Source organism: Nycticebus coucang, chromosome 4 (assembly GCF_027406575.1).
Source record: "Nycticebus coucang isolate mNycCou1 chromosome 4, mNycCou1.pri, whole genome shotgun sequence".
In the NCBI taxonomy this organism is placed as follows: Eukaryota; Metazoa; Chordata; class Mammalia; order Primates; family Lorisidae; genus Nycticebus; species Nycticebus coucang.
The window spans coordinates 86,106,313-86,250,491 of NC_069783.1; the positions used below are offsets into that span (position 1 = coordinate 86,106,313).

At 39.6% G+C, this 144,179-nt stretch overlaps 1 protein-coding gene, 2 non-coding genes and 1 pseudogene across 3 annotated transcripts; 2 read left to right on the plus strand and 2 right to left on the minus strand.

The window, feature by feature from the left end:
- Positions 1 to 2,156: 2,156 nt before the first annotated feature.
- LOC128585285 (small nucleolar RNA U13) lies at positions 2,157 to 2,260 on the plus strand. Its single transcript, XR_008380002.1, has one exon. It is a non-coding gene; the product is annotated as a small nucleolar RNA U13 (small nucleolar RNA).
- A 10,132-nt stretch (positions 2,261 to 12,392) lies between these two features.
- On the minus strand, positions 12,393 to 97,019 carry EIF2AK3 (eukaryotic translation initiation factor 2 alpha kinase 3). Its single transcript, XM_053588075.1, has 17 exons — positions 96,415 to 97,019; positions 81,775 to 81,904; positions 63,064 to 63,258; positions 59,949 to 60,082; positions 57,426 to 57,660; positions 57,041 to 57,203; positions 54,811 to 54,951; positions 54,064 to 54,186; positions 52,289 to 52,509; positions 49,968 to 50,080; positions 44,139 to 44,261; positions 37,613 to 37,762; positions 33,791 to 34,571; positions 29,253 to 29,420; positions 19,777 to 19,878; positions 15,989 to 16,051; positions 12,393 to 13,565 (listed from the first exon to the last, which is right to left on the minus strand). Exons 1-17 carry the CDS (start codon positions 96,717 to 96,719, stop codon positions 13,365 to 13,367), a joined length of 3,348 nt encoding a protein of 1,115 aa, XP_053444050.1. The 5' UTR covers positions 96,720 to 97,019; the 3' UTR covers positions 12,393 to 13,364.
- LOC128585091 (U6 spliceosomal RNA) lies at positions 17,647 to 17,749 on the minus strand. Its single transcript, XR_008379839.1, has one exon. It is a non-coding gene; the product is annotated as a U6 spliceosomal RNA (small nuclear RNA).
- LOC128584343 (eukaryotic translation initiation factor 3 subunit J-like) lies at positions 96,744 to 100,181 on the plus strand (annotated as a pseudogene).
- The last annotated feature ends 43,998 nt before the right edge of the window (positions 100,182 to 144,179 follow it).

A 144,179-nucleotide genomic window follows, 5' to 3' on the forward strand; every position in this document is an offset into this window, starting at 1 on the left:
GAGAGAGGCCAGGACTGGAGACAGAATTGTGGCAGTTAACAGCAGACAGAAGGCACTGAAAATCAGGAGACCTGGCCCCTTGCCCAGGATAGGAAGCTGTCCAACCAAGGACTGAGGTCTAGGGCAGGTCAAAGCTGAAAAGATCAGGGAGGCAGGAGGAAAGCCAGGAGCGCGATGTTCTGGAGACCACGGAAGAGGGGTGTTGGTAGGAGAGAGTGATCAATGGGCAGGTGGGAGGCGGAGTCAGACACTGTTGGTGGGCCTGGATGGATGGGCCTGAGGACTTAGTGACCTCTAGGGACCCTCGGGTGAAAGCCTGAATGGGGGAGAGAAGAGGGTAAGCTAGAGAGAATGAGAAGAGAAGAGGCACCAAGCATAGACAACTAAATGTTGAGAAGTTCACAGCAAGAGGGGCATAAAAATGGAAAAAATCATGGAAAGTTAACAGAAAAGAAAAACACATGGCATTTAAACATATGGACAGATGGGGGCCTATAGCTCAGTGGATAGGGCACTGGCCATATACATCAAGGCTGGTGGGTTCGAACCCGCCCCAGGCCAGCTATAACAACAATGACGACTGCAACAACAACAACAACAACAAAAAAAAAAATTGCCAGACGTTGTGGCGAGTGCCTGTAGTCCCAGCTACTTGGGAGGCTGAGGCAAGAGAATTGCTTAAGAAAGAGTTTGAGATTGCTGTGAGCTGTGACGCTAGAGCACTCTACAGAGGGCAACATAGTGAGACTCTGTCTCCAAATAAATAAATAAATAAATAAATAAAATATATGGAAAGATGCTTAACTTCATAATCATATAAATGCATGTGTCAGCAACAAAGAGATGTCATTTTATACCCATCAGATTAGGAGGGATTAAAGAATTAATATGACAGTGTTGAGAAAGGCAGAGAGGCCAACTCTCACCCACTGTTGTCGGGACTTTAAGATGGTACAACTTTCCTGGATGGAAAAAATGCACTTACACTTCAGCCCGGCAGTTCTTCTAGGAATTTATCCCAATAGAATCCTTAGAGCACTCTGTACAAGCAGATTCACAACACTATTAATTGTACGACAATTTCAAAGTACTGGAAGCGATCCAAATGTCCATCAACTGGCCTTACAGTGCAGCCATCAAAAGAACACGGACAGCTACGTGTACAGATGCGGAATGGTCGCTATGAATTAGAAGACGAACACAGTGTGACACAGAGCTGAGCATATCCTCTCCTCTCATTGGGGGCGAAAGTGAACTCCTACCTATGGCCCATGTGGGTCTGAAAGATTACTGGGAGCGCACACAACAAACTGGAAGTAGGGACTGCCCTGGTGAGGGGGACTGGGGCTGAAAGGTGGGAGAGGTTTACTTCCTATCCTTTAGCACTGTTCGAAATTATAAACAGGCACGTGCACTATCTGAAGCATTATTTTGTTTTGTTTTGTTTTTGAGACAGAGTCTCACTATGTCACCCTTGGTAGAGTGCTGTGGGCATAACAGCTCACAGCAACCTCAAACTCTTGGGCTTAAGCGATTCTCGTGCCTCAGCCTCCCAAGTAGCTGGGACTACAGGCACCTGCCACAACGCTCGGCTACTTTTTGTATGTTGCAGTTGTCATTGTTGTTTAGCTGGCCCAGGCCGGGTTCAAACCCGCCAGCCTCGGTGTGTGTGGCTGGCTCCCTACCCACTGAGCTACAGGTGCCGCCCTCCCTCTTTGTCTTTTCTATCTCTTATCTTTCAATAAACTCTGTTCTTTCGCTTAAACAAAAAAAATACTAGTGTTTTAATTTTCCTCCTAAACACTGAGGAACTTGGGCATATCCCTTCACCTCCCTCGATCCATTTTATTTATTTATTTTTTGAGACAGACAGTCACTATGTTGCCCTTGGTAGAGTGCCGTGGCATCACAGCTCACAGCAACCTCAAACTCTTGGGCTTAAGTGATTCTTTTGCTTCAGCCTCCCAAGTAGCTGGGACTACAGGCGCCCGCCACAACACCCAGCTATTTTTTTGTTGGGGCTGTCATTGTTGTTTAGCTGGCCTGGGCCGGGTTTGAACTCACCACCCTCGGTGCATGTGGCCACTGTTGTAACCACTGTGCTATGGGAGCCGAGCCTGAAGCATTAAATTTAAAAAAAAAAACTTATACATTGAATCCTTTTGTAAATCATAGGCATGATGATTGGGTTTTCATGCGCATGCATGAGATGTGCCTCCCATAAATCTTGTTACCACGTAAGCACATTACCCGTCTGACATGAAGAAAAAAAAAGTTATACGTTGGGGTCATAGAATGCAGAGTTGGAGAAGACTTTTGCGTCATCTAACAAAGTGGTACCCATGCCCAGTCCCTGGCTGGGCTGCATAAGCATCACCTGGGGACTTATTCTGGCACAGATTCCCAGCCCCAGCATTGATGGGCTGACTCAGTAGCTGGTGGCTCTGCTACAATCCAGATTACAGCTTCACAGCTGTTTAGAAACCAGGAAAATACAGTGGGCCCTATGTTCACCATGATGTACAATTCCCTGGAGAAATTGAGGGTCTTCCCATAGCCATTTTCTCTTCTATATTGATGGAATCCTTAAGTGTTTTGGCTGGACATAGCTACTTGGAATAAAGACTACATTTCCCAGCATCCCTTGCATAAAAATGTGGCCATCTGACTAAATTCCAGTCAATGAGTCATAAGCAAACATGAAGTATGCACCTTACCCAGGTTGTGCATTTCCCCTCCTATATCTCTCTTAGGCTGCTTGGACCAGCTGTGAGCCAAGTTGGGCCTTGTGGATAAGGGCCATGCCCTAGGGATGGTGAAATGGCAGACAGAAGGACTTGGATTCCTGAGTGGTGCACAGTCACATTTGCTCTGGAACATCTCGGGGAATTAAAGAAACCACAAGTTGTTTAAGCCAATGTTTCTCAACCTTGGGTATACATTAGAATCATCCGAGAAGCTTAAAAAACTATACTGATACCCGTTCCATCCCCCTAAATTTCTGATTTAATTGGTCTGGAGTGTAGCCGAGGCATTGGATGTTTAAAAAGCTCCCCAGCCAAGGTTAAGAACCATAGGTATATGCCTCTGGTAATTTGCATTTCTGTTACACACATTTAAACTTGTATCCTATTGTGTACAAGTTCAGATGGTCTTACTTCCTAAAAACTGTGTCTTGGGGAACAGAGACTTACTACTTTCACTGGACAGGTCTACAACTCTGAAGTCAGATCAGACATCTCCTCCTAAGGATCAATTGTTCGGCTCTTCATTGGGATGAGGGCTAATCAGGAGGAGATTCACAGAAACTGTGATCCTGAGGCTTAACCTGGAAGGAGATTCCAGAAGGTTAGGGTTAATGTGATAGAGGGAGTAGACGAAGTCACAGACAGACGAGCTGGGGAGCATGGCAGCTTGTAGAAAGGCCAGAGTTTCTCCTTACTCCTGAACAGCAGAATGGGCATGTGGGGGTTCTCAAACTTGGGGTACATGAGGATCAGCTGGGTCAGCTGGTGGAGGGCCTTGTATGCTGAGCTCATGAATTTGACTTTGAATCTGAACATGACTAAGAGCTTTCGGAGGATGTTAAGTAGGGAATAAATAGCATGACCAGAATTGTGTTGAGTAATGGTCTCTGTCATTGTGAGCATGAGTTGGTTTAGGACTGATTGGATGTGGGGAGACTAGTTCTGAAGTCCCATGAGAGGTGGCGGTGACCACTGACAACAACCTGGGTGCATCTGAAATTTTGCTAGATTTACTTCTGATTATCTGCACTTGTACTGTATCGAAACCAGTTCCCCTTAGCCTGTGTTGTCCAGATTTTAAGGGTCTGGAGAAAGAGTTATAGGGCCTCTAAAACAGCCCCTTCCCCTTAGGAGTTGCTCAGGAGGTAACAGCAGAATGAACCATGGCCTAGGTGCATTTTATTTTGTTAGTAACAGCCTGTCTGTCCTCTAATCAGTCAGGGTAGGGCTAGTACCGGAGGAGGGTTAAAATAAATCTAGTCTCACTGCAATCTAGCACAGACATTGATGCACACATGAGTCACTTAGGGCTCCCGTTAAAACATGGATTCTGATACAACAGGTCAGGGTGGATCTGACATTCTGCATTTCTGCTGATGTTCCCAGCCCTGTAGCCACTATGAAGATGAGGCCTGTGGTTCTCAGCTTTGTCTGCACTTTGGAATCACTTGGGAGCTTTACAAAATCCTGATGACTGGACCCCACACCCACAGGTTGTGATTTATAGGCTGGAGTATGGCCTGGATGTTGGCTATTTTTGTTTGTTTGCTTTTCCTTTCCCCTTTAACAATCTCACGTTGTTGCCTTCAGTAGGGTGCTGTGGGATGAGGCAGTTTTTCAAACATTTCCAGTATTCTAATATGGTGTCAAGACTGAGAAGTGGTACCTTGGAATCACCTAAGAAATATCTTAAAAAGGCATCTTCTAGGTTCTTAAAGTTTTTGATTCTTTAAGTCTTGGAAGTTGTAGGGTGCCTAGTGGTGTTCCTGAAGTCCCAGCTGCTAGGGAGGCTGAGGCAGGAGGATCGCTTGAGCCCAGGAGTTATAGCCTGCAGTAAGCTTTGTGAGTAGCCACTGTCCTCCTGCCTTGGCAATGTAGTGAGACCTCATCTCTAAGAGTACCCCGTGGAGATGGAGATTCTGCTGTGGGTGAACAGCACAGGCACTTGGAAGATGGGCTCTGAGTCCTGAAGATTCCAGAGTACAGTTATTATGGCCAAGACTGAGTATTGTGACTGGATGGAATTGATTGGACTTCCAGCCTCATATTTCCTGGTAGCCCTGTAACAGTGGGTAAATCACATTAAAAACAAAAACAAAGGCTGGGTGTGGTGGCTCATGCCTATAATCCTGCCTAGCACTGTGGGAGGCCAAGGCAGGTAGATTGCTTGAGCTCAGGGGTTGGAAACCAGCATGAACAAGAGATAGACCCCTTCTCTACTAAAAATAGAAAAAGTAGCCCAGCGTGGTAGCCAGTGCCTGTAGCCAGTCTCAACTACTAGGGAGGCTGAGGCAAAAGGATCTCTTGAACCCAAGAGTTTGAGGTTGCAGTGAGCTATGATGATACATCATGGCACTCTGCCCAGGGTGAGGGAGTGAGGCTCTGTCTCAAAACAGAAACAAAAACAACCCCCCAATTCCTTTACTTGCCTTTCCCACTAAGGTTAATATTAATATATATAATATATATATGTGTGTGATTATTTCTAAAGAATATATTCCCAGAGTAGAATTACTGCTTCTTGGGAAATTAGCTTTCAAATTGAGACAGATACTGACAGAAAAATTCATAAAAATGCATTCAAGTTTGTATTTCTAACAGTCCATGAGAGAATCGTTTCATCACACTTTTGCTTAGGCAAATCTTTATAATTTTTGCCATTTAATAGAAAAAATGGGATCCATTGTTACTTTCATTTACATTTCCCTGATGAGTAGCCAGATCAAGTTCTTTTCATTTTTCAAAAAACAAAACCCCCTACAGTATTCACCTTTGATTTGCCTGATTACACACATTGGGGGAAACTCCTTGGGCTGAGTAAGCCTCAGTTTCCTTTTCTGTAAAATGGGAGCCATCATATCTCTCAAGGTTGTTGAGGGGATTAAATGAGATCTTGTGACTTAGTATGCAGTACGTGTTTCAGGAATGTTTGCCTTGGAAACTCACCCTGGAGCCTACCCTCTGCTGCCAGTGGGGTGGATCCATTCAACACAGACTGGGCTGTAACTACTGACAAGGGTTGGGGGTGTTGTGGGGTGGACGGACTATTCCAGCCCACCTCCCCTTCTCCACGCATTCCCATCATCCGTGGTACTCATGTGCACCCCTGCCCCTCACCTCTCTCCAATAGAAGGACCCAACACTAGCGTTAGACTGACTCGGTGACACCCAGTTCTTCTCCAACCACAAGGTCCTTGAGGGATAGAACCCAGAGCATTGTGGGCCCCTTGCCTTGATGTCTGTTGTCCCCACATGGCCAGCTGAGCCCTTCTTCCCCGCACCTGGATCTGTGCACTAACAATTCCTGCTACAGGCTGCGCCCTAGCCTGAATATCTATTCTGCATCCCCTTATCTTTCATCTCCAAACCCACTGGCCTTGCTGCAAAGGAGGGAAGACTGCCTGGATAACTTCCCAGTTGACCTGCAGGCTAGGGTCAAAGGCCTGGAAAAAGGGAGGCATTCTCAGCTCCGCCCCACCCCCCATAGCAGGCCCAAGACCCTCAGATAACAAAGGCCATTCCTTGAGTACTTGAATAATAACCACACTTTCTTTTTTGTGTGTGTGTTTTTTTTTTTTTGCAGTTTTGGCCAGGGCTGGGTTTGAACCTGCCACCTCTGGCATATGGGGCCAGTGCCCCATTCCTTTGAGCCACAAGTGCTGCAAAAATAACCACACTTTCATATTTGCAAAACATTTTACTCTCACCCAGTCCTTGTCACAGGCATATTTGATGTCTATATTTTTTGCAGAAACATAATAAAGTTTTATATACTGCATATTTTAATATGCACTTGTTTTTCTTTCCTTCTTTCTTTTCCTCCTGTTTTCTTCTTTTCCACTCCTTAAGTAACCGACCATGACAGGCAGAGGTTTTTTCTTTACCTTTCTCTCTGACCGTACCATCATAGATTTGCATATATTGCACATACAGTAGAACCTTTGTAAGTTGACCAGCCAAGGGATTGTATCAAACTGGTCAACATAAGGAACTGGGCCTACTGTACTGACACGTACATGTGGTGCATGTCTAGTTTATGAAATTAGTTCAACTTCAATTGCAATCAGTGTAACCTGGCTTATTGCACCCTCAATGAATCCCCAACAATAAAAAAAATAATAAAAAAAAAGAAATTAGTTCAACTTAAGGAGGTGGTTAATGGAGGGAGGTGGCCGGCTATGGAGGTTCTACTCTTTAGCTCGGAGTTTTGTGTTACTTAATCTTCACAGTAACCCTCCACTGAATTGTGTCCACTTGAAGAGTTCAGGAAATTGAAGTTGTGATTTCATTTTGTCTCTACTGAATTCAGATTTATTGCTTACCATTATGTATGTTGATCTTAACATCTTCATATTGTGCTGTTTGTGGTTCAGGAAACAGATCCAGAGCTGAAGGAAAATGGTAAACAAGTAAGAAGAAATGCAGCAGGCTGTAATTCCAAAGCCCAGTCTCGTCACCTGTCACTTCTCTAAAATGCCCTCTGGATTGGAGAGAATTCAGAGAAGTGGGAATGGTTATGCTAATAAGGGTGGGAGACTAAGTAGATTATTACAAGCTTCCTGTTATGTTACTGTAATTATTTTAATTACTGCATTCTGTTTCCTCACATGTAAAATAGCAATGCAAATATCTGCTTTGCAGAGGTCCCAGTAAAGTTAAATGAGACCATGTCAAATAAACTATAAAGCAGAATACAAATATGAGATCTATTAAAATATTGTAAATGTTTACTACTTTGCTTTTTCTTTTATTAATTTACTATTATTAGTTGCAAAAGTCCTACCTCTGTAGGAAAGAAGTCAAACCAATACTAAGATGAGTATTGAAGTTCATAATGTCCTCCCACTTTCCCCCAACCATGGTGTAGCCTTTGGTGTGAATCCTTCCAAAACTTCATGCCCATGAAAACATTTCATTTAGCCAGGGACAGTGGCTCCATGCCTATAATCCTAGCATTCTGGGAGGTGGGTAGATTGCCTGAGTTCAGGAGTTCAAGACCAGCTTGAGCAAGAGTGAGATCTCGTCTCTAAAAATTGCTGGGTGTTGTGGTGGGCACCTGTAGTCCCAGCTGAGGCAAGAGGTTTGCTAGAGCCCGAGAGTATCACTTATCTGCTTAATAAACCATTTAATAATTCCACTTATTCTACTGGACTCATTTGCTTTAATAGCTGCATAACATCTATAGTATGAACATACTAAATATCTTCATTTATTCAGCCATTTTATTGAGTATGTCTTCAAAAGATCCCTTTGGAGAGAGAAAACCCTTTCTCTTTCATTACTTCTCAGTATCAAAACATCTCCTGCCTTCTGGGCAGGTGTGACCTTTCTGGGTGGGTTTGTGACCTTTCTGAGTAGTAAAAATCTTCCCAGGCTCCTCCTGAGTGGCTGGAGAGCTCTGGGCCAGCACACTCCTCAGTTTCCTTCCCTCTTCCTATCCACATTCCTGCTGCTAGCAAGAGAGGCACTGGTCCTGGGGTTGTTATCATTTATGACAATGTGCTCTGTAAAAGCTAAAATCACGTGGGGAAGCAACAGGTCCTTTCCAAAGAGGGAGCCACTCACTACAGCACCCCGACACCTTTCAAAGCTCAAACTTAACAGTGTTAGAGGATTCTCCTCTGGTTGTTGAGAGCCAGCACGTGGCCAGTTGATGGACAAGGAAGCGGTGTCTTGCAGCTCCCACTGCCCCGGCTCAGGCCCACTGATCTCTTGCTGGATGAAGGCTATGGCCTGGTTTCCTGTCTCCAGCTCTTTTATGCTCTAGTCAACCACCTTCCTCACTTGCCACAGTGATCTTAAAATCTCTCATCATGTCCTTCCTCAGCTCAGAAATTTCTATGGCTTCTCAGTTTTTCTTTTTATTTATTTATTGATTGATTTTTGAGACAGAGTCTTACTTTGTCACCCTGGGTAGAGTACCGTGGTGTCATAGTTCACAGCAACCTCCAAGTCTTGGGTCCCAGTGATCCTCTGGGCTCAGTTGAGGTCTTGCTCTTGCTCAGGTTGGTGTCAAACTCATGAGCTCAAGCAATCCACCCTCTTCGGCCTCCCAGAGTGCTAGGATTACAGGTGTGAGCCATCGCACCCAGCCTGGCTTCTTATTTTTTACTAATGTCCTAACATTTTACCAGAGTTTTGGAAAACCTCATCTTCAAAAGGAAACACTTGTCATTTTTTCTGTGCCCAAACTGTACCCTCCTTCTTCTGGATTCTATTCAAGTTTCCACATCAGAAACTCAGGAGCCCTCTTCACTTTGCTCTATATTTAGTTAATTCCAGTGTCCTGGCCTTTCTGCCTTAAACTTAATTTTTTTTTCTTAACAAAGAGAAATTTTATTTAGGAAGAACAAAGAAAGTTTTGAGCACTTCCAAAGGAGTTGGAAATGGGTCCCTCTCATAGAGAAGCAGAGGGTGGTAAGAGAGACCTTTTTTTTTTTTTTTGAGATAGAGTCTCAATTTGTCACCGTTGGTAGAGTGCTTTGGCTTAAGCAACCTCAAACTCCTGTCCTTAAGAGATCTTCTTGTTTGGCTCTGCACCCATAGCACAGTGGTTATGGCGCCAGCCACACGCACTGAGGGTGGTGGGTTAGAACCTGGCCCGGAACAGCTAGGCAACAATGACAGCTGCAACTGAAAAATAGCCAGGCATTGTGGTGGACGCCTGTAGTTCCAGTTGCTTGGGAGGCTGAGGTAAGAGAATCACTTAAGCCCAAGCATTGGAGGTCGCTGTGAGCTGTGACAGCACAGCACTCTACTGAGGGCGACATAGTGAGACTCTGTCTCAAAAAAAAAGAAGGTGGGCAGCACCTGTGGCTCAGAGGAGTAGGGCACCAGCCCCATATACCAGAGGTGGTGGGTTCAAACACAGCCTTGGCAAAAAAAAAAGAGATCTGCTTGCTTCAGCTTCCTGTGTAGCTGGACTACAGGCACCTGCCACAACACCCAGCTATTTTTTCTTTTTTTTTTAAAGTAGAGACAGGATCTCATTCTTGCTCAGGCTGGTCTTGAACTCCTGAACTCAAGAGAACAGCTGAGCTCAAACGATCCACCAGTCTTGGCCTGTTAGGATTACAGGTGTGAGCCACTGTGCTTACAATTAATTCTTAAATTGGTCTCCTTCTCCCCACCCTCGCCACCGATAGCTCTCTTCCTTTCTCCTCCCTCCCCTCCAAGCCTTCACATGGGCTGTTCCTTATCCTTCCCCAACCTTTTCTTAGTTCTGGGAGTATGAAGAAACAGAAAAGAAAGCTACTCTGCTGCTCCAGGCACTGAGGAAGGAATGAAGAAGACTAAGAATTTCTAAAAGTAGACTTATTGGAAGTAGCCAGGTATACATTGTTCCTCTATTTTAGTTTTAAGCCATTGTCCACATAAGAAATTTAAAAGTCGTTTGTGACAAAAGCATTATGAGATTTTATATAGTTGAATTTTGTAATATTGGTCATGTTTATATCAGTTACCTGTTGACACACTTCTTGTTCTCATGATGTGCTGAATGTTTAGGGGTGGGGAATACCTCTGCAGGTTGAAGAATGTTCTTTATCTCAGCTCTCGGCTATCTGCCACAATCACACACTTTATAATGACATTTGGTCAATGACGGACCACAGGTGGTCCCTTTTCTATGTTTAGGTATGTAACACAAATATACCATTGTTATTATTGCGTACAGTATTCAGTACAGTCACGTGTTTTACTCGTTTGCAACCTAGGAACAAGAGGCTATACCATATAGCCTTGGTGCGCAGTAGGCTATACTTCCTGGGTTTGTGTAAGCACACTTTAAGATGTTTGTTCAGGGCGGCGCTTGTGGCTCAAGGAGTAGGGCGCCGGTCCCATATGCCGGAGGTGGTGGGTTCAAACCCAGCCCCGGCCAAAAAAAAAGATGTTCGTTCATACAATTAAATTGCCTAAGGAGGCATTTCTCAGAATGCATCCTCTTCCTAAGCAACTCAGGGCTGTACTTGGGGAAAAAGGTAAAAATGAGCCACCTGGTGGCAGTTACTGTAGTTGCAGGGTTAGAATCTCTGGGGGAGGAATCTCAGCTCAGTACTGCGGCTTCCCTGAAGGAGGAACCCACAAGATAATGTGTGCTTCCTTGTGGCATGGTGTCAACAGGCATGTGTGAGACTCTCCCCGTGATATCCTTCCCAAAAGAAGGGCAGTGAGTTAGAGTTAGACCAATGGAGGCCAGCACCAGGCGGAGCCCTGAGGGTGCTACCAAGAGTCTGAGTCTATTTCTCTTGTCCTTAAAGCACAAGATCTCTTTCCTTTAGAAGACTTCTAAGGTTTGAGACTTTTATTTTTAGCATCAGGATAATTATTCCTTCTTCAGTTCTGTCAAATTTTTATTGCTGTAACTAGTACATTTCTCATCTTCCCATTTGGCTATTTATTTCCTGAGGGCTGCAGCTACGTTGGCATTATACTTAAGTTCCTCTAATTTAATTCTGCACATATGTAATCAAGTCCTGAGCTTTCTGCTGGAGGTTGCTGCATTATAGGAAGCAGCTGTGCTCTACCCTCTGGGACCTTAGAAATGAATGAAGGCTGACTTGCTGGCTCATCTGTAGCTGATAATGATTAAGTGTTACTAAGTACAAAGTATGCTCAAAACAGAGGCAAATTTGGGGTTGGGGTGAGAGAAAGATTTCAGAAAAGCAAACACTCAAAGGGGCCTTAGTGTTCGGAGTTGGTAGAAAGGGATCTGTCCTGGCTCTGCTGTGGACATGCTAAGTGTTGCTGGCCCAGCTCCATCTGCATGCCTCCTTTCTTGTTGGAACCCGCAAAAGCAGACCCAGGACTAAAATCAAAGAAAGCCTGATTATATTGTGCAGGAATTTACAAATCCTTAGACAGCTTGGTACAAGAGAGCAGACAAAACGCTGACTAGGAATCGAATACCTAGGTTTCGGTCCCATTCTGCTCTTGCTGGCTTTGTGACCTTGGTCAAATCATAGCACTTTCTGGGCTTGGGCTTGACCATAAGCAGAATGGTAATAGTAATGGTAATACCTGCCACCGCTAGCTCCTAGTGGGCTTGTGGAGGTCAAAGAGTATTCAGGGGACTGAGTGGGGTGTGCTGGGAAGAAATCAACAAGTCTTCACCCCTAGATGGCCAACCAAGAGATGAAGCCAATGGGGTTGGGGTGGCCAGGAGCCAAGCAGAACCCGTGGAAGTTAAGACAACGTGCCAGTCTGGATACACAGTTGGCCACAAGTAACTGGGAAGTGTTTGTCCAGCTCACAAATTGTTTATAACTTTGGGTGGCAGCCATTATTTATAAGATGGAGATACTCATGCTCTTTGACCCTTACTGGTTGTGTCTAGTTAGCCCAGCATGCCACATGCCTCCATGTGGGACACACAATACCAACAGAGCAAGCATTGCCACCGCCCTTTTCCTCCTTATAGTCCCAGTCCCTGGCACAGAGTAGACACTGAGCAAATGTCTCTTAGTTATGGATTCTGAATTCTGAAAGGGGCCTGCCAAGTTTGGGAAATAACAGAAAAGACGTGTGTGGAATAGGTTAGGAATAAGATTGCTCAAAGGTAGGGTTAAAACTCAGACCTACGATCTCATTTTATAAATTTGAAAATCTGCCATTTTGAGACTAACTTCTAAAACAGTCAACCACAAATAATTTAAAAAAGTTTTATTAAATCATTTAGACTTGAAAGAAGTCACAATAGTTAACACACTTAAGTGTGTTCTGTACACCAACAACCCAAATGGATTGATTTCAGAATTTTTATAAATAAAAAATAAACATATTTACAGTGAAAAATAAAAACATGTTAGCAAGTTAGATGATTAAACTGGTACCTATAATCAGTTTGGGGGAAGTATCAACCTAAATTAGGATTATATATAAGACATTTAAGATTTCATTAGGTCTAAAAAGTCCAAAATAAAAAAGTTAGTTGTAATATATGATCCATTTCTTACTATAACTTTTTTCCTCCTCAAGCCAGAACTTTTGACCAATCTACAAAAAAAAACTTCATTTTCCCTTTATTGGAGGCAAAAGTACAAAAAGCTCTACATGTTCCCTAGAACCATCTAAGGAATAAAGCTATTTAATACTACAAATATGACTATAAAACTATGGGCATAAACCGTTATACAATTTGTGCTACTTGTCCTCCAAAATAGTGCAGATTCCTAATTTACCCACCAGGGACAAAAATGGAGTCAGCTTTTTTGGAAATCAGTTTCAAAATCATCAAGTCGCTAGAAAGCATATTTCTAGAACAATATAGTTACCACATGAGTGGACTTTCATTCTTCTGTGCTATAAAAATATTTCCATTTTAATTCTCTATTTTAGGGTTTTCTTCTAACTCCCTAGGCAAAAGGTGAAGGCTATAAAGCTTGGCCAGCCAGTGTCAAGAGACTAACAAAGAACAAGGACCACATATGATTTAGAGTCCTCTGCTAAGTACAGCAAAAATTAAGAGTTTACTCAAATTAGGTTATGCCCTCAAATCCAGTTTAAATTTGACTTAGAAAAAGTAGTCCAAAATACAATTGAGCGAAGAACAAAATCTTCAAGTCACATTCCTAAGAGGTGGGTTATTCTACCTATGAGGGTTGCTAGCACTACTTAAGGCTAATTGCTTGGCAAAGGGCTATGGGGGTTGCTAGACTGTCTTGAATGTTTTGTTCCTGACGAACTCAGAGAGCGAGACCTCTGTCTGAGCACTGTTTTTCCTGGAAACTCCAAGTCCTCAAATACAGCATTTTCAATGATGTTTGTAGCTTCTGGCCGTTCCATCGGGGATGGAGAGAGCATGTCTTGAACCATCACATACTGAAAAATAAAAATTGTTTCGTGATAAAAGGGTCAGGTTTACATCACTGAACAATCTTTCAAATCAGGGGCCAGCACAATTTTTCTGGACATATTTTAAGTTTATGAGTCCTACAGTCTAATGCAACTATTCAATTTGGCCATTGGTGAACAAAAGCAGCCTAAGACAGTATGTAAATTAGCAGGTATGGCTGTGTTCCAATAAACTTTATTACAAAATTAGGCAGCTGGCTGGATTTGACTTGTGGGCCCTGGCTTGCCAATCTCAGCTCCAAACAAACATGGACCATTTTTGAGTAATTGGTGATAATAAAGGGTTTTAAAAATCACATCTTTGAAATAACAGACATCATTGGATTTTAAAAATAAATTCATCTTACAACTGCATATAAGTGTATAATGACCTCAATAAAAATTTTAATTAAAAAAGTCATGCCAAGCCGGGCGTTGTGGCAGGCGCCTATAGTCTCAGCTACTTGGGAGGCTGAGGCAAGAGAATCGCTTAAGCCCAAGAGTTTGGGTTGCTGTGAGCTGTGATGCCAGAGCCCTCTATTGAGGGCGACAAAAAAAAAAAAAAAAAAATTCATGCCAGAGATTAGCAACCAACACCTTTTCTTTTCATTTTTTTTTTTGAGACATAGTCTCACTGTGTTGCCCTCGATAGAGTGCTGTGGCTTCACAGCTCACAGCAACCTGTAACTCTTAGGCTGTAATCACTTAATCTAAGTGATTCTCTTGCCTCAGCCTCCCAAGTAGCTGGGACTACAGGCGCTCACCACAAAGCCCGGCTATTTTTTTTTTTCACAGTTCTCATTGTCTAGCTGGCCTGAGCTGGGTTCGAACCCACCAGGCTCGATGTGTGTGGCTGATGCTGAAACCACTGTGCTGCGGGCGCTGAGCCCAATATCTTTTCTTGATTATTATTATTATTTTTTTAATTTTTATTTTAGAAACAAAGTCTCACTTTGTTGCTCCCGATAGAGTGCTGTAGCATCACAGCAACCTCAAACTCTTGGGCTCATGATCCCTTGCCTCAGCCTCCTGAGTAGCTGGGAGTACAGAGCCTACCACAACGCCCAGCTAGTTTTTTAGAGACGGGGTCTCGCTCTTATTCAGGCTGGTCTCAAAGTCATGAGCTCAAGTGATCCACCTGCCTTGGCCTCCTAGAATGCTGAGATTATAGGAGTGAGCTATACCTCACTCCTTTTCTTGATTTTTAAAAATCCTTTTTAATGTTAACATATGCTCTTATGAGCCACCCTGGGAATAGCTTCATCAACTTTGCAAAAATGTAACAATGTTTAGTAAAACACATTTCGTTTAAGCATACCTACTAAGTATGTTATTATGAAGGTCATTTTTAATGCAATCCTTCACTGTACTTATAATAGTGAAAGATAAATTTTGACTTTTTCCAATTTGATTAACACATACTATTTACTTCAACTTGTTTAAGATGATTCAGGCTGGTTCGAGTGCAGTGGTGTTTACAACTGATCACAACCAGTTACAGATTACTTTGTCCCTTCTCCACTCCCACTGCTTTACTTGACTATCCTTAAAAACATAAAAAATTGGGCTCAGCACTTGTAGTACAGTGGTTATAGTGTCAGCCACATGCACCGAGGTTGGCGGGTTCGAACCCAGCCTGGGCCTGCTGAACAACAATGACAACTGCAACAAAAAACAGGTGTTGTGGCGGTTGTACTTGGCAGGCTGAGGCAAGAGAATAGCTTAAGCCCAAGAGTTAGAGGTTGCTATGAGCTGTGAAGCCACAGCACTCTTCTGAGGGTGACATAGTGAGACTCTGTCTCAAAAAAAAAAAAAAAAAAAGAAACATAAAATACTGGCTTGGTGCCTGTAGCACAATGGATATGTTGCCAGCCACATGCACCAAGGCTGATGGGTTTGAACCCAGCCCTAGCCAGCTAAACAACAATGACAACCGCAACAACAGCAAAAAAATAGCTGGGCTCCTGTAGTCCCAGCTACTTGGGAGGCTGAGGCAAGAGAATGTCTTAAGCCCAAGAGTTTGAGGTCGCTGTGAGCTGTGATACCACGCACTCTATGGAGGGTGACATAGTGAGACTCTGTCTCAATAAATACATAAATAAATAAAAAATAAAAATAAAATTCAATATTTGAATTCAACATTGAATTCAAGAAAATTCAATGTACAAATTTCGTAGGAGATCATGTGGCAGGGAGCACAGCACTCTGGGCCGAGGAAGCCAGACATGTGGTCCAGTCTTCAGTTTTAACAAATCACACGATCTTGGGAGCAGCTCCCTTTCCTCACTAGACCTTTACTTTTCTCATCTGTAAAATGGAGAGACTGAGTTGACTGTTGAGGACTCTTTAAGTTCTAAATATCATTAGAAAAAAATGAAGATAAGAATTATACGTATATAAGGTATACGTACCTCACGAGGATATTTTTGAGTAAACAGTGGTGGAAATTTGAGATTTCTTACATCAGTGAGGGTCTAAAGAGAAACAAAAGTGTTACTTATTTTTAAATTTATTTTGACATATGAATCTATTTCAACAAACAAAAAAAATTAATGATCTAATAGAATAACTAAGAAGAAAAGTTATATATTAAACAGACAGGAAACTTAGTTTTTCTGAACTAGGTAATCTATATGAAGTGCTTCCCAGATGTACACTCCATCAGATCATCAAAATACAGGAGGAATGGATATGTACACACGCAGCTGGCCCTCTGTACCCACGGGTTCTGTGGCAGAAGAGTCAACCAACCACAGATCAAAAGTATTTGAAAAAATGATAGTTGTTATCTGTACGAAACAGTACAAACTTCTTTTCTTGTCATTATTCTACAGCACAACAGCTGTTTACATAGCATATTACATTAGGTATTATAAGTAATCTAGAGATGATTAAAGTATATGGAAAGATGTTCATAGTCTATATACAAATACTACACCCTTTTATACAAGGAATTTGAGCATCTGCAGATTCTGGCATCTGCAGGGGGGCCGGATAAGGGACAACTGTATATATGTGGTCCAGACATTCATTTATTTATTTATTTTGCAGTTTTTGGCCGGGGCTGGGTTTGAACCCGCCACCTATGGTATATGGGGCCAGTGCCCTACTCCTTGAGCCACAGGCGCCACCTGGTCCAGACATTTATATACATACATATGTATATGTGAACACTACACATACAGAGAATAGCTATATAGAAACACTGAGAAAATATTGGCAACTACTAATATAATTTTGTCCCTAGGGATTTCCCTGTTCTGGATACTTCACAAAAATGGAGTCATACACATGTGGACTTCTGTGTCTGGCTTCTTTCATTTAGCATAATGTTTTTGAAGTTCACCTACGTTATAGCCCATGACAATACTTCACTCCTTTTATGGCTGAATAGTATTACTTTGTATGGATATACCCCAATTTGTTTTTCTGTGTATTAGTTGAATGGCAATTGGGTTGGTTTAGCTTTTGGCTATTATGAACGTTTGTGTACATGTTTTTGTCTATATTTTCATTTCCCTCAAGCATATACCTAGGAGTAGAATGGTAATTCTATGTTCAACTTTTTGAGAAACTGATGAACTATTTTCCATAGCAGTTGCTCCATTTTACATTCCCACCAGCAATGTACAAGGGTTCTGTTTCTTCCACATCCTAGCTAACACTAGCCTCTTTGTCACTTTTTTTTTATTACAGACATCCTAAGTTGTGGGAAGTGGGATCTCATTGTGATTTTGATTCGCATTTCCCTAATGCCTGATTATGCTGGACATCTTTTCATGTGCCTAGTAGCCACTTGTATCTTCTTTAGAGAAATGTATATTGCTTTGCCAATTTGTTAATTGAGTTGTATTCTTATTGAGTTGTAATAACCCTTTATATCTGGATGCTAGACATTTTTCAGATAATGGGATTTATAAATATTTTTCCCAATTCTCTAGGTATTTTTTCACTTTCCTTTTTATTATTTATTTTTTAATAGGATGTGAAGCCCAAAGATAATTCAATTGGGTGAGTCACTTAGCTTACTGGAATCTTAGTTTCTGCACCCAAGAACATTAGTACCAATAAAAATATGGAACTCTTCATGAATTTGCGTGTCATCCTTGCGCAGGAGCCATGCTAATCTTCTCTGTATCGTTCTAATTTTAGTGTATGTGCTGCTAAAGCAAGCATTCCTTTTTATTTTTAGAGATGAGATCTTACTATTTTTTAAAAGTTTAAATTTAAATTTTTTTTTTTTTTTTTTTGATATCACTTTCTTGCCCCCAGTAGAGTGATATGATGTCATAGCTTGGGCTCAAGTGATTCTCTTGACTCAGCCTCCCAAGGAGCTAGGACTACAGGTAACTGCCACAATGTCTGGCTATTTTTAGAGATGAGGTCTCAGTCTGGCTCAGGGTGGTTTCAAACTCATGAGCTTAAACAATCCACCTGCCTCAGCTTCCCAGAGTGCTAGGATTACAGGTGTGAGCCATGGTGCCCAGCTTGAGATCTCACTATGTTGACCAAACTGGAGTGCAGTGGTGATTCATGGTAATGGTCCCAGTATACTCCAGCCTTGAGCTTCTTGCTTCAAGTGATTCACCTGCCTCAGTCTCCCAAGTACTTGGGACTATAAGGCTGTCACCACATCTAGCTTGTCTTTTCACTTTCTTGATAATATTCTTTAATGTACTTACAACCATGTAAATTTCTTTTCTTTTTTGAGACAGAGCCTCAATCTGTTGCCCTAAATTAGAGTGCCTTGGTATCTACTAATAGGCTCACAGAAATCTCAAACTCCTGGGCTTAAGTAATCTTCTTGCCTCGGCCTCCTGAGTAGCTGGAACTACAGGCACCTGCCATAATGCCCAGCTAATTTTTCTATTTTTAGTAGAGAGGGCATCTTGTTCTAGCTCAGGTTGGTCTCAAACTTCTAAGCTCAAGGGATCCTCCTGCCTCAGCCTCCTAGGAGTGCTAGGATTACAGGCATGAGCCACGGCGCGTGGCCATAACTACATAAACTTTGATCCCATTTGATTACTGATCCTTTACTTAGTTTGGCCCTGTTTTATTTTCTTTTCTGGAAGCTTATAGGGCTTTTATTTTTGGTGTTTTGAAAGTTAAGTTATTTTGGTTGCCTTTTTCCCCATTTATTGTACAGAACATTTGGTAGGTCCTTTTAGTTAAAAGATAGGAGTCCTTTGGTTTTATGTGAGAATTATACCCTTTTCTACCATGCCAGAAATCAATAGGTATATTCTAAAATTGATCTATTAAGAAATAGTGATTAAGAGCACAAACTTTGGAAATATGGTGTTAAACACCAGGGACAGACACTAGAATTGCTAGGGTAACCACTTACGAAGAGACCTATTTAGAAAGACTTCCAGTATCATCTACCTTGAAAGCTATGATCACTGATTTATTTAGAGAGGAAAAAACTGATATGCTTAATTTGTCAGCGTTTAAATACATGAGCTTGCGGCAGCCTGTCTTCTGGAAAAATCTCTGGCCACCACCCATCACCACTCCCTCCTCCTGCACTCACCACCCCTTCCCCCGTCCCCTTACCCTGTGATTCCCTTAGCTTTTCACTTGTTACAAACTTATTGAGTGCAATTACGATGAACTTCAGCAAAATCTAGGCACAAAAAATCTAACTAAATGATTTCTTGAAAACTTGAGTTTTACATGGAAGCAAACAGTCTAGAACTCTCCCCTGTGTTAACAAGGGACATGACGAGGGACTTTACCTAACAACTGCAATCAGTGTAACCTGGCTTATTGTACCCTCAATGAATCCCCAACAATAAAAAAAAAAAAAAAACAAAAAAAACAAGGGACATGACATCTTCTAGTTAACAAGTTTGCTGGCATTAAGAATAATAGTCTTTCAAAACTTTCTCTTGTTAATTTTATTTTTTCTTTTTTAGACAGTCTCACTATGTCACTCTTGGTAGAGTGCTGTAGCATCACAGCTCACAGTAACCTCAAGCTCCGGGCTTAAGCAATTCTGTTGCCTCAGCCTCCCAAGTAACTGGGACTACAGGAGCCCGCCACAACACCCAGGCTATTTTTTGGTTGCAGTTGTCGTCGTTGTTTAGCAGGCCATGGCTGGCGCCCTTACTCACTGAGCTATGGGCACCGAGCCTCTTGTAAATTTTAGATTATTTTCTTTTCAACCTTTTACAATTTTTAGGAGGGGAGTACTTACCCTGACTCTCTCCATCTGAGTGCTGAATGGGTACAGCAATTCAAACAGAATCAGGCCTAAAGAAAAGATGTCCACTTTATGAGAATAGCTGTTTCCATGAATCTGAAATCCCATGTAAAGAAAAAGCATTAAAAACAAATTAACACTGAGATACTACAATTGATATTACAGCCTTACTGAATCCCAAAGTTAACTTAGTCACTTCTTGGTTTAAATTTATATGTAAAAAAAGTCAGCAAAGAGTTAATCTCTCAAGCCTCTTTTCTTCAACTTACTACACCAAGAGTAATTAAAGCACTCAGCATTACAGAAGGGAAGCCCAGGTATAGAGCTGAGATATGCATCAGTAAAATAGGCCCAGCAGAAACCTGGAGCCTTGTGATGAAGATGGTGAAGCGTAAAAAAAAAGCTGGTGGAAGCCAGTAAAAGCTGCTCAACTCCGCCTGAGGTGAAGTTTTTTCAAAGCAAATGCTATCTAAAGCAAATCTCTCATTTCTAATCATCTTAGTCCTCATCCATTTTTATGAGAAAATCTTCATTACTCCAAACCACTAATCAACTGTGATTAGCCTTCCTTCCAGCACTTAATTACGGACTACTTTGCATTCTTGGTTGTATTTTTCATGTGTATATTTCTTATTCTTCACAACTAGATTATAAAGTCCTGGAGGGAAGGGAACTGCTTCTTTTGTGTTGCCATCATCTAGCACTGGGCTCAGTATAGAGAAAGCCCTCAATAAATACTCATTTGCTAAAATGAACAAATGAATTACAACTCAACTACCCCATTAAATAAAGCCTCATTCAAATTAAAAGTGACCTCCTGGAGGCTCAGAAGAACCCTTTTATTTGTGAAAATTTCTTTAACTTGACATTTGACAAACAGCCAAAGAAGGGTATCATTTTGGAAATTCTTCACGGGATGGAAGGTCACAGGGCAGTTGCCAGGTTTTAAGATCCCTCCAGAACCTCCCCTCTACCTGCATTTGGCATCTGTCTCCCTGGCTTCTGCCTCTGTTACAGAAAAGCTGAAGAAAAGCTCAGAGGCCACATCAGCTGCATCACCTTCCTTCCTTCTAAGGGACCTCAGGGACCTGAACCCTCTCTTACTTCCCATCCCTAGGGTTTGGGAAGTATTCAAAGAAAATATGGTCAAAAACAAGGCTTCAGGGGAACAGTGAAAAGGTCAGCCTCACACCACTTGCAGAGTATAAATACATAAAAATCCATGTAAAGGCTGGGCATGGTGGCAGTCGCTCACGCCTGTAATCCCAGCACTCTGGGAGGCCAAGGCAGGTGGATTGCCCTGAGCTCAGGAGTTTGAGACCAGCTGGAGCCCGACTGAGACCTGGTCTCTAAAAATAGCCAGACATTGTGGCAGGTGCCTATAGTCATAGCTATTTGGGATGTTGAGGCAAGAGACTCACTCACTTGAGCCTAAGAGTGGGAGGTTGCTATGAGCTATGATGCCACAGTACTCTACCGAGGACCACAAAGTGAGACTCTGTCTCAAAAGAAAAATAAATAAAATAAAATAACTTCAAACTAAAACAATTAAATACAAAATTAAAAAAATAAAAAAAATTCATGTGAAATAACTTGGTAAAAAAAAAATGTTTATTCCTATTTAATAATCCCATGTAATTTCATCCACCCTAAGGTAGATGGAAATGTGGACAGAGATTTGGGTACAGGGATAGTTACCCAAGTGATATTTCTTTCTTTCTTTCTTTTTTTTTTTTTTTTGAGACAGTCTCACTATGTCGCTGTTGGTAGAGTGCTGTGGCGCCACAGCTCACAGAAACCTCAAACTCTTGGACTTAAGCGATTCTCTTGCTTCAGCCTTCCGAGTAGCTGGGACTACAGGCGCCTGCCACAATGCCCAGCTGTTTTGTTGTTGTTGTTGTAGTAGTAGTCATTGTTGTTTAGCAGGCCCAGGCTGGGTTCCAACCTGCCAGCCCAAGTGCATGTGGCTGGCTCCCTAAATGCTGAGTTATGGGCACAGAACCACAAGTGATATTTCTAACAGAAAATTTATAAGTAACTAAAATGTCCACAACAAATATTGAATAAATTGATGAACAGAACATATACAATGTAGACGCAAGCATTTTCTAAGAATATTTAATAAGGGAAATGTTTATATTTTAATAGTATATCTAAATTTTTAGAGTAGAATCCCCTCAAAATTTTGTTTTCCAAAATAAAGTACGAATATTGAAGATATGTGTGATGTGTATATATACATACATACACACACACATAGAAGAAAATAATTAACTGCTGTCAGTATTTTAGAGATTTTTTGTAAGTGATTTTTACTTTTTTTATACATCTCTATATCTTCCATATCCCCTACATAGAGGAAAGATTAATAATATAATGCATTATTAAATATATATATATGTATTTTTTTTTTTTTGTAGAGACAGAGTCTCATTTTATAGCCCTTGGTAGAGTGCTGTGGTGTCACAAAGCTCACAGCAACCTCCAAACCTGGACCTAGGTGATTCTCTTGCCTCAGCCTCCCGAGCAGCTGGGACTACAGGCGCCCGCCACAACGCCCGGCTATTTTTTTGTTGCAGTTTGGTCAGGGCCGGGTTTGAACCTGCCACCCTTCGTATATGGTGCCAGTGCCCTACCCACTGAGCCACAGGCGCTGCCCTATTAAATATATATTTAAAATATTATTAAATGTATTAAAAAAAGAAATGTTGCCTGATGAGCACATGAAAAGTTAGCTTTACAAAATACCTAAACAAATAAGGAAGTACAAATCCTCAAGGGAGGCAGAACATAGCATCTCTTTTCAGAGTTTAAATCAATGGTAGTTCGCTTGTAATTCTTGGTAACTACAACCAAGAATGAAGGAAGTGTGGGCACTGCTCATTACTCTGAGGATAAGAAAATTAAAACTTTTGATACTAAGTATTGTAAGACAGTGTCTCCTGAGTCTTGAGTAAGACAATTCAAACAGCCAAAGTGTTCTGAGAGACTTTTTAAAGGGGCATTTTATAAAGAGGCAGATTTTATATTTAAAGAGGATTATTAAGAAGAAATAACACTGTCCATTTTAACTAACATATTTTACCTACTATACATATCATGACAATTTCTACAGCTATCTTGATTTTCTAGTATCTTCTACAATACCAAATGTAGCATCACGTCACTTATAAGTGGGAGCTAAATAAGATGTATACCTGGATGTGGAGAGTGGACTAATAGACACCGGCGACTTGGAAGGGGAAGATGAGGGATGAAGTTACTCAAGGAATATAATTTACAGACTATTCATGTGAGAGGTACCCTGTAAACCCAGACTTCACAACTCTGCATTATCTTCATGTAACAAAACTGTACTTAGATCCTCTAAATCTATAAAAATTTAAAAATCCTGTTTTTGTTTTTTTTTGTTTGATGTAATCAAAATATTCTTGTTTCTTTCTTTCACTTTATTTTTTATTAAATCATAGCTGTGTACAGTAGTGCAATCCTGTTTTCTTTTATTGAAAAAATATATAGCATCACTGGTGATCCATCTCTGCCTTTCTCAGATGTCAACACCTACCTCCAAAACACACACACACACTCTGCAGCCACAAGACCATAATGGGATAGACACTGCCAGGGGTGGAGGGTGGCTCATTTATTTAAACAGGGCTTTCCACATAGTGAGCTCTTCTTTAATGAGCATCCAGTTAGAATTCCTTTCATTTAGTCATTTCTATTCTGTTTTCAAAATACTTAAAATGTGAAAGTATTCTTTTCAGTCTCTTAATTAATAATTTAAAAAATGCTACTAAAAACATTTTAACTATCAATTCTGCTATATGCCTCTGTTGGAAAATTGGAAAATACAGAAGAGTACAAAATTGCTTAAAATTCATTCAAAGTCTTCTACTCAGAAACAATGACTGTTGATATTTCATGGCTCTTCTAGTCTTTTTTCCTATGGACAGAAATATGTATTTATAGTATTTTGATATTTCATATAGTTTTAATTTTTTCTTTCACCAGGTCCTGGCCGTATGTCATTTGACCAGGATGATTCAATTACTTAGGCCAATAGATTTTCTTTTCTACTTAACCCAGTTTGACACTTTTGGTTGCAAACAATCGACTATGTGTAATAGTCTTTCATAAATTAAAATCCGTTATATCCCTTCTAATTTCTAAATTTATTTAATTCCCCCCCTTAACTAGATTAGCTAATAAGGTTTTTTACTTAAAACTATTAAAATCAACCATGATGATGTTATTTTACTGTTCATCAGTATCAGTAGTTATGTCTGTTTTCCATTTTCTTGGCTCCTCTCCACTTCCTACTGAGCAGAACATGAAATGACTTATGCAGTAATGTGCTTATGTAATGAAGGCCTGTAAAATACACTTATCTCTACATGGAACTTTGGTAGCTTCCTATGGATCTCAATATTTTTCATTTCTTTCATTATTTTCTTGATACTTTGCATAAGTATATTTTCACTTTATTTTTGACTTGTAGTTATTTAGGAGGATTTTAAAATTCCCAGCCAGCCAAAACAGACACAAAAACAAAAATAAAACAAAATGGGCAGTGCATGTAGCTCAGTGGGTAGGGCGCCAGCCACAAACAACGAGGGTGGTGGGTTCAAACCCGGCCCAGGCTAACTAAACAACAATGACAACTGCAACAAAAAATACCCAGGCATTGGGGTGGGAGCCTGTAGTCCCAGCTACTTGGGAGGCTGAGACAAGAGAATCTCTTAAGCCCAAGAATTTGAGGTTGCTGGGAGCTGTGTCACCACGGCACTCTATCAAGGGTGACATAGTGAGAATCTGTCTCAACAAAACCCAATTCAAAATCAGACTAATCCACTTAACCATTTTTCTTTGTATTGTGATCATACAATGACATTTACAGTTTATACAGTTTCAAATACACTACTGTTTCTTTCTTTCTTTCCTTTTTTTTTTGTGGTTTTTGGCCAGGGCTGGGTTTGAACCTGCCACCTCCGGCATATGGGACCGGCGCCCTACTCCTTGAGCCACAGGCACCGCCCGGCTTTCTTTTTTTTTTTTTTATAGACAGAGTTTCACTGTGTTGCCCTTGGTACAGTGCTGTGCTGTCACAGCTCACAGCAACCTCCGACTCTTGAGCTTAGGTGATTCTCCTGCCTCAGCCTCCCGAGTAGCTGGGACCACAAGCGCCCGCCACAATGCCCAGCTATTTTTTTTTCTTTTGCAGTTTGGCCAGGGCTGGGTTTGAACCAGCCACCCTTGGTATATGGGGCCGGTGCCCTAATCACTGAGCTACAGGTGCTGCCCTACACTACTGTTTATGGCCTAGAGGTTTGAGATGAAAGCACATCAAACTTTAATTTATTCAGCTGTAAATTCTCAAATGTCAACTGTATACACAGCCTGATATATTTTCACCTAGTTTCCTTTTATAACTTCTCTTTTTTGAAGTTGTAACCCAATCCGAAGTTTTCCTTTTCATGGGGATGTATGAACACATTTATTTATATTCTGTCATTAACTAATATTTGCCTTTAGCATCACTTGTATTTCAGTACCTTTTCTTTTTATTGTAGTTTGTATTTGTATTCTATAGTAATACAGAAAGTAAAAATATTATTTGAATTCTATTTGCAGGTACATCCATACAAGGCCCTACTTCCATCTTTACTTTCCCTGTTCTTGCTGTGTTCCATTTCCTGATCTTTGTTAATTTAATATGAAAATTACAGATCCAGCTTATTATGATGACTATATTTAAAATTAGAAGCATTTTACTAAGAACATATTTTTGATTTTATATTCAATTTCAGTTTGGTATCCATATTCGTAAAAGCCACAGGCACACATTGCTAATTGATTTTGGTGTCTATTGCCAATTTTTCTAAGTTTCTCTTCTTAACTTTTTTTTTTTTTTTTTTGAGACAGTCTCATTTTGTTGCCCTTGGTAGAGTGCCATGGCATTATAACTCACAACAACTTCAAACTCTTGGGCTCAAGCGATCCTCTTGCCTCAGCCTCCCACGTAGCTGGGACTACAGGCGCTCTCCATGAGACACTCAGCTATTTATTAGAGATGGGGTCTTGCTCTTACTCAGCCTGGTCTTGAACTCTTGAGCTCAAGAGATCCCCACACCTCGGCCTCCCAAAGTGTTAAATTAACTTTTAATTATTCTCATGGCTCAAAAAGAAGGAATATAGCCTTCTCCTCTTTTGCCCAGTCCCAGTAGATACTTCCCTTTTGCCCCTGCTCCCATAAACATTCATTTCTTGTACACGCTTCCAGAGTTTCTCTTTTTTTTTTTTTTTTTTGAGACAAAGTCTCACTATGTCGCCCTGTGTAGAGTGCCGTGGTGTCATAGCTCACAGAAACCTAAAACTCTTGGGCTTAAGCGATTTTCTTGCCTCAGCCTCCCCAGTAGCTGGGACTACAGGCACCTGCCACAATGCCTGGTTTTTTTTTTTTTTTTGGTTCTAGTTCTCATTGTTGTTCAGCAGAGCCAGGCTGGATTCAAACCTGCCAGCTCTGGTGTATGTGGCTGGCACCCTAGCCACTGAGCTACAGGCACCAAGCCTAAAGTTTCTATATTTACACATAAACAAGTATGTATCTGTCCTTCCCTCTATTCCACAAAAGGTAGCACATTATGCACGTAGTTCTGCCCCTTACTTTCTTCACTTGAGATTTTTAAAAACTCTAACCTGTCTAAACATAACTGATTTCTTTGCACATGATATGACATAATTATTTTTCTTTAAAACATACTTTGTGCATGTTGTACTATCATCTCCCATGATTGAGTGCTATAGAAAACAAGCTCTTTAGTTGTAACCCGTTTTTTTCCACCTAAATACTTACACCATTTTCTTATTAGCTTTGAAATTTAAGATGTGTAAGTATATAGGTTGTTAACATTTTTAATTAAATAAAAAATTAAAAATTAAAAACATGAAAAAAACATTTGAAAAATGCTAAGAATTCAAATATTCTGAAACAATACTGTATGACGGTAAAATAAAGTCTCCTCCTCAAAGGCAATTCCTACCACTGGTCTCTGATAGAACCTTTCTAAAGTAATCTAATCCAGTGGTTCTCAAAGTGTGGTCCATGGCGCCCTGTCGCCCCCAACACCTTTTCAGGATGTTTGTGAGGTCAAGACTATTTTCACAATAATACTAAGACATGATTTATCTTTTAACATGTTGATATTTGCACCGATGGAATCTGAGCATAAATCAAAGCAGTGGCACAAAACTGTACTAGTAGTAATTACGTGATCCAGTGCCACATATTCACAAGTAAAAAAAAGAAAATGAAAAGACTCACATTTCACTTAAAACATCCATGCTCAGAAGTAAAAACCATTAATTTTATTCAATCTCAACTCTTAAATGATTGGAAAACACTTTTTAATAATCTGTGTGACAAAATGGGAACATTCGTAAAGCCTTTCTGCTCTCTACCAAAGTACCATAGTTGTCTAAAAGTTTGAGACTATGGGTATGCTAATTGTCCTGACCCGATCACTACACATTACATATATCAAAACATCACTATATACCCTATAAATATGTAAAATTATTATGTACTAATTAAAACAATCAATGCACTTTTTAAAAATGTTTGAGACCTGCTGATAAAACCATAGATGCGCTTATAAATATTATTAGCACTTGAACAATTATTTGAATTATGACATGCACTAGCTACTCTTTTCAAAGGACTTGAAAGAATGCTTGGAAGACAAGCTGTAGTTATTTAGACTTGGGTATCTGACAGATACTTTCTTTCTTTTTTTTTTTTTTTTTGTAGAGACAAGAGTCTCACTTTATGGCCCTCAATAGAGTGCTGTGGCTTCACACAGCTCACAGCAACCTCCAACTTCTGGGCTTAAGCGATTCTCCTGCCTCAGCCTCCAGAGCAGCTGGGACTACAGGTGCCCGCCACAATGCCCAGCTATTTTTTGGTTGCAGTTCAGCCGGGGCCAGGCCTGAACCTGCCGCCCTCGGCACATGGGGCCGGCTCCCTACTGACTGAGCCACAGGCGCCGCCCTGACAGATACTTTCTTACAGAGCAACAATGTGAGAATGATACTTCAAGGAAAACTGGTAGTATTTTTTGCCAATAATAAAAGTTCCACTTTTGAGTAAAAATTCAAAGTTTTAAAAACTTGTATCCTCCAGTGGGAATTTGATAGCTTCCTAATATTTAAAGCCTTTTTTGGTGAGATTGCTGGTACTATAAATCAAAATGATTTTTTATGTTGTATAATGAACTATGTTAACTTTTAGAAGAGTTGCTTAACTTAGGGAAGCAATAGTTTCTAAATGACAAAAGCAAAATACAAAATCTTGCATGGGTAAAAAGATCCATTCAAAGTCAAAATGGACCAAGAGATGCTGAAGTAACAGTACAAAATATTCACTAATATAGTTTTAGATTCCATATTATAAATGCCTTTTAAGAAACTATCACTTACTGAGTTTTGATATACTTTTGAAGAATATCCACAATCATTTGAAATGAAACATTGCTCCCTTTTCCTATCATTTATCTGTATGAGGCTATATTTTCTTTATCTGTGTGAGCCTATATTTTGTCATGTACTTTAGTCAAAATAACATATTGTAATGGATTAAATGCAAAAGCTGATATGAGAATCTAGCTCTTCTATAAGTCAGATATTAAAAAGCTGCCAAAAATGTAAACAATGCCACTCTTTGTTTTTAGAACTTTTTAAAAATAAAAATATCTTAAGATGTGATAGGTTTAATATTGTTATTTAAAGATTTAATAGAGCTTTGCATTTAATTTCTAATATGACAAATATTGATGTGTAAATTTTTACAAGAAAAACTGTTGAATTCTCAATCATTTTACAAGTGTAAATAGGTACTGAGACCAGGAAGCCTGAGAGCTGCTGCTCTAAGAGTAAAGAAGCTTGTAAAGATCATTAGCCTGTCGGTGGCTGAGCACGCTCCTCTGGAGCTCCGGGGTCCCGTTTCCACTACTCCTCCAGTCCCTGCCTTGATTACAGTGCCTTTCCTCTGAGGACCAAGCATCTCACGAGGCAACATAACCCAGCCTATGGACCTCTACTTCCTTCCTGCCTTGGTTCATGCTGGAAGCTGCCTGTGAATCACCAGGTACTCAATCTAACTTGTTCTGTTAGGGTCTAGATTATCCACACAGGCAAACTAGAGTTTTAAGTTGGGGAGGATGGCACTCAAAGTCTTTTTCTACATTTTTGGTTGCTGCCAGGTTCTCCTTCAGAGGATGAAGGTGAATGCATTTTTCTTAACCCATCCCAAATTCAGGTTGTAGAAGTTGCAACCTCGCTATGTTGCCTATGAAACACTATTATCAGTTTTCATGATTTTCAGACTTTATATTCCTGAGTATTTTACTGAGAATGCAGGAGGAGGCACATATAGCTTATTGCCATGCTGAGTAAAAGTCTGAAAAACTCACCTGCTCTGGGCTCATGTACAGTTTGGTCCCTACTTGTCCTGTGTGTCTGGCATAAGCTGGCATGGGGGTCAAAACTGTCTGTTCTTCCTCATCCTGGTCCATCGCAGTCACTAATCCAAAGTCTCCAACCTTAACCACATCATCCATTGTAAAGAATATGTTGGAAGGCTGGAAAACATAAAACAGATAAAAATACAGTCTTAGGGAGAATGAGAGAAAGTAACGAGAATTATTTAAATGACTACAGAGAAAGAAATATAAGAAACTGTATGTTCTCAAGTATACTTCTCTTTTAAAATGGGGTAATATGAAAATAAAAACAATTCTTCCATGCTAGACAAGCACTGTCAGTAAAGGAAAGGGAAGGGGAGGAAAGAGCTAGTATTTTTTGAACATCTACTTATCAGAGATCCACATTCCCTAGGGGCCAGGCACTTAATTTTTAATCTTATTATTTCATACATTCTTTCTGGACAAGCTTCTCTATATTTATGACTTAAGGCATAATAATTTTGTTGTTGTTGCAGTTTGGCCAGGGCTGGGTTTGAACCCGCCACCCTCAGTATATGGGGCTGGCGCCCCACTCACTGAGCCACAGGCGCTGGCCAAGGCATAATAATTTTAACAGTAATAATAATAGCAAATGAGGGCGGTGCCTGTGGCTCAGTGAGTAGGGCGCCGGCCCCATATACCGAGGGTGGCGGGTTCAAACCCAGCCCCGGCCAAACTGCAACAGAAAAATAGCCGGGCGTTGTGGCGGGCGCCTGTAGTCCCAGCTGCTCGGGAGGCTGAGGCAAGAGAATCGCGTAAGCCCAAGAGCTGGAGGTTGCTGTGAGCCGTGTGACGCCACGGCACTCTACCGAGGGCGGTACAGTGAGACTCTGTCTCTACAAAAAAAATAAAATAAAAATAATAGCAAATGAATATGTGTAGGTCACTATGAAAGTCTTGAGACAGACTGTATTACGGCCCATCATTTCACTTCTAAGAAACTCCGTCAGTAGTATCCTTTCTGATTTATCTGTGCAACTTTCAACGTGTCCGGCTTATTGGTGTTGCTGGGAAGGCTTCATTTGTTTCCGTCCATGTTGATTTTCTGTTTCTTGACTTTTTGTGTATCTCAAAACTTTTGTAATGACTCACACACAACACTTACAATGTTTCAGCCATTGTTCAAAGTAGCTTTACTCCTATCAACTCATAATACAACCCTGTTAGATAAGTCCTATTAGTACCTCATTTTACAGATGTGGAAACTGAGATCCAGAAGTTAAACATATTGTTTAAGTTTACCCAGCTAGCAGGTAGTGGAGCAAGGATTCAATGTGTCCAGCATTCAGTGTATTTCTTGCTCTATGGTAACTAATCACTAATGCTGAGTGAACGAAACAGACTGAACATTTGACTTGTGTCTGAGAGGGCAAATAGACCATCAATAGTAAGTGTTCTTAAACACTACCCAATACTGCTTCTTCTAAAACCCATATGCTTGCAATACTACAATCTACTCTCAGACCTCTGTCCTGAGTTCTAAACTTTCATGTGAAACTGTTCACAGAATACATCTAACCAAAGGTCTCAGGGCTCTTCAAACCCAGAGTACCCTACATGAAATATATCATCTTTCCCTTAGAGTCTATTCCACCCTGCAGGTAATATGACCACTATCTGTAGCCTTTGCACTAAGGAAAAAAGGAGGCCATTTAGCTCATGATATTGAATTTCATATTTCAAATACTACCAGAAAATAACTCTTGGTTTCCAAACTCCAAAATACAATTACAAATACAATTATACAATTTTGACTTTGGAGAAATGAAGACATTGTGTATAATTTAATCTATGGTAATAATTTGCAGCTGTCCCCAAAATAACCTTATACCAGAGACAATAATAGACCATGTTTACCACTTGGTTGAGTTCTTGTTTAAAAAAAAAAATGGACTATGTGGCCTCAGTGTCATATTTCCTCCCCACTCCCATCTTCTGAGGGCAGCTGGTATTTACTGAACCCTGCAACAGGCACGGTTTTGGCTCTCCAGCATCTACCTTCTGTGCTTCCACTAGGACAGCGTTTTTGAAACTTTTTTATCTCATAGGACACTTGAACCTATGTGAACCTTCTGTTGCACATTTAAATCATGTTGATTAAAAAAAGAGAAAAAAAAAAAGAATATACTTACTGTGCTTTGAACTTCTTTTGAAAATAACTTCCTGATCTTTAAAATTTTTGTGGCACACCTGAGATCCTCTCACAGAACACCAGTGTGCTGTGGCACACCAGTTGAAAATCACTGTACAAGAACAATCCTGACTTTACTGTGGGACACTGAAGTTCTTCCTGACTGTGCAGCACCCCAACTGTTTATGTGGAAGTCAGCCTGGCTCTCCAGGTGGCCTAAAGCAATCTGCATAATCTTATTCCCTGGCCAGGAGACTGATTTAGGGATGCATAGGTCCTGGGTTTATCAAGTAGAATGAAACTGAGGACTTCTGATCAATACTGGGAGAAAGCAATACTTTTCTTCCACCCTCTACTCTACCACCTCTAAAAGGCTTAAAGGAAAAACATGTGGCCCTAAGAATCTTTGGCAGCCAACCTGAGATGATGAGGGGAAAGCCTGTCTGAAAATGGAAGCAAGAAGTGGGGAAGGAGTAGGTTCTGGCTGAATCACTTGATCCTACCTAAAGCTTTACCTGAATCCTCAACAGTTCAGTCACATGGGCCAAAAGATTTCCTGTTCTGGTTAAACCACTATAAATGCTTTTGGTTGCAAACAGAAGAAAATTCAAAGTAAAATGATATGAAAATCTAGAACATGTCACACATCATACTGAGGCTGAGCAGGTGAACACAACAGAATGTCGTGTGCCCCTATGGAAAGCACAGGATAAATAAGCCTGGTGTGATGAGAACCATGAGGAAAGATTTGAGGAACTGAGAAAAACCCAGAGCAGACAGAATAAAAGACTAGAAGTCAGTCTGAAGAGGCTGGTACCAGAGTTCTGATGGCAAAAATATAGGCAAGATGTGAAGCTTTTTCAACCAGGAATAAAAATCTTGCCAGAATTTTCTTTGCGATTACACTAGAAATATTTAAAAGGAATTGTTTTTAGAATGTAATAGAACCTTTTGGATTTTTAGAGAAAGTAAACGGGAAATTAACTTTCTTCTTGGAATCTTTCTTGTGTACAGACAAAATACAGAAAAATCTTCAGATAACATTGTAGCACCGAACAGATAGCTACCAATATCTCATTTACATCACAAATCTGCAGATGATATTCATTATTAGTGAAAACATCATTTGTTGTCTTTGAACTTGGCTTCTGTGTACAGCAAGTGTTAAGGACAAGAAGAATATGTTTACCAGCTAGTTTTTTTCCATCAAATGACAATAAGCCTTTACCATATTCAAACCTAAACAGCTAGTATTCTCTCAAGTTAGGGGTGCCTATTCCTCTGTAAGCTGTCTTTTCCATTCCAGCAAAAATAATTTATCTCTGAATTTTTCATCCAGTGCAGAACAATTCCTGGTAATCAACTTGGGCTCATAGCAAAATCACTGAAGTACAGTAAGTATGTAACTAAATAACAATTACACTAGAAATAGGAATTACTTCTAATTCTTATTATCCCAAAACTCTTAAAATGTACTTCAGAATTTGAAAACCTGCTGCTGATTTTAGAAGAAAATAACTTTTCTCCAAACAGCTTCTTGCTTGAAACAAAAGTTTGTGATTACACAAAATGGAAAATACTTAAAAATGGATTCAAATCTGTTAAGAATTTAGGCTCATTTTTCATCAGAAAAATTTCTACATCCACTACGCATCTAGTGGTGACTGTTATGAATATATGGAATATGGTGAAAATTAGTTAAACCAATGTTCCATATAGTTATTTTGCAGAAACACCTACTAAGGAAATGCCATGTTTTTAGTAAGACTCTTGAACCACCTGGTTAACCATTTATATATATATACATAACCCAGGTGTGATGATACATATATATGTATGTATTTTTTTCTTATTATTTGGACTGTATTTCCTAGAGACAACTAGTTAACCATTTGCTATCTTTTTCCGTCCAGCTTCTCACCTCTTCCTCCAAAGCCCAAATAATTCAGAAATAGGGGGAAAAGTATAGGGATCTGCCTCAGTTCAGAGCTGGCCAATGAAAGAACTCATTTCACTTGGGTCCCTTTTACCTGCTGCTTCAGTAGAGTACCCAAAGCCATAGAAAAACCAGGTATATCAGTTCATGGTGGATTTTATCTAAAGATTCCCCCCCCATCTGGACTAGGAATATCATTTATTGTAAAATGAATGCAGACAGGTTATAGAAGGAGATGCAGGGTTTGCCTGAAGTTTTCCAATGTGAGACTTCTCATTTAGGCTACTTTCCTAGATCTCTGCTCCCAGATGCCTCTGCTCCTAGGGGTCCTTCAGTTAAAACTGATGAGTACTGCAAGTACTGCCCTAAATCATAAAATATCAGGTTGACACCCTGGTGTAACGTTGCACAAATACAGACCTTGAGGTCCCTGTGCATAAGTCCTTTACTGTGCAGAAACTCCACGGCCTCTGCGATCTGCAGGAAGATGTGCAGACACACGCTCCTCTCTCTCTCCTCTATGGTGCATCGCCGGTTCATCCAGTCCTTGAGGTTTTCCTTTCTGCATAGCTGCATCTGAATATAAAGATACACCTTTGGTGAACTGGGCTGGAGTTTTTCCGTGGTGTTTTTGGTGAGGTCTAAACTTAAAGTGGTTGGTCTTGGAGGAGAAATGGACAAAGTAGCTTCAGAAGAAGATTTGGTACTGGAGTGCTTGACAGCAGTTAGTTTATTAGCATAATGGTTGCCGACATGCAGTCGGTTAGTTTTGGGCTCTTCTTTACTGGACGCATTATCACAGCCAGAGTCTTCAAATACAATGGAAGAGGAGGTTCTCTCCCTGCACCTTACATCAGCAGAAGCTTCCGACGGACAGAGTTCAAAGGAGTGCCCCTCGTCATTGCCATCCACAGTACCATCTTCCGAATCACAGTCTGTAAGGCAACTGTCTTGGAGGTTGTATGCTGCATCCTCTGACTCACTGATATCTTCATGGTCCACTCCTGAGAATTCCAGTGGAGAGAACTGGCTCTCAGATGAACTTGTCTGGTCATGGGAAACTCCTACTGAGAAAGATATGCTTCCTTGTGGTGAAGGAGCTATGATTTCAATATGTTCTTTTGGAGAGAAAGGATCCATTCTGCGTATTTTAACTGACGGTGCATCCGTTGGGGTAGGAGAGCTAAGTTGCCAGTCTGTGCTAAAAGTGGAAGAAATACAAAGGAGTGAGTGAATAAATATTGATAAAAGTATTTGAACTTCACCCTTTGTGTAAAAGGCTTTTTATCCTGGATGGTGCCTTTGGCTCAATGAATAGGGCACTGGTCCCATATACCGAGGGTGGTGGGTTCAAACCAAGTCCTGGCCAAACTGTAACAAAAAATAGTCAGGCGTTGTGGCAGGCGCCTGTGGTCCCAGCTACTTGGGAGGCTGAGACAAGAGAATGGCCTAAGCCCAAGAGCTGGAGGTTGCCGTGAGCTGTGATGCCATAGCACTCTACAGAGGGCGATAAAATGAGATTCTGTCTCTAAAAAAAATAAAAATAAAAAAATAAATAGATAAATAATAAAAATAAAAGGCTTTAGCCATAAAAAAGCCAGTTATCAGCAACAAACAACAAAACAACATATAGACTAAATAAAAACCTGCTATGTGAGGTAGAGAACATCACATTCCACCCACTCCTTCTAAAAAGCTGGATTTAAAAGCTTAATTTTATACATGAAACAATTGTCTCGAACTGTCATCTCAGAGCAGCCAAAGCCTTTTTATGCAAAGCAAGGACTCTAATTCTGAAGCCCCCGTCCAAATTAGGACAGCAGCTCCCAGGGCCTTGAGACCAGGAACCGCTTCACTTGGTCCTTCTGTGGTTTCAATATTGACTGAGTCTATAATAAGCATCACTTTAACAAGGTACTTCCTTTGGATCTAATGCTGCTTGGGTAAGTTAGGCAGGAGTTTACTCCAGCTGTTTGCCTCACACTTGCTTCTTCCTTGTTTGCATTTAGTAGGTTTTGTGTGTTTTATTTGTTTGTTTGTTTTTGAGACAGAGTTTTACTTTGTTGCCTGGCTAGAGTACTGTGGTATCATCATAGCTCAGCAACCTCGAACTCCTGGGTTCAAGCCCTCAGCTTCAGGAGGAGCTGAGATTATAGGTAGGTACCATGATGCCCAGCTAATTTTTTTCTATTTTTAGTAGACACTCTCATGCTTTCCTTTAGTAATTTTTTTTTTTTTAGGCAGTAAATAATTCAAAAGTTTAATTTGCTATTTCTTGACATATTGACTTTCAAAAGCATGACCTTAAAGATTGTCTGTAAAAGAAGTGTTAAATATTGTTTGACATTATACATAAACCACACTAAAATGCTTTTCAATAAATAAAAGGCAGCATTTTAGTAGACCAAGGGAAATTAGATTGGCATAATAAGATCAAAAATACAAAGTAAATATTGCTACCTTCTCTCCAGACCTCACCTTTAACAGGCTAATGAACACCAATTAAAACACCAGTGAGTCTTGTTTGGTTCTGAGACAGTGAAGGGATTTCCCCAGTATTTAAATATATTTACATAATCAGTTATATAAATCTTAATATAAAACCAGTCTTCAATAGGTTTTGGGATGGCAGTTTACTACCTTTATGAACAGATGAACGCCACTAATTAAATCTAATCATATCTTTAGAAAGGGAAAACAGTGATAGCATTTACTGAACTGGATTCACTATCAAAATCCAAGAAACCGATCATACTCATTTAACCACAAGCCAGTCTTAGTTAAATCAGGACTGTCCAACAAAAATATTCTGTCACTCATTCATGATCTGAATTCTGGTAAATGAGACCAATCAAATTATGGTACACATAAAAAAAGCTGTGAGATATTTCTATTTTGTAATAAATAAGGCAGTGGCCAACTATCACTCGTTAGTAGCTTTTTTGATGTAAGCTATCAAGTCTGTCCTTTCTCCCTTCTTCATGCTGGTGAAGATCATTTTTGTTCCAGGGATGTACTTCTTGGGATTCTCCAAATACTCCATCAGCATATCCTCTCCCCAGGTTATGCCTTTGTTCTTACTGGTGTCTGTGTAAGAGAAGCCAGCAGCCTGACCTGTATTCTGCCCAAAGAGACCATGGAGATTTGGCCCAGTCTTGTGCTTGCCTCCTTTTCCACAGATTGGCACTGGGCACACTTCTGAACAAAAATCTTCTTGCCTTTCTCAATATCACCCATATTTAATTCACTCTTTGGTTGCTGATAGTACAAAAGTTCTGGGCTGGAAGCCGGACATCCCACTCTCTCTAAGTCCAAGGACACTTCAGGCTGCGCCTATGTACTGGTGTTTCCTTTAGTGATTTTTAAAGGGCCTATAGCATACCATAGTTAACATGGGAAATATCTTGAGGATATCTAAATTTTCGTATTTTTTAATTATTTAAAATTACTTAAAAGGAGTTGTAAATTGTTAAAGGCTAAGAGAAAAAATACATTTTTTCTTAAAAAAGAATGGAGACAAACAGCTGAAGATAATACCTGATAATGAGAAAAGTCATTGTAAACAGCTCAATCACCATTCATTGAGCCCTATTTTAAAAAGTTTTTAAAATTATAATCTCAAAAACGAAATCAGAATTTCACTTAGCAAGTGGTTAGAGAATTTTCTAAAACAAGACAGAATAGAACTCAGTTGTTCTTTTCTTAAAAAGAAAACCCTAAATTTATAGCAAAAAAATACCTTAAAAGAAAATACTATTTTTTTTTTTTAAATGGTGTTTTATTTTTCCCACAGGATCCACATTTTTTAAGAGACAAATTCTCACTCTGTGCCCTGGGTAGAGTGCTGTGGCGTCATAGCTCACAGCAACCTCAAATTTTTGGGCTCAAGCAATCATCTTGCCTCAGCCTCCCAAATAGCTAGGACTACAGGCACCTGCCACAATGTCTGGCTAGTTTTTCTATTTTTAGTAGGAACAGAGTCTTGCTCTTGTTCAGGCTGGTCTCCAACTCCTGAATTCAAGCAATCCACCTGCCTTGGCCTCTAGAGTGCTGGGATTACAGGCATGAGCCACCATGCCCAGCCAGAAAATAGTATTTTGATTTTTTTTTTATTGTTGGGGATTCATTGAAGGTACACAGAACCAGGTTACAGTGATTGCATTTGTTAGGCAAAGTCCCTCCTGTAAGGTGTGTCCCGCCCCCAGAAAATATTAATTTTTAATCTATGTCTAACAAAGTTACCTTTCATCTTTCAGCCAAATTTCATCCATCTTTTCTTGCCACTTCTCTGGTGGTGCTTCCAGCCAGGCATTAAAATATCTAACAATTCCTGGATGTTCCAGCTTGGCCAAAGCTTTCACCTCTCTCATTACCTTCTCCCGAGCCAATTCTCTGATGGAGAGAAAATAAGTATTTAAGGTGATGGATATCCCAATTATGCTGATTTAATCTTTACAAATTATATGAATGTATTAAATTATCACATACGCTTCTAAAACACGTACCCCTATTATGTATCAATAAAAAAAAAACCTAAAAAAAGAAAACTAGTCTGAAAAAAGAGAAGAAAAAACAAGGTGAAACTAAAGATTGTTCATATCTGTATATTCAGATCCAAGAGTGAAAACAGAAAAAGAATAAAATGAATTCTCCCTGGAATCTAAAATTAGGAACAGAAGAGTTAGCATAGGGTATAATTGTAAAAGCCACATAGCAAGCCATTTTTAAGAAATACATCTATTTTAGTATTTTTTTTTCTTCTGGAAGTGCTACAAGTACATATTACCCATTCAAATAAAGTTTTCTTGGCTGACTAAAAGGAATCATGACAACTCACACAACTTAACATTTGTTTTCATTAGCAAGACCAATGGGTATGACTGAACAGATAAGACAGTTCGTATCCCAGCTCAGCAGGACAGAGAAAGAGCACCCCAAAGGGCACATATTACAACCCCAAGCTTAGATAGCTTTCCTAATGGATCTAATACGACATTTCTAGGAACCCTACCATTACAACAAAAATAAATACCAATTATATCCCTCTTCCTTCTCCAAGAATGTCAGCTACTCAGATTTTTTTTCTCCCTGTGTTTTGTTAATATTCCCCATTCTCTTAATCTAAGAATCCTGGTACATTTTTAAATTCTCCAATATCTAGGTTCCCACATTCAGTTACCAAACCCTATCAGTCCTCCTTTTCATACCTTCCCCTGATCCCTTATTTTAGAAAGTCTTTTTTTTTTTTTTTGTAGAGATAGAGTCTTACGTTATCACCCTTGGTAGAGTGCCTGTTTTTGTGCCAGTACTATGCTGTTTTGATCACTATCAATTTATAGTACAGTCTCAGATCTGGTAGCATGATTCCTCCTGCTTTGTTTTTATTGCTCAGTAATGTTTTGGCTATTCGAGGTTGTTTCTGATTCCATATTAAATGAAGTATTATTTTTTCAAGATCTTAAAAATATGACAATGGAGCTTTAATAGGAATTGCATTAAAATTATATATTGCTTCGGGTAGTATAGACATTTTAACAATGTTGATTCTTCCCAGCCATGAGCATGGTATGTTTTTCTATTTGTTAACATCTTCAGCTATTTCTTAAAGTTTCATAGTTCTCTTTGTAGAGATCTTTCATGTCCTTTGTTAGGTATACTTCCAAATATTTCATCTTCTTTGACACTACTGTGAAAGGAATAGAGTCCTTGATTGTTTCTTCAGCTTGGTTATTGTTGGTATACATAAAGGCTACAGATTTATGGGATTTATGGATGTTAATTTTGTAGCCTGAGACATTGCTATATTCCTTGATCACTTCTAAACGTTTTGAAGTAGAATCCCTAGTGTTTTCCAGATATACGATCATATCATCTGCGAAGAGTGAAAGTTTTATCTCTTCTGATCCTACGTGGATACCCTTGATAGCCTTTTCTTCCCTAATTGCAATGGCTAAAGCTTCCATTACAATGTTAAAGAGCCATGGAGACAATGGGCAACCTTGCTTGGTTCCTGATCTAAGTGGAAATGATTTCAATTTAACTCCATTCAATAGGATATTGGCTGTGGGTTTGCTGTAGATGGGCTCTATTAGTTTAAGAAATGTCCCTTCTACACCAATTTTCTTAAGTGTTCTGATCATGAAGGGATGCTGCATATTATCAAAAGCTTTTTCTGCATCAATTGAAAGAATCACATGGTCCTTATTTTTTAGTTTGTTTATGTGCTGAATTACATTTATAGATTTACGTATATTGAACCAGCCTTGAGACCCTGGGATAAATCCCACTTGGTCATGGTGTATAACTTTTTTGATGTGTTGTTAGATTCTGTTTGTTAGGATCTTATTGAGTATTTTAGCATCAATATTCATTAGTGATATTGGTCTATAATTTTCTTTTCTTGTTGGGTCTTTCCCTGGTTTGGGGATCAAGGTGATGTTTGCTTTGTAGAATGTGTTGGGTAGTATTCCTTCTTTTTCTATATTTTAGAAAAGGTTTAGTAATATAGGTACTAGTTCTTCTTTAAAGGTTTGGTAGAATTCTGACATAAAGCCATGTGGTCCTGGGCTTTTCTTTTTTAGGGAGGTTTTGTCTAGTTGATGCTATTTCAGAACTTGATATAGGCCTGTTCAACATTTCCACTTCATTCTGGCTAAGTCTTGGTAGGTGGCGTACTTCCAGGTATTGGTCGATTTCTTTCAGATTTTCATATTTCTGAGAGTAGAGTTTCTTGTGGTATTCATTAAGGATTTTTGAATTTCTGAGGGGTCTGTTGTTATTTCATCGTTACCATTTCTGATTGATGAAATTAGAGACTTTACTCTTTTTTTCCTGGTTAGGTTGGCCAAAGGTTTATCTATTTTATTGATCTTTTCAAAAAACCAACTTTTGGATTTATTGATCTGTTGTATAATTCTTTTGTTTTTAATTTCATTTAATTCTGCTCTGATTTTGGTTCTTTTCTTTTGCTGGGTTTGGGGTTGGAGTGTTCTTCCTTTTCCAGTTGCTTGAGATGTCCCATTAAGTTATTAACTTCCTCTCTTTCCATTTTCTTGAGGAAGGCTTGCAGGGCTATAAATTTCCCTCTTAGGACTGTCTTTGCAATATCCCAGAGATTCTGGTAATTCGTGTCTTGATTGTTTTTTGTTCCAAATTTTGGTGATTTCCTTCTTAATCTTGTCTGTAACCCATCTATCCTTCAGCATAAGGTTTAGTTTCCATGTTTTTGTATGGGTATGCAGGTTCCTGTTATTGAATTCAACTTTTATTCCATGATGGTCTGAGGATGGAAGGAATAATTTCTATTTTTTTTTTTAATTTGCTGAGGTTAGATTTGTGGCCTAGGATGTGGTCGATTTTGGATTATGTTCCATGGGCTGATGAGAAGAATGTGTATTCAGTTTTGTTGGGATGAAATGTTCTATAGATGTCTGTTAAGTCCAGATGTTGAATGGTTAAGTTTAAATCTAAAATTTCTTTGCTTAGCTTCTTTTTGGAGGATCTATCCAGCACTGCTAAAGGGGTGTTAAAATCTCCAACTACTATGGAAGTGGAGGAAATCAAGTTGCTCATGTCTGTTAGAGTTTCTCTTATAAATTGAGGTGCGTTCTGGTTGGGTGCATAAATATTAATAATTGAAATCTCATCATATTGAGTATTACCTTTAACATATTGAAGTGTCCATCCTTATCCTTAATTATTTTTGTTGGTTTAAAGCCTATTGCATCTGCAAATAGGATTGCAACGCCTGCTTTTTTCTGCTTTCCATTTGCCTGGAGTATAGATGACCATCCCTTCACCTTGAGTCTATATTTGTCTTTTAATGTAAGATGCGAATCCTGTATGCAGGAGATATCTGGCTTGAGTTTTTGTATCTAGTCAGCCAACCTGTGCCTCTTTAGAGGACAATTTAAACCATTCACATTGAGAATATTGATAAGCCTTTTGAGAGTCCAGTGGACATTTTTAATCCTTTTGCGACTGTGGAAGTTGGAATTTGATTAAAATTTTCTGGGTGGGTTTACTTTCGTGGTGGAGGATTACGCTGGTCTTTATGGAGGATAGGTCTGAGAATATCCTGGAGAGCTGGTTTAGTTATGGCAAATTTCTTCAACATGTGAATGTCACTGAAGTATTTAATTTCTCTGTCATAAATGAAACTCAGTTTAGCTGGGTATAGGATCCTGGGTTGAAAGTTATTTTGTTTTAGGAGATTAAAAGTTGATGACCATCCTTTTCTAGCTTGAAAGGTTTCAGCAGAGAGATCTGCAGTTATTCTAATATTCTTCCCCTTGTAGGTAATGGTTTTCTTTCGTCTGGCAGCTTTCAGAATTTTCTCCTTCATATTAACTTTAGTGAAATTGATTATGATGTGTCTTGGGGATGTCTTATTTGGGTTGAGTTGTGCTGGAGTTCTGAAACTGTCTGCTATCTGAATTTCAGAATCTCTTGGCATGTCTGGAAAGTTCTCTTTCATGATCTCGTGGAGAAGAGACTCTGCCTTGTGAAGCCACTTGGTCGTTTTCGGGGATCCCTATAAGACGAATATTGGTTTTCTTCGAATTATCCCAGAGCTCTCTGAGAGAGTGATCTGCTTTTGCCCTCTATTTCTCTTCCTCTTTGAGAGTTTGGGAGCATTTGAAAGCCTTGTCTTCAATGTCAGAAATCCTTTCTTCTGCTTGCTCCATTCTGTTACTGAGGGATTCTACTGTGTTTCTCAGATCTTTGAGGGCTACAACTTCTTGTCTCAATGTGTCAAAATCTTTTGTCATTTGGTCTTTGAATTCGTTGAATTCTTGGGATATCTTTTGGGTTACTGCTTGGAATTCTAATTCGATCTTATTTGCTATCCAGATTCTGAATTCGATTCTGACATCTCAGCTATTTGTGCATGGGATCTTGTGCTTGTGTTTGCCCCATTGATCCTTGGGGGAGTTGATCTACTCTGATTATTCATATTGCCAGAGTTGTTCTGTTGATTTCGCCTCATGATTGTTTTTCACCATTGCCTCTGGCTGTCCTCAGACTTGGGGAGGTGTCTCTCTAAGATTAGACCCCAGTGGGATCACTCTATTGTTGCTGGATCTTTGTAGGGAGTGACCCTGTGTAGTTCCTCTGGGGCTGCCCCAGCCAGGGAGTTCTGGTTGTGGAAGCAGCTCCGGAGTGTGACCCACCTGGACCAGCAACAGGGCGGGAGGTGGCGCGCACGTTTCTGGGAGTGCCTGGCACCCAGTGACTTTGGCACAGAGAGCCCAAGGCTCCAGCAGTCTCTGGCCAGGAGAAGGGCTCTGCGTAGAGGCAGGGAGGGTTTGGGAGGGCACACGGCTGCCAGAGTCCCTGGCCAGACGAGCAGGCTGGTGTGGAGGCAGGGAGGGTACAGAAGGGAGGACGGAGCATTGCACGGCTCCCACAGTTCCTGGTTAGGGCACGCGGAGGCCCGGCTGGCGTGGGTCACGGGTTGGGGGTTGTGGCGCAGCTCTTATGGAGGTCCAGGCATCGCCAAGCCCAAGAGTTTGAGGTTGCTATGAGCTATGATGCCACGGCACTCTACCCAGGGCAACAGCCTGAAGCTCCAATGTGCTAATAAAGCGAGTCTCACTCTGTCCCTGGGAGTTAAGGCTGTAAGGCAGCTCAATCCCTGCCTTTAGGCTGCTCAGTCAGTAGGTTACTAGCTCCCACCAGATCCTGGCTCTGCGACCCTGAGGGTGAAGCTTGCCAGAGCAGTTCTCTCACAATGGCTCCCTGCTGCCCACAGCCGAACACTATTAGCTCCATCCGGCTCAGCGGCTCAGTCTGGGGCCCTAGACAATGATCAAAGTTCTCCGCACTGTTGCTCAAGCTCTCCCCAAGGCAGTTCAACTGAGTGCCAAGTCCAAAAACACCGAAACAGTTCACAGATAAGGCCTTTCCGGTTTGCAGTCTCACTGCTGCTTGTACTTACGGCTGCCGGCGGGATTAGGTTGATTGAACACACGTAACCACTTGCCAGTTTTCCACTGTTTTTGTCCTCCTCTTGGGATCCAGAAGTCCCTTGCTGACTCCCTGTATCCTCAGAGGGATGATTATAGGCAAATCCCACCAGCCAGAGATGCCTGGAGTCTTATCTCCCGAGACTCACTGTGCCCTGTTGCAGGGAAGCTGTTACTCGGCCGCCATCTTGGATTGTTCAATAGATTATTTTTAAATGCTATGATTTATTAAAGTCTATTATAAGTCATTAAGGCAAAGTCTTGAGTTGTTAAGAATCCGAAACAGGGCACACTTTTAAAGTAAGTGCAAAGCAATCTGCTACACAAATAGATTACAACTTTTAGACAGCTAGTCATCTGGTAGCAAAGTGCTACCAAAGACTTGGAAGGTCAGAAACCATTTTTTATTCTTTTTAAGACAAAGTCTCACTTTGTCACCCTGGGTAGGTTACTGTGGCATCACAGCTCACGGCAATGTCAAACTCTTGGGTTCAAGACATTCTCTTGACTCAGCCTCCTAAGCAGCTGGCACTACAGACCCTGCGACAATGCTTGGATTTTTTTTTTCTATTTTTAGTAGAGATGGGGTCTCACTCTTTCTCTGGTTGGTTTTGAACTCCTGAGCTCAAGCAATCTGCTTGTATCAGCTTCCCAAAGTGCTAACATTACAGGCGTGAGGTGCCATGCCTGGCTGGAAACCATGTTTTTTACAGTATCTATGAAGTACAGCAAGATATTCTGCCCATGAGATTAGATCATACAATGTTAAGTCGAAGTATACTGAAGGTACCACCCATTACCTATTGGGTAGATGGATCCTCTTGATAGCATAATTGCAGTCATCTACTTTGTTTCTAGCTTCAAAGACAACTCCAAAGCCACCACGACCCATGCATTGAATTGGTTCAAAATCTGTTAGATAGCTAAAGAAAAAAAAAAGTACATTTTAAGAAAGTTTGCAATAGTTTAAAGTTTGTTGTAAGGTAAAAAATAGTTGCATTAAAAATGTATAAACTTAGTAAGCTCATAGAACTCATTTTACATAAGAGTTTCATTTACATTCTACTTAACAGCATTCTTAGTTTTTCTGTTTGTATAATAAATAAAACAAACAAATCTTTATAAATTTCCTTGTAAAACAAAAAACAAAAAAGCTTTGTTTAATTGGGAATTACTTGTTAGTCACGTGCTCTTACAGCATTTGTGCTGCTGTTTTATCTAATACTTCTATCATCTACCAACATATCACATTCTTAATTCTCTTCTTACTTTTTGTGGCACTTGATACTCAATTAGAAAATACATTTTATTTTTATTCATTTATTTATTTTTTTAGACAGAGTCTCACTCTGATGCCCCGATTACAGTGCCGTGGTATCATAGTTCACAGCAACCTCAAACTCTTTGCTCAAACGATCCTCTTGCCTCAGCCTCCCAAGTAGCTGGGACTACAGGCACCGGCCATAATACCCAGCTAGTTTTTCTATTTTTAGTAGAGATGGGGTCTTGCTCTTGCTCAGGCTGGTCTCAAACTCCTGAGCTTAGGCTATCCACTTTCCTTGGCCTCCCAAAGTGCTAGGATTATAGGTGTGAGCCACTGTGTATGCCCTAGAAAATATATTTTAAACTTACCCATTGCATGTAAATTTTATGAAAATAATTTAACCAATCCTATTACTCAAGTACTTTTTAGCCATAAACCTTCTTAGAAACCAGAGCTGACACCAGCTAAGTTGCCTCACCACTGAAGGTATTCAGTCAGACAGTAGCCAACTTGGCATCTGTCACTCCCAGGGGCCCTCCACCCTGCAGTCTGTTTCTCCCTTTAGTGGCTGACCTCACTGACCTGCACTGTACATTCCACTCAATTTGTACCACGCTCTCTCACAACTCAAGCTTCTGCTATTTGCTCTACTGGGACAGCCTTCCCCTTCGCACTTCCTTTATTCTGCTCATCTTACCTCCTCCATAAAGCTTTCTTAGAACCCTAATGTTCCCATAGTACTCTGTACATAATGTTTTGAAATACTGAGACTTACTATTTATTAGTTATTTGATTCCCCTGTCCCACTGTCACAGTATTGTGGGGGCAATGAATGAAGGAAGGAAAGCATTCTTGTTTCTCTTTGTATTTCCAAAGTTGGGTACTACCTGGCAAACTGAAGGTCTAACAAATGTCTGTTGAATACATGCGTGAATAAATTAGATGATATTTAGTGTCTCTTATAAAGGTAAGTTAATTACTTTATGACTTACACACTCATATTAAATAGTTGGCTCAGCTGGTTAGAGCCTGGAGTTAAGGAGAAACAACAGATCCCAACACTCTATAGGCCAATTACCTTCAGAGAGAATGAAGAGTCATAATCTGTATTCCTAAAAATAGCTGGTCAAGGTGCCTTAGTACAAATCCATCTCCTCAAATGTAAAAGCTCACAAAGTTCATGTCCTACTTCTGAGGGCCAATTGAATTATCTTTCTCTATTAAAGAAAACATCTACACAGAAATGCATATATCTTCTAGACAAAGTTTATATATAAATACAGACCCTAAAAATGTAAGTAGCATCCTGCCTAAGTTCCCAACTGATAAACAACAAAGATGAGATCTGAACTCATAATGAATTCAGAGTTCAACGGCCTTAATAGTGCCTAGTATATGGGCACTAGATATGATAGTCACTAAAAAAAAATTATTATTATTGAACTCCTGTATTTATAAAACCCAACAGCTATACTCTTCATACTGAATAAAATTAAAGAAAACTGATGTAAGCTTAATTCAATTTTGAGTATTTTTCTCTAATTCTCTTGAGAACAGCCTGGCAACTACATCTTTATTTATGATACTCTATTTCCTCTGCCCCCCACCTCTCTCACTACCTAACTTTTACAATGTAAGATTCGATTCTAAATGATGCCCTCCTCAGTGATCACAACCATGATCATTTATTTCATGGCTTTTTTCTTACATGTTTATGTTTTACTCGGTATTATCTTTCCCAAAGACTTCCAGGATAGGCCCAGTCCTTTTATTTCTCCCAAAGCCTGAAATATTGTTCTGTACATAGCTGTTCACAACAAATGCTGAATGAACAATGAATGGCTTCACTAGTGGATTACCTAGTGGAAGTTGTTGGATCCCTTGCTCTTTTCCTCTCTCTCACTGCCTGCTGGTGCTGACAGCCACTGATGTATTAGTGTTTTTATTAACAAGGATAGTAAAGCGGCCCTTACCATGTGTTAGATATCTAGTACATTTTGTTTTATTAATGGAATTCTCTGGTTTTACCTATTCTGCACCATCTTCAAACAGCTGGCTTTATAGAATGGTAGAATGGCTTTTGAAGACTCAGTTACAGCATCATCTAGGTGACAAATACCGTGCAGGGCTAAGGCAAGGTTCTCCAGAATGATGTATGTATATGCTCTCAATTAGTGTCTAATATATGGCACTGTTGCTCCCTTAGCCAGGATTCATGGGTTCAGGAATCAAAGGATGGAAATGACAGTGACACCACTCCCCAGTACCTCTGTTGACTCACTAGCAAAATTTTTGCTTTCTGTTCCTGTGACCCTATGTTCTGCTGGTCTAGAGGTCTTAGTTCTAGAGAAAGGAATACTTCCATTAGGAGACACAACACTGATTCCACTGAATTGGAAGTAAAGACTATTGCCCAGAACTTTGAACTACTCAGGCTTTTGAGTCAACAGGCAAAGAAGAAAGTTATTGTGCCAGCTGAGTGACTAATCCTGATGACCAAGGGGAAACTGCACTAAGGCTCCACAGTGGATGTAAGAGAGAATAGATCTGGAATATCCCTTAGGATGTCTCTTCGTAGTATCATGCCCTAAAATTAAGGTCCATGGAATACTACAACAATCCAATCCAGACAGGACTGCCAATAGCCCTGACCCTTCAGGACTGAAGGTTTGAGTCACTCCACATATAAAGAACTACAACCAGCCAAGGTGTTCTCTGAAAGCAAAGGACATATGGAGTAGATAGGGAAAGAAGGTAATTATAAACACCAGTGGGACCAGGTGACCAGTTACAAAAAATAGGACTGTAATTGTCATGAGTATCTATTTTGCTGTGAATGTGTGTATGTATGTACATGTATATCTATTTAGAAATAGAGCAAACATCTTTTTTTCTTATCTCTCTTATTCCTCTTATCATATAACATAAGATGTATTGACTTTATATCATAGTACTTATGTATGTTTTTTTTTTTTTTTTAATCAGTCTTTAAGTTACTAGATATCAAAAGACATCACTTAAGGACTTTACCTTCTCTTCTGGGGATGCGGTTAGTGCAGCATTTTTAATTGTACATAGAATAGTTTTGTCATGTTAGGCAGAATTATGACCCATTATTGTCTTCCTCTGGACATTAAATATGGTTTATAAAGATATATATGGGTGCCAAGCTGATAAGGGGTAGACCTGTGATAGTTAATTTTATGTGCCAACTTGGTTGGGCTATAGGGCACCCGGACATTTCATTCTGAGTATGTCTGTGAGGGTGTTTTGAGATATGATGAGCACTGGAATTGGTAGCCTGAGTAAAGCAGACTGCATTCCCTAATATGGACTTCATCCAATCACAGCTGAAAGCCTAAATAGAAAAGGCTGATACCTCATCCCCAATGCCTCCCACCCACTAGTAAGGGGAACTCCTGCCTGCCTGCCTTGAGCTGGGACATTGGTCTTTTTGTGCCTTTAGACTTGAACTAAAAAAAAAAAGTATCAGCTTTTCTTGGGTCTTGAACCTTTGGACTAGAATTTATACTATTAGCTCCTCTGTTTCTCAGGCCTTTGGACTCAGACCGGAATATACCATTAGCTCCTGTTTGCTGATTGCAGTTTGCTAACTACAGATCTTGGGGCTTCTAAGTCTCAATAACTGCATGAGCCAATTCATTATAATAAATCTCATATATGTGCATATCTTATTTCTGTTTCTCTGGAAAGCCCTGACTAATTTATACATTTATCTATTATTTTCAGTCTTTTCTGTCATAAAACCATTACCCTAGATATTAAGCAGTAAAGTTCCATGTCTTTTTCTTATTCCCATCATTCTTGTTCTCATCACAAAGTGATAATAAATATACTATCAAGAAAGAAGGAAAAATAGCTATAATCCATGTAATACGAAAAATAAACCTTACATCATTTCCTGTACTACAAAGCATCAAAGGTAGTATTTTACACCTGAAAAATTGCTAACAACTTCCCTACTTTCATTTTAGTCTCATATTATTTGAACTGTCTATCTTTAGCTAACCCATTTCCCTCCTCTGCTTTTAAAAATTATCTGTTCTGGCTCGGCACCTGTAGCTCAAGCAACTAAGATGCCAGCCATATACACTGGAGCTGGTTTGAATCCAGCCCGGGCCTGCCAAACAACAAAGACAACTACAATCAAAAAATAGCCAGGCACTGTAGCAGGCACCTGTAATCCCAGCTACTTGGGAGGCTGAGGCAAGAGAATTGCTTAAGCCCAAGAGTTTGAGGTTGCTGTGAGCTGTGACGCCATAGCACTCTACCCAGGGCAACAGCTTGAGGCTCTGTCTCAAATAAAAAAAAAAAAATTATCTGTTCTATTTGTGTTTTTTCTCCACACTTCTACTTTGTATTCTAAATAGAACAAAACCTGAAATAACTGGGGATAATAAACATGTGGAGACTTACATCATTCTCTGATAAACATAATACTACCATGTATAATGTGCACCAATGTTTTTGGCCCAAACTTTCAGGAAAACTCATGAAAGTGTCCAACTCTCAGCCAGAAGAGACACATCTGGGCTAATGCTCCCCAGGTAAGTGTACAGATTGCACCATCTTCCTGCAGCCACCTGCTCTGCGAGGGCTGTCCCTTCCCTCTCTCTCAGCAGACCTTCCCTCCCTACCACATCAGGGGCCATAGCTCGGATGACCACACATGTCTAGTCAGGTGGGAGCTTCTGAGGCCGCTGGCTTTCAGGCAGGCAGGTGGGTCCCTGGGGCCTGCACAGGGCTCCTCTGGTCCCTCTGCATGGCTGAGTCTCAGGCCTGGGCCTTTGCCTTGCACAGCTGCTGCAGCCTGCCTCACCAGCCCTGCCACCAACCCCTCCCCTGATCACAGCAGTTGGTAGAGGCCACTCCAGTACACTCCCATCCAATCTCAGATCCTCCCAGACTGAAACCCCGTGTACCCAGCAAACCCAGGCAGAAGAGCACAGTGGCCCAGGAGGCCTGCTGGGCTCTCCTGCTCCCGAGCCATACTACCCATGTATAATATGTATCCTTATTTTTCCCTCAAAAATTTGGGCGAAAAGTTACCCATTATATGCAGCAAAATATGGTAATTATTATTCCGTATTATTAATGTCAATCCCAGTACATGGTAGACCCTAAATACCCAAGCTGCCTACATAAGAATTTAATTTGGTACTGAATTTCTCAAATCCTAAGACACTCGATTTTTATTCCTCTTAGGGTATATTACTACTTTTAACAAATATCAGTTGCTTTATTTATTTATCTAGATATCCACACATTTAAAAAAAAGAAACAGACAAGATCTTGGTTTAGATGTCATCTTTGATTCAAATGGTTACCACCAGAAGACTCTTACCGTGATATATATCCGGAGCTTTTTATGTCATTCCAGTTACTGTCATTGGCTTCACCACTTACAGAATCATATTTATTTTCAGTTTGACACTGAGTTTCAGACTCTTTCCTTTGCTGATAAGGTGGAAATACAAAATTAATACCAGAACAAGGCTGAACTGAAAGTTAGCTAACAATCTTAGGGGTCAAAATAACATTGAAAAATAAATAAATAAATGGTACTGAAAAAGCAAAAGTATCATAAAAACACAAAATATGTAGTAGAGCATTTTGCTTTATCATAGTAAAGAAAAAATCTATCTACTCCTGAACGCCCCCTGTAATTTTTGAGGGAATCTCGTTTCTTTATGAGTTTGTTACACGTCAAGTATAATACATAACCAGAGATAGAGAGAAAGACAGTACACATGGGCAAGCGTTAATTCAAGCCTCTGGGCAAGACTAGAGCCATTTCTTTCTTAACTAACTTTGTAGATGCTTTAAAAATGCTTTCCGTAATAGGAAATTAAATTTGGCTATGTCTCTTGCAATGTCTCTTCAGCAACATCTCCTAAAAGATTTTCCAGAGGATGCTAGTAATTGTTATGGTTAAATGGGATACTCTGAGTTATCCGCTTAGCCACTTATTGTATGTATGCCTGCACTATGTAAGCAGCTGGAAAGATGGCAGTGAACAATGTAGACTGGTCCTTGTCCTTAAGCATATACAGTCTGGAGGCAGAGAGAGAAATTAGAATTACGGCTCGGTGCCTGTAGGTCAGCGGCTGGGGTGCCAGCCACATACACTGGGGCTGGCAGGTTCGAACCCAGCCCGGGCCTACCAAACAACAATGACAACTGCAACAACAACACAAAAATAGCAGGGCATTGTGGCGGGTGCCTGTAGTCCCAGCTACTTGGGAGGCTGAGGCAAGAGAATTGCTTAAGCCCAAGAGTTTTGAGGTTGCTGTGAGCTGTGACACCAGGGCACTCTACCGAGGGCAACAAAATGAGACTCTGACTAAAAAAAAAAGAAATTAGGAATTACCTACCTGCAGAAGGATTAGTAAGGGGAGAACAGGGTGTTCTAAGATACAGTCAGGGACTGTAACTCAGAAATAGCAGGTTAAAGAAGACTTCCCAGAGGAAATGACAACTAATTTTAAACTAAAAAATATTAAGGTGTTAATTACATAACAGGGAAGGGAGTAGAGGTGGGGAACTTTGTTCAGTGGCAAAGTCAGAGGGATGACTGCTTTCAGGCTCAGCAAGAGTGTGACCTACAGGAAAGGCTGAAAGAAGTTCAGTGAACTTCTAGGGAAGAGGAGGAAAGGATTAAAGGATGGGTTATGAGCAGGTTTGGACTTTAGCCTAATTACAACAGGGAGTTAGCTATTATAGGTTTTTAAACCAGGAAATGCAACTTGAATTAGGGTGTGCAGAAGGACTGGAGACAGCCTGAGGACTAGGGGCAGGAGACCAGTTAGAAAGACTATTTTAACAACTCAGGAAAGGTACAGTGGTGTTTGTGCTAGGGAAACAAAATCAAGATGTACAGAAGATGACAATTTGAAGATACTTAGGATAAAGAATTTGACAGAACTTAGTCTGATGAGGGAGAGAAGAATGATTTCTGGCTTTGGTGACTGAGCATGGCAGTACATTCCATCAAGAGAGAAAAATGCCAGCAAAACAGGCTACGGATGGGAATAGAAGTGGAAATGAAGACAGTTTGAAGATAAGGCTCGTCTGAGGTACCACCTCCTAGACAGGAGGTCCTGAGAAACATATTTGGGAAGCATTAGTACATAAGATGATTACAGCTAGAGAAGTAGGGGAGACCATCCAAGGAGAGTTTTGGGATGAACGGAGAAAAGAGTGAGCCCCAAGGAATACTACTGTTACCAGGAGAGGCTGAGGAAGAAGTTGAGGTCCTGAGGCATCCACACCCCACCCAAGAAGGAGACCAGGAGAGGATGGCATCAAGGAAGCCAGGTAAGAAAGGTCAAAGAGAAGTGTCTGATAATGTCAGGTTCAGTTAGATAAGAACTGCAAATTGTCCATTACACTAAACAAAAGAAATATCATCAGAAACTTTGGCAAGAGTTGCTTCAGTAGAGTAGGGGTGCAGGGTGGGGGGCAGCCAGACTGCAATGGATTGAGTAGTGAATGAGAGGTGAGGAAGTAGAAACGAGCAGAAGCCACAATGATTTTATGGTAAAACTCAAGTACACTTAATGCTCTACTCACACGTGTGTGTGTATACATACATAGACACACACAAAATAAGTTTTCTATACTTCCATACATTCAAATACATTAGATTCTAAAAAAGTATCTTACTCTGTGAGGATGAGGATGAAAAAGTCTGCGCACGATAAAAGTTGTTGCTATGATACAAAATAAAATTGTTCCAATTATTTCTTTCCACCAGTGTAAGAGAAGAACAGGATCCTTCTTGCGGATATTCTTGTTGTAAGTTGGGTTGTTGAGGAATCTGACAGTGACCTGTGTGCTCCGTTTGTTTCTTTCTCTCTTGTAGTAGGGTAGATAATAACCATTATCTTCAAAAACATTAAAAGGTTTTTTTAAAAAAGATGAAACAAAATAAGCCCACATTGAATAGCCAAAAATGATCTATTTTCTTATATAACATTAATTCCTAAGTTTCAGCTCCTTTTTAAGAAAACACATTCTAAACATCTTTATTTGCCTTACTAGTTTTTTCTTAGATATAGATATGTTCCTTTATTCCACAAGCATTTAAAATTTTCTTTATAAGACTAGAAAAAAAATCCTACAAACTACCTCATTCATGACTTCATTAACAGTTCAATACTTTAAATACAAAAATTAGTACCCAATTTTCCTTTAAGATATTTTAAGCTTCCCTTTTATTTGCCATTAATAAATGCCAAATTTTACCACTAACCATTCTTCATAAATGAAAGAAAAACATCCCATGATGCTCTTGAGTTCAGTCTGGGCTGTCAAAATGAGTTTGTTCCAGGAAACAGCCTGTCTTTTTCTGTCTTCTATTTTGCACTACATGGACAAGCAACTGTCTTTTGATCAGTCTCAGATAAAGTTTGCTATTTCTAGTTCAGAGTCTTCTTTAATAAATTAATTTATTAAAGTAATTTTCCAATTCTAGCATCTATGGTAACTGATGAAAAGTCTCAGTTTTGTTGGCTGCAGATTTGAGGACTTTTTTCTCCCAATTATTTTTTATTATCAAACAATTAATAAAATTACACTTACACCATTTTCTTCTTATATAGAAGAAATATGGTATGTCCTTTAGGTCAGATACAGAAATACCTTATATGGTATGTCCTTTAGGTCAGATACAGAAATACATGAGAAGGCCAAAGAATGAATGTATCTATAATTTAGTAGGTGGTGTTAGATTCCCAGATTTGAGGACTTATTAAATACCTAACTGTTCAAAAGACTTTCCCATCTGAATATATCCTAACTTAAAAAAACTGCTGCTTTAAACTTTAAAAAACACAGGAATGCATTAACGTCAAACTTCATGTATTCTTGATTTTTATACTAATTTCCCATGTCTTAGGACAAAATTCAATTCTTTTCTCTTTTCTATGTTTTTGTACTTTCATATTTTAGTGCCAACTAGATAACAAAAAACCCCCTCATTCTACAGCATTTTCATGTAGCTTAACGGGAAATACCTTTTTTCTTCATTATACAGGCTATTATTCAGCATATATTACATAGGTTGATAAATGAGAGCCAATAAGAAGAAATGATGTTTACTGACATTTACCATATGGTAATTGAAACTTTACACGCATTATCTCATTTAGGCCTCACCACAACCCAATCAACAGATATTAGAATTATCATCCTGGTTTCACAGACAAAGGAACTGAGACACAGAGACCTAGGGTGTGCCCAACTTCATACACAGCACAACTGGGATTTGAACTCTGGCCATCTCACTTTGGAGTTTGTATGCCTGCCCATCATTCAGAATATTTCCTCCTAGGACATTTTATACATTCCATCAACTTTCCTTCATTTGAATTCTATTACTTTCAAAGTAATAAATAAATAAAATGCAGTATTTCCAGTCCAAGAATAATCACACTTACCATATGGATACTGCAAGATTGAAAGTGCACCATTACTGTATTCTTCATGGGAAAACTTATCATTACTAAGGCATTTGTCAAATTCATCAGATCCCACCAAGACAGGAGTTCTGGAAGGAGAATCTAAAGGAAAATGATAAAATTCTAACTGTTATGTCTTTATTGAAAATGCATGTTCTCATTACTTGAATAAGCTGATATTTAACTACAGTTCAGTTTAAACATGTAAGTCAAACAAAGGACCCAAGTTTCTTACCTTTGAAAAGCAAGCAGTGTTATAGAGATGATAAGTCATTTAAATAAGCAATTAAAATATGATGTGAAATGCATAGTAAAAAACACAAACGAGGCACAGATAGTTAAGTAAAAGGTAGGTGGTTCAGTATTTGATTTCAATTAATTTATGTGTCTCAAAGAATATGATGTGATAAACAGATAATTTTTATAAGTATTCTTAATAAGAGCTAATGTTACTTTGGAATGGTCAGTGAATGATTAAGAGTTTTTCTAAGTTGTACAGAGAAATATTTTATTAACATTTATTTTTACAGAAGCAACTGTTTCTTCCAAAAAATAATGCTCTAAATAAAATTACTAGTATCTGAAATACCTTCACAATTTATCAGTAAAATATAAAGTATATAAAAGTTCCTATCTCTGAAATATTGAAAACTACAGCAAAGACAGTCAGGATTAGATTTCTGAACACTTCATAACATTATTTATACAAGTTTATGATTCACTTACGAATTAAGGGTTTCCATTTGATCGTTGGCAAAGGAATAATGGCATTCTCATTATTGACAGATTCTAAGGCCTTGGGACTCGAAGGAAATTTTTCTGAAATTCTGACTGATGACTGAAGATACAGCTGACCTCTATACATTCCTGAAGTAATAAAACTATGTCACGTCAATTATGCAATGACTTTTTAAAAATTTTTTTCATCTTATAAAATTAGATTAATTCTAGTTATTTCTTCATGTGCTACTTAGCTCTTTTCAAAGATGAAACATGCCTGAAGCACTCAAAAATAAACTCAAGCTCAGCGCCTGCAGCTCAGCAGCTAGGATGCCAGCCACATACACTGCCTGCCAAACAGCAATGACAACTACAACCAAAAAATAGCCAGGCGTTGTGGCAGGCACTTGTAGTCCTAGTTACTTGGGAGGCTGAGGCAAGAGAATTTCTTAAGCCTGGGTGGCGCCTGTGGCTCAAAGAGTAGGGCGCCTGTCCCATATGCCAGAGGTGGCAGGTTCAAACCCAGCCCCGGCCAAAAACCACAGAGAATTGCTTAAGCCCAAGAGTTTGAGGTTGCTGTGAGCTGTGACGCCATGGCACTGTACTGAGGGCAACAAAGTGAGACTCTGTCTCAAAATAAATAAATAAATAAAATAAATAAATAAATAAACTGAATGATTATTCAACAAAAACGGAGAAAAGTTACACGTAAGGTCCCTATAATTTTTCTCATAAATACTGCATTTTCAGTAATTACAGAACTACTCCAATAGTAAAATTCAAAGATAAAAAATCATTGTATACTGTCATGAAACTAATAGCTTAGATTAAGTCACTTTCAATTCTAGAAATATTCTTAACAATTCAGTCAAATACTATCATAACACACTCGTTACACATTATTTCTTCAAATTCTTTTTATTTAGAGTGATGGGTGGGTGGAACATTGATGGAGCTTACAGAATTTTATGAGTATTTGATGACACAAACTAGTTCAAACAATTAGACTCAAGAAATTTTAAAAATGTATTATATATTTTTGTTTTATTTTGCTTTTTAGAAGTGGGAGTCTTACTAAGTTGCCCAGGCTGGCCCTAAACTCCTGGTCAAGTGATCCTTCTATATCAGCCTCTCAGGTAACCGGGATTGTAAACATGAACCACTGTGTCTTGACACCCCAAATTTATTGTATTCAAGATTTTCAACTGCTAAGAGGCACATCAACATTTCATTTTTGTTTTTCAGATCAGTTGCATACATGCACAGAAAAAAATTGGGGTGTGCAAATCAATAGGGATGAAAATACAACACAATTCAGCTTGGCGCCCATAGCTCAGTGGTTAGGGCACCAGTCACATGTACCACCACACTGGGGCTGGTGGGTTCGAACCTGGTCAGGGCCTGCTAAACAACAATAACAAAAAAAAAATTGTAGTGGGCACCTGCAGTCCCAGCTATTTGGGAGGCCGAGACAAGAGAATCACTGAAGCCCAAGAGTTTGAGGTTGCTGTGAGCTGTGACTCCACAGCACTCTACTAAGGGCAACATAGTGAGACTCTGTCTCAAAAAAAAAAAAAAAAGAAAGAAAGAAAAGAAAATACAACACAACTGCAAATACAAATATAGAAAGTTGTAGACTCTAAGGATACATAAGTAATTCTAAATCATACTATATAATGAGAACATTTTTAAGCCTTTCTAATATTCTAATATAGATCGCAAGAGAAAAAGAACATGCTATAGAAATTAAGTTTGAGAAATGAACAAATGGAAAAAGAGACGAATAGAAATCAAACTATTGGCTGGGAGAAATGGCTCACACACATAATCCTAGCATTTAGGAGGCTGAGGCAGGTGGATTGCCTGAGTTCAGGAGTTCGAGACCAGCCTGAATGAGAGTAAGACCTGTCTCTAATAATAGCTGGGCATTGTAGCAGGCACCTATAGTTCCAGCTACTTGGGAGGCTGAGGCAAGAGGATTGCTTGAACCCAAGAGTTTGAGGTTGCTGTGAGCTATGACACCATAGCACTCTACTGAGGGTGACAAAGTAAAACTCCGCCTCAAAAAAAAAAAAAAGAAATCAAACTATAAATCTTAAAGGCAACCTAAATCAATGAACATATTAGGAATTAAAACTACAATAGGCACTCCTGAAGTGGGAAGGCACAATGTAAGAATACAAAGTGGATGTGGATGTCAGTGTGTTCTATCATTAGATACGACACATTTACTCACCCAAGTAAACACTGTTTTCTGTGGCTCCCCGGGCAGCTTCTACAATGTCTTCTTCATCTTCTAAAACTTCATCATTAGATGTATAACTTGTATCATCAAAAAGACTGATGGGAATGACTTTCCCATCCTTAACTAACCAGGCAGATGCAATTGGAGTACAAAACTAAACAAAAACCAAAAAAAGACAGTAAATAATTCAAGCAGTAGTTAGGTAGTTTTGACTCATTAAATACCATTTAAAATTACTAATTTCTTAAGGCACAGAGAACAAGTTGAGAATGCAAAATGGTAGTTATTTCCCTTCACCCAATAAGTTCAGTCAAACTGACAGAGGAAGAAACATATTCATGAATTCTCAGAAGAATTCATTCTGTGGTTTAAGTACCTGGTATTCCCATTCCAGATGTCCTCCCTTCTTACTAAACGCCATGACCTTCCAATCAGCAACTGAGACCTTTATCACTGTGTCCATCATGGCTGCTTCCTGTTCTTCCACATCTGAAATAATTTTAGACTCTTCTTTGTTATCACTGGGCTTAAAGGTGCTTTCAATAAATCCGGCTCTAGTTTCCATGTCTGGAATATACCGAAGTTCAAAGTGGCCAACACTGAAATTCCACCTTAAATTTACAAAGGTGTGTTTTAGAAATTTACATTTAGATGAAAGGACCAAATAATTTAGATCTCTTCTAGATTGAAGACGCAAATATAAAATTACGTGATGAGAAAAAGAACAACTCACACTGCTCATTCATGCCACTAGAGGGCCCATGAGAACTTTGTCCTGACCCCTCAGAAATAATGCTTCTGAGAGTTTGGGACTGACCACAGGGAAGGCACAGATTTTCTCTCAAAAGTTAAAAAATGTTCATACTTCCATATCAGAGTGATTTTCTCAAAACACATCAAAATCACCTTAAAATGAGGTAGCATGCATTATGCCTTACCTCTTAGTTAAAGGTTGGGCACATTACAGTCAGATGCAGAGAAATTAATATATCCCAATAAACCAATGTGAAAGTCAAAATGAATGTATCTATTTTCAATTCATATGAAAACATAGCCTCGGCTCGGCGCCTGTAGCACGGTGATTACGGCATCAGCCACATACACCGAGTCTGGTGGGTTTGAACCCAGCCAGCTAAGCAACAATGACAACTGCAACAGAAAAACAGCTGGGTGTTATGGAGGGCACCTGTAGTCCACAGCTACTTGGGAGACTGAGGCAAGAGAATCACTTAAGCCCAAGAGTTTGAGGTTGCTGTGAGCTGTGACGCCACAGCACTCTACCAATAGTAACATAGTGAGACTCAAGTCTCAAAAAGAAAAAAGAAAAAATAGCCTCAAATAGACAGTATGATCTAGTATACCAAACCTGAAGGTCATACCACTTGAGGTCCAATTTCAGATCTTTGAAGACGTGACAAGTCATTTACCCTTTCTTAAGTTTCAGTGTCGTTATCCATAAGATGGCAGTAATGTTTCTTTTATGATTAAATAGAGAGTAAAATGAGTAAATACTCATACTCTTTTATGAGTAAATAGAAAATCACTCAACTATGGATAGTACAGTGTCTCATAACTTAGATATAAACTGGTATAGCTAAGAATTCTGACATCTGTTGAAAAATATGTATGTATATATGCATACACACACACACACACATACATATACTTAAAGAGTGTAGTTCTTAGACCCCCAGATCCTTCCTATTCTGGTAATTCAAAATTCTATTAGGTTGAACAGCAGGTTGAACAGCAGCTCATATGGAGCTACACTCCCAATGAGCACTCAAACATTTAAGGTAACAAATTCCATCAGCATAAAGAAGGTCACGGTGTCAGTAATGCCCTGACAGATGTTCAGTGAAAAAAAAAAAAAAAAACATAAATACATTCTTTTTGAGACAGAGACTCAAGCTGTGCCATGGCTCACAGCTCACAGCAATCTCAAACTCTTGGGCTTAAGTGATTCTCTTGCCTCAGCCTCCCAAGTAGCTGGGACTATAGGCACCCACTACAACGCCTGGCTATTTTTTGGTTGTAGTTGTCACTGTTGTTTGGCAGGCCCAGGCTGGTTTCGAACCTGCTGGCTCCGGTGTATGTGGCTGGCGCCCTAGCTGCTGAGCTACAGGCACTGAGCCCATAAATACATCCTTAACTGAGTTTGAGAAAACAGTTCTCAGAAAAGGGAATACTGCATTAGATGAACAAACTTTGAAAGAATAGTTCATTTTCAAAAGATAAAGATGGAATCTAAAGTTATTTTTTCTATACAGGCAATTTAAAACTTAAATATTAGGTTTAACAAAGCATATGACGGGATCAGCATATCTAATCTAGGCATCTCATTTTTTAATCACATGTTTAAATATAAAAATTACATAAGGGGTTCATTATTTGAAGAAGGAAACAGAAAGGTATTAAAACAAATAAATACTTTAATGCTTTAAAAAAATAAAGTAAAATGATTATTATTTTAAAATTAGGGTAATTGGACAAACTATGAAACTACCTACTAGATAGAATTAGAGTCAAATAGGCTCAGGTTCAAGGAAAACACATTATCTTTGCCTTAGGAGCTTTCTGTGTTCAACATTCAAAGAACTTCAAGTTGTCAGGCTGCTATGAAAAATATCACTAACCTGAGACTAAACTATGATACACAGTCATCATATGGGACACTCTGATTACCATATCCTGAAGCCAATGATGAGAAGTTCAGGTCAGGTTTTATTAATAACAATGAAGAGATTTTAAATTTAGAAACCGCATTTGTCTTTAAAAAGTAGTATGCTTTTAGAGCAACAAAATGGTTCACAAAATCTCCACAAATAAAAATCTGATAAATTTTAGTCTTAGGCGCCCTTCTAACCGTTATCAATAGCAACATTGTCTGCGTACATACTTCTCATTGCCACTGCGAGGTCCAACAGCTCTCACAGTTTTCTGGGTGCGTTGCAGAAGGAGTATGTCTTCTTCTTGCTCCATTTCATCACTATCCCATTGGCGACAACCCAAAGCTGAACAGATATACCTCACCTGCAAAGAAGACACAAAATTACTTCACAATACAAGTCGTAAGAGATTACTGACATTAAGATTATCTCCATAATTTAAAAACATTAAAAGGAAATTAAGAAAATGTGTAAGAAGTACCCAAGTAATAAGAAGCATCAGTTAGATTACTAATTCATATAATGAGTTATTTAGATCCAGAAAAGTGTCAAATGAATACTTATTTCAGGAAATGATTTTAAGAATTTAGTAATTTTAGTCTTATTTTGGGGGTTTCCATGGACTATACAAAAAGAAATAGATAGCCAGTTGTAATATCCTGGCAATAATAACATTAATAAAATTCTAGGTGAGATTAAAAAAAAATCAACCTCAGAGTTTTCACATAACAGAAGTATATGCTTTTAGGCTCGGCACCAGTTCAAAAGAGGGGCACTCGACCAGCAGAGATCTCACAGACCACCAAGGCTTGTACGAAAGGTCTTTATTGGTGAGGGAGGGATGCTGCAGAACAGCACCGAGGAGGAGAAAAGGAAGAGAGAGAGAGAGAAAAGAAAAGCGCACCCTTATATAAGTTTGGTTAGGGCAAGTTTTAGAATGGTGACGGTATGGTAGAATAGCCAATAAGGAGTCACTGCGATGATGGGAAGAGCCGGCAGGGGCAGACCATAAATTTGAAATTTTCAGTGGGTAAATGGGATAGGGAGATGAAGTAATTTTTGCAGCTGGGAGGCAATTCCCTGTTATTTAGAGGGAAACTTCCTGTGCTTAGAGAGGAGCTGTAACTTTGTAGAAAGCAGGAAGGGGCTTTCTGGGGGAGGGGCTTTCTCACCCGGAGCACAGTGGTTACGGCGCCAGCCACATACACCGAGGATGGCGGGTTCAAACCCAGCCCAGGCCAGCTAAACAACTACAACAAAAAATAGCTGGGCGTTATGGCGGGTGCCTGTAGTCCCAGCTATTTGGGAGGCTAAGACAAGAGAATCGCTTAAGCCCCAGAGTTTGATGTTGCTGTGAGCTGTGATGCCATGGCACTCTACTGAGGGTGAAACAGTGAGACTCTGTCTCAAAAAAAAAAAAAAAAGAGGCTCAGCACCTGTAGCTCAAGCAGCTAAGGCGTCAGCCACATACACCTGAGCTGGTGGGTTCGAGTCCAGCCCAGGCCTGCCAAACAACAATGATGGCTGCAACCAAAAAATAGCCAGGCATTGTGGTGGGCACCTGTAGGAGAATCACTTGAGCCCAGGAGTTGGAGGTTGCTGTGAGCTATGATGTCACGGCGCCCTACCCAGGGTGACAGCTTTAGGCTCTGTCTCAAAAAAAAAGAAAAAGAAAAAAGAGAAGTATATGCTTTTAAAAAATCCAAACTTTCTTAATAGCTCTTTGTATTTAAAAGCACCACCTTCAAATCTTCATTAAAAAGAAGACTCTTAGCATAATCTAAATTAAAATCCACACAAAAAGAAGCATAGTTTCCAGAATACCAGAATTCTGTAGCAGCACATCAAATCAGAGAACCAGATGATTGGAATCAGTCCTGCAGTTTTATAGATGAGAGTACTGAAGTAAAGAGACTGAAGAGCTTGCTCCAAAAAAAGGCCAGAAAAGACGCCACGGCCTCCTCGGTACAAGGCAGTTGCGGGTTGGTAGAGAACACAGAAAAGCATCTCCAAGCACAAGAAGGTGCTACGGGCCTAACTAACACGTAGATAAGAAATCATCAAAGTTTGAAAAACTTAAGGGTTAAAGAAAGTTTCTGAATGAATCTTTTAAAGTTTCAGTTTTCTCATCCCTAAAGTGAGTATAAACTTTCCTCTTGAACTGTCCCATTACAGGATCAAACTAGACAAAGGAGTAGCAGTACTTATTTGTATCAGGCTATCTTTGGAGGGTTCCTCGTCTGTCAAAATGTGTGTGCAGGGGATGTTACCCTTAAAAATACTGTGAAGATTTCAAAACAATTTAAGGAAAAGGTCCCTGAGACACAGTAGACCATATTTATTAATTCTCTTCCTTTTGCCATTCCTGGCTCTCTTATTTATTCTGTTGTTTCACATAAATTTATTTCTATTTCACCGTTCTCTTATTAAAACATATGATATTCTCAGGGGAAAATTATAATTAACCTCAACTAGTGTAATAGATTGGTTTAAGAAATTATTTCTTTTTCTTTTTTTAATTTTAGTAGATTTAGGGATTACAAGAGTTTTTGTTACATGGATGAATCGTATCATGCTGAAGTCAGGGCTTTCAGTGTACCTATGAGCAAAATAATGTATATTATACTCAATAGGCAAATTTTTCTTTTCTTTTTTTTTTTTAAACAGAACCTTACTCTATCTACCAGGCTAGTGTTATGGCATCAGCCTAGCTCATAGCAACCTCAAACTTCTGTGTTCAAGTCATTCTCCTACCTTAGTTCTTGAGTAGCTGGGAATATAGGCACCCACCACCATCAGCTATTTTTCTATTTTCAGTGAGACTCTGTCTCACTCTTGCTTAGGCTGGTTTTGAACTCCTGAACTCAAGGGATTCTCCTACTTTGGCCTCCTAGAGTGCTAGAACTACAGGTGTCAACCACCACACCTGGCCTCAATAGGCAAATTTTTATCCTTCACTCACCTCCCACTCTCCCCCCCCTTCTTAGTTTCTATTATATTCCTTTATGCCTATATGTGTATATACATACACATACACACACACAGTTATCTCATTTAGCTCTCACTAAAAGTGAGAACATGTTGTTTTTCTATTCTTGTGATACTTCACTTAAGATCCAGTTCCATCCGATTTGCTGCAAAAGACTTTATTTCATTCCTTTTTATAGCTGAGCAGTACTCTAGCTATGTGTGTATATATGTGTGTACACACTTTCTTTATTCACTCATCAGTTGATGGGCACATAGGTTGATTCCATATCTCTGCAATTGTGAACCGTGCTTCAAAAGAAATAATTTCTTCTACCCTAATTAATCCTGATTCGCTCCAAATAAATTTTCACTCACCTTCCCACTATATGCACTGAGTCCATAGGTAGTGAGAGATTTTCCTCCAACCAAAACAACATCATCTCCAAATTTATAAGAAGATTCAAGAAGTGATTCAACTGTGAAAGGAACTGTTTCCATGCTCTCACGGTCTCGGTCCCACTGGAAGAGGTCTCCATCCAGGGAAGGAATAATCATCTTATTCCCAAATACCTAAAATAGAAGCTGACTTTTAAAAGGGTGATAACTTTAAAAGAAGAGTAGGAACTAAGAGTTAGAGTCTTGGGTCTGATATACTCCAGCCTCCTCCTGAGTAGCACATGAAGTAGCACAGTTCATCAACCAAAAGTAATTTAAAAGAACTGCCAGTTGCTCCCAGAACCCACATGTAATACTCCAGTAAGGTTTTTTTCCCAATCTCTGAGCCAAGAAGGTGATAAATGAGTCACCAAAGAGTGTTTTATGATCAAATGAGGTCAAGCAGAGCTTAATACAGGAATTCTTATAGACATTAACACGTTAATGTGCAATATGACTTTCTAGTACAGAATCTAGGCCTATTTTATCCAGGCCAATTACTATCATAGACTCTGATTCAAAGAATATAGGTTTGGAGAAGTTGTTTCCAGTAGTATATCATATTCCTTTTTAAATTTGCTTTCTCAATCTGCTATGAGCTAGAAACACATACACCAAGCTTAGTGGTTTATGTTGACAGCCTCCCTTCCTTCTTTCACAAGGGTCTACCTATGTGCCACACAGATTTTGGTGGTTAGGACAGACCAGTGAAAAAAATGAACAACAACAACAACAAAAAAAAAAACCCCACTGCCCTCTTGGAGCTTAAACAATGGTGTTGGGAGATAAGCAACATAATAAATAAGCAAATATAGTATATTAGGTGACAAATGTCATAGAAAAAAATGGAACAAGAGTGGTTACCAATAAAGAACTCAGGGTAGTAGCACTAAGAAAGTGGCATTTGTGTAAGACCCAAACATAAGAGAGTTAAGCAATGCTTTGCAAAGCTCTGCAAAGGCTCTTAGATAAAAGTGTACCCGTCATGTTTGAGAAACCACAGGAAACTGAACAGGCTGAAAGGCAAGGGTAGAAGCGGGGAGAGTAGGCGGAAGACAAGAGATTAATTGATTGCAGCAGAGGTGCTGAAGGAAGTCCGGTTTGGTGCATAAATGGAAGGTAAAACAAACAAGATTTCATGGTAGAGTTCAAGATGATTCCAAGGTTTTTGGCCAAGAACATCTTGTCTCTCAAGCAAGAGTTTTAGTACATGCCTTTGTGACACTGACCTTTGGCATTAAAAAAATACATAACTTTATCTACTTTAATTAATTACATAGCTGTTTTCCTGATCATCCAGGCTCAAAACTTACAGAAAAGGCAATATAAAAGAAATACAAGTTTAAAACAACAAAAACAAACTCCAAACAAATGTTGGATTGAACTTTTTTTTTTAAACAAGATTTCTCTACATACTTTTTTTATACCTTATGCTGAATGCTTTCTTTAAAGGGATACTTATTTGAAAACCCCCATACAGTCATTGAGAGTTAAACCAGGTGTGCAACTCACATACCTCCCTGCTGCCCCAAACCAGGGGGTTCTGAATGATAGGTTAAAAAATCACTGTCCTAATTCACTTCTTTCATTTTCTAGTCAAATCCTTATTACTTCATGCCTGAACTAGTATAATAGCCTCTTTACAATTCTTAACTGGAAATTTCCTCAATCTAAGCTCTATGTATCTTCTAGATTAATCTCCCTTAGTCAGAGTTAAGCTTGTTATGACACTATTCAAAAATCTTCAACAGCTCTCTATTATCTTCTTATTAAAGATTCTAAATGCTAAAGATCCAAAATCCTTCAGAGGACATTCAAAGTCCTCCAGATCTGACCTCAAACAACCTTTTCATCTCTATCCTTTACTTTTCCCCACGTGGGCAGAAATCAGGCAAGGTTACTTAAACGTGACATTTAATGCTATTGTTCAGTTACATCATTGTCAATGTCATTTATTCTCCCTGGAACATCCTCCTGTATCAACTCGGCCCACTGAAACTCTATCTGGCCTTCAATCCAGCATCATTTATGTTCTTGCTTTGAAATCCAAGACAATTCTGGATGTGTATGTTTGCTAACAAAAATCTCATTCCTTAACACTCTACTTTTTCTATAACTATAAACTGAGACACTATCGCATTCTCAAAAATGGTTTAGTTATTTATTTCTAAGAAATACTTACCAGGTAAAATAATGCTTATACATTTGTTTGTACAATGGCTGGTAAGACAGTGTACCCACATCTAGTGCCCAGATTATGTTACCTAATTTCATTCCCCACTAAAAAGAACCAGGACTCCTTGGAGAAATGCCTGATCCCAGGACTGGGGCAAGGCAGATACAAAGTAGCCTTTACCATTCTATTACTCCAGAAAGTAAGGATGTGCTCAAAGAGGATAGTAGCCGGCTACCGGCCAAATTGGGGACAATTTAACCACCAAAATAATAGCACTGAATTAAAGAAAAAAAAAAAAAGGAATTCATGAGTCTATACAAACAGATAAAACAGATAACATATGGAAGAGAATGGAGGGCTAGAGTTGGAAAAATTAGCACTTTGCAAACCTCATAGTAAAGAGTGAATCAGACAGGAGTCAGCAATGGTGCGAAATAGGTAGAAATTTTGATGAAGAGTAGGCTATTCGCATGGATTTAAAGTGTCTCCCTCCAGACTACTTATTAGTTATAAGAAATTAAAAAAAGAATAATTATATAGTGGAGAACTCAGATAAAAATTAAAATCCTCAGTGACTTGTTAGATGCGATTGGATGATCAAAATTAAAATCCTCAGTGAGTGTTAGATGCGATACCCTGAGAGGGGACACATCACCTATGTAGTATTCCAGCCAAGAATGAGGAATCTGAAATCTCATCACAAACACACACCAGATAAACACAAAGTGACATTTCAATTTTTTTTTCAATAAAAGGACAGACTGTATTCCTTACAAATGTCAATGTCATAAAATACAAAAAAAGTCTGCAAAATAATCCAGGTTAAAAATGATTTATAGGGTGGTGCCTGTGACTCAATGGGTAGGGCACCAGCCCCATATACCAAGGGTGGCGGGTTCAAACCTGGCCCTGGCCAAACTGCAACAAAAAAATAGGCAAGTATTGTGGCAGTGCTCTGTAGTCCCAGCTACCCGGGAGGCTGAGGCAAGAGAATTGCCTAAGCCCAGGAGTTGGAGGTTGTTGTGAGCTGTGTGACGCCACGGCACTCTACCTAGGGCGATCAAGTGAGATTCTGTCTCTACAAAAAAATAAATAAATAAATAAATAAGATTTATAAACTCAAATACTGATGATAGATTAAAGTACTATGTCAATATAAATTGAAGAAGTTTAATTATTCTGTGATTATGTAAAAGAATATCTCTATTAGAAAATACATACAGATGTGTTGAGGAGTAAAGGGCCATGATATATATTTAATTTATCCTCAAATATTGAAAAAAATAAAAGTATGTACGAGGGGTGAGGGTTAAGAGTGAGCAAAACAGTGAGCAAAAGATATAGTTTGAAATTATTTCCAAGTAAGAAGTTAAAAAGAAAAAAGAAAGGTACCAAGAGCCTTGCAGGGACTCTCTAATTAAAACAGCTCAGAAGACCACAGCATTAAATTGAATGTTCATCATCATTTTAGACATAAACATTTCCAATGATTACTGTTTATCAAAAAAAATTTGATATTTAATAAATTCTCAAATGACATTGGCATATGTTGTACCCAATATTACTTTAGAGTTTTAGCATTACTATTTTATTCTTTGCTATCTTCCATGTCTTGATAACAGATAAAACATTTTACTTTCATAAAATTAAAACTTCTCTTTTTATCTTTGGTAGGATGTCTAACTTGAAACTGCCAGTAGAAAAAACTTAGGTCATAGTATGCATGCTCTACAATGACACTATGTATTCAGCCAATATTATCTCCCATTTTCAGTTACATATCAAATGGAAAACCAAGTATTTACTGTTTCCTATCTTCCATATTATTTTAGGTATTCTTTATTAATAGTAGATTCAAATTATGAAAAAGTTAAAAAATAGCTATTTCAATTGTCCAGTCATCTCAAAAACAGTATCAGGTTAAAGTACAAATAGGGAAAGCAGATGTGCATCACTAAAAGAAAGAGGAAGAGAAGGCTGTCAGTCAAAAACAGACAGCGTTTATTTTGACTTGTTTCCTCTTCCATTAAACAACCTCTTTTCCCCTAAAGCAGCAGCAGGTCCTTAGGGAACATAATGCCTCTTAAGTGTAAAAAGCAACTGTCAAACAAATATAAACAAAAATTCATTGTTGCTTTAAGTATGATCTACCTAGGCATCTCCAACAGTAAAAAAAAAAAAAAAAAAATCTCTCTACAATTCAAAACATGATTTCAACAACCAAGATGAATTGATATGATTGATCGTACTGAGAAAACTGCCTTCTTTTAAAAGTTAAATCTTCAACAGCATTAACTCAAGTGCAAAACAAAAAACAATGAAAAAGCATCATGATTCAATACTGAATCATCGTGTCATATTTCTGGATTATGATTTTAAAAGCTCACTTTTAAATAGCTACACTTCACTAATTGGCTGCTGATGAGTCACTCGCATGGCTGATGACCTTTCCACCAATCTTTGTCAAGTCTTTCAGGCTGCACATGTGAAAGCAGATGGAGCTTTTCCTTGAGAGCCTGAGAAGTGATAGATGTATGCATGCAGTTCAGGTAAAGAGATGACATCACCCCTCACAACAGCATTACCTCACCCCCTAAGCATAGGAATGAGTCACTCGGATAGTCAGCTGCAAATCTCTTGGTAGAAAAAAAATGTAGGTTACGGTGATGTATTTTCACATTCCATTGATTTGTCTGTGTAAGCAGCTATTTGTTCTGATTCGCTGCCCTGCATCTCAAACTAACTGCATAACTGTCTTCCCCCTTCAGTCATTTTTAAAAATATAAATTCTTGTTACCTTATATTTACTTCCCAATAGGTTTTTCCCTTTTCATAATTACAAAATAAAAGTTTTGTCATCCTGGCTAGCAAATTCAGTACCAATGATCCAACCAGAGTCTTGATCTGTGTAATCATAAAGCAAGTTAGCAAAGTAATTTACTTCTGGTTCCTGGACAAAATCTAAACGGCATAATGAATAACAGTAGCACAAATAATTAAGGACTCCTATCTGAAGTTAAAATGTGAAAATTATAACTCTAATTTTCATGTGGAAAAAGAAACTTCAATTCAGAAAATAAAGTGCTACTACTAAAATGAATACTCCTAGGAATAAAAAACAAAAATTCCTTTAACTACATAAAAATGTCTTTCCATTTGATTCTTCTCTATTTTTCTATGTAGCCAACCTCCCTCCCCTACTTACACACACACTTTTTGGTGCTACATTCAGCTTTAATTTAACTTTCAAACATACATAATGTAAAGATAGTTGTATAATCATATAATAAATGTAATATAATAAATAAAGGCCCAAGTATCTGTCATCCAGTTTCTGTAATTATCAACATTTTACCAATTGTTTCATCTAACTCCATTTACCCACTACATACTTGAATATTTGAGTAAAATCATCTACTATTCTAATTTCCCTGATTGTTTCAAATATTTATTTTATGATGAGAAATTCCAAGTCTACATATTACATTTGATTCTTTTTCCCCCATAAGAACCCTTTTTACCTCCCTTTTCATGCATTGATTTCCATGAAACCAAATTATCTGTCCTATAGAATGCCCCACAGTCAGGATTTTGCATGTCATTTAACTTGTTCCTATATCTCTTGTATTTCCTGAAAAAAAAAAATATGATTAGATTTGGAGCTTTGATAGGATACAGGTTCAAATTTTTTGACAAGAATACTTCTTATCTGGTGCTACTTCCTGTAGGGGTCTGTACACTATAGCCCATGGGCCATTTTCAGCCTGAGGCCTATTTTTGTAAGTAAAGTTTTATAGGAACATAGCTACATACTCATTCATTTACGCATTGTCTGTGACTGCTTTTTAGCTGCAACTACAGACCATAGGGCAATCAAAACCTAAGATATTTACTATCTAGCGCTTTACAGAAAAGGTTTTCAGATCCCTGTGCTGTATTATATTAGGAGGCAGATAGTGTTGGGTCGCCCCACTTTTAATGATCTTACTGTCCATCCGTAGGTTTGGTCCATCAGCCTGATCACTCCATTTAAAGTGTCCCATTAATTTTACACCCTTTTAGTATTGCTTGGTGATCTACTATTTCAATAAGGAGAATAAAATAGCAATACCTAATTTTACCATTCTTTCTGCATTTATCATTCTGCTAAAATTTTTGTATAAAGAACTCTCCCTCATTAGCCTTTGGAAGCCAGATTTATATACACTAGCATTTTCTCAATTAGTGGCTCAGACATTAAACACTCTCAAATCCCAAAAGTTATATCCAGAAGTAACTCATCCACAATAAGACTGAAAATTGAAAATGGCTCAGGAGACTTAATGAGACTGGTATGTCCCATAACCAGGAAACAGGGACAAGGGAACACAATGGCCTTGATACTTACAAAAGCCAAGTTTCATACACCATCTAAGAAGCACTAAGATTGAAAAATGAGAAGACGGGGAAAGAAAAAGAGGAAGAGAAAGAATGTGGCAAGATGCAGGCTAACTCAGTGCAGAGGTAAGGAAGGATAAACATCTGCCAGGAAGAAAAAGGGTGGAAAATAATACCAACTATCCTAGAATAGTCATTGAAGGGGAACGTGTCCCTGCCTCCCCTCGAGCACTCTAGGGAACATTTCTAGGATAGTTCAGTAACAGATGGCTACTATGATGATCTCAAGGAATTAATAAGAAGATAAAACTCATTAAGACCTGAAAGATACAGAATATAGGAAAATATTCCATTCAAAGTGTTGAATTGTTGACTCATTTATTATCTGGAAATCCCGTTTGCCCAGAACAATGACTTCCTAGCCATGCTAGTAGTTTTTTGGAACACAACATGGTGAGGCAACAGCAAAATAGAAAATCTACAAGGAGCTGATTGCACTTCATCCACCTCCATTACCTGAGGCCCTGGCTTTGCCACTCACTCACTATGTGACCTTGCATAACAATTGAGACTTTATTGTTTTGTTTTTTGAGACAGGGTCTTATTTTGTCACCCAGGGCCAGAGGGCAGTGGCATAATCACAGCTCACAGCAACCTCAAACTCCTGGGCTCAAGTGATCCTCTTGCCTTAGCCTCCTGAGTAGCTTAAACTATAGGCACATACCACCACAGTCAGCTAATTTTTAAATTATTTGTAGAGAGGGGTCTCATTCAGGCTGGTCTGGAACTCCTGGGCTCAAGTGATCCTCCCACCTCAGCTTCCCAAAGGGCTAGGTTTACAGGAATGAGCCACTGTATCTGGCCAACACTTTACTGCTTTACACAATTTCTCACATTAACTTATTTCACTTGATTCTCATAATCACTCTCCACAAATATCTTAAAAGGTATGCCTTTTTGTCTCTACTGATTAATGTTTTTACCACTTTGGGTATTTACCAGTTTCCTCTCCTTCCCCCGTTCCTTTCCAACTTCACTGTAATTCCTCCACAATCCAAATGGAAAGTTGTTTTTTTTTTGACATTCTCTTTTGCTGTGAGACTTTCAGTGAAACTCTAATGAATCCAAGGGTTGTCTCCGGAAGGCATGTTACCTCTATTTATGGAAGTATTTATATTTATAAAATTCGGGGCAGCGCCTGTGGCTCTAAGGGATAGAGCCCCGGTCCCATATGTTGAAGGTGGCGGGTTCAAACCCAGCCCTGGCCAAATAGAAACAGAATGAGCATGTATATATAAAATTCAAGTAGTAGATGTGGAAATCTCATAAAAAGCAGGAAAATCGTTAAAAGTCCACTAAAACCAATCTTTGAAACACTTTTTCCTCTCAGTTTTCTCCAACTCATCATTCTCCCTCAATTTTAAGATGTTAGACTCTAGAAATTTGGTCATATGTCTTTTTGTCACCCTACTATCTTTCAAGGTGATTGATCTTCTCAGTTCCCATGGCACTAACAGTTTTAATTTCAGCCCAGACTTTTCCTCTGTGAACACAAGACCCACAAAGTAAATGCTCCTTATCATCTTGGCTTGGAGAGCTCTCACAATCTCTCTGAACACTTATCTAAACAAATTCATGTTCTACCTGTTCTTAATTTACTACTAAGTCCTCCTTTGGTCTTGTAATTTCATAAAGATCTTCCTCTTTAAGCTTCTCTTGAATCTATCACTTTACTTCACTCCATGTCCCTTGTCACCACCCTCATCTGGACTACTATTATATAGTCTCTTAACTAGTCCAGGAGACTAGACACAGTCTTCCAATTTCTGCTCTGTTCCAGTCCATTCTGTATAGTCAGAGTGATCTTTTCCACTTAAAATCTTCCCATGGTTTCCCCAGATGCAGTATAAAATCTACAATGCCTAACATAGCTTACGAGGCCGGGAATAACCCAGGTCAATGTGCTCATCTCTGCCATTCTTTCCCAATCCTCATTCTCATTGCCATCCTCAACTTGTTTTCCGTTCCCTGGGCATGCCATGGTGACTCTCACCACAAGGCCTTGACACAGGCTTTCCTCTCTCAGGGCAGTCCTTCCCCTCTTCTCTACCCATCTCATCTATCATACAATCTTCTGAGAGGCTGATCTGACCACCAGACTAGGTAAGCAGTTATCCAGCTATGGTCTCTCTTAGTCTCCTCCCTGCCTTGTGGCAGTTCCTATACTCAGTTACACCATTTATACTATAATTTTTTCACATCTGTGTCTCCAGCTGGCTACACACAGTTCTGTGAGGGCAAGAATCACATCTGGCCTGGGCATTGTATGCCTCCTGCCTGCAATCCCCCAATGACGTATTTGGGGTTATTAATTAGGGTTAAATTTTCATATGAGAAATTAGGGTTAAATAAGAATACTTACTTCACTACGTTAATGATTAAATAAGAACATAACTATAAAATGTTAATCAAACAAAAGTTTATGTAGCTGTAATGATTTCAGGGCTGCTTATTTGAACCTCTAATGTAATTCATGTGTATGTATGCATGTGTATATATATTTCCTCCTTTCCTTCTTTGCTTCTTTCTTCCTTTTCTCCCTCCTTCCCTCCTTTTTCTAGTCTCCTTCTGTCACCCTAGCTGGAGAACAGTGGCAGCATCATACCCCACTGCAACCTCAGCTTCCTGGGCTCAAGTGCTCTTCCTGCTTCAGCCTCACAAATTACTAGTACTATAGGCACACACTACCATAATCAACTAATTTTTCTGTTTTTTGTAGAGAAGGGTTAGCTATGTTGCTCAGGCTGGTCTCAAACTCATGGCCTCAAGAATTGTTCCTGCCTTAGCCTCTGAAAGCAGTGATTTTCAAGAGATGTGCCATGAGACTACCTTAAGTGTGCTAGGAAATTTTTCAAAGATCATTGATTAAATTATTTTCAAAGACATTCAAAGCACAGTAAGTATATTCCTTTTCTTTTTTACTCTTTTTTTTTTCGATCAACCTAATTTAGGTGTACCTCAGAAGTTTAAACTGCAGGTTCAAGTGTGCTGTGAGATTAAAAAGATTGAGAAACACTGTCCTAACATGTTGGGAAGGGGTAAGCCACTTCACCCAGTCTATATATATATACACTTATTAAAGCAAAAAGTTAAAAACAAAAATATAAACTCTGATTCCAGAAAGTTCTGACTACCTTTAAATTCACCATGACCCTTGCTTTATTCTCTATAAGGAAATTCCAGAAAAGAATTATGGCTCATTAATACAAAACTTCAAAAATAATAAAAGGTTTTAAGATTCAAATAGCTGTTCCAGAAGTAAATTCAAGGGAAAAGAAGACAAAAGCTTAATTTTCCCAGGTTAGCTATTTCTTTCCCAACAATGGATTCGAAACATCTGTTTAAAAACAAAGCCTCAAAACCAAATAAAGATTAATTCAGTGTAGAATTAAATATCTCAAACTGCTACCAGCTTTATCAGAAATCTCTATCAGGGCTAAAATTCTTCCTTGATTATAACATAAATGCTCTAAAGGACTATAAAGTGCTCAATCAATCATTAAAGAAAACCAACAAGGGGCAGTGCCTGTGGCTCAACGGAGTAAGGCACCGGCCCCATAGGCCAAAGGTGGTGGGTTCAAACCCAGCCCCGGCCAAAAAAAAAGAGGCAAAATAGAAAACCAACAAGAAAAGTTAACAAGCATATTTTGCATATTTATTTAATTCTTCAAAAAAATACACTATGAGTGGAACATAAAATGGTAAGTCTTTTTTTTTTTTTTTTTTCAGTTTTGGCTGGGATTGGGCTTGAACCCACCACCCCACTGTATATGGAGCCGGTGCCCTACTCCTTGAGCCACAGGTGCCATCCTAAAATGGTAAGTCTTAATTAACCAAAATGAACAAATGACTATACTAACAGATGCCAGAATTGATTTTTTTTTTTTTTTTTTAGACAGAGTCTTGCTCTGTCACCTGGGCTAGAGTGAAGTGGTCTCATTACAGATCACTACAACCTCAAACTCCTGGGTTCAAGTGATCGTCCTTCCTTAACCTCCAGAGTAGCTGGGACTACAGGTGGGCATCACTATGCCCACTAATTTTTTTGTTTTTTTGTAGAGATGGGATCTCACTCTTGCCCAGAATGGCAGAATCAACTATTTGTGACTTAAAAAAAAGATGTTCTAACATTGTGGTATTATGAAAATACATCTTTTTATTTCCCTGAAAATAAAAGGAAGATAGTTTGCTAAAAGTCAAGGATCCTTAGAACTCATACCTCAAAGCATAGGGAAGGTGGTATTACCACTAGATGATCTCATAGGAGGGGTAATGAGATCAGACAGCAGATATGGGTTATTAGTCAGAATTCAGCCCAAGTGACATGCTTAAAAGGAAATGTAGAAGAAAAAAAAAAAACCAAAGTGATTTGGTATTTATTATCTTCAAAGACTGTGAGTTAATCTGATGAGCAAAGAAATACAAAGCAAATCATCATTTCATTCTTTTTTTCACTCCACTTATTCAACCTACAAAATAAAATACCTCAAAAGAAAACTACCAGACTAGCTTTTTAAGCATACTTCTCAGATTCATGATAAAAGAACACTGATTTTAATAACTATGATTTTAATAACTATGTCTACCATCACCCAGATTAATGCATAGTCATGAAGGAGATGACTTCTCCTTCATGAAGTCATGAAGGAGATGACAATGTGCATGAAGAATCAATTTCCTAAAAAAATAGGGTCAAATCAGTTTCCCATTTGGCAACATGCATGCTGGAATAAATTAGTTTAATTCACAGCATTGCTTTCAGCCATGCTAAGGGATTAATAAAACAAAATTAAATCACTGTTTCATTCCTATAATTAAAAGAAAAGCAATTAACCTAAGCAATTACTTAAATATTGGCTTGCTACACAATTTACAGTCACCCTTTAAAATAAACCACCATCTTAGATAACACAGCCAGACTCAAAATGTGCTCATTTATGTATAAATGAAAAACTGCAAAATCAGAGAATCTTTAAAAGAGTTTATAAATCCTCTTTTAATAAAGCAATATTCAAAACAGTCTACTAATAGACTCTGTGAACAAATCAGTGACAAGTAAAGGTGTACCCTTTCCATAGGATCCCCCCTTTTAAGTCCTCGTGAATTCAGTCTGAGACAGGGAAGGGGGGGAGGCTGGAGAGTACCAGCATCGTAGCTGTCTGTTTCTGCACCTGTCTGAAACAGAAAGAAGTGCCCCCTGGGGAGAAATATGCCTAAAATAAAACAAAACCCCAAACTCTAAGTATAGACTCGTGATAGACTTGTTTGTTCTTTTTAAGAGGAAAAAAAAATGGCATTTTAACAGAAAAGAAATATGGTTTCTGTAAACACAGAAAAGATAGGATATTATATCTACTTAGATTTGGTGAAGTATGATATAAACGCCACTCAGAAACCACAAAGAAAAAAGTAAGCTCATGTACTACAAAACAAAATTTTAATCAGTGAGGAATCATAACCAAATCTCCTTAGTGCTTTTTCAAGGTTAAATCTGCACATAAATTACCAGAGGAAAGCAAATCAGACTTCACCTCAGGTGGTCCATCTGAAATTAAAAACAAAATTCTTAGCTATTAACTGTCAAAAATACTAGGTTTAGAACCTAGGGCACATCTGTTAAAGCTAATAGTGTGAGCCTTGGGTTCATTTATTCTAACACACATGCACAAACACACACTGACATGCACACTCGTAGTTTTAGTTTGGTTTATACTATTAGTCTTTTCAGAAAGTTTGTAAATACCTCATTATCAGGAAAGAGCTGCAAATGCGATGTGTGTCCCAAGGTCCACAATCCTTCCTGCAGCATACAAGTCATTCTAAATATAAGGTAAACCACTTGTTCTTAATGGAACTGTCAATGTCCCTTATCCTTCAGGAACTTATTTTTTTCACTGACATAATCAAAACATCACTAAAGCAACATAATCCACTATTTTCATATACCTTTTGGATCAGAAAAAGTTAAGAATAACATCAGAGCAAGCCAGAAAGCAATGAGATATATACACTTAATGGTAATGTCTAATAATCTGTGCTTACTTTTAAAATAATCCTTAAATGTTAAAAGGGGAAGTTCAAAACTTCCTCTGGATAATTTGAATGTTTCATGATTTATATTTTACTGTACCTGATTGGGGGCTGAAGTTAGAACCATCCTCAGAGATGTAGGCCGATCCCATAATTTTACAGAGAATTAATAAAGCTCTATTGGATTAAATAATTTAACCAGTTCATACAGCAAGTTGACAGAAGAATGACTAGAACTGAAGGGGCCAAATCCTAGTCCCTCCCCACAATACCTCACAGCCTAAAAAGTTTCTGTGCCATTTTAATTATTGCAGCAAAAGCACACGTGATCCATAATCAATTCCTCTATCAATAATAACTTAAAAATTATTATACAGTCTATTGAATCCTTTATCCTTCAGCTCCTCCTCATTAGATTAATACAAAATTTTGATAGTTGGTGAACAGAGAGAATGTATCATTCCTGGTCTTCTGAGTTTAATCTTTTTATCACTTTTATTTTTCTTTTAGAGACAGGATTGCACCATGCTGTCCTAGCTGGCCTCAAACTCCTGGGCTCAACTAGCCTCAAGCAATCCTCCTGCCTCGACCTCCCTAGCAGCTGGGACAACAAGCGTGCACCATCATACCCGGCTTTCATATCACTCTTGATGAAAGCTTGGAGAAAACTGACTTGCTAACGCAGGAGTCCCCACGTGAAGTCATGGATCTATTTGCCATCAATTGGAGGCAGCTGCTGTATTTCCATTCCAGTTCTTTCTCCCTACTGCAATAGCCTTCTCCCCTATACTATACTGTCCAAGCAAACACACTGAGTTTTTGACAGAGAAAATTAACCATTAGAAAGGTGCTATTACTCCATGAGTCAAGTTTAGCGCATTTCAAATGGCAGTTTTTGTCTTGTTTTTGTGGTGTTTTGTCCAGCTTTTTTTTTTCTAAGCCTAAACTAGACAGATGTCTAACTTTTTTTTTTGAGACAGAGTCTCACTGTGTCACCCTCGGTAGAGTGCCGTGCTGTCACAGCTCACAGCAACCTCCAACTCTTGGGCTTAAGTGATTCTCTTGCCTCAGCCTCCCGAGTAGCTGGAGCTATAGGCGCCCGCCACAACGCCCGACTATTTTTTGGCTGCAGTTGTCATTGTTGTTTAGCAGGCCTGGGCCAGACTCAAACCCGTCAGCTTTGGTGTATGTGAGGCCAGCGCCTTACTCACTGAGCTATGGGTGCCAAGCCAGATGTTTAACTTTTGAACATAACTTCCAGATGCCAAGCAGCATACACCTTGCTGAATGACAGATGATTCAAGCTCAGGATACATTCCTTTCTCCTTGATACTATGTTTATAAACTCACAAATATTGTTACAATATTTCTATCATATATTAGAGAGCAATTTTCAGAGTGTAGTCTGTAGACTCCTTTCAGAGGAGTAGAAAGCCAGTTTCCGTGATAAGATGTGATTTGCCTTTTTGCTGGATTGCTATTTGCCCTGATTGCATAAAAGCAATGTCTAAAACTGCTGCTGCCTTGGTATAAATCAAACACCAAACCAGTAGTCACTGTATTCTTCACTATCACACACTTGCAGGAAAAGAAGAAAAAACAGATGGTGATGAGGCAAAAATGATTAAATTTCACTAAATCTTAACCCTGAGTATACTTTTTTAAATTATTCTGAGGGACTAATTAGGAAGTATGTATCAGGTATGTATCAAGTCCTTTCCACGTGAAGTGACTACAGCAGAAATAAAGCAGGTGCCTCCAGGTGATGGCAAACAGATTTATGACTTCATGTGGGGACTCTGATGAGTGACTAATTAGGAAGTAGGTATCTGGTGGCACCTATAGCTCAGTGGGTAGGGCGTCGGCCATATACACCAAAGCTGGCGGGTTCAAACCCCGCCTGGGCCAGTTAAAACAACGACAACTGCAACACAAAAATAGCCAGGTGTGTGGCGGGTGCCTGTAGTCCCAGCTACTTTGGGAGGCTGAGGCAAGAGAATCGCTTAAACCCAAGAGTTTGAGGTTGTTGTGAGCTGTGATGCCACAGCACTCCACCCAGGGCGACAGCTGTCTCCACCACCCCCCACCCAAAAGGAAATATGTATCAAGTCCTTTTCCACATACTGAAGCATGACTTAAAGAAAAGTTCTTGAGGAACTGACTTGTGAGCTGTTTTGTTCATGGGGCTCCAATTTTACTTGAAAATTAACTGAGAAAAACTTTGGTTCTAAGACGGAGGTATTTGACAGACAATGCTTCAAAAATAAATGATGTAGACTTCTCACTTGAAAGAACACAACTGACAGTATTTGTGATAAAAGTCAAGTTTTCAAGGGAGGTTTAGAATATTGAAAAACTTGTACCTGCCAGTGTGCACTTGATAGCTTCCAGGAGTTACAGATATCAGTGGTGATAGCACAAATTTGATTTCTCTGATATTCTATAAGGAAATATGGCAACATTTGGAAGATCTATGTATCTCAGTAAGTCAGTGTTTTCTGAGTGATAGAAATGAGTAAAGGGCAAGACAGATTAATGGATGTTAACATATCAGAGGACAAAATGTCCACTGATACAGTTTCAGATTTCACAGCACAACTAACCTTTAAGAAACTTCACTTGTTTTGATATAGTATCAAAATTATTTGAAAAAGCTTCTTGAATACTCCTCCTTTCTGCACCTACGTATATAGGTGGCTGTATTTTCTTCTTTATATAATTAAAACAACAGTGCAACATATTTAATGAAGAAGCAGATACAAAAATCCAATTGTCTTCTATTAGACCAGAAATTTAAGAGACTTGCAAAAATGTAAAACACCACTTTTCTTATAAAACTTTTTTGTATTGGAAAATATAATTATTCTTCATAAAAATATGCTATTTATGGGCTGGGCATGCTGGCTCATGCCTGTAGTCCCAGTGCTGTGGGAGGCCGAGGCGGGTGGATTGCCTGAGCTCAGAGGTTCAAAACCCATATGAGCAGCAGTCAGCCAGAGTAAGACCCTGTCTCTACTAACAACATCAAAAACAGCCAGCACCGCAGGAGAAAGAAGAAAATCAACAAAAAAGGAGTACTTCAAACAAACATGAACAAGCACACTGAAATTAAAAAAAAAAAAAAATTAAAAAAAATATGCTATTTATGTTATCATGTAATCAATTTATCATTTCTTTAATGAATTAATAACAAAGTCTTTTAAAAATTTGTTTTGATTTTTAATCCCATCAGCATAGGTAGTTACAACCCATGGGGAGAAAAGCTCTTTGGAGTCTTCAGTAATTTTTAAGAGTATACAAGGGTCCTGAGACCAAACAGTCTGAGACCCACTGTAGTCTATGAACAGCTTGAATTTGTAAAGAGGAAGACAAACAAGATGGGGAAAGGGCTCCAGAACAGGCAGAATTGAGTACAGTCAAGCTAAGACTGGGTTTAGTCCCAGCTTTATCATACAGTTTGCCTGTAACTTTAAAGCAAATAACTTCTTTGAGCTTCAGTTTCCTCTTCTACAAAATGGTACCAACATATCAACTTGTGTCGATTGCTGTGTATAAGGAACACCAAGCAGGTATGTATTACAAGGGTGGGAACAATGATATTGTCATTAGTATATCTACATACTAAATGTGTACTCTCAAGAAATGGTCCCAAGAACTTGGGGCAGCAGCACAATCTAGTAAACTTACCATGTTATGGTTTAATGCTTTTAGATTTTCTACATTTTTTTTCTATAAAGTAGAATATTTAAATCTAGATGATGCTAACAGGTCTTAGGATTCTTCTCCTGTGTGGACAGTGGCTAGTTAGCTTTTTCCCGTTATGGATGTAAAGGGGCACAGTGAACTTTCTGAATATAGTGTAAGTCTGCATTTCAGAGCATTCTATCCCAAGAATCTAGGATTAGGGATGGGTGGAAGGGAGGACACCTAAAACAAGAGAGCCCTAATAAACCATAAAGCTCAGAAAATGGTAAGATGCTAGGTGTGGTGGCTCAGACCTATAACCCTAACACTCTGTGAGGCGCAGGAGTTTGAGACCAGCCTGAGCAAGTGTGAGACCCTGTCTCTACTAAAAATGGAAAAACTAGCCCAGCGTTCTGATGGGTGTCTATAGTCCCAGCTACTCAGGAAGCTGAGGCAAAAGGATAACTTGAGGCCAGGAGTTTGAAGCTGTGAGCTATGATGCCACAGAGTGACAGAGTGAGACTCTGTAAAAAGAAAGAAAAAAAAAGAGAAGGAAAAGAAACGAAATGGGTAAGGACTATGGACAGTAAGAAAGTTGAACTACTATTTGTGAGAAAATCAAGCATAACTACCTGTTTATAATTTAAATACATTCACTGTCACTCAAGTTATTATAATTATTTGCATTCTACTTTGCCATACCATGCAATTTATCTGTTTATGCTTGTGTATGTTTCAGTTTGCAAACTCACACATGTTTTGCACCACTACAACACACTGTATACGTGTATTACTTCAGATGCATGCAGCTTACAATCTTCTCATTTGCTAATCATCTTTTGTCTAGTTTCAAAATAAAGCAAAATATGCATACCCAAGCATAATCCAAGCAGAACACGAATACGTAAGTTTAGCTAGAGTAGTAACTCATTTGAACATTACACTCAATTTGAAACTTTTAATGTGATTTACAATCAAATCGCTATCTGCATTAATAATTCACAATACAACAGAAGTTCAATATTCTCAAAATATATTTTCAATATACTGTCTGACAAACAATAGGCACTCTGAAAGTCTAGTCAGGGCTTAGCACACGGCAAATGAAGAAAATTGGCAGTGCTATTTCCCTAAGTACTGGGCTGGGCCCACCAGAAAAGATTCAGGTTGGGTTTATTGGAGAGGAGAGGGAAATTGGTTATAAGTTGCTGAAAGCAGTTTTCCCACTAGAAAGTTCCATCACTCATAATCAGGTAATTCTCAAGCATCTCAGGTTAAATTTTGTCTTTTCCAAACTTAATGCTAGCGAGGAAGCTTTTTAAAGGAAAAGACAGACAATGAAAGGAAAAGATTACCTCCATTTCTACCCAGTCAAGGTAGGAAAGGTCCTCACCTTATTGATGAAAACACTAATGCTCTGTGGGGCTAAGTCACTTGTCCAAGTCTTGAAGTCATATGCCAGAGTGGTTTTGAAGCAAGGTCTATTTGCTTCTATTCTTTTTTTCCTCCTATCATTCTAGAGCTCAGAATTATTAAGTATACATTTTCTGCAAATAACCAAGTTTTGCCTAGAACTATACTCTAAAACAATTGCAGGTGATTAATGCTCACAATTAAAATGTACACTTGAAGGGAATGTAGGGAATAATAATTTACAGTACTTTGCAACATGCATTTCTAACTAGCAAAATTCAATGAAGTTTTAATTTATATTTATCTTCTTATTCCTAGGGACCTTGTGATAATAATAAGCAATGATGATCATTTATAACTCAGATAATATATATTAATATGGTAGATAATATATACTCAGCTACTCATTTATATGAGTAATTCATTTAATGCTCAAAACAATCCTAAGAAGTAGGCGCTATTTTCTATCTGATTTTATAGGAGGGGAACTGAGGAATGAAGTGATTCCTCTAAGAAGACACAGCCTGGGGCGGTGCCTGTGGCTCAGTCAGTAGGGCGCCGGCCCCATATACCGAGGGCAGCGGGTTCAAACCTGGCCCCGGCCAAACTGCAACCAAAAAATAGCCGGGCGTTGTGGCGGGCGCCTGTAGTCCCAGCTACTTGGGAGGCTGAGGCAAGAGAATCACTTAAGACCAGGAGTTGGAGGTTGCTGTGAGCTGTGTGAGGCCACGGCACTCTACCGAGGGCCATAAAGTGAGACTCTGTCTCTACAAAAAAAAAAAAAAAGAAGACACAGCCTGTAAGAGGCAGACAGACCTCAAAGCTAGGCAATTGGGCCCTGACCCTATTAATATGAGCAATTGCTTATTATAAGTAAGTTTTTTAGTTACTATTTAATAGAAAAGTCTTACCTCTGGTTTGCTAAGGCTAGATGAAACCAAGGAGCCGGATCCCACATCCAAATCCCATTGCTTTTTCCCATGATTTTCTGGATCCAAGGCAGCAATTCGTCCATCTAAAGTGCTGATAATTACTAATGACCTGTAAATTTGTAAAAAATAGGATAAAATTTAAAAGATATCTAAGATATTGGGCACTTATTCCATCCACCAACCCCTGCCCAGGTCTCTATTGATAGGAAGGAAGAGAGGGCCTACCCCTCCCCAACACTTATTCTCGCCACCACTATCTGTCTTTAGATCAGGACAATTTCAATATTCCCTTTATCTCTTTATGGTGCTTATGTGTGACCAGAGTTCTAGGTCACCCCCTGCTCCCCACTCTAATCCTTATAAGGAATCAACATCTTCTGCTCCTAGAATCCTCCTCTCCTGCCTTTCCCCACCTCCTGAAAGTGCTTCCCCCAAAACATAGCCTTCCTTGAATGTTCACTCATCTTGCTCTCATCAAAACCTGGCTTTTCCTGAGGCTATTACTTCCTGTAGAAAGAAAAGACATTTTTTTTTCTCCCATAACTTTTGCCCAGTAATAGGGCAGGTACACTCCTTGTATCTTGTTGCCATTTCCAGACCATTTTCTTCCTCTCCTCTCTGAAAATGCTCAGGATCAGACTGTTCCATCCATCACCCCATGCTGTCCACTGATCCATCCTGGAGAACTTTAGCTGCCAGTTTACTGTCACTGCCTAAATATGCAACACACTTCTGCCTTAGTTCTGTGGGGTTTCCTTACCTATCTTTCTTGTCTCAGCTACTCCAGTGCTCACACCCTCACTGTAACCCCCTGCCACAGACCCCTCTTTCCAGCTCGCTTCCTCTACTGCCTTGACTCCAACAAACTTCTGACCCCACCAGAATGGACAAACCACCGATTCTATAACCTTCACGACCATCACGCCCTCACTTCTCTTAAGCAATCAGTCCCTCATCTTAAGCACTATCTTGTGTACACCCTCAACTTCTTACTCCCTCTCTCACATGTCACACCCAACTGAGAGAACCCCAACCCTGCTTAAATCCAATTTTCTCCCTTTTCTTATCCTTGCATCTGTGCAGTTGAATGGAACTGAAGGAAAAACATAATCATGCTGATGGTCTCATTTAAATTCATGGCCATCAACCTCAAAAAGGCTATTAATGATGTTCAACAATCATGACACACATCCTTAGCCTATCTACCAGGTCCCTGAACTAGGTTAACTATTTCATTTCTGTGCAACAGGACTGGGTTAACTGTTTACTTCTCATCTCTCCTCAAACTTCTGATACCACCTTTCCTTAGTTCATGTATCTTAGTGACTGTGCTTCCTATTTCACTGAAGAAAAGAGACGTAATCAAAAGATTGTCCATTTATCAGCACCTGGACCCATGAATTCCACCTCCCCTCCTGTCAGTGCAGGTGAACTATCCACACTCCCATCCATCACCACCACCTCCACTTAAGAAATAGAGCTCTCCCTCCTGCGTATGTGCGAACTCATTCCTGCAATGTCTTCTCTCACTCTCACATCAATTTTCCCTCTCTACTGGAACCTTCCATCAGCATTTGCTATAGACTGAATGTGTTCCCCCCAAATTCATAGGGTGAAATCTAAGTATGATGGTATGTACATTAGGTGAGAGGTGATAAGGTCATGAAGGCAGGGACCTCACTTAGGATATTAGTGCCATTCTGAAAGCAGCCCTAGAGACTCCCTCACCCCTTGCATCACATAACAATAACCTAGAGTGTTCCTCTGGGAGTAACAGGTTTTCTCCAGATACCAAATCTGCTGGCACCTTGATCTTGGACTGCCCAACCTCCAGAACTGTAAGAAATAAATGCCTGTTGTCTATAAGCTACCGGGTCTATGGCATTTTGTTACAGCAGCATGCAAACCTGCTATTATTTTCCCATCTTAGAAACCAAATCAGATCAAACAAAATGAATCCCTCTCCCCACTCCAGCTTTCAATCTATTTCTTGCCTCTCTTTGCAACAAAACTCCTTGAAAAAGTTGTTACATACTGTCTCTAAATCCTCTTCTGAGCTATGATTTAACAATTAAAAAAAATTCATAAAAAAATTAAATAAAAAATAAAAATAAAAAAAATAAATAAATCCTCTTCTGTCCAATTATTTCTCATCAAGTTTTTGCCCCTACCTCACCCCTGACCTGGTTCTTGTCAGAGTCACCAATGACCTTCACGTTGATGAATCTCATGGTAAGATCTCAGTTCACATGACCATCCAGCAGCATCTGATCAGCTTCTTCTGCACTCCATGAATTCTTTGTGGCTTCTAGGACATCATACTCTCTTAATCCCCCCTGCCCCACCTTTTTGTTGCACTCAGTTCTATGCTATTCTTTCTCAGTTTTCCTGGTTCTTCCTTATTTTTCCTTTCTCTTAAAAGAGTCTCTACTTACACGTAATTTTTTTAGTGATCTCATCCAGTCTCACAGGTATTTAAATATCATCTATATGCTGACAACTCCCAAATTTATATCTCTGATTCCAGAGTTAGTTTAATTTCCCTAAACTCTAGACATACATGTCTAATCACCTACCAGATTTAGATTATCTAATAGGCTTCTCAAAATTCACATATCCTAGATTATTACCCTCAGACACACTTCCTCAGTTCTTCAAACATATCACACATGATTTTTTCCCTCAGGGCCTTTGTAGCTACTGTTCCTTCTGTTTGGAACATACACTCCCAGATACACAGCAGGCTCTCCGTAAGTATTTGTTGAATGAAAGGATGAGTTGTTTAGTTGTTCTGGGACTATGTAAATTCTAAGCATGTCTAGCTATGTTCCTGGTTAGGATAAGATACTTTATCTCTTCTATTTCACTTGACACACACTATGTAAAAATTCAAAGTAAAGTCACTAGCTGACCAAGACAAACTTTTCAAAGAACAATTTAGTAAATGAATAAATCAAATCATTAATTTAGTTTCCAAACTACACAATAATTCTAATTTTCAAGTTTTCTTTTTGAGACAGTCTCACACTGTTACCCTAGGCTAGAGTGCTGTGGCATCACAGATCACAGCAAACTCAAACTTCTGAGCTGAAGTGATTGATTCTCTTGCCTCAGCCTCCTGAGTAGCTAGGACTACAGGCGTGCACCACAAGGCCTGGACAGTTTTTCTATTTTTAGTAGAGACAGGTCTCCATCTTGCTCACTCTGGTCTTGAACTCCTGAACTCAAGCAATTCACCCACCTCAGCCTCCCAGAGTACTAGGATTAGAGGTGTGAGCCCCCGCACCTGGCTGTCATTTTCATTTTTTCAAAGGTAACTCTTATTTTGTGAAAATAAAGAGTTTGGCACCCTGCAAACTCAAGTAATTTCAGATAATGAATCAAATGAAAGGGTATCACTTTATTCTCCTCCCTACATGTTATCCTTCTGCTTTCTAAAGAAATCTACTGGAAGTTGGTGGAGAAGAATAATTTGAGTAAGAAAACTATTTTATAATAAATAAGTCTAATTAAGTTAGAGATCTAGGTTAAGGTAGAGATCAAGGGTTAAGAGCCAAGTTAACTCTTTCCTAGTCCCACTGTAGAAATGTCTTATTTTTCTGTTCGGTAATCATTAACCACAAATAAATAGTCGAATGAAAAATCTCTAATTGAAAAAAAAAAAATCTCTAATTGAAACAAAAATTAGTGTAAGCAGTACTAACCCATAAAAAATTAAGAAGGCCACAAAACACTTCAGATATTATTTTTTAAAAATTAAGAAAAAACATTTATTTATTTCCCTAGATAGTCTTTACAATGACCAAAAAAACCTATGCTTTTCCTAAATACACTGCTACTTGGGTGCTAGAGGTATATCCAAAGAAGAATAACAAAATTCTAGCTCACATCTTCAAAACAAAGAAAAATTCCATAAAATATGCATGTTATATCATAATATATATAAGAACATGTTTTAACAAGCAATTTGGGGTTTAATATTTAGCTATTCGTCCACTGAAAACCTACCTTGGGTTTCACTGAATCAAACAACCTTTCTGGTCAATTTATTCTGCTTTTTAAAATAAACAAGACATTTTAATTAACTATGTTTAGGGAGTATGTGCAAATTTGAGCGTCATTTTAAAATACAAATGTGGGCAGGAACAATGAAGTACATCACTCTCTCAACTGGTATTGATGCTTAATGTAATCTGGTTCTCAGATTTGAGTAGGGTACTCTTAATTATTGTAACCTCTATCAATATGAATAATAGCATAAGCTATCCCCTGATAAGCTCTAAAAAAAAAAAAAAAAATCCTTCATCCTCTCTTGCGTTACAACCCAGCCATAGCATTCACTATGGACTCCTTCCCATAAGCATGTCTCTGGAAGGTAGCTACCCCTTCTGCTGTGGCTGGAGTCGGGCAGGATTCAGGATTACTATGACAATAAAGATGTGCTGCTGTACCTGGTCACAGCCTAAGTGAGATGCTGACTGGCATAATACAGATTGAGAAAAAATACCAAGGAGACAGAAACTGCAGAAAAACAAAGCCCACGCTGAATTCAGGGATAATCAGAGGCCAGGCATAAGATACGGCATTTAGAACAAACATAGATCAAAAGTAGATCCCCCCTACCAGATAGGAAGACTATAAGGTCACTTATCTTCCCTAAGATCCACTTGTCCTATGTGTATTTTGAGGTTTACATAAACAAAATGAAAGATCCTTAACTTAATCAAAAATTGAAGGAACTACAGAGGTAGCATTTCCAGGGGAAAGAATTGGAGCCTTAAAGTCAGACCTGGGTGCATGTTCCAATGGCTCTGTTCTTATTCTCAAGACTTCATTCCATGTGTTTTATCAAAAGTAAAATGTGGCTATTTTACCTACCTCAAATTTGCCTGATCATAAAAATAATCTGGAGTGCTTGTTAAAAACCATTAAACAGTCACAGGTCCCACCCCAAGAGGAATTTTGGAAGAATATATCTTAGCAAGTATCCCAGGCAAGTCTTGCAATAAGGTCAATTGTACCTACAGTGACTTACCTCAGAGGGCCATTTCCAAAGAGAAAAAATAATAATCTATGACCTGGATGAATAATCTATAACATATTGAACAACTTCATCAGTAAGTGCTTTTGAAACCTCTATTGCTCACTTATAGTTTGTTTTGGCTTTACAAAAGCATTTATTTGAATAATTCTTTTTTTTTTATTAAATCATCACTGTGTACATTGATATAATCATGGGGCATCATTCACTATCTTCACAGACCATTTACCAAGTTTCACATATACCCTTTATTTGAATAATTCTTTAGCAAGCACTGTTCTCTCACCTACAGTTCAACTCTTTGAAGATATTTTTAAATATCTTCAAATATTTAAAATATCGCGTCTCACTCTGTCACCCAGAATGGAGTGCAGTGGCATGATCATAGCTTTCTGTTGCCTAAAACTCTGGGTTCAAGGGCTCCTCCTCCCTCAGCTTCCTAAGGAGCTGGGTCTACAGGCATGTGCTACCATGCTCAAAAATTTATTTTTTATTTATTTATTTATTTATTTTTATTAAATCATAGCCGTGTACATTGATATATTCGTGGATTTTTATTTTTTTTAGAGTCAGGGTCTTGCTTTGGTTGCCCAGGATGGTCTCAAACTTCTGGCCTTAAGCAATCCTCCTATGTGGGTCTCCAAAACTGTTTATACGCATGAGTCACTGCAACCAGCCTTAAAGCTACCTTCAAGAAAGGTTTCCAGGCTCAACGCCTGTGGCTTAAACAGCTAAGGCGCCAGCCACATACACCCCAGCTGGTAGGTTTGAATCCAGCCCAGGCCCGCCAAACGATAATGACGGCTGCAACCAAAAAAATAGCTGGGCATTGTGGCAGGCACCTGTAGTCCCAGCTAATTGGGAGGTAGAGGCAGGAGAATCGCTTGAGCCCAGGAGTTCAAGGTTGCTGTGATTTGTGATGCCATGGCACTCTACCCAGGGCGACAGCTTGAGGCTCTGTCTCGAAAAAAAAAAAAAAAGAAAGGTTTCCAATGGCCTCCTAAGAGCCAGATCCATTTCCCTCATCAGATTTGTCCTCACAGAAGCCATTGCTACAGCCAGCTCCTCATTCTGGACCTTCTTCTTCCGTGGTTTCTCACCAATCATTCTGACAACTCTCAGTCTCTCCAGAACAGGCACTTTTCCCTTTTTGTACTGACTATTCTATCTAGATGGTCAGTACCCACAGCTGCTTCTCGCTATATATGTAGTACAGTACAACAGCCTCCAAACCTATAGAGAATTTATAGGGCACCATGTCTCTCTGTACATTAATTCTGCATCTTCAACAAGATCTACCTATTATCACCATTGCACACTCAGAAAACTTAACTTCTCTCCCACATCTCACTTCTTTCTTTCTTAACCACATAGCCATCCATCCACTCCCTGAACATTTGAATCAGACATCAACTCTATCTGCTCCCTCACCCTCTACAGTCATGTACTCTTGATTCTATTTCTGAAGCTTCTGCTAAATCTTTGTCATTACCCTTGCCTTTACCCTAAAACAGATTCCCATTTCTCATCAAAACTTAAAAGACTTTCAGACATATTTTCCTGCCTGAAGTCTCTTTCCCTTTACACTCTTTCAAAAGTTTTATTTCCATAACAAAAACATGATAAACTTTCAAGGCTTTCTGTGTCCACTGAAGAAAGGCCAAGCTACTTGGTATGGCACACAAAGCCTTTCAGCATCTGTCTTGAATGTACTTTCCTAATTTCATTTTTTGCCTTTTCTTTTTTTTTTTTTTTTTATTGAGACAGAGTCTTGGTTTGCTGTCCTCAGTAGAGTGCTGTGACATCACAGCTCACAGCAACCTCCAACTCTTTGGCTCAAGAGATTCTCTTGCCTCAGCCTCCCAAGTAGCTGGGACTACAGGCACCTGCCACAACGCCCAGCTATTTCTTTGTTTTAGCAGGCCTGGGCTGGGTTCGAACCCACCAGCCCTGGTGCATGTGGCTGGCGCCCTACCCACTGAAGTACGGGTGCTGCTCAATTTTTGCCTTTTCTGCCAACCCTATTCCCTCTTGCCTCACCTCCCAACCCCACAGCCACACACACACACACACACACTCTGGACATTTCTAACCTTTTCAAAAAAGTTCCCTGTTTATTTATAGTTTTCCCACATCTTAAATTATTTCATTTGCCAAATGAACATTGTATACAATTAATTCCCTCATTTTTAGAAGTAATCCCTAAGAACCAATAAAAATATTCAAGATTCCTGGGAAAAAATAATTATAATTACCATATAAGGTTTGATATAATTCTATTTCAAAACAAAGAAACTTGACTTTTTAATTAATTCTTATTTAATGTCCAATTTCCATTAGGTTATTTTAAATACTGACAGCAGTGATTCTCCACCTTCCTAATGCCTCTTAATGCCGCGACTCTTTAATACAGTTCCTCGCATTGTGGTGACCCTCAACCATAAAATTATTTTCATTGCTACTTCATAGCTGTAATTTTGCCACTGTTATGAATCATAATGTAAATATCTGATATGCAGGATGTATTTTCATTGTTACAAAGGGGTCGCGACCCACAGGTTGAGAACCTCTGACTGACAGTCTCACAGAGCCCCATTTTTATCTTTGCAGATCCAAAGCATCCAGGAACTCTAGCTCTGTGCTCATTGTACACACTTCCCCCTCTGGGTTCCTGTTCACAGGACTTGCTAATTTGACACTTTTATTCTCTTCACTCACACAGAGCTTTTATGTCAATTATTATCCATTCTAGGAGAGTTCATTCATTAACACAATTGTCTCCAAGCTCAGGCTTGGAGCTTCCCAAGAAAAAGACTTTTATATTCTGTCAGGATCTAACAGTCCCTAGCCTGTAACAAAATACAACAAATGTTTGTTGAATGAATAAACCCTAGCAGGGCAAACATATTATCCACACAAAACAAAAAGAGGCTGTGAAAGGCATAAAAAAATGTGACTTGCCTACGGTCATGCATCAAATAAATTTTGAACAGGAGCAGTGATTCAGGTTTTCTAACTATTATTCTGTTAACTGTGGGGTGCGTACATGGCAACTACTGTATTACTATAATGGGCAACTTTTTATTCCTCCCAGAAATCTCAAGATGTCATTTATCCTGTAACTACTGATTATGACCTCAAGTTAGCAGAAATGACTTTATGCCAGATAAATATTCAATTAAAAAAGGGTTTGCAGGAACATATTCTTCTTAGTAAAGTATCTCAAGAATGGGGAAAAAAGTATCCAATGTACTCAATACTACTATGAAATCAATATATAATCACCTACACACTCATGAATGGCAAAACATAACTATAGTCCAGAAAGTAGAAGGGAAGAAGAAAGAGAGGGAAGGGGAGGGGGGATATGGGAGGAGGGAGGGGATTCAGGGGGGTGGGGACCTCACCTAAGGTGCATGATGCAAGGGTACATTTTAAAACTATTAAGAAATAAGGGCGGCACCTGTGGCTCAGTGAGTGGGGCGCCGGCCCCATATACCGAGGATGGCAGGTTCGAACCTGGCCCCGGCCAAACTGTAACAACCAAAAAAAAATATCCAGGTGTTGTGGCAGGCGCTTGTAGTCCCAGCTACTCGGGAGGCTGAGGCAAGAGAATCGCCTAAGCCCAGGAGTTGAAGGTTGCTGTGAGCTGTGTGATGCCACAGCACTCTAAAGTGAGACTCTGTCTCTACCAAAAAAAAAAGTTGAGTATAATTGTGATGGATGTGTTACTAAGTTCAATGTAAGCATTTCACATTGTTTATTAAAGCAGTACCCTGAACCCCATAAATGCATCAAGGTACAAAGTTATGATTTAATAAAAAACAATTAAAAAATAAAAAAGGGTTTGCTCTGACTTAAGTTATCAGGAACACCTACCTATTTACTTTTAGGTTTATCATGATCTGGTAAATATATGCTAAATTCCTTCATACAGTAATTTTAAGGGAGCCTTATCTTCTGTGGAAAAGTGCCATGTGCAGGAAAAGAAGCAGATGACAAGAGAACATGGCACAGACTGAATAGCTACAACATTAATAACTGCCTATTTTAAAATTTCACATTTCCTTTCTTGTGGTGAAAAAATATTCACAAAGCTAAAAATGTGATTTGTCTGAATGTGGGTTTTGTGTGTGTGTGTACGTGCACATGCACGCGCGTGCGTAGCCAAGAATCCTCCACCCAAACATATGTTCTCACTAAAGGAAATACGTGTTCTTGTTTAGAAACAAACTAGTACCAATGGGACTTCACTTCCTAGTCCTTACCAACTAAGTAAATCTCCAAGTCAAACTTTATTTAATTTCACAAGACCAGTCATGCCCCAAATCAAAACAAATATTGTCCAGAATTACTTGACGTATTAGTTAGACCTTAACGAAATACAATCTAAGTTTTCAATGTTACGTGTAACATCAAAGTCACAGATAACCTTTCCTTGTTAGAGTCAAACGTTTTCGGAAGCACTTTGTCTACTTTATCCTATTAAATATTTTTAATCAAAATGGTCATTTACAAATAGAATGGGATCTAAAAAGCACGCACATTTAATCTCCTTTCCTACATTTACCTCTGTACCAAGTTCTTCTCTCTGAATTTTAAAACAATTTGTAATAAAAATGTATAAACAGGGCGGCGCCTGTGGCTCAGTTGGTAAGGTGCTGGCCCCATATACCGAGGGTGGCGGGTTCAAACCCGGCCCCGGCCAAACTGCAACCAAAAAATAGCCAGGTGTTGTGGCAGGCGCCAGTAGTCCCAGCTGCTCTGGAGGCTGAGGCAGGAGAATCTCTTAAGCCCAAGAGTTGGAGGTTGCTGTGAGCTGTGTGAGGCCACGGCACTCTGCGAGGGCCATAAAGTGAGACTCTGTCTCTACAAAAAAAAAAAAAAATGTATAAACAACTCCTTACTTACAAAAAAGGAGGAAAGCAAATGGCGTTCTCAGACAATATATAGAGACTGAAAAGCCACAATGAAGTCAGAGCTCACAGCAACTGATGAGGACAAGTCCCCTCTGCAAAATACCTAGGAACAGAGAGCTGAGCTCCAATAAAAAGCAGAGTCTCCTGTTCCTGTCACACATCCTGCCCAGAGCCCAGGCGTCAATACAGCTAAAGACAATTGTAAATAAGAAGGATGGTTCATTTGTCACTCAAAGTATATTTACTCTGGCTTATGAATTGTCTTGGAAGTTCTGTGTAAATTCTTCATTAAATGTGAAGTTTTCAGTTAACTTTAAGAGTGGGGTTGGAAGAGTGAGTAATAATGGAATTAGATAACAGAGCTCTCCTTATCAACATAGTATTCTGAGATGCTACTATTCAAGGGTCCTAGTAGTTAAAAAATAATAATAAACCATAACTATGAATTTGAAATCTGAGGAAGACCAGATTTCTGTACTGTTGGTGGACATCAGATCACTTTGTGAAATAACAAGAAAGAGAAAGGGGAATTAAATCATCTTACATTTGCTTAATATTTCCACATTATTCAATTTAATTCAGTTTACAGATGAACAAATAAAAGAAGCACTGGAGATTAATGTCAAATTGAGTAATATTTTTCTGAGAAAGGAATTAGAGGCAGAGGAAAAAAGGATAAATACTTTGTTAATTAGGGTGATAGTTAATATAAGACTAGTTCTTCACGGCTTCCAAGATTGTGAGAATATCCTCTCAACCTATTAAAAGAATCCCAAATAATACTCTGCAATTAGCTATTTGTGTTGGAGTCAGAAAACTGGTAACTTATAAATTACACCAATGTCCATAAAACCTAACAGTGAGGTGAAATGGAGGCTTTCTTTCCAACTTTCTATAGTGACCAGCCCATTTATATTTCAACTAAATATAATGTTTAACAGAAGAAATATGGACAAGAAGACTGCTACCAGAAAAAGTTTATTTTAGCCTCTTTTTAAAGAAAAATAGTTTATTTACTCATTCATGTGGTTGAAATGCAGAGTATGCATTTAGAATGAAATGAATACCAATAAAAAGCTGAACATTCTCTCAAGAGAAACAAAATAATGAACCAGCAAGTCTTCTATTGCTCCTTGAGCATCAAAGACAATATGCAAAAATAAAGATCACAATTCCCCACCTCTCTCTTTTTCAAAGTTTCGCAAATGCCATAGTTCTTCACAGCTATTTGTCATAAGCGCTTGGTTAATTAAAATCTGTTCCTCTAATCTTCTTTCTTGAAATATATCACTGGTCTATTATTATGAGAATGATATTCTCTGGGTTTTGACATTTTTTAAAGAACACATAGAAAAACCTTTTATATGCTTTGCATATGAATCTGTTCACATCAATACATCACGTCACTATTATCTTACCCAATGTTTCTCAAACATTCTACGCTATTTTGCGTTCACACTACCAGGCTGACACCAAAACAGGGCCTTACCTTTTCCTAGCCAGTTCCCTTACTCTCTTTCAGGCAAAAATCCCATTTCCAAAACTCTGGTTTCTAAGAAAGAAGTGATCCTACTGCTTTCTAAGTAGATCCTCTCCAACTACCTTCCTCACCTTGCTTATTCCTTATTTTCAACATGTCTACACAGGCTCCTTTCTCTCATATAAACAAGTTCAGAAGTTCCTTTCCTAAAAATTACTTCCCACCAGTGAGGAAAGCAAAAAGAGATGAATCTTTAACCTCTGGCTGTGTTATTGTCTCTGCTGCTTTACTTAAAACTGAGATCACCAGATCTTTGATTCTTCCCAGTCCTCACCTTATCCCTTCAAACTAGTCAGCTGTATTTCTATCTCCTTTTCCACTCAACTTCCTCCCTAAAATACAAGGGATTTCCTGAGGTTTTCTCATGAGCCTTTCTCAACAACTTCAACTATTTGACCTGCCCTCTCTCCTGCTTCATGTTAACTCATTCCTACCTGGCCACCAAATGTCTCCCTCTGGATGGCCTGTCTGCACCTCTAAGTCACCATGCTCAGCACCAAACCCTTTATCTTTTCTTCCCTGCTCCCCTAAATCTCTCAATCTTCCTGTATGTGTGCTCATCTTTTGGCTACCATGTTAATCTTTGGACAGGATACTAAGGGTAGAAAAACGAATTCATTTGCCAGGAACCATGATTTTGCCTCTAATACCTCTCAACTCTGTCCCTTTTGTTCTATACCACTTAGCACTCAACCTCTCGTCTGAGCTATTAACTCTCCTTTTTGTATTCTCAACTCAAATTTTCAGTACACACATTGTTGGTATAGAAATACTCCTTAAGCAACATTGATCAAGCCTGGCATTCAGAATATTTTACCCAACAAATCTCAAACTTTAATGTGCATGTATGTGAATCACACAGCAGTCTTGTTAAGTTCAGATACTTATTCAATGGGTCTGTGATGGTACCTGATTCTGGATTTTTAACACGCTCTCAGGTGATGATGATACTACTAAAGTAAGGCTGTATCCAAACACAGTATGACCCTATCCTATTTTTCTAGCCTCGTCTTCTATTTCTCCCTGCCCAGCATACGTATGTGCATGTCTATATCTCTCACACACAGGCCTCACACGCAAATACACATCACACACAGATTTATACAGAGGCAACATGTTTTCTCACCATCATCTCCAGCCTCTGTGCCTCTTGCTGTTTCTTCCAGTACAGTGTCTATCCATCACAATTCTACTCATTTTTCAGGAACCAACATATTCTACCATAGCCTTTTCTTACCTTCTCACCTACCTCACCCCCATACCCCACCTGGTGAACACTGCAAAAACCTTAGGACACCCACGAAACTTAATTTGCACTGCTTCGGCTCTGTACTGCCATTATTCAGCTCCTCATTTCATCTTTACTGCTAGAACCCTGCTCCTCCTGGAGGGCAGGGACCATCTGTCTAACCTCCATCACCCCAGGGCACCTTGGGCCACAATCACTGGTAAGTACTTGCTGAACTGGATTTGAATTCTAAGAAAAATAAAACATCTTACTCTAGTTTATGTAATTCCCTTAGTACTTAGTACTTTAGAAGTTTCTTCAAGATAAATATTGAGGACAGTAGATTCTTTAACAAACCTAAGAAAATTCTACTTTATATCTGTTACTTTAAAAAAACTGTTTTGCATATAACCTCGAATGCTACCTAGAGAATTTCAGTACTTACCCTATTTATAGTAGCCTCCAGGTATATAGATCAAAATTATTGGCTAGGCACCCACAGATCAGTGGTTAGGGTGCCGGCCACATACACCAGGGGTGATGGGTTCAAACCCGGCCCAGGCCTACTAAACAACAATGACAACTATAACAAAAAAATAGCCAGGTGTTGTGACAGGCACTTGTAGTCCCAGCTACTTGGGAGGCTGAGGCAAGAGAATCACTTAAGCCCAAGAATATGAGGTTGCTGTGAGCTGTGACGCCATGCCACTCTACCCAGGGTGACACAGTGAGACTCTGCCTCAAAAAAAAAAATTCTGATACTTAATTGAAAATTACATCTAACTTGTTATAATCTAGTAAGTACTATATTGTCAGCATAAAATCCAGACTCTATCCCTCCCTGGTTTAATTTACCTAATGCTCTTTTTATCATTCCATTTATTAAATGGAACATTGCTTTCTCCCCGGGTGTGCTAAGATTGGCTGTCTGTAAAACACTTTACCAATAATAAGCCTTATATTTGTGTCTAGACTTCGAAAAATGCTTTAAAACAAGCACCTTGAAATAATTTTAAGAAGACTAAGAAACTCAACCAAGATAACCCCATATTATATGTTTATACAGTAAACCCTTTATTCAAGAACCTAAGCAATATTCAAGAACCTACTCACAATTCTTAGGTTCAAGAACATAGTCGGCTGTATTTCTATCACCTTTTCTGTCTCAACTTCCTCCCTTAAATACAAGCCATTTCCTGAGGTTTTCAATGTTCAAGAACTTAACTTCAGCTCTTAAACTTCAGTGTGTTCACTGACCCGTCAGGATTAAGTTTTTGTTAAACATGCAGATTCCAGGTTCTTACCCAGAGAAACTCTGATTCAGTAAAATCAGAACCTAGGCGGAACCTAGAAAACTGTAGATTTAACCAGCATCCCTTAGGTGATTATTCTGATGCAGCTGTTATGTAGATCTCAAAACAGAAATAATGATCTCAATCTTGTCCCGCGCTACAGTTGTGTTTGAAGGAAGACGCAGACATCTCTTTCGAAAGCCCTGTCTCAAAAAAACTGTCACACCAGCACAGACATAGGGTATGGAAAAAAGGGAGTAAAGGTTTTTGTAGGATGAATAAAGCCCGAAAACAATGAAAGAGGGAAAATGCCATTTCTTTGCAAATCAGCTGCTCTATTCTTCTAGCATCTCTTCATATTAGCAAGGATGCTGCCACCGTCCGCGAGCCCGGACTAGGCCCTCAAGAGCTGAACTCAGTGCCGTCGGTGGCCAGGGGTGGAAGGGCGTCGCGGCCCGCTCTCGCCCCCTTATCGCCAGTGGTCCTCCGCCCAGGGAAGACGCCCGCCCCTTGGTCCCGGGTCTCCGCCCCCCGACCCTCGGATCCTCCAAGAGCTCGAATGTAAAATAAGTTGCATCCCAGGCTCTGCAGCCCCTCACCTACTGCGCGGCCGCAGCTCGGCCTTGTCGTTCGGTTCTGTCCCCCACCGGTCCTGCTCGCCCGTGGCCGCCGGCAGTGCCTCAGCGTCCTCCACCGTCACCTCGGCCGCAACCACGGCCCCTGCCGCCGGTACCCGCGCCGCAGAAGTGGGAGCAGCCGCTGCCCCCAAACCAAACGCCGCCTCCGCCATCGGCGCTGAAGGGTCGCGGGCACGCCCCGCGGCCACCGTCTCGGCGGCGAGCTCCAGCAGCAGCCACAGCAGCAGCGCCCGCGCTAGCAAACCCCGGCGGATGGCGCGCTCCATCAGCGGCCCGCCCCACGCGCGACCATGGAGGCGCAGCCACCGGCGCCCGCCTCTCCCGCCGCTCGGGGCCCCCACCAGGGCAAGGACACGCTAGGGACCCTGCGGCCACACGACGACCTGGACAGCCAGCAGAGTTCCAGGGGCCACGTCTCAGCCCTGCCTCCGCCACCGCCACCTGAGTGACGGCCTCCCTCGGACATCGCCCATTGAGCAAACTTTCCGCGCGTCCGCTTTCCAATTGGCTGTGGTCTCTGCCACTCCGTCGCTCCAGGCTGGCCTTGCTGGGGAAGGCGGGCTTTCTCCGCTTGTCAACATCACGCCTACCAATTAAATCGTATTTTCGTGTTTCGAAGTCCGTCCCTCTTCCGGAAGCAGTTACCAGTGGGAAATCACTCTTCCCTACAGTCTTCTTACCCAATTGGTGGGAACAGATTGGCTGTGGCGGTGGTTGGACTCGTTCCCCAAATCGAGGCGCTGGCGAAGACTTGAAGATCATTGGCGAAAGCAAATGCCTCTCAAAGGTCTGAGCTAGCTGCTTCTTGATTGGTTGGAAGCGGTACTTAATACGTGGCCGATTCTGACTGTGAAGAGAGTCCCTAGTGAAAGGAAGAGTGGGCGGCAAGTCCCTGGTGGCTGGGAGGCGGCAGATCTTAAAGGAGCTGCCACTGTGGCTCTTCTAAAGCCTGGTCTGTTTGGAAGGGCAAAGCGAAGCAGGAAAAATAAGTGACTACACAAGTCCTGTGGTCCCCAGAAGTAGAAGCGGTGAGGTGGGTTAAGGAGATGATGCTATTTGTGGTGGCGACGGTACTGAGAAGTACAGTTTGGTAGAGATGGCGGTGACCTGCAGATAATCTAATCTACGCGACACTCCTACCTCCTTATAAACGGGAAGGAACCAAGCCCCCGTGCATTGACGTATTTTGCCTATGGTCACAGAATCATAACTTTAATTCATGCCTTCTGGCTCTGATCTGTCATGCTTTGTATATCACCAAGGTGCTCTCCCAAAGAGACTGATAAAACTGCAAAAGGCCAAAGTGAAGAAGATTTGACTGCTCAGTTAAGACATTTGAACTTTTAATACAGCAATTAAGAACACCTTGAAGATTTTTGGAGAGATTAAGTTAAACGATAAGAAGATGCCTCCATCAGCAGTGTATTCAGGACAGAGTCAAAGATGAGAAGAGGTGGCTAATTACCCTATCAAAACTGGGTGAAGATTTTTTAAAGTTTTGGCAATTTGTGTGCATATATAGATTATCCTCCAACTTCATACAAACATGCCCCTATCTCTCTCCAACCAAAACTAAACCAAACTAAAAAACTCACTTCCCCTTAGAGCTTCTACCACTTTTCTTTGCTCTTCTGTACAGTGAAACTCAACAGTACTCAAAACTCCTGTCTGCGATTCATCTTCTCCATTCTCAAGCAAGTACAGTCAAGCATTCATACCCTGAAAACTCTTGCTGAGGTCGCTGATGCTGAATTCAAAGGACAGTTCCTTAATTTTATCAGCTGTATTTGATCCAATAATTCAAGGCTGTCCTGTGTGAAATGCTTTTCACTGGTTTTTCTACTTACCCATAATGCAAGTTATTAATCCTCAAATGGTTCCCCAGTTCACTCAAGATAAAAGCCAAAGTCCTTACAATAGACTACAAGGTGTCACAGCATCTGGCTCCCATGGCTTTTCTGATTTCATTTCCCACTGTGTTCTGTGCTCATTCCATCCTGGCCACACCTGCCTCCTTGCTGTGTTAAAGCTGGCCAACCCAAGTCTCACCTTGGTGGGTTTCATTTGCTCTTTCCCCTGCTGAGGCAATTCTTCCCAGGTAGATTAGTTTGCTAGGGCTGCCATAGCAAATACCGCAGACTGGGTAGTTTAAACAACAGGAGTTTACTTTCTCACAGTTCTGGAGGCTGGAAGTCCAAATTCAAGGTGTGGGCAGGGTTAAATTATTTTTTTTTAATTTCAAATTAATAGGAGGCTGCAGATTTTTTGGTTACATTGTTGTCACTTCCAAGACTAAGTTTAAGCTGGAGAAGAGCCCTTCCCCCAGGGGGTTTGCTGAACACCCTCACACTGGATACCTTAGATTCCCTCCAATTGATCTCCCCCCACCCCTCTCCTTCCTTTCCCCTGCCCTTGCTAGACTATATTTGTGTTTTATTGTTTATGTGAGTGTATAATTCTTCGTATGTTGGTTTCATATTAGTATCCAATTGTTTTTTTTTTTCCATTCTTTAATACTTTACTGAGAAGAATGTGTTTCAACTCCATCCAGGTAAACATAAAAGATGTATTTATGTAAACATGAAAGACATTTCTTATGGCTGAATAGTATTCCATGGTATATGTGTGCTACAGTTTGTTAATCCAATCATGGGTTGATGGGCATTTGGGTTGCTTCCAAGATTTAGGAATTATGAACTGAGCTGTAATAAACATTCTGTGCAAATGTCTTTGTGGTAAAATGATTTTTGTTCTTTTGTGTAAATACCTAGTAATGGAATTGTGGGATCAAATGGAAGGTCGACTTTTAGTGTTTTAAGAATTCTCCCTACTTCTGACAGCTCCTGGATAGCCCTTCCCCTCACACACGCTCACACCCGGTTGGCGTTGGCAGCGGCAGCAGCTGGGGACTCCGACTCTTGGGATGGGGATGCATTCTCCGTGGAAGATCTGGTGCGGAAAGTCCCGGGAGGCGGCACCACCGGCGGGGATGTCTGGGAAGGCGAAGGCGAGGACGAGGAGTCAAGGATAACTGGGATGATGATGATGATGATGATGAAAAAAAAGAGGAAGCAGAAGTAAAACCAGAAGTAAAAATTTCGGAAAAGAAAAAAAACAGCAGGGAAGATAAAAGAGAAAGAACGGCAAGAGAAGAAATTAAAAAGAGGTTAGAAGAACCTGAACAACCTAAAGTGCTAACAATTAGCAGATAAACTGCGGTTAAAGAAATTGCAGGAAGAGTCAGACCTTGAATTAGCAAAGGAAACTTTCGGTGTTAATAGTGCAGTTTTTGGAATAGATGCTATCTTCAAGAGATGACTTCACAGAATTTGGAAGGTTACTAAAAGATAAAATTACACAATATGAAAAGTCACTATATTATGCCAGTTTTTTGGAAGTCTTACTTCGAGATGTGTGTATTTCATTGGGAATTGATGACTTGAAAAAGATTACCAATGCATTGACTGTGCTTTGCAGTGAAAAACAGAAGCAAGAAAAGCAAAACAAAGCCAAAAAGAAGAAAGGTGTGGTTCCTGGAGGGGGATTAAAGGCCACCATGAAAGAGATCTGGCAGATTATGGTGGTTATGATGGAGGACATTACAAGACTATGAAGACTTCATGTGACATTTTATCTTCTCCTGGTGTCTTCTTTATGTTGCCCACAATCCCTTCAACATGTAGCACAATTTCCTTTCCTTTCAGTTCTGCCAAATGCTACAATCAGAAGTGCAGTATCTTTTGTGCCAGTTATTTTGTGATGATTAACCCTTTGACACTTAGGTGCTAATGTGCAAATGAGAGAACTTGGATCTTGCTGCCAAGGGGTTAAAATTGGGAACCTCAGTCGCTACTAAATCATAGTTCAAAACAAAACAAATTAAATAATGTTGTCATTGTTGCTATCTGATTCCATAGCAGCAGTCACTAAATTGGAAAGAAAAGTTTGTGACATCATAAAAAAATTGTGTAGTATTTACCAGCACCATTCAGTAATACAGCCTTAACCATACCTCCTTGAACTACTTCATAACTTGTCAAGAAAAGCAGTTTGCAGCAAGGGCATGTGGTCTGCACCTAGTAGTAAAATTGCTTTGTCTTAAAATTGAGGATGAGGATATTAAAAATACATTGTGAAGAAGAGTGAAGATACTGCAGCTGAAAAGCACTAGTTTGATAAAAATTAAATGACCAAAACCCTCCAACTTTGAAGCTGAAGAAGGTTAAACCTCTCCATTATTGCATTATAAGTTGTGGAATCTCTTGAGTGCATAGACTGTCTGGTTTTTATTTATCAGACCATTTCTACCGATGGAGTACTTCGGGAGGGGGAGAGAAACAAATCTCCTTTCTTCTAAGAGGCTGCAATGGAACAACTTTAACAGGGTTTTGGCATTTCCTTTTAAAACATGCTCAGCAAACTGCACCAGTTAACTACAGTTTGGTAAATTATTATGTTAACAATTATGACATCCGCAGTGTTTTATAAAGCAACTAATTTAATAAAATCACTACTGTGAGGACTTAAAAAAAAAAGAATTCTCCCTACTTCTTATCTCTAAATACAGTTATATTCCGAGATACGGAAGGCAGAGGCTAAAACACATAAATTTTAGGAGGACATAATTAAGCACATAGTATCCAGATAACCACAGATTTTAGTCGAGGCTTTATTACCTTCCCAATGAAGTCCCTCCTGACAACTTTATTTAAAACTCAAACCCCCACCACTCCCTTCCTATACTCTTCTCCTGCTTTATTGCTCTATTAATCCTTAAATGTTATAATTTACATATTTATTTTGTTTATTGTCTGCCTCCCTACATTTGTATATAAGTTTTGAAAGGATTTGCTCATTAATATATCCTAAAAGCCTAATAAATACTTGTTGAATGAATGAATTCCTGAGGACAGAAGGAAAGACACAGTAGAAGGTAAGAGGTCATAGTTTCTGTAGGCTGAGGGGGATGATTAAGAAAGCAAGATCCCAGAGTTTCTGTAGGAAGGGGAACAGAAAGTTAACATGAGATGAAAAATGACTTTTGACTACCTGTGATGGCCCATTTGAAGCTAATGTACATATTAGTGAACTTAGTCTTCATGGTTTTCTAACTTCTTCAAAATATGACCATTGCATGAACAAGACTATTAATCTAAGCTAATGAATGAGGAATCTGTTTGCCACTGGTAAATAGTTTTGTTCATTCATTTATTCATTTGACATTCAGGGAGTACCACATAGCCACATGCAAGTAATGGGACTAAAGATGTGAGTATAACAGACGTGGTCCTTGCCCTTCTGAAGCTTAGTATCTCTGTAGTTAGGGAGACAGACATTAATAATCACACATACATAATTAGAACTAAGATACACTCTATGATAAAAACCCGCATAGGCAGAGGAGCACAGTAGTGGAAAATGCCAGTAAAGAGAATCAAGCTTTATACTCAGGAAAAAAAAAAATCATTCAAATATTTCCATTTTGGAAAAATAAAAAAGCCTGAGTCATGTCAGCTGACTGGGAAAATAACTTGAAGGAGGGAAAGGAGAGTCTGCCTGTTTCAGGACAACGTGGAGCTTCATGGTTACTTCATGGGAGCTCTGAAATCAAAAGTGCTTCAGGAAGATATAAGAAAGGGTGCACCAGGCATGAGAGCTGACCTGTCAGTCTGGGCCAGGCAAATAAGCTGCACTTAAGTACCCTGAACCAGGGCTGCCCTCAAACAACTGTGGTTCTAAAGCTGGGAAGCATAGTAGGTCAGCAAAAGGTCTGAGATTTAGAAAAGGTAGGGTTATCCCTTTAAGAACCTGTATCTGTTTGAGATAGTATTTGTTTGTAAATAGCAAAATACATGTAGTGGCTGAAACAAGTAAGGGTTTCATTTTTCCTACAAACACAACAGTTCCACAGTGTTATTTAAGCTTATGCTCCTTCTGTATTTCCAGGCTTCAAGTAGAACTTTTTTGTTTTTTTGTTTTTTTTTTGAGACACAGCCTCAAGCTGTCACCCTGGGTAGAGGGCCATGGCATCACAGCTCATAGCAACCTCCAATTCCTGGGCTCAAGCGATTCTCCTACCTCAGCTTCCCAAGTAGCTGGGACTACAGGCACCTGCCACAAGGCCTGGCTATTTTTTTTGGTTGCAGCCATCATTGTTGTTTGGTGGGCCCGGGCTGGATTCGAACCCGCCAGCTCAGGTGTATGTGGCTGGCGCCTTAGCCACTTGAGCCACCTCACAGTTTCGGGATGGCAACTCCAGCATCACTTCTTTATTATAGGTAGAGCAAAGGGGAAGGACAAAATGCATGTAACCTCCTGAATCTGGCCCTTCAGAGAGCTTTCCTAGAAGCATCACCAGGAGATAGCCACTCTAAACTGCAGGGAAAGCTTTGCTACTTGAAACAAAACGGGAGTTCTGCTAGTGAGGATGAAATGGACAACTTGTCATTAGTTTTATCAAAATGAAAAACATACAAAATAAACTGTACTTATTGGAAGTGTATAGCTGGATGAGTTTTGATAGAGGTCTACACCACAGTCAAGATATTCCTGGCCTGGCACAGCAGATCACACATGTAATTCTAGTGCTCTGGAAGGCCTCAATGGGAGGATCACTTGAGCTCGGGAATTTGAGACCAGCCTGAGTAAGAGCAAGACCCCATCTCTAGTAAAAAACAAACAAACAAAAAAAAAAAACAACAGAAAAATTACCTGGGCAGTAATTTTTAGGTGTGCAGGAGTGGCACATGCCTGTAGTCCCAGTGACTTGGGAGACTGAGGGAGGAGGATCACTTGAGCCCAGGAGTTTGAGGTTGCAGTAAGGCCTGGCCCGGATGATAGAGTGAGACTCTGTCTCAAAAAAAAAAAAAAAAGATATATTTCTCTCTCTCTCTCTCTCTCTCTCTATATATATATATATATATATATACATATTGAAGGTCTGAAGGTCTGAAGGTAAAATGGTACAACTATTTCAGAAGGAGTTTGGCAATCAGTTAAACCTACACTTACCATGTGACTTAGCAATCCCACTCCTAGGTTTTTACCCTAAGAGAAATAAAAACATATCTATGCAAAGGCCTGTATGCAAGTGTTCATAGTACCTTTTCTCGTAATTGCCAAAAAACGGAGATACCCACAGATGTTTATCAACTAATGAATGGATAAAAATATCATGGTGCATCCATATTCTTAAATACTACTCAGCAAAAGAAACAAGCTACTGGTATAAGTGACTTGGGCACATTTCAAAAGCATTGCACTAAGTGAAAGAAGCTAGAAACAAAAGACTATATACTGTATGATTTCATCTGTATCACATCTGGAAAAAACAAAACTATGGTGACAAAGGGAATAAGATTAACTACAGAGGGACACAGGAGACTTTTTTTAGTGTGAAGGAAATATTTCAGATCTTGTTTGTGATGATGGTTATAAAAATATGTTTGCCAAAACTCATAGACGTATACATGGGCAACTTTTACTGTAATATAAATCATACCTTAATAAATCTGACTTAAAACAAGCAAAAAGCAATACAGACTATCTCTCCTCTACTTTGCCCTGAAAAAGACAGGAGGATGTGAAAACTGAATTTTGAGTTGCTTGAAAACTGAAATTTCAAATGTTCTCAGCCAGTTAAGTGACAAGACATACAAACAAAATTAAATGTGGCTTGTTTTGAAGTGACATATGTAAATAAGAAGTTTGGGGATGCACATTTCCTAAGCGTCAGAAGTTGTTTGGAAAACAAGGATAGAAAGAGGAGTTGAGGATGTTTTGATTAGGGAATGCAGAGATCATAACAATAGCCGTGGCCTCTGACAGCTGTTTCAACCTTTAAAAAGATGATTACAGTTGGAACCTGTGTGAAGAGGGTCTGCTGTTTTAATAAATTCCCTAGGATATTCTTATGCATACTAAAGTTGGAGAAACACGGCAGTTTGGAGTTAATATATTTATTAAATTGTGGATTTGGTGAAATTCACTTTTTTTCCCTGTATACCTATATTTGCATCTGCACTTATATCAAGGATTCTTCACCTTGAAGTGTTCACTCAAGCATTCACTACCCTACCAACACTCCCTTAAATTTCTCTGTTTGGATGTAATAGAAATTCTTTCTAGCTATTGAAAGTTCATCTCAGCTGTTTGAGGCTCAACTGTGGGTCATGATCACTTCAATGTGGTCACTTTATGTAACTCCTGGACACAGCTCCTAAGTAGAAGTTTGCTCTTACCCCAGCTCCCAAGCAGACTTCATTCTTTTTATTTATTTATTTATTTATTTATTTATTTATTTTTATTAAATCATAAACACATAGATCATGTATACATTAATGCATTTGTGGGGTACAATGTGCTGATTTCATATAGAATTAGGAGCATTTACATCACACTGGTTAATGTATACTTCATCTCATTTACTTATTATTGTGTTAAGACATGTATACTCTATACTTAATAGATCCGATATGTACCCTTGCATTATGCACCATAGATGTGATCCCACCACTCACCCTCCCTCCATCTCACCTCCCCCTCCCCTCCCATTCCCCACTTCCTTCCTTCATCCTGGGCCATAGTTGTGATCTATTCTTCATATGAGACTTTATTCTTGTATAAGGAATATGCAGATCAAACTTTGCTAAAAGAATGGACTAATTAAAGAGGAAGGAACCACCCAAATTAAACCCATCTTTGGGAGACCCCTCATTTGTATGCCTTTGTTCCTAATCTGGTTATCCTGCCTTCATATTCTTCTGTCTTGGATATACCAACCGTCACTTCTTTTCACCTTCCTACTAAGAGGAATCTATCTCAGCCCAAGACTCATTGCCTCCCTCTCTGTGTTGGTCAGTTGTTGACATCAAAATTCTTCATAACAAAGTGCCCTAAAACTCAGTGGATTAACATTAGTAATTTATTCATTTTCAAGCACCTGCATGTCAGTTGGTGCTAAGCTGCCAATTGAAGTGGATCTAGATCTACTTCACTGGTCTTTCGTTCTCCTTATAAGAAGAGTCCATGATTAGAGCTAGATGGCGGACTAGAGACCTTGCCTTTGTAGCCACTCATGGTGAGATTAGGGAGAAAAGTCTTCAGCCACCTCTGGCTGGGGGGCCTTGCCCAGAAATATTGCTTTGGGGACACGAGGATGCAGCAGGAGACTCCAGGAATCAATGAAGAGGCCAGGAACCATGGAGAATTGGCACAGAAGGTGAGTGCTTATGTACCAGCAAAGGCTAGCTGGTTCAGTGGTGGTTTTCAACAGAGGAGGCATGCCTGGTCAGGGATTTTTTTTGGACCTGGGCACACGTGCTGGAGTTACCTTGGGAGAGCTTGGGTGAGTAAGTGATCTTGAACAGTGCTTAGGAGTCAGGATTAAGCCACTGGGTGGAGTGGAGCTCTAATCATTTGGCTGCTGGTCAGGGGCAGCCATTGTGGGAGAGCTGCCTGGGAGGAACAGCTCACAGGGTCCTAGTGCAAGGCCAGTTCTAGTATGCCTGCTGAACTAGGCAGCCACCTGTGAGGAGACTTGAGCAAAACATGCTTTCCTGGGAAAGACATTGCATGGCCAAGGGACACTGTGTGGAAAGGTCAAGGCATGTCTATTAAGCAGGCCAATGAGAGCTTCAGGATCCCAACCTTGTGGGGATTGAGGACAAAGAAATCAGGAAGAAGGGACCAGGTCTCCTTAGCAATATAGTGGCTTCCAGCCACCAACTTATACAGCCATATCAGGGTCATGATTAGCATCTCATACACCAGAATATCACCTGATATTTTTTCTTTCTTTTTCAATATTTCTCCCCTACGTTTTTCCTCTTTTTTCTTTGTATTTATAATTTTTTATTGTTTCCTTCTTCGATAGTAAGGGCTCCATTTTTGCAATAGTTTTTCTGCTCCTTTTATTCTGTTTTTTTTTTTTTCACTTTTTTTCTCTTACGGTTTTTTTGTCTCTTTGCTTTATTTTGTATTTTTATTTTTCCATTTTTACTTTCTTCAATAATAAGGGCTCCATTTTTGCTACTTTTTTTCTATCCCTTTTATTATTTTTTTCCTTTCCATTCCTCTCCTTCTTTCTCTCTTTTTGTAAGATTTTTCTACTATTCTTATCTTTCCAACATAAATTTCTCAAATAACTACAAACATATATCCCTCCATTATTACATCATATTTAACTTTATTTTGAATTTTCTTTATATACTTTTATTATTCTTTTATCTTTTTTCTGATCTGTTTTATTCTTTGTCAATCTGTATTCCATTTATGCGACAGAGCCTTACTCTTATGCCTGGCTTGTGTGCTGGCTTAAGGACACCTTGATCTCCTTGTCTAGGGGGGTCCTTCCTAGCTTTGCCCTTTAAAAGGAAGATAGGTCCTCATTGTGACATACTACTAGGTTATTTTTTTTTTTAACCTTTTCTATTTGGTAGAGTTGAGGTCTTGTTTTTGCTGAGGCTGGTAAGAAGCTTCAGACCTCAAGGGACCTACCCTTACTATCCCCCCAGAGGGTGGAAATTGCAGGTATGGGTCAAAGCACCCTGCTCTATTACTCCTGTCCCTCTCTCCTTCTGTTCTTCTCTTGTTTTGATTAATCTTTCCTTATAGTCCCTATTTTTGTTTTCTTTTCTCACTTTCTATCTTTTCTCCCTTCTTGCTCTTCACTCTTCTCTTCTTTGAGTGCTACCATTACAAGCGTGAACCACCATGCCTGGCCAGACAAGGTAATTTAAAGAGAAGAAAACACTGATGAGGAGGAACCAACAGAAAAATCCTGGCAATATGAAAAACCAGAACAGAGCAACAATCACCAAGGGACCATAAGATAGCTACCATAGAAGATTCTACCTTTAAAAAGAATGATAGAAATGACAGGAAGGGAATTTAATATATAGATGATAAAAATAATGAAGGAAATTGCTGAGAAAGTGGAAAATTAGCAAAAGGAAATATAAAAATAGAACCAAATAAGGGAGGAAAGATATGAAAAATATAGAAAGGATATAGTGGACCTTAAGGAATTTAAGCAGTCAGTCAGAGAACTTAAAGATGCAGTAGAAAGTATCAATAACAGATTAGACCATGGAGAATAAAGAATCTCAGAACTAGGGTGGTGCCCATGGCTCAGTGGGTAGGGCACCAGCCCCATACTGAGGGTGGTGGTTTCAAACCTGGCCTTCACCAAACTGCAACAAAAATATCTGGGTGTTGTGGGGGTGCCTGTAGTCCCAGCTACTTGGGAGACTGAGGCAAGAGAATCTCTGAGGCCCAGGAGTTGGAGGTTGCTGTGAGCTGTGATGCTGCAGGGTGATAAAATGAGACTCTGTCTCTAAAAAAAAGAAAAAAGAATCTCAGAACTAGAGGATAAACTCTTGCGCTAACACAGGCAGCTAAAGAGGCAGAAAATAAGAGAGAAAAAGCAGAAATTCACTGACAGAATTATGGGTTCTCACAAAGCATTCAAACAATAAATAGGTATCCCAGAAGGGGAAGAAGAATGCCCAGAGGAATGGAAGCCCTACTGGAGGATATCATAAATGAAAATTTCCCAAGTATCACCAAAGATTGTGACAAAGTCCTTTCAGAGGGATATTGAACCCCAGGTTGTCTCAACTCAAACACAGCTTTTTCAAGACACATTGTCATGAACCTGTCCAAAGTCAAGACAAAAGAGAAAATTCTATAAGCTTCCAAGAGTAAATGCCAATTGACCTACAGGAACAGATCCTTCAGGGTGACAGTAGACTTCTCAACTGAAACTTTTCAAGCCAGAAGAGAATGGCCATCTACCTTTAACCTTCTTAAACAAAACAATTTTCAGCCCAGAATTCTATATCCTGCTAAGCTAAGCTTTAAAATTGAGGGCGAAATCAAATCATTTATTGATATGAAAACATTAAGGAAATTTGCCACAGCAACACTAGCTCTACAGGAAATACTTAGACCTATTCTCCACACTGACCATCATAATGGATCACCAGCAAACTAAACACCCAGAAACTAAAGGATAAAACCTGGCTTCTACAATGATGCAAATGATAAAATTAAGCAATGGATTTTCACAAAATAAGGTGAATAGAACTCTTTCACACTTATAAAATCTCTCAATAAATGTTAATGGCTTGAATTGCCCACTGAAGGGGCACAGGATAATTGGTTGAATAAGAAAGCACAAGCCATCCATATGCTGTCTCCAGGAAACAAACTTGGCCTTGAAGAACAAAACAAGACCTAGGGTGAAGAAATGGAAAACAATGTTTCAGACAAATAGAAATCAGAAGAAAGGAGGGGTTGCAAATTTATTTTCAGGTATAAGTGGGCTTAAAGCAACTAAAGCAAAAAAAGACAAAGATGGATACTACATACTGGTCAATGGAACAATACAAGAGGACATTTCAATTCTAAATATTTTATGCACCCAACTTAACATGCTTCCAGATTTATGAAACAGACCTTAATTGGTCTGAGCAATACGGTATCCTGTAACACCATAGTAGTAGGAGACTTTAACATCCCTCATGCAGAGCTGGACAGATCCTGTAAACAGAAACTAAACAAAGATAGAAGGGACTTAAAAGTGATCCTAGAACAAATGTGCTTAATAGACCTATACAGAATACACCATCCCTACATTCTTCTCATAAGCCTATGGAACATTCCCCCAAATAGATCATATCCTAGGGCACAAATCAAACCTCCACAAGATCAAAAGAATTGAAATTATACCTTGTATCTTCTCAGACCAGAGACAATAAAGGTGGAATTCAATGCCATCAAAAATTTTAATCCCCACACAAAGGCATGAAAACTAAAACAACTTTATGCTGAATGACAGTTGGGTCAAGGAAGAGATAAAGGAGGAAATAATTAACTTCCTTGAGCATAAGAACAATGATGACACAAGCTACCAAAACCTGTGGAATACTGCAAAAGCAGTCCTAAGAGGGAAAATGATTGCATTAGATGCCTACATCCAAAAAAACAGAAAAAGAATGGGGAAAAGTAGTACTTTGTTTTGTATGGAACCAGAAAAAACCCTGTATAGTCAAGGCTATTCTTAGTAATAAAAACAAGGCCAGAGGCATCACTCTACTAGACTTCAGTTACATTATAATTCCACAGTGATCAAAACAGCATCCTATTGGCACAAAAATAGACATAGATAAATGGAACAGAATAGAAACCTGAGAGATGAAACCAATCTCTAGTTGCCATCTGATCTTTGATAAACCAAGCAAAAGCATACACTAGGGAAAAGAATTCCTAGTCAACAAATGATGCTGGAGGATTGGAAAACCACATGTAAAACACTGAAACTTGACCCACACCTTTCACCTCTTACAAAAATTGACTCCAGATGGATAAAAAACTTAAATCTAAGACATGAAATGTTAAAAATCTTAGAAGAAAGTGTGGAAAAAACTCCTGATGATGTCAGACTCAGGAAAGATTTAATGGCAATTGCAACAACAATAAAAGTAAACAAATGGGACTTAACTAAGCTGAAAAGCTGCACAGCAAAGGATACAATAAGTAAATCAAAAATACAACCTTCAGAATGGCAAAAGATATTTGAATGGTATTAATCTGACAAAGGATTGATAACTATAATCTACAGAGAACTCAAAGTAATCAACAAAAAAAGAGCAAACAATCCCATCTGCCACTGGCCAAGAGATATGAACAGAATCTTCTCTGAGGAAGACAGATGAATGGCTAACAAACATCTGAAAAAATGCTCATCCCTTATCATCAGAGAAATCAAAATCACCCTGAGATATCACCTAATCCCAGTGAGATTAGCCCATATCACAAAGTCTCAAAGCTGCAGATGCTGGTGTGGATGTGGAGAGAAGAGAACACTTTTACACTGCTGCTGGGACGATAAAGTAATACAGCCTCTTTGGAAGGATGTATGGAGAATCCTTAAAGAATTCAAATTAGACTTTGCATTTGATCCCACAATACTTAGCATCTACCCAGAAGAAAAAAAATAATTTTATCACAAGGACATTTGCAATAGTTTGTTTATCACACCTATATTTCCAGAATGTGGAAACAACCTAAATGCCCACTAATCCAGGAATGGACTAACAAGCTGTGGTATATGTACACCATGGAATACTATTCAGCCATTAAAAAAGATGGAGACTTTACATCTTTCGTATTACCTTGGATGGAATTGACGCATTCTTCTTAGTAAAGTATCACAAGAATGGAGAAACACAAAGCCAATGTTTTCAATACTAATACGAAGCCAGTGGATGATCTAATATATGCCCACATAAGAGTAAAACTCAAGTCAATTCAAGGTGGGGTGCAGGGGAGTGAGAGAGTGGGGAGAAGAAAGGAGGATGGGTGTGCTCCCACTTAATTGGCACAATGTTAGGGTGTATGGCATGGGGCGGGACACAAATATAAGTGGACTCTACCTAACACATGCAAACATTGTAACCTAATTTTTGTGCCCTTAGTTTTTTTTTTTTTAAAACAGAGCCTCACGCTGTCACCCTGGGAAGAGTGCCGTGGCATCACAGCTCATAGCAACCTCCAACTCCTGGGCTCAAGCGAGTCTCCTGCCTCCACCTCCCAAGTAGCTGGGACTACAGGCGCCCACCACAACGCTCGGCTATTTTTTGGTTGCAGCCGTCATTGTTGTTTTGGCGGCCCAGGCTGGACTTGAACCAGCCAGCTCAGGTGTATGTGGCTGGCGCCTTAGCCACTTGAGCCACAGGCACCGAGCCTTTTTTGCCCTTAAGTTAACCTGAAACAATAAAAAGAAAAGAAGAAGATTCCTGAGAAAAGAGAATTGCAGAAAAGTAAGGCTGATATTCCACCCTACTTTTCCTATCAAGGCATTTACAAATTCCCAAGGCATGCAGGAAAGATCAAAACCTCAAGCAGAAAGTGGCAGATAACAGCCTAAAAAATGCCAACAGTCTCATTGTGCTAAAGAGTGAAAAATTGGAGGTAAAACCTAGCAAGGGGTCAGAGTTCTGAACAAATGCCTCCTGGTTTTCAGCTGAGATTCCTGCTGGACTGCAGATAGGAGTAAGGGTAAAGTGGAAATAAATTAGTTTAAAAAAACCTGAAATCCAGCCTCCAAGTGCCACATTTCCTAATTTGATTAGAGTGACCTAGCCTCCTTCTGTCTACCAGAAGAAAATTACATTATCTCTGGAGAAAGAAACCATCACATAGATCATCTACAGTTTTTCATACACAATGTCTAGGAGTCAAACAACAGTCTACGAGTCATGTCAATAAATTGAACCAAATGACAGAAGATCAAAGGCAAAAAACAGAAACGGATCACAGAGGAGATTGCAAAATTTGTGTTATCAGAGCCTATAAAATAATTATGATTAAAATCCTTAAAAAATGAAAAATGGAGAATTTTATTAGAGATCTGAAATCTATTAATAAAACAAAGTGAAAATTTTAGGACCTAAAGATAAATTAATTGACATGCAAATGGCCCATTGAGTACATAAAAAAAAAATGCTCAACATCATTAGTCAATGTGGAAATGCAAATCAAAAACCACAATCAGATATCACTTTATACCCACCAATATGTCTAAAATAGATAGCCAACAATAAGTATAGCCAAGGATGTGGAAAAATGAATTTTTTTCCCTTTAGTTTGGGAATCTTTTGATTTGAAAGGATATGGAACATTTTAAACCCTCATACTTTGCTGGGGCATGTAAAATTATGGAGAAACTCTATAAAACAGTTTGGCAGTTCCTCAAAATGTTAAATGTAAGTTACCATGTGACCCAGCAATTCCACTCCTAGGTATGTACCCACAAGAATTGAAAACATATGTCCACATGAAACTTGCACACAAATGTTCATAGCAACATTATTTTTAATAGCCCCCAAATGGAAACAACCAAAATTTCCATCAACCAATGAGTGGATAAACAAAAACAATATATTCGGGCGGCACCTGTGGCTCAAGGAGTAGGGCGCCGGTCCCATATGCCGGAGGTGGTGGGTTCAAACCCAGCCCCGGCCAAAAACCACACACACACAAAAAAAACAAACCCAAAAACAATATATTCATACAAGGGAATACTATTCAGTCATGAAAAGAATGAAGTACCAATACATCCTACAACATGAATGAACTTTGAAAACATTATGCCAAGTGAAAGAAGCCTGTCCTAAAAGACATATTGTATGATTCCATTCATATGAAATTCCCAGAATAGGCAAATTCATTGAGACAGGAAGCAGTTTAGTGGTTGCCAGGGGCTAGAGAGAATAGGGAATGACTACTAAAGTCCTTGAACTTTCTTTTGGGGGTGCTGGAAATGTGCTGAAATTGGATAGTGATAGTGGTTATGCAACTCTGGAAAGATACAAAAACCACTTAATTGTATATTGTAAAATAATAAATTTTATGGTATATGAATTGTAGTTCAATAAAGCTATTATTTAATTACAGGAAAAAATTAATTCAAATTAGGAATTTTGTATGTGAGTGTAACAACAGAAGAGGGAATTAGTAAACTTTAAGATTTCTCTGAAAAAAAAAATCCAAATTGAATTACAAAGAAAAAAATAATGAAAAATATAGATAAGACCTAAAAGACAGAGGGTGTCTAGGTCTATATAAGTATAGCTGGAGTACTCCAGAACAAGAGATGGCAGAAGCAAAATTTGAACTACTGAGAATTTACAAAAATTAATCGAGTAGCAGACTTAAGGATTTATATGAACCTAAAGCAATTTAAACATGAAACAAAACCACATGTGGACCCATCTTGTGAAATGGAACCCAAAGATCAAAGAGACAATCTTAGAAGAACATACAGGGGAAAAAATACACCTAGCCTTCAAAGGAGCAATAGAGAGAGAGATTGATAGAACACTTTCCCATAGACAATAAAGTGACATTTGTAAAATGCTGGGGAAAAAATTAACTAGCAACTTATGATAGTATACTCAGTGAAAATGTCTTTCAATAATGAAAGCAAGAAAAAGACATTTAAAAAAAATGGGACTCGTTTCCAATGGACTTACAGCTAAATAAACTCTAAAGGGAGCTATTCAGATAGAGGGAAAATGATCCAAGATGGAAATTTGAAAACAAAGGGCAGGAAAACTAATTGGAATATTATTGGAAAGAATACATTTGAAAATTTATTGTTTTTAGAATCATTCAATGTCTTTGAGGATTTTAAAAATATGTGATATTAAATGTGAATAATATAGTGAGTAAGGCACCGGCCCCATATATCAAGGGTGGTGGGTTCAAACCTGGCTCCAGCCAAACTGCAACAACAACAACAAAAAAATAGCTGGGCATAGTGGTGGGTGCCTGTAGTCCCAGCTACTCAGGATGCTGAGGCAAGAGAATTGCCTAAGCCCAGGAGTTAGAGGTTGCTGTGAGCTGTCATGCCACAGCACTCTACCAAGGGTGACAAAGTGAGGCTCTGTCTCAAAAAAAAAAAAAAAATAATAATAAATAAATAAATGTGAATAATATCAAAATACATAGCCGTAGCACAAAAGGTAGGAGTGGGCAAATGCTATTAAAGTGATCAAAGATCTTTGCATTGCCAGAGAAAGTAGAGTACTAATTTATACTGTACTGTAAGAGATTAAAAGGATACATGTTACAATCCTAGGGACTCACTTAAAAAGAAAAATAAAGGTTGTATAACTACCAAGCTAGTAGAGTGGAAGAAATAGAATAATAAAAAATTGTGATTTATCCAAAGTGGGCAAGAAAGGAAGACAAAAAACAGGTGGGACAAGAAGACAAAAAAGGTTAGTTGAGGATTTAAACCCCAATATATCAGTAATTGCATTACACATATATGGAGTAAATACTTCTTTTAAAAGTCAAAAATAAGACCTTACCTTAAAAGCAAGATGTACATGCACGAGTATGTACATGCAAACAATAGTAAAAATAAAGCTGATGTAACTATAATAATATCTTTCAAGTTAATTTTTTTTTTTTGTAGAGACAGAGTTTTACCTTATGGCCCTCGGTAGAGTGCCGTGGCATCACACAGCTCACAGCAACCTCCAACTCCTGGGCTTAAGCGATTCTCTTGGCTCAGCCTCCGGAGTAGCTGGGACTACAGGGGCACGCCACAACGCCCGACTAGTTTTTGGTTGCAGTTTGGCCAGGGCCGGGTTTGAACCCGCCACCCTCGGTATATGGGGCCGGCACCTTACCGACTGAGCCACAGGTGCCACTCTCAAAGTTAATTTTTAATGACTTTTAAAGTTTTTTAATAAGATTCTCTTTTAGAGTGGTTTCAATTTTATAGCAAAATTATGCTGAAAGTACCAAGATTTTCCACATACCCCATACCTGTGATACCTCCAACATCCCATAGCAGACTGATACATTTCTTAAAGTTGATGAACCTAAGTTGACACATCAGTATTATCCAAAGTTCACTCTTGGTGTTACACACGCTGTGGATTTGGACAACTGAATAATGACAATGACATGTAGCTGTAATTACAGTATCATGCAGTATAGTTTCATTGCCCTAAAAATCCTCTGTGCACTACTTATTTATCCTTCCCTTCCCCCAACCCCTGGCAACCACTGATCTTTTTACTTTCTGGAGTTCTGTCTTTTCCAGAATGTCCTATAGTTGGAATCGTAGTGTGTAGGCCTTTCAGACTGACTTTTATCTCTTAGTAACACACATTTAAGATCCCATCCTGTCTTTTCACGGCTTGACAGCTCCATTTCTTTTGAATGCTTGATGATATTCCATTTATCTGACTATACCACAGTTTATCCACTCACCTACTAAAGGACATCTTGCTTTCTTCCCAGTTGAGGCCATTATTAATGAAGCTGCTATAAACATCCATGTACAAGTTTTGTGTAGATTACGTTTTCAACTCCTTTGGGTAAATATCAGGGGGCATGATTGTCTTGTCATACAGTAAAAATATGTGTAGTTTTATAAAAAAAATCACCAAACTGTCTTCTAAGTGGCTGTTCCATTTTGTATTTCCACCAGCAATGGTTGAAAGTTTCTGTTGCTCCACATCCTCACCAGCATTTGGTGTTATTAGTGTTTTGGATTTTAGCCAATCTGATTGGTGTATAAGTGGTACCTCATTGTTGTTTTAACCTGCAGTTTTATAACAACATATGATGTTCAGTATCTTTCCATAGCTTACTTACTATCTGTATATTTTCTTGGGTGAAGTGTCTTTTCAGGCCATTTTGCCCATTTTTTTTAATTGGGTTGTTTTCTCATTATTAGGTTTTAAAAGTTTGTTTATATTTTGGATAGTGATCTTTTATCTGCTGTATCTTTTGCAAATATTTTCTTTCAGTCTGTGGCAAAGTCGATTTTAAGACAAGAAAGATTGCTAGATATAAAGAGTGACATTTCGTAATCATAAATGGACCAGCTCACCAGGATGATTTAACAATTCTGGGACTAAGGAGTTTTCTGGGACTTGGAACTTTCTGGTTTGTTTCTTTGTTTTTTTTTTGAGACACAGTCTCTCTCTGTTGCACCAGGTAGAGAGCAGTGGTGTCATGATAGCTCACAGCAACCTTAAATTCCTGGGCTCAAGTGATCCTCTTTTCTCAGCCTCCCCAGTAGCTGGAACTACAGGCACCCTCCACAATGCCTCAATAATTTATTTCTATTTTTACTAGAGACAGGTCTGGCTTTTGCTCAGGCTGGTCTTGAACTCCTGAGCTCAAGCCATTCTCCTGTCTCTGCCTCCCAGAGTGCTAGGATTACAGGCATGAGCCCAGCCTTTCTATTATAAAATGAAGAGAATCCTGGGCAAACTGGGACACATTGGTCACTTTATATACTAGCAATAGCCCAGGGATCCTGTGTGTCAAAAATGAGTCCTGGGTTTCCTGTATCTGATTTTCTGTATTTCCCTCCCTTACTCTACATGCTCCTTCCTCTCCACTCATTCTGCCTAATAACCCAGTTCACAGCTCATGCACCTGGCTGGGCCTCTGGGCCACAGGGGCTCTTTCACCTGCTATCCTGGTCTGAACAAGAGCATATATAGGAATGCCTGAGGAAAGAAATAAGGTCACTTCTCAGGCCACCAAAGATACTTTGCCCTCATAGCAGTTGGAAAAAGAGTACCTTTTAATGGTTAGCAACCATCTATCATTCCAAGTCCTTGGGTATTTGTCCACTATGGAGCTGGTGTTAGACATGTTTAATGGCATTAGTGTCTGCCCCTGTGGGGATGGTACTGTAATATTGAAAGCTATTCCAGATGAATCCACCAAAGGGATAGCATGTTTACTTGCAAAACAGAGGAACAGCCGTGAGGCTCAAAACTCCCTGCAGAAGGGAAGGGCCAGTGTGTGTTCTGGACCAAGCTCCCACAGGCAAATACCTTACTGAGGAAGGATTTCCCCAATTCTTCCTGCTCTTGTGAAGAGTGAGTTGAATGACCTGCTAGTGTTATCTCTTATGATTTTGAAAAAACATTTGCCAAGGGATTTGGATGATCATTCAATGTATGCAACATGGATTTCTCTCTCTGTTTGAAATGCTGAATTCAGCTTGAGATATCATTTCTGTAGAGCAGACCACAGCAGGTTCTTTGTTGACACTAAAGAAGAGTGTACCAGAGGACAAGTAGAGAAGATGCTCAACAGCTAAAATTTTTACCCGGCCATTTAGAAAGAAACAAGGGTTGTATTCCACAGACTCCCTGGTAGCAAAATCATACTTTGCACAACACACTTCAAACACGGAACCACCAACGACAGTGTCATTATTTAGATTGATGGAAAATCTGACCTTCTAAAAGTTGAAGTCATTCACCTATTTCAGATTTGACAAAGCATTTCCTATGGCTCTGTGTATTAGTGAGGTGGCAATGAAAGAAGGGTACAATTTATCAGCTCCATGGTTTCTACTGTTTTTCTGAAAATAATCCCAAATCTGTGCCTTTAGTTCCAGCTAGTCACCAAAGATACAGAAGCATATTTACAACTTATCTCTTGAATGACTGGCCCTGAGCACCACTGTCCTGATATTTTCTGTAACTATAGTGCTGAAGGATTTTGACTAAAAAACTAATAGAAAATAACCAATAAAGGCCTGGTAAAATTTCCAGTTCAGCCGGGAATGGTGGCTCATGCTTGTAATCCTAGCAGTCTGGGAGGCCAAGGTGGTAGATTGCCTGAGCTCAGGAGTTTAAGCCCAGCCTGAGCAAGAGTGAGATCCCATCTCTACTAAAGATAGAAAAAAATTAGCTGGGTGTTGTGGTGGGTACCTGTAGTCCCAGCTCTTTGAGAGAGGGAGGAAAGAGGATCACCTGAGTCCAAGAGTTTGAGGTTGCTGTGAGCTATGATGATGCCATAGCACTCTACCCAGGGTGACAGTGAGACTCTGTCTCAAAAAAAAAAAAAAATTTCCCATTTCAACTTAAACAGAGCTCAGAATAAGCACATGGAAATTTAGTTCAAGACAAAAAAGGGTCTTATTTCTACAACTTAAATTTAGCTTCAGTAACATACTTTACACATAGTAAAATTTACCCATTTTTAAATGTACATTTGAGTTTTGACTAATATTTAGTCATGCAATCACCATCAAAAAAATCTAGAATGTTTCCATCATCCCCCGCAAAGTTCCTTCATGCCACTTTGTAGTCTCTTTCCCAAAAGTAGCCACAGACAACTACTGCTTTTTATAACTACAATTTTGACTTTCGAAGCATTTCATATAGATAGAATCAAGCAACATCTAACCTTTTGTATCTGACTCTTTAACTTAGTGAGATGCTTTCGAGATTCATCCAAGTTGTATATATTAGCAGTTTGTTTCTTCTTCTTGTTTAGTAGTAGTCCATTGTAGTGATACGCTTCCATTTGTCTATTCCCCATTAGATGATATTTGGCTTGTTTCTTTCTTGGGCCTTTATTAATAAAGCTGCTGTCCATACATTTAAAAAAAAAGGAAAAGAAAATATGGTATTTGGGAAATGAGAAACTCAAGCATAAGGAGAGCTAATTTATCCTATAGGCTGTTCTGCAGGGCTGAATGAAGAACTTAAACACGTGCAGATTTTGGTATTTGATAGAGGTTCCACATATATCATGGGAAGACTGTATATATTTTTTGCCTTTCTGGAATTAGAAACCAAGATAGTGCATCAACTACTACAATATAAATAAATAAATAACATAACATAACCAAAGTTTCTATTGCCCTTCTGGTCTATCATACTATTGGGCAGCAGCTTATAAACTGACTCAGTGCTTTCTACTTGTTTCATATATTTATTCAGTTTTTCAACACATATTTCAAATAGCTAGGCTGTGGCTGACCTGCTAGGTACTGAAATTTCATGCTCAGACAGAAACTACCCTTGTCCTTGGGGACATACAGTGTTCATCTTGTATGTTTAAAGTGAAATTGGTAGTTCCTTTTGCATTCTGTATCCCTCAGGTGGTGGGGACACACATGTGATGTTTATGGAATAGATATGATGAAAAATAATACAGTTATACCCACAAACGGAAGGATCTCTCAAGGTTTTTAGTGGTTGGGTAACTTTTATTGCCAACCATCAGGGGATGTAGGGGAGCTACTGTAATCAGCAGGGCCTGGGATTCAGGTCATCCCCCTTTCACCTCCCTAGGCTCTTTGCAGAGCACTGATTTTAGGACAGACACTTGTCACCAAGCATGGCATTCCAGAATAGCACTGTGGACAGGGAGTGATTACATGTTCAGTCTTACAATTCCTTCCAATTTGGCACAAGTCAAAACATTTATTAATGTTTCTGATGTTTTTAATCTTTATCTTCAGTGTTCCTTCTTCTAATTCATTTTAGTTTTCTAAGAGGAATGTACAAAACTTATGTATTTTTAATTTTAAAATAAAACATAGCCAGAAAGGCTCTGTTAACCAGTGTGATGAAAATATTTCCAATTGTATATAAAACCAGCTCATGGTACTCTATGATTGCATTAATGTACACAGCTATGAGTTAAGAAAATAAAATAAAACATAGGCCTTTATGTGCAGTGGCTTATACCTATAATCTTAGCATCATGGGAGGTTGAGGCCAGCGGATCACTTGAGCTCATGAATATGAGACCAGCCTGAGCAAGAAGGAGAACCCTTATCTACTAAGAATAGAAAAACTAGCTGGGCACGGTGGCAGGTGCCCATAGTCCCAGCTACATGGGAGGCTGAGGCAAGAGAATTGTGTGAGCCTAAGAGTTTGAGGTTGCTATGAGCTATGATGACACCACAGCACTCTACACCCAGGGTGACAGAATAAGACTCTATTTCTAAAACGAAACAAAACAAAACAAAGCAACAAAACAAAACAAAAACATAGTCCTCATGTTGCCTTCTACAAGAAGCTTTCCTTGACTTCCTTGGGGAGACTGCCCCACCTCCCCATGGTGGGTTTGTTCTCTTCTCTTGGTTTCCATAAAACCCATGCTCATCTCCAGCAGAGCACTTACTAGAATATATTTTAGCTACCTGTTTAATTACCTGCCTTTCCCCTCGACTGTGCTATGGTACAAGGGCTACGCCTTTTATAACTGGGTCCCAAGGGTACAGTAGAAGGCTTTATCTCCCCGTATCCCCTAAGTTTTTGCCTTTAACACCCAGTTCAGTCTATAGCTGGACACAGGGACCACATCCCACAAGCAATGAACTTACACAAAATCAACTAGATATACTTGGCAGAAAGGAAGGCAGGAAGAAAGGAAGAAGCAGGGCAGTACCTATGGCTCAGTGGATAGGGCACTGGCCCCATATGCCGAGGGTGGCGGGTTCAAACCCAGCCCTGGCCAAACTTTAACAGAAAATAGCTGGGCATTGTGGTGGGGGCCTGTAGTCCCAGCTACTCGGGAGGCTGAGGCAAGAGAATCACCTAAGCCCAGGAGTTGGAGGTTGTTGTGAACTGTGACTCTGCAGAGGACGTTAAGTAAGACTCTGTCTCAAAAAAAAAGAAACAAAGAAAGAAAGGAAGGAAGGAAGGAAGGAAGCAAAGCTAGAGGGATAGAGAAAGGAGATCTATGAGAACTATTTAAATAGTACAGGGTTTTTATAGGGTTGCTCCTGATGAGCTTAAGAAGGGAGGAGTGATATCTACTTTATCTTTAGTAGGGTGGGATTCAGCCTTCACTGCACTTGGTAACCAGGGACCCCCACACCTTGAGGTGCAGCCTGGATCCTAGGATTGTAAAAGCTCCCCAAAGGGATGCTAATGTGTGGCCAGAGCTGGGAATCTCTACAGCTAGTCTTGTTTCCTAATTCACAGTTTCTAGTGTGACTTCATACTCTGCTGAATGTGATTCTAGTGTTGAAAGACACATTTTGATCACCCAAAATGAACCCCCAATTTAAGCCTGTATCTTCCTCTGGGGTTCATCTGAGAAAAAAAGCAATCTGTTCTAATGTTGACCCAGTTTGACTTATTAAGAGCTTACATGTCGCTATACTGTTCTTTGTGGCATTTGGGGATTTTTTCAAGGGTGATTTAAAAAATCCATATATTACCCCCCTCCAACTCCCATAGAGGTACCTCTTTTATTAGCTTTTTGTGAATTCTTTCAGAGTTCCTTTATGCACGATAATATAGATAAAGTTAATAAAAATATTTTTTACACTTCATTGCACAAATGTTAATATATAATATTCTGTTCTTCACTTATTTTCTTTATAATTTAAGAATATTTAGGCATCCTAGCACTCAGATTATAAACACTAAATACTAATTTTCATTAAATGAACTTTTCATTAAATCTTAGAGAAATTGCTTATTACAGATTTGAAAAGAAAATGTACATGATAATTCTGTAATAACTTCTCTTATTAGGAAGGAAAAAAGCTCTCAAAGACCAGTAGAGTCATATGTAAAGGGTTCAAGCTCCAAACTGCAGAGACTTGCCATGGTCAATGATATAATAATGTGATCATTGACAGATTGAAAACCATCAAATATATTTAAATCCATAATTTCATAATGACATTCCAAAAGTATGTCACCTTTGGAGGCATCTAGGGAACCTCCTTAGTTTCAAAACTGGAAAATAAGAGGAGAGCAAATCAAGTATTTCTATACAGCTTATACTATTGAGTAATCAAATACAAGGAGGGGAATTTCTCTTTATAGAAATGTTCTAACTAATGAAGAAGGAATTATTAAAATATATTTCTCAGGCAGCGCCTGTGGCTCAAAGAGTAGGGCACTGGCCCCATATACTGGAGGTGGCAGGTTCAAACCCGGCCCTTGCCAAAAACTGCAAAAAAAAAAAAAAATAAATAAATAAATATGTATATATCAGTGCTCTGCACCCCCATGGAAAAAGGGCCTAGTGTTGAGGCAGTGGCATCATAATAAAAAGACAACCTGAGGTAATATACCTCTTGAAGTATACAGTTCTACTTATAAAGTCATCTTGCTATCCCCTAAAAAAGGAAACAAGAAAAAAAAAAAGAAAAAGAACCTAAATGGGATCACACCTATAGATATCACTAACAGGTCCCAGGAAAGACAGGGGACGGAGGAATGTTTTATTTTATTTTATTTTTATTTTTATTGTTGGAGATTTATTGAGGGTACAAAGAACCATGTTACACTGCTTGCATTTGTTAGGTAAAGTCCCAGAGGAATGTTTTTAATGACTCTACAGGACTGCATCAACAAAATCCAGACTATGGGAAACTTAAATAATTATAGAGGGGAAAAAAAGAGGGAAGGGGATTCTATAGGTTAAAAGATAATTAAGAGTTGCAATGTTTGTACCTGTGAAGAAAACAGTTGACACGATAGGCCTGAGATGGCTGTCCTTGGAGAGGCCCACTTACTTGCAAGGGTGGCCCTTGGCTAGAAACTTGGAGTTCAGAAGAATTCTTGCTATTACTAAAATGGTAAGAGTAGCTCACTGTGCCTAAACTGTTGTACAATGTAGTTTATGGTGAATACCTGCTTTTTTTCAAAAATTTGAAATTTTGAGATGCGCTAGGCAGAGGGTACCTATATGACCAGTTCCAAATAAACACTCAGGCATGGGGTCTCAGTGGGCTTCCCTGGTAGACAGTACTTCATGCTGTGTCTTGTGTGACTTCACTGGAAGAGAACTCTTAGGCTTAGAAGGTTGTATCTGGTTTCCTCTGGGCTTCACCCCATATGCCTTTTCCCTTTGCGGTTTTTGCTTTGTATCCTTTCTTTGTAGTGAATCATATCCATGGGTATGACCCTATGCTGGGTCCTATGAGTATACCTAATGAGTCACTGAACATGGGGACCCTGGACACAGCACCTTATCTGAAATTTTATTCAAACAAACAAAATAGGAGTGGGGGGCGGAAAGAGAGAGAATCATGGAAATTTGAACTCAATATTAATGATACCAATGAATTATAATTGATTTTAGGTGTGATAATGTTTAACAGATACATGTGTTGAAATATTTGTGGATAGATAATATGTTGTCTGAAATTTCCTTCAAAATAATCTAGAGGGGGCAATGCCTGTGGCTCAAAGGAGTAGGGCACCGGTCCCATATACTGGAGCTGGCGGGTTCAAACCCAACCCTGGCCAAAAACTGCAAAAAAAAAATCTAGAGGGTAGAGTTGGAAGAGAGTGAGGATATAGATGGAAAAAGACTGACCTGTGATTAACAGCTATTGTGCCTATGGGGCATCATTATATTATTTTGGGGGGTTCCTTTGTATATAGTAGAAATTTTCCATAATAGAAAATTTTAAAAAGACAATGTATCTTGGAGATCTTTTAATTTCACTAAAATTTCTTTTAACTTCATAAAAATTTATTTTAATTTTCACAAAAACTTTCATCTTTTTTTCATTGCCATAGAGTATTCCACTGCATGGGGTGGTTTCAGTCACATGTGAATTTGCCCTTGTACTATCATTGGAACCTTATCCTATGTTACCTGTAACTCCAGTTAGAACTATTTCTCATATGAGCTCCTGGAGGATTGTCTTAAATCACCAAAATAAATATTAATCTAAAAGAGCCATAGTGTTGGCCATTCCAGACCATGTGGAAAATGTGGTGATTCTTAGAGGGCATCCTACTTAAAGCAAAAAGAGCTGGGACAGAGCGGTGCTTCTGGTTCAGCGAGTAGAGCACTGGCCCTATATACCAAGGGTGGCGGGTTCCAACCCGGCCCTGGCCAAACTGCAACAAAAAATACCTGGGTGTTGTGGCAGGTGCATGTAGTCCCAGCTATAGGCTTAGGTAAGAGAATTGCCTAAACCCAAGAGCTGGAGGTTGCTGTAAGCTGTGATGACACAGCACTCTACTAAGGGTGACAGAGTGAGATTCTGTCTCTAAAAAAAAAAAAAAAAAGGAGCTGGGACAAACTGTGGAGTAAAGGGAGATTGTTGTTGCCACAGGAAACCCAGGGGTTCCAGCTGTCCAGAAATATCAGTCTGGAGTAGACTGAATGTGAGTTAGAAGCACTATCCTGCCAGGGTTTCCAGGTCATTGAGAAACCAGAGGGAGTGAATTTCTTAGCCAAGGGACAATAAGGCCACCCTTCCATGGTGTTCTGATTCTGTGGCTGATGGGATTTAAGCTATCGTAGGATAATAGTCCCTAAGATTGGAAATACATTATTGTAATTCTATCATATTGACTCTCAGTCTTCTGGAACAATAAGTATTTTGTGAGGGGTGCCCGCCCGGACCACCAGAAAAGCTGCGCTGTGACCTGCAGCTGTGGGACCTCCGGAGGAGCTGCGCTGTGACCCACAATCCGGGATCAGTGCCCGCCTGGACCTCCGGAAGAGCTGTGCCACGACCTGCGATTGGCACCCGCAGGGACCCGGTAAGAGCTGCTGTGCCGTGACCCGCAACCTGTGCCTGCCTGGACTTCCCTACATGCAACACCATGACCCACGCCAGCCGGGCCTCTGCACACCCTGACCAGGAACTCCAGGAGCTGTGCAACCCTGCGACCTCCCTCCTATACACTCCCTGCCTCCACAACGGCCCGCTCGTCTGGACAGGGACTCCGGAAGCCGCGCCTTCCAGAGCACTCCCTGCCTCTGAACAGAGCCCTTCTCCTGGCCAGAGACTGCTGGAACCTTGGGCCCTCTGTGCCAAAGTCACTGGGTGCCAGGCACTCCCAGAACCATGTGCACCACCCCTATCCTGTTGCTGGATCCACTACAGAGCTGCTCCCACAACCAGAACTCCCTGGCTGGGGCAGCGCCAGAGGAGCTACACAGGGTCACTCCCTACAAAGATCCAGCAAAAATAGAGTTATCCGCTGGGGTCTAATCTTGGAGCGACAATTCCCCAACTCTGAGGATGGCCAGAGGCAATGGTGAAAAACAATCATGAGGTGAAATCAACAGAAAAACTCTGGCAATATGAATAATCAGAGTAGATCAACACCCTCAAGGAACAATGGGGCAGACAAAGCACAAGATCCCATGCACGAACAAATAGCTGAGATGTTAGAAATCGAATTCAGAATCTGGACAGCAAATAAGATCAAATTAGAATTCCAAGCAGTAACCCAAAAGATGTCTCAAGAATTCAATGAATTCAAAGACCAAATGACCAAAGATTTTGACACATTGAGACAAGAAGTTGTTGCCCTCAAAAATCTGAGAAATACAGTAGAATCCTTCAGTAACAGAATAGAGCAAGCAGAAGAAAGGATTTCTGACTTTGAAGACAAAGCTTTTGAACGCTCCCAAACTCTCAAAGAGGAAGAGAAATAGAGGGCAAAAACAGATCACTCTCTCAGAGAGCTCTGGGATAATTCAACGAAAACCAATATTTGTCTAATAGGGATCCCCAAAAACGACAAAGTGGCTTCACAAGGCACGGAGTCTTTTCTCCATGAGATTATGAAAGAGTACTTTCCAGACACGCTAAGAGATTCTGAAATTCACATAGCAGATAATTCAGAACTCCAGCACAACTCAACCCGAATAAGATATCCCCCAGACACATCATAATCAATTTCACTAAAGTTAATATGAAGGAGAAAATTCTGAAAGCAGCCAGACGAAAGAAAACCATCATGTACAAGGGCAAGAATATTAGAATATCTACAGATCTCTCTGCTGAAACCTTTCAAGCTAGAAGAGGATGGTCATCGACTTTTAATCTCCTAAAACAAAATAACTTTCAACCCAGGATCCTGAACCCAGCTAACCTGAGTTTCATTTATGATGGAGAAATTAAATACTTCAATGACATTCACACGTTGAAGAAATTTGCCACAACTAAACCATATCTCCAGGATATTCTCAGACCTATTCTCCATAAAGACCAGAGTAATCCTCCACCACAAAAGTAAACTCACCCAGAAAATTTTGATCAAATTCCAAATTCCACAGTCACAAAAGGATTAAAAATGTCCATCGGACTCTCTAAAGGCTTATCAATATTCTCAATTAATGTGAATCGTTTAAATTGTCTTCTAAAGAGGCACAGGTTGGCTGACTAGATACAAAAACTCAAGCCAGATATCTGCTGCATACAAGAATTGCATCTTACATTAAAAGACAAATATAGAAACAAGGTGAAGGGATGGTCATCTATACTCCAGGCAAATGGAAAGCAGAAAAAAGCAGGCATTGCAATCCTATTCACAGATGCAATAGGCTTTAAACCAATCTAAATAAGGAAGGTTAAGGATGGACACTTCATATTTATTAAAGGTAATACTATGATGAGATTTCAATTATTAATATTTATGCACCCAACCAGAACACACCTCAATTTATAAGAGAAACTCTAACAGACATGAGCAACTTGATTTCCTCCAGTTCCATAGTAGTTGGAGATTTTAACACCCCTTTAGCAGTGCTGGATAGATCTTCCAAAAAGAAGCTAAGCAAAGAAATCTTAGATTTAAACTTAACTATTCAATATCTGGACATAACAGACATCTACAGAACATTTCATCCCAACAAAACTGAATACACATTCTTCTCATCAGCCCACAGAAGATAATCCAAAATCGACCACATCCTAGGCCACAAATCTAACCTTAGCAAATTTAAAAAAATAGAAATTATTCCTTGCATCTTCTCAGACCATCATGGAATAAAAGTTAAACTCAATAATAACAGGAACATGGATACCCATACAAAAACATGGAAGCTAAATAACCTTATGCTGAAGGATAGATGGGTTATAGCTGAGATTAAGAAGGAAATCACCAAATTTTTGGAACAAAACAACAATCAAGACATGAATTATCAGAACCTCTGGGATACTGCAAAGGCAGTCCTAAGAGAGAAATTTATAGCACTGCAAGCCTTCCTCAAGAAAACGGAAGAGAGGAAGTTAATAACTTAATGGGACATCTCAAGCAACTGGAGAATGAAGACCATTTCAACCCCAAAGCCAGCAGAAGAAAAGAAATAACCAAAATCAGAGCAGAATTAAATGAAATTGAAAACAAAAGAAATATACAACAGATCAATAAATCCAAAAGTTGTTTTTTTGAAAAGATCAATAAAATAGATAAACCTTTGGCCAACCTAACCAGGAAAAAATGAGTAAAATCTCTAATTTCATTAATCAGAAATAGTAAAGATGAAATAATAACAGACCCCTCAGAAATTCAAAAAATTCTAAACAAATATTAAAAGAAACTTTACTCTCAGAAATATGAAAGTCTGAAAGAAATTGACCAATACTTGTATGTATGCCACCTACCAAGACTTAGCCAGAACGAAGTGAAAATGTTGAACAGGCCTATATCAAGTTCTGAAATAGCATCAACTATACAAAATCTCCCTGGTTTACCTGGGACCAGATGGCTTTAAATCAGAATTCTACAAAACCTTTAAAGAAGAACTAGTACCTATATTACTAAACCTCTTCCAAAATATAGAAAAAGAAGGAATACTACCCAACACATTCTATGAAGCAAACATCACCTTGATCCCTAAACCAGGGAAAGACCCAACAAGAAAAGAAAATTATAGACCAATATCACCAATGAATATTGATGCAAAAATACTCAATAAGATCCTAACAAACAGAATCCAACAACACATCAAAAAAATTATACACCACGACCAAGTGGGATTTATCCCAGGGTCTCAAGGCTGGTTCAATATACATAAATCTATAAATGTAATTCAGCACATAAAGAAACTAAAAATAAAGACCATATGATTCTCTCAATTGATGCAGAAAAAGCTTTTGATAATATCCAGCACCCCTTCATGATCGGAACACTTAAGAAAATTGGTATAGAAGGGACATTTCTTAAACTAATAGAGGCCATCTACAGCAAACCCACAGCCAATATCATATTGAATGGAGTTAAATTGAAATCATTTCCACTTAGATAAGGAACCAGGCAAGGTTCCCCATTGTCTCCATTGCTCTTTGACATTGTAATGGAAGTTATAGCCATTGCAATTAGGAAAGAAAAGGCGATTAAAGGTATCTACATAGAGTCAGAGAGGTCAAACTTTCACTCTTCACAGATGATATGATCCTGTATCTGGAAAACACCAGGGATTCTACTACAAAACTTTTAGAAGTGATCAAGGAATACAGCAATGTCTCAGGCTACAAAATCAACACCCATAAATCTGTAGCCTTTATATATACCAACAATAGCCAAGCCGAAAAAACAGTCAAGGACTCTATTCCTTTCACAGTAGTGCCAAAGAAGATGAAATATTTGGGAGTTTACCTAACAAAGGACGTGAAAGATCTCTACAAAGAGAACTATGAAACTTTAAGAAAAGAAATAGCTGAAGATGTTAACAAATGGGAAAACATACCATGCTCATGGCTGGGAAGAATCAACATTCTTAAAATGTCTATACTACCCAAAGCAATATATAATTTTAATGCAATTCCTATTAAAGCTCCATTGTCATATTTTAAAGATCTTGAAAAAATGATACTTCATTTTATATGGAATCAGAAAAAAACCTCGAATAGCCAAAACATTACTGAGCAATAAAAACAAAGCAGGAGGAATCACGCTACCAGACCTAAGACTGTATTATATATCGATAGTGATCAAAATAGCATGGTACTGGCACAAAAACAGAGAAGTAGATGTCTGGAACAGAATAGAGAACCAAGAGATGAATCATTACTTACCATTATTTTATCTTCGCAAAGCCAATTAAAAATATTCATTGGGGAAAAGATTCCCTATTTAACAAATGGTGCTGGGTGAATTGGCTGGCAACCTGTAGAAGACTGAAACTGGACCCACACCTTTCACCATTAATTAAAATAGACTCTCTCTGGGTAAAAGATGTAAACTTAAGACATGAAACTATAAAAATACTTGAAGAAAGTGCAGGGAAAACTCTAGAAGGAATCAGCCTGGGTGAATATTTTATGAGGAGGACTTCCAAGGTAATTGAAGCAGTATCAAAAATACACTACTGGGACTTGATCAAACTAAAAAGCTTCTGCACAGCCAAGAACATAGTAAGTAAAGCAAGCAGACAGCCCTCAGAATGGGAGAAAATATTTGCAGGTTATACCTTCAATAAAGGTTTAATAACCAGAATCCACAGAGAAGTCAAATGTATTAGCAAGAAAAGAACAAGTGATCCCATCTCAGGGTTGGCAAAGGACTTGAAGAGAAACTTCTCTAAAGAAGACAGACACACAAACTACAAACACATGAAAAAAAGCTCATCATCCTTAATCATCAAAGAAATGCAAATCAAAACTACCTGAGATATCACCTAGCCCCAGTAAGAGTAGCCCACATAACAAAATCCCAAAACCAGAGATGTTGGCATGGATGTGGAGAAAAGGGCATACTTCTACACTGCTGGTGGGAATGCACACTAATTTGTTCCTTTTGGAAGGATGTTTGGAGAATACTTAGAGATCTAAAAATAGACCTGCCATTCGATCCTATAATTCCTTTACTAGTTATATACCCAGAAGACCAAAAATCACAATATAACAAAGACATGTGTACCAGAATGTTTATTGCAGCCCAATTCATAATTGCTAAGTCATGGAAGAAGCCCAAGTGCCCATCGTGCCACCAATGGACTAGCAAATTATGGTACATGTATACCATGGAATATTATGTAGCCTTAAAGAAAGATGGAGACTTTACCTCTTTCATGTTTACATGGATGGAGCTGGAACATAGTCTTCTTAGCAAAGTATCTGAAGAATGGAAGAAAAAGTATCCAATGTGCTCAGCCCCACCATGAAGCTAATTTATAACTTTCATATGAATGCTATAACCCAACTATAGCACAAGAATGTGAGGAAAGGGCCAAGGGATGGAAGGGAGGGGGGAGTTTAGGGTGAAGGGAGGGTAATGGGTGGGGCCACACCTACGGTGCATCTTAGAATGGGTACAGGCAAAACCTACTAAATACAGAATACAAATGTCTACATACAATAACTAACGAATGCCATGAAGGCTACGTTGAACAGTTTGATGAGAATATTTCAGATTATATATGAAACCAGCACATTGTACCCCTTGATTGCACCAATGTACACAGCTATATTTAATAATAAAAAAAATAAAAAATAAATACAAAATAAATAGTCCCTAAGGTTTAGGGACATATATCAGTTAGGACTCTTCTGTGGCAAGCCACAGAATCCAACTCTAACCATTTTAGCTGGAAATTTTTTTTGGAAGGATATAGGATAGCTCACAGAATTAAAGGAACAGGTAAACAACCAAGTCTCTCAAAATACAGGAATCAGGCAGCTTTGGAATCTAGGAAGCAGGACCCAATGAACATGCTCCTCAGAGATCTATCAACAGGCATGAATCACCTGAATTATTTTCTTTCCTGGAGTCACATTGGCAAAGTTCACATTCCCTGGAGAAAGGTACAGTTGACATAGTTTCAATTATGGGTCTATTGCCAGCTAGAGGAGGGAAGGGCCCCTTAGTCAACAGTCTTCTGAGGAGTGGAGTGTTCCTACAAAGAAATCAGGTTTCCTTTATCAGCTAAATGGGGATATGCAGGCTGAGCAGACAACAACAACAGATGTTCACTGCTGAGGGGAGGAAGAACTCGGGGGTGGGGCCTTAGCATGGCTGGTTGTGAGCTGGGGGAAGATCAGGCAGGCCTTAGACTATAACCCAGGCCCTTGATTTTCTCTTAGTTAGTGTAGCCTGAGAAACAAGGGCTGCACTAGAGAAATGGAGGACATTTGACTGCCCTGCCTTTTCCTGTTCAACAGAGGTATTAAAACTCTAAAAAATATATTTTAAACTAATACAAGAGAGGAAATAACACGAAAGGTTTCTGGATAGGAGGATGTGCAGTGACTCACAATAGCTCACAACAAGAGCTCTACTCTCTGCTCCTGTCAAAGAAGGTTCCATCCATTGGCCTAGTTACAGAGGATTGTGAGGGTTCTGCCTTTCTTGTTGCTGTTGTTGATTGTCCTTCTCAAGTCACCTGTACCAACTCACATAAATAACACTGTTGGTGGTCTGGGTGTTCACGCCTGTAATCATAGCACTCTGGGAGGCTAGGTGGGAGGGTTGCTTGAGCTCAGGAGTTTCAGACCAGGCCTTACAAAAGTGAGACATCATCTCTACAAAGAGACAAAAAAAAGAAAAGAAAAATTAGCTGGGCTTGTGGTGGGTGCCTTTAGTCACAGCTACTTAGGAGTCTGAGGGAGAAGGATTGCTTGAACCCAGGAGTTTGAGGTTGCTGTGAGCTAGGTTGATACCAGGGCACTCTGGCCTGGGCAACAGAGTGAGACTCTGTCTCCAGAAAAAAAAAAAGCAAAGCCACTGTTGCAGATGCTTATGTGACCTCTTGAGAATTGTTGTGCAGTGATGCTGAACTGTGAAATATAGGATAGTAACACTTCTGATTATCAAGCCAGACCATACTGGAGAAATTCAGGAGGGTAGACCTAGGTGATAGCTAAGGAAGTTACTAAACACTGGACTAATTTCTTCAGAAAGCTATAGAATTTTCTTCTTGGATATCTTTAAATACACAATAAAGTAAACTTCTAGCTAAATACCAAGTTCAAGATGGCTTTTCTGGGTGCCTCCAGTCCTAAGGCTTTTTATTCTCTTAAGACAAAATATAAAAATGAAAATATGTCTTTTTATTATAATTTTGACACCACTCTGTGTACATTGCATAATTCCTGGCTTTCACTTTCTTTTTTTTTTTTTTTTTTATTGTTGGGGATTCATTGAGGGTACAATAAGCCAGTTACACTGATTGCAATTGTTAGGTAAAGTCCCTCTCGCAATCATGTCTTGCCCCCATAAAGTGTGACACACACTAAGGCCCCACCCTCCTCCCTCCATCCCTCTTTATGCTTCCCCCCCCATAAACTTAATTGTCATTAATTGTCCTCATATCAAAATTGAGTACATAGGATTCATGCTTCTCCATTCTTGTGATGCTTTACTAAGAATAATGTCTTCCACTTCCATCCAGGTTAATACGAAGGATGTAAAGTCTCCATTTTTTTTAATAGCTGAATAGTATTCCATGGTATACATATACCACAGCTTGTTAATCCATTCCTGGGTTGGTGGGCATTTAGGCTGTTTCCACATTTTGGCGATTGTAAATTGAGCTGCAATAAACAGTCTAGTACAAGTGTCCTTATGATAAAAGGATTTCTTTCCTTCTGGGTAGATGCCCAGTAATGGGATTGCAGGATCAAATGGGAGGTCTAGGTTGAGTGCTTTGAGGTTTCTCCATACTTCCTTCCAGAAAGGTTGTACTAGTTTGCAGTCCCACCAGCAGTGTAAAAGTGTTCCCTTCTCTCCACATCCACCCCAGCATCTGCAGTTTTGAGATTTTGTGATGTGGGCCATTCTCATTGGGGTTAGATGATATCTCAGGGTTGTTTTGATTTGCATTTCTCTAATATATAGAGATGATGAACATTTTTTCATGTGTTTGTTAGCCATTCATCTGTCATCTTTAGAGAAAGTTCTATTCATGTCTCTTGCCCATTGATATAAGGGATTGTTGGCCTTTTTCATGTGGATTAATTTGAGTTCTCTATAGATCCTGGTTATCAAGCTTTTGTCTGATTGAAAATATGCAAATATCCTTTCCCATTGTGTAGGTTGTCTCTTTGCTTTGGTTATTGTCTCCTTAGCTGTACAGAAGCTTTTCAGTTTAATGAAGTCCCATTTGTTTATTTTTGTTGTTGTTGCAATTGCCATGGCAGTCTTCTTCATGAAGTCTTCCCCCAGGCCAATATCTTCCAGTGTTTTTCCTATGCTTTCTTTGAGGATTTTTATTGTTTCATGCCTTAAATTTAAGTCCTTTATCCATCTTGAATCAATTTTTGTGAGTGGGGAAAGGTGTGGGTCCAGTTTCAGTCTTTTACATGTAGACATCCAGTTCTCCCAACACCATTTATTGAATAGGGAGTCTTTCCCCCAAGGTATGTTCATGTTTGGTTTATCAAAGATTAGGTGGTTGTAAGATGTTAGTTTCATTTCTTGGTGTTCAATTCGATTCCAAGTGTCTAGGTCTCTGTTTTTGTGCCAGTACTATGCTGTCTTGACCACTATGGCTTTGTAGTACAGACTAAAATCTGGTATGCTGATGCCCCCAGCTTTATTTTTCTTACTAAGAACTGCCTTAGCTATACGGGGATTTTTCCGGTTCCATACAAAACGCAGAATCATTTTTTCCAAATCTTGAAAGTACGATGTAGGTACTTTGATAGGAATGGCATTGAATAGGTAGATAGCTTTGGGAAGTATAGACATTTTAACAATGTTGATTCTTCCCATCCATGAGCATGGTATGTTCTTCCATTTGTTAATATCCTCTGCTATTTCCTTTCTGAGGATTTCATAGTTTTCTTTATAGAGGTCCTTCACCTCCTTCGTTAGGTATACTCCTAGGTATTTCATTTTCTTTGAAACTATGGTGAAGGGAGTTGTGTCCTTAATTAGCTTCTCAGCTTGACTGTTATTGGTGTATACAAAGGCTACTGACTTGTGGACGTTGATTTTATATCCTGAAACATTACTGTATTTTTTGATGACTTCTAGGAGTCTTGTGGTTGAGTCTTTGGGGTTCTCTAAGTATAAGATCATATTGTCAGCAAAGAGGGAGAGTTTGACCTCCTCTGCTCCCATTTGGATTCCCTTTATTTCCTTGTCTTGCCTAATTGTATTGGCTAGAACTTCCAGCACTACGTTGAATAGTAAAGGTGACAGAGGACAACCTTGTCTGGTTCCAGTTCTAAGAGGAAAAGCTTTCAGTTTTACTCCATTCAGTAAAATATTGGCTGTGGGTTTGTCATAGATAGCTTTAATCAGTTTTAGAAATGTGCCACCTATGCCTATACTCTTCAGTGTTCTAATTAGAAAAGGATGCTGGATTTTATCAAATGCTTTTTCTGCATCTATTGAGAGGATCATGTGATCTTTATTTTTGCCTCTGTTAATATGGTGGATAACGTTTATGGACTTGCGTATGTTAAACCAGCCTTGCATCCCTGGGATGAAGCCTACTTGATCATGATGAATGACTTTTTTGATGATAAGCTGTAATCTATTGGCTAGGATTTTGTTGAGAATTTTTGCATCTATATTCATGAGTGAGATTGGTCTGAAATTCTCCTTTTTGTTTGGGTCTTTTTCTGGTTTTGGTATCAGGGTGATGTTTGCTTCATAGAATGTGTTGGGGAAGATTCCTTCTTCCTCAGTTTTTTGGAATATTTTCTGCAGTACAGGAATAAGCTCTTCCTTGAAGGTTTGATAGAATTCTGGAATGAAGCCTTCTGGACCAGGGCATTTTTTTAGTTGGAAGCTTTTTTATTGTTTCTTTGATCTCAGTGCTTGAAATTGGTCTGTTCAGGAGGTCTATTTCATCCTGGCTAAGTCTAGGGAGAGGGTGTGATTCCAAATATTGATCCATTTCCTTCACATTGTCAAATTTCTGGGCATAGAGTTTCTGGTAGTATTCCGAGATGATCTCTTGTATCTCTGTGGGATCAGTTGTTATTTCCCCTTTATCGTTTCTGATTGAGGTTATTAGAGATTTTACTTTTCTATTTCTAGTTAGTCTGGCCAATGGTTTATCTATTTTATTTATTTTTTCAAAAAACCAACTCCTTGTTTCATTAATTTTCTGAATGATTCTTTTGTTTTCAATTTCATTGATCTCTGATTTGATTTTGGATATTTCTTTTCTTCTACTGAGTTTAGGCTTAGATTGTTCTTCTTTTTCCAATTCCATAAGATCTCTTGTGAGATTGTTGATGTGCTCTCTTTCTGTTTTTCGAATGTAGGCATCTAAAGCGATGAATTTTCCTCTCAAAACTGCTTTTGCAGTATCCCACAGGTTTGGTAGCTTGTGTCTTCATTGTTGTTATGCTCAAGGAAGTTAATGATTTCCTGTTTTATTTCTTCCTTCACCCATCTGTTACTCAACAGAAGATTGTTTAGTTTCCATGCCTTTGGGTGGGGTCGAGCATTTTTGTTAGAGTTGAGTTCCGCCTTTAGTGCCTTATGGTCTGAAAAGATACAAGGTAAAATTTCAATTCTTTTGATTCTGTTGATATTTGTTTTGTGTCCCAGGATATGATCAATTTTGGAGAATGTTCCATGGGGTGATGAGAAGAATGTATATTCTTTATCTTTGGGGTGGAGTGTTCTATATGCGTCTATCAAGCATAGATGTTCTAGGGTCTCATTTAAATCTCTTACATCTTTGTTTAATTTCTGTTTAGAGGATCTGTCCAGCTCTGTAAGAGGAGTGTTACAGTCCCCTGTTATGATGGTATTATCAGATATCATATTGCTCAGACTGAGTAAGGTCTGCTTCAAGAATCTGGGAGCATTTAAATTGGGTGCATAAATATTTAGAATTGAAATGTCTTCTTGTTGTAGTTTTCCCTTGACCAATATAAAGTGACCATCTTTGTCTTTTTTGACTTTAGTTGCTTTAAATCCACATGTATCTGAAAATAAGATTGCAACTCCTCTTTTCTTCTGAATGCCATTTGCCTGAAAAATTGTCTTCCAACCCTTGACTTGGAGCTTTAATTTGTCTTTTGAAGCCAGGTGTGTTTCTTGCAGACAACAAATGGATGGCTTGTGTTTTTTAATCCAGTCAGCCAATCTATGTCTCTTCAGTGGGGAATTCAAGCCATTAACATTTATTGAGATAATTGATAAGTGTGGTAGTATTCTATTCGTCTTATTTGGTGAGAGTCCATTGCTTAGTTTTATCTTTTGCATCAGTGTGGAGGTTAGGTTCTGTCCTTTGATTTCTGAGTTCTTACTTTGCTGCTGATCCATTGTGGTGGTCAGTGTGTAGAACAGGTTGAAGTATTTCCTGTAGAGCTGGTCTTGTTGTGGCAAATTTCCTCAATGTTTGTATATCCGTAAATGATTTGATTTCTCCGTCAATTTTGAAGCTTAGCTTAGCAGGGTACAGAATTCTGGGCTGAAAATTGTTCTGTTTAAGTAGATTAAAGGTAGATGACCATTGTCTTCTTGCTTGGAAAGTTTCATTAGAGAAGTCTGCTGTCACTCTGATGGATTTGCCCCTGTAGGTCAACTGGCGCTTACTCCTGGCAGCTTGCAGAATCTTTTCTTTTGTCTTGACTTTGGACAGGTTCATCACAATGTGTCTTGGAGAAGCTCGGTTAGAGTTGAGGCGACCCGGGGTCCAATATCCCTCTGAAAGCAGTGTGTCAGAATCTTTGGTGATGTTTGGGAAATTTTCTTTTATAATATTCTCTAGTATGGCTTCTTCTTCCCCTTCTGGAATTCCTATAACTCGTATGTTGGAACGCTTCATAAAGTCCCATAATTCTGACAGTGAACGTTCTGCTTTCTCTCTCTTCTTTTCTGCCTCTTTTACTGTCCGAGTTATCTCAAGAACTTTGTCTTCTACCTCTGAAATTCTTTCTTCTGCATGGTCTAACCTGTTGCTGATACTTTCCATTGTATCTTTAAGTTCCCTAATTGACTGTTTCAGTTCCTTCAGGTCTGCTATATCCTTTTTATATTCTTCATATCGTTCATCTCTTATTTGATTCTGTTTTTGAATTTCCTTTTGGTTATTTTCCACTTTATTAGCAATTTCTTTCATTGTTTCCATCATTTCTTTCATTGTTTTCAACATGTGTATTCTAAATTCACTTTCTGTCATTCCTAACATTTCTATACTGGTGAAATCCTCTGCAGTAGCTACCTCATGGTCCCTTGGTGGGGTTGTTCTAGACTGGTTCTTCATGTTGCCTGGAGTTTTCTGCTGATTCTTCCTCATGAGTGATTTCTTTTATCTGTTTCCTTGCCCTAATTTTCCTTTCACTTCTTCTTGCTCTTTAAGTTCTTGTGCCTGTGGACTAAGGGTTACAGGACCAGAAGGGTGAGAAGGTTGAAGAGCAAAAAAAGGGGATGAAAGAAAGGAGGACCGAGTGATAAGAAAAAAAGAAAGATAGAGAAAGGAGAGGGGGTGGGTATAAGGAATATTGACAAAAAGAAGAGAGGCACAGAAAGAGGGAGACAGGGCAATATAGGTGTACAGTAGGGTACTTTGACACAACCTTAAAAAACCCCACCTTCTGCGGGTGCCCAGTTGCGTGGTTCCCTTGAGGTCAGCAGCTCTTTGCTAACCTGATCAGACACAGTACCCCACCTCCACCAAGTAGAGAGGAAAGACAAAAATGCTATAAATCAAACCAAAAGAAGTAAACAGAAAACTTTACAGGGATAAAATTGGGTGAAAAACCAAATGATATCGGTAGAAACACTAGCAAAAATGAAGTTGAAGTTATTAAAAAAGGCAGCAATGGGAAATTATAATTAAACTAGGAAAATTGAGAAATAAAAAGGGATCTGTGTGGAAAAGATTGAAATTAAAAATACAAAGGAACATCAGCAACGTCAAAATAAACAAACCAAAGAAACAACCAAACAAAAAAAAAAGAAAAAAATACACAACCAAAAACAAAGCAGTTTGTATATGTTATTGAATATTGTCTGGGCAACACGTGGTCTTCTGGGGTATGAGATGTTAGTCACAGTTCTGATACGACTGGAGGCTGCTGATTTCTCAAACCCCAGCAGGTAGACACCCTAAATCTCTCTTCAGCCTACTTAAAAGGCACTTTGAACTTGTAAACTTGCTGAGCGGAAGCTTTCCCAGCTTTCTCGCTGGAATCGCTGCTGAAGTGGCTATCCACTTACCCACTGTGCCAAAACCGGTCTCACTTTGCCCCTGAGGGTTAGGGCTGCAAGGCGGCTCAAACCCCACCCTTAGGCTACTTGGTTGCTGGGTTACCAGCTCCCACCCATTTCTAGCTCTGTGACCCTGAGGGCGGAGCTTGCCGGGGCAGATCACTGACAATGGATCCGTGTGACCCACCGCCAAACACTATTAGCTCCGTCTGGCTCAGCGGCTCAGACTGGGGCCCTAGACAATGGCCAAAGTTCTCCGCACTCCCGCTCAGGCCTTCCCCAAGGCAGTTCAACTCAGTGCCAAGTCCAAGGACATCAAAACAGTTCACAGGTAAGGCCTTTCTGGTTTGCAGTCTCGCTGCTACTGAACTTACAGTTGTGGGCGGGTTTAGATGGATTGAACACACGCGACCACTTGCCGGTTTTCCACTGTTTTAGTCCTCCTCTTGGGGTCCAGAAGTCTCTCGCTGACTCCCTGTATCTTCATAGGAGTGATGATAGGCAGTTCCCACCAGCCAGAGATGCCTGGAGTCCTATCTCCCCAGACTCACGGTGCCCAGATGCAAGGAAGCTGTTACTCGGCTGCCATCTTGCTCCGCCCTGGCTTTCACTTTCTGAAGCTTGGTTGGCTGAGATTCGGATAAGGAATGGCTGTTATTATTACTCATCAGTCTTCGGAAAGATTGAAAACCTTTGGCACAGGGTTGGTGCCCATACAACAGTGGTTATAGCGCCAGCCACATATACTGAGAGAACCAGGTTTGAGCCCAGCCCCAGGCCAGCTGAACAACAATGACAACTGCAACAAAAAAATAGCCGGGCATTGTGGCAGGCGCTGGTGGTCCCACCTACCTGGGAGGCTGAGGCAGGAGAATCGCCTGAGCCCATGAGTTTTAGGTTGCTGTGAGCTGTGACACCACAGCATCCTACCAAGGGCGACATAGTGAGACTCTGTGTCAAAAAAAAAAAAAGAAAAGAAAAGAAAATCTTTGGCACAGTCGTTATAAGCAGCCCAGGAAACAGCATTTCTAAATTCCAGTCTCTCTTTATTGATGATCATTCTCTGTCACCACGACAAGTTCCTGGCTTCTTTAGTGCCATTTCTTTCTTTTTCTTTTCCTACCTATTTTCTTCCTATCACTTCTACACTTACTTTGCTAAGACTACTGCACTAATGGTATCAAGAACATTAGTTTAATTCTTAGCTTTGAATGTTTACAGTAGGAAAAAAAATAAACACCACTATTGTGTGGTTACAGAATAACTCTCATTCAGTGAACTCAAGAAGTAATGCAATTGGTAAAAAAGAGTTTGAATCAGTGTTGATCCAGAACTAGAAAAATCATTCAAATTGTATATGCTATCGATTATGAGTCAGTGGTGTCACTTTTGTGGCAAAATAAAAACAACCTAGGACTGAGAGTCAGAAAATGAAGATGGTAAGAGATTGTCTTGACAGTCCCTTGGGACTCAAAGGTCATGTGGTTCTGTATTTCCTTCTGTTTACATCCCTACCCCCTGCACAGCCACACAGCATTTCCTTCTTAGCAGCAGGTTGACTGGTTAATACTGTTAATTCTCCCAGGCAAAATGGGTCAGGGCTGCAGCCAGTCTGTGTATGATCCGCACTCTTCTCCAAGAAGATAAGGGACTAGATGTCATGGAGACTACAGGCTCTCTGGAAAATTGCTGTGTCCTCAGATCCTGTGCGCGACTGGGCACATAGTTGGCACTCAATAAATACTCGACAATATAAATGACTAATGAATAAAGGAATGACTAGAACAAAGTGTTACCAGATGAAGAGGGTCGGGCTGCCTGTCACTGTCAGCTAATATGCAGACGCAGGTTTAAGGTCCAACAAGCTTTATTTGTCAGAAGGCCAGTGATTCTGGAGAATAGCGAGAGTAGCTCTCAATTCTGTTCTGCCTTAGTTACAATTCGAAAAACTTTCATAATGAAATACAAGGAAAACCCACTTAGAAAATTTTAACTCTACTGATAGGAAGTAACATCAAAGTAGTCTCCATTCTAACAATGCAAAATGTTCAAACAACAGAAAGATGATTTTCATTTTAACAAAATATCTAAGGGAATCATCAGAGAAAACATCATATCATCAAAGCAGCCTTCACTAACATCACGACACCTACTGTCTACGTGTGAGTATTTCCTCATTGTCTCCTGAGATAAACATCCTCACCATCATAGTGAAACCTTAACTAGATAATCACAGGGCGGGGCGGGGGGGGGGCGGGGAATGTGAGCTGAGCAGACCAGGTCAGCTGTAGCTCTTCAGCTTAGCTTCTCAGACTCCATCTTGCAGAGCTTTTCTGTCTTCAAAAGTGTGTTTGTCTGGACTTGTTTTGGAATAGGGGATATGTGGTCTTCATCCTTCCAGTGCTGAGTTGAGAGAGTCTCCAGGAAAAGGAAGAGTTCAGTAAAGGTCAGTGGTATCCATGCTTCAATGCCTTCCTCCACCCACCACATTCTGAGTGCAATGATCAACAAAGGGCCCAGCTAATGCGAATGGTGGTCAGTTGGAGAGGTGTTCCCCTGGGGTCTGCCTACAGGAGCATGGACTTCCTGTCTTGCTGCTGTCCTTTGAGGTCAGATGTCACCACACTGCCTTTCTCCAGCAGTCGGCAGCTTGCTAAAGTTCTCCCTTCACTTTGAAAGCAGCTTCTTTGCAGCCCCTGAATTCTAAAACAGGAAATGTGTGCTTATAATAAACTCTTCCTAATTGGCTACATAATTGCGTTCTTGGTGTAGTGACCGTCACCTGACTCTTGAGGAACTCCAATTTGTTACCCTGAGCCAAGGCTGATGTGGGTGGGGCTCAGAGGATCGGGCACATTTATAACCAGCTTATTCCAGCACTGGCAGAGGCTGGGCAAGTGAGATCAGAGACAGGCCTTGAGGCAGAGCTTCCTCTACCTCCTCCCCTGAGCCACCTCCCTCTCTGCAAAATTATTGGTGGGGGTGGGGAGAACTGCCTTTAACAGGAAAATTTTTTTTTTTTTTTTTGGTAGAGACAGAGTCTCACTGTGCTGCCCTCGGGTAGAGTGCCGTGGTGTCACATGGCTCACAGCAACCTCTAACACTTGGGCTTATGCAATTCTCTTGCCTCAGCCTCCCAAGCAGCTGAAACTACAGGCGCCCGCCACAACGCCCGGCTATTTTTTTTTGTTGTTGTTGTTGTTGCAGTTTGGCCGGGGCTGGGTTTGAACCCGCCACCCTCAGCATATGGGGCCGGCGCCCTACTCACTGAGCCACAGGTGCCGCCCTAACAGGAAAATCTTAATCTTCATGTGAAAAGAAGGCAGAAAGAAGGGCAGTTTCTATATACAGCTCTGGCCTCTCACATTCTGCAGAATTTCTTTTTTTTTTTAATTCAAAAGCTCACACTCATGAACTTCAATGAGCTGTGTAGCTATAGGTAGCCCAGCGAGGAGGATAGACATTAATCCCAATTAAGGGCTCTTTGAGGGCTTGGTGCCTATAGCTCAGCAGCTAGGGCGCCAGCCACATACACTGGGGCTGATGGGTTCAAACCCAGCCTGGGCCCACCAAACAACAATGACAACTACAACAAAAAATAGCTGGGAGTTGTGGCAGGTGCCTGTAGTCCCAGCTACTCAGGAGGCTGAGCCAAGAGAATTGCTTAAGCCCAAGAGTTTGAGGTTGCTGTGAGCTGTGATACCACAGCACTCTACCAAGGGCAACATAATGAGACTCTGTCTCAAAAAAAAAAAAAAAGTTTTTTAAGGACGGAAGAGAGACAATCTTCTCTTTGAAAGGAAGCTTTTGAAGTACAGCAGCTTAACAGGTTGCAGATGGAAGAGCATCTGGTAATACCATAAGCACTGACTTAAAACTCCAGACCAGCCCTGGCCGCTCTGTGCAGGTGTGTGGGCATTTGGGTGTGCCTGTGGTGATACCAGAAACCTTTTTGTTTTGCTTCTCTATGGTGGCTAAAGGGTGACTCTATAATTGGTCCTCTGTATAACCATGGCTTATAAACAACCAGAACCCTAAGAGGGAAGCTTTAGGAAAAATCATTTGGATATAAAACCCAGTTCCTATGACTACACCTTAGTTCAGATTCAGTTTCTGAAAGTTGTAAGGGTCTCATAGAACCTGGTAGCTCTACTTCCTTCTTTTTAAAATCCAGAAGGCCCTTGGTACACACACACTGAGACAAAAACTTTTGGACACGAGGCTTTAAGTGGCATAAGAAAGCCAATAAAGCCTTTAGTATTACAGTCCCCAACCCCTGGGGTGCAGACCAGTACCGGTCCGTGGCCTGTCAGGAACCAGGCTACACAGCAGAAGATGAGCAGCAGGTGAGCTAGAGAAATTTCATCTGTATTTACAGCTGCTCCCTGTCTCTTGCAATAATGCCTGAGGTCTACCTCCTGAAAGACAAGCACTGCCCTTAGATTCTCACAGGAGTGCAAACCCCACAGTAAACTGTACATGCGAGGGATCTAGGTTGTGGGCTCCTTATGAGAGTTTAATGAGAATCTACTGGCTGATGATCTGGGGTAGAGATGTAATGCACCTGAATCATCCAGAAACCATCTCCCACCATGTGCCTGGAAAAATTGTCTTCCATGAAACCAGTCTCTGATGCCAAAAAGGTTGGGGACCAACTGCTTTAGTGAACAAAAGCTGAGCATGAGCTCAGTGGGTTGCAGGAATGGTGAATTTGGCTTCAGAAGAGCATCATTAAACGGAAACTATAGGAAATACAGCTGTAGAGGAGGGGGGCAGATTGCCAACGACTTCTCCCATCAGATTAAGCAAAAAGAAGGGAAAGGTTTGGAGCTGGGGAAAAACAGGAAAAGCATCTTTTAAGGAAGATAACCACTAATTTATGTGGTCACTGAAACACCAGTCCTAAGAAATGCCTCTTAAAAAAATGTTCCATGGACAAATAAATTTAGGAAACAGTGTCCAGTCTGGTCCTAGAATCTTCTGGAGGTTCATAGAACACATTTGTTCATTTGTTTTCAAGTCTCTGAAAGGTCCCGAGAAATTTTCTTTATTCTGCTTAACCCAGGGAGGAGTGGGGGGTGGGGGGGAGAAAAAGGAGAATATACTGCTGAGAACCTGATTCTACTTTTTTAGCCAATCTCACAACAAAACAGCTATCTTTCTTCAATAATACAGGCAAGTTTGAAATGAATTTACAGGCAGCTTCTTTTTCTGCACAGACACATCATCCATTTTATTTAATGTCAGACAAATAACTAACATGTCCAAACCTCACAAGTGACCTCGAAATAAAATCCCATGATAGTAATATTGTAAAAACCAATGCTCAGCGTGTCTAACAGAGAGGAAGTCTTGTATTTCTAGAGATTCTCTCTGCAGATATTACTGGGATGCTCCTCAATGCCTCCTAGGCTTCACTGGTGTGTTGTTCTAGTCAAATTTCCATTCCTGGCTAGTTTGGGGAACAAAAGGGCTAGAAGGACAATTGCCTCCCCTCTTCAGACATATACACCAGCTTACCTGTTTCTGCAGCTGAGGCTGCCACCACAGCTCCTTGCCTACTCATTGCCTGTTTTTGTTAATGAAACCTTCCAGATGACTCTGCATGATGCTGTCTCCTCTCTGGCCAGGAGAGAAACTCATTTCAGAGGGATTGATCTTAGGAGAGCTGCAGAGGACAGCCCCCCCAACCGCACCCCCAGGTCATGGTGTTCCCCTTTACACTGCACTGCCCCCCTTCTCAGAGCACAAAACCTACTGGCAAGTCAGATGTGGGAGGTGGGGGACAGCTGGATCCACGGGAGGGTCACCTCCAAAATTAGTCAGGGGAGAGAGAGAGTTTTTTTTGAGACAGAGCCTCTACCTTGCCCTGGGTAAAGTGTCGTGGCATCGCAGCTCACAGCAACCTCAAACTCCTGGGCTCAAGTGATTCTCCTGCCTCCACCTCCCGAGTAGCTGGGACTACAGGTGCCTGCCACAACACCCTATTGCCACAACACGGCTATTTTTTGGTTGCAGCTGTCATTGTTGTTTGGCGGGCCCGGGCTGGATTCGAACCCGCCAGCTCAGGTGTATGTGGCTGGCACCTTAGCCGCTTGAGCCACAGGTGCCGAGCCGAGAGAAAGAGTTTAAGGAAGTATCTCACACAATTATTGGGGCTGGCCAATATGAAATCTGCAGGGCAGGCTAGAAACCCAGAGAAGAATTGATATTGCAGTGTCAGTCCAAAGGCAGTTTAGAGACAGAATTCCCTCTTTCTTGGGGGAACCTCAATTTTCTCTTAAGCCCTTCAACTGATTACATGAAGCTGACCCACAAAAAGGAGGGTAATCTGGTTCATTCAACATCTACTGCCTTAAATGTTAATTTCATTACCTCACTTGTAGTCACAGTGACACCTAGGTAGATATTTGACAAAAATGTGGGTGAGGTTGCCTAGCCGAGTTGATGCGTAAAATTAACCCTATCACCTGCTCAGGTGTGTTATGGATTGGGTACACTCTGTCAGGCTCTTGGGTCACTTGGGGTGACTTTCTTCTTAGGCCCTTTGTCTCTCTCTGCAATCTGACTTCCCTGGAGGTCAGG

Coding starts and splice junctions, on each gene's coding strand:
- EIF2AK3 (XM_053588075.1), bottom strand. CDS start 96,719: ATGGAGCGCGCCATCCGCCGGGGTTTGCTAGCGCGGGCGCTGCTGCTG. Junction 63,259..81,774: donor CTAGCCTTAGCAAACCAGAG/GTAAGACTTTTC, acceptor CTTCTATTTTAG/GTATTTGGGAATAAGATGAT. Junction 44,262..49,967: donor AGCTCCGGATATATATCACG/GTAAGAGTCTTC, acceptor TTTTTTCTTTAG/CTATCTAACAGATTTTGAAC.